We start from the raw sequence: 144179 nt of genomic DNA, 5'->3' as shown, positions 1-144179 counted from the left end.
GCTCAATTATTATTATTATTATAAGTGAGAGTTCCATCCATACATACACCATTGAAAACCACTAGCCCTAATAGTGGAACATTACAGTCAAGAACACCTGCTCCTCCAAAGAATTATATTCACTCTATGTTGTGGAGAAGCCCAGGCTTGTCACAATACTCCCAAGCATTCTCTAAGCCTAATCCTAGCCAAAAGCTTGGCTTCCAAAATCTCTTTCTATGGGTTATGAGGTTCTATTTATAAAAAAGGGTGGGGTGACCCTTGACATTCCCCTCTGACTCTTTGACTACCCTCATGACTATTCAAATTCTTTACAGATAACTCTTTACATTACATAGTGATTGTTCACATTCCACTAATGACACTTGGAATTTCACTTACAATATATTTACAAATAATATACATCTTCTACATATACCCATGTGAGACAAAGTAGGCTATAGTCAGCCTAAAAAGACAAAACACTATGACTCAGAAGTTTGGGGAAAGACCAACTCAACAACATCCTCTTGATGATCCTCGACGACAAACTAATACCGAGCTTGGTACTGTGCTATGCTGTCTCGAGATTGCTTAGTGATGTCTTTCTGAAAACAGACTCTTGCCTCCATAGCTTCTAGGTAAATGGTCTTGGAACCCTTTTCCAAATCATCCTAAAGCATGTGAAACAAGGTCTTGAGTATGAAAGTACCATCAATGTACTTCTACGTGTTTTCTGCGTTAAGCTCCAAGTCATCGCTAGCAACCTCTTGTCTTAGTTGTTCCATGTACCTGTCGACCTCTAGACAAACATGGTTCTTCTCAATAGCTGTGGTGAGGGAATCGATTGGTGGGATCTTGTGTGTTATCACCATGACATCGAAACCCTTATACAACCATGCATAGGAAGCCTGTATGCTACTGACGAACAGGGCGAGTTTCTCATAGTTCTGGATCAACATCCTGATGTATGCTTTGACTAGCTCTTTCTGCGGCTTCATCACATTATGCAAGTAAAACGGGGCTCCCTTGTACCTCATTTTTCACTCATACACATCTACAATAATAACATTTATGTCCTTGAGAGTTTGGACTATCTTACTACTCCATTGCTAAAAACCATATAGATGGAAAACCGCCTTATGCACGGTGAAAAATAAGTCATAGATTTTCTGTATAGTGGCCTCAAGAGAGTATACTTCAGCAAGTATCACTTTCCTTATCTCCGCCATTGCAGATCCTGCAGATCGTTCTTCCTTTTTCCTGGCAGCTTGCAAGTTCCTTTCCAACTATTCATTCTATGCTAACAGAAATTTGAGATATGAGCTCATGGCTCCCACATAAGCCATAGTGGCATCTACCATGGTAGCTGGATGCTTTCTAACATCAGATGTTATAACCCTTTCATTCATAAATGTAGGGGATGCGTGGTCATTCAGGAAATGATTTCTTCATGCCTGTAAAATCTTCTGTTGCAAATTGTCAAAGGATATATTATACAAATCCATCACTTGATCATCATCAAGGAGAACAACCTCTCCTTTCTATCTCAGGACTGGTTCTGATACTTGAGGTGGTGGAGATTGTGGGGTGACCTTGGGTGCTCTCCGCATGAGATCAGTATCTTGGTCATGTGGCTTTTGTGCCAACTCCATGTCCATTACTTCAGCCATTTGCTTAATCTGTTGAGCAAGTTCCCAATCCTATATTTGCTCACCCTCTTCTTCATCTGATGGTTGTTCTGACTCCTCAACCTATATGGGTGTAGTTTACTATGTCAATGCACCTTGCCCTTATTCTTGTTCCTATTTCATCTTCTCTTCCCTCTCTCTCCTTCTTAGCTACTATTATTATTTCAACTTCTTCTTAGTTTGTTGCAAATTCATTTTTTCTTCCTCCAACCTTTTCTTTTCTCTCTTTCTTCGCACTTATATATTTATGCATTGTTGCCTCTTTTCCTCCACTACCAAAGCTTCTTTATGAGTGATGGGATATTCTTTGAACTTGTAGCTTTGATCAATGATGCAGGAGCAACCAGACTTAGCCAACAATTTGATTGTATGTTCACATGTTGTGGCTATCAAGAGATGGATTTTATTGACCTGAGTGGTCAAAATTAATTCTTAGGAGAGGGTGTTGGATCTCTCAAATTGATCTTTACTTCAATTATTGTAACAATTAAATCATTGTATTATTTTTAGAACAGGAGATAAGTGTTAGGATAGGTGTGTATCAAAGCTTGAGAATAGGGATTTAATAGTTGAGTTGCTAAAAATAGAGATTAAGTTGTCAATGTTGTTAGGATAGGATTTGATCCATAAAAGAAAGGAAAAAATGTAATGATAGAGATTGGATGGAATATGAGAGTGATTAAGTGAAAGATTGAGAGAGAGATAGGGTTTGCGAGTGAAACAGAGGTCAGACAAATTCTTGTAATCGAGCCGAGAGGGCCAAGACTCTGTAATTCTTATTTTATTGAAATAATTGATTAATAGTGGCATTGCGTATTATTCCTAGTGTGAAATTCTCTTGAATTTGTGTATCAACATTCTGGACCCCAATCGAGTATTATTTCCCATTTATGTGTTTCATTGATAATTACAGGCGCATTAAGGGTTAATACCGAGATTAGGTGCTAAATCGTATTAAGTATATTTCTTAAAGGTTCTGTATTAAGCACGTGGGTAGTATTCAGAAAGCAGTAAGTGGTATATCTTGTGGAAAATAAATGGTAAATGATATTTTTCCAAATCATGCGATTAACCTAAGGTGTTGGAATGTAGCATAGAGAAACCACTTATCTCACGTGCTCTCGACCTGATATCGATCGCGCAAGTAATCGCACAAGATTGCATGATAATCGTTGGATCGAACATTACAGATTGATGGTGAAAATCAACTGGACTAGTTGGCAAGCAGATACAACACGATATTCGTTGGATCTGAAGAAGCTAGATCAACGATGGAGATTGAAGCGCTCGAGGAGTAAGAAGTCAAAGTAGGGATGACGCTGATTAGTTAGCAAGCGAGACCCTCAGGAGGGAATACACGTACAAAATATGTTTAACGCGCAGCTGATTGGTTTTTAAGTGAACCATTAGTCTAATTGTAGACTACCACATCAATTTTGGTAACCGTACACATCATTTGGTTTCAAAGCTCAAGTATTATGTCTGCTACAGTAAACCCCCACCTAGGAGAGGAGTTGGCATAGGTCAGGGGAGACCTGTAGTGAATGCAGTTCTGCTGGAAGAGATTTGAAACCTGTGTACAAGGATGGAGACAGTGGAAACTGCTCAAAGGAGAGCACCTGATGAAGGAGATTCCAGTACTGCAGAGGAATATTTTGAGGAATAAGAAGAGGATGAAAGCAAAGCTACCAAAGTTCTCAAAATGTTGACCAAAGTATGTGGAAGACCAAAGGTTGAAATACCTTTGTATGATGAGAATCTCAATGTAGAAGCATTGATGGGTTGGATCAATTCATTGGACAAGTATTTCGACTATGAGGAGGTTGATGACAAAAAGAAGGTGAAATTTGCATTTACCTTATTGAAGGGCCATGCAGCTATCTGGTGGGATGAACTACAAACATCCAGTGAAAGAAAGGGGAAGACCAAGATCAAACAATGGGATAAAATGGTGAGTAGGTTGAAAGGTAAATTCATGCCAAATGATTATCAGTTAAATATTTTTAGATAGTTACAAAATTTGAGACAAAAGGGGATGACTGTCAAAGAATATACAGAAGAATTTTATAAGCTAAGCATTAGAGCAGGACATGCAGAGGATGACATAGAAAAGGTATCCAGATTATTCAATGGCTTGAGATATGACATACACGATGAAGTCAGCTTGCTGAGTCTAAAGACAATTGAATATGCCTATAAACCAGCTTTGAAAGCATAGGAAAAGATGTTGAGGAAACAAAATCAGAGGAACAGAGGAAAAGTTCAGCGAGAGGTAGAGGAACTACTAGATCAAGATTTCAACACCCTTAAGGTGAAGTAGGAGGTTCAAGTAGTAGACCACCATAGAGAGGAGACTTTAGTAGAGGAAGATTTGCATCTAGAGGAAGAGGTCGAGGAAGAGAAATTCACTATTATACATGTGGAGAATGGGGACATGGATCATGGTACTGTCCTCATAATAAAGCAACAAATCAGCGGAATGTGAATGTGGCTGAGGAAAAGGAAGAAAAACCTCAAATTGCAAATAAGGAAGAATCACTGAAGGTAGGATAATATTTGTTATTGAAAAGGGTATTACTTAAAGCAGAGAAAGAGATGGGAGAACTAGCTCAGAGGAAGAGTTTATTCAGAACTATATGTAAGTACAAAGGAAAATGTTGTAAAGTGATAATTGATAGTGGAAGCACTGATAACCTGGTTTCTACAGAAATGGTGGACAAGTTAGGATTAGTGAAAACAATACACCCTACTCCTTACAAAGTATCATGGCTACAAAAAGGACATCAACTTATTGTGACAGAACAATGCAAAATAGAAATCCAGATTGGTACTTATAAGGATGTGGTATTATGTGATGTAACGCTAATGGATGTATGCCATGTATTGCTAGGAAGGCCTTGGCAATTTGATCGGAAAGCTATACATGATGGGAGAAGAAACACTTATACTCTGATAAGGATGGGAATAAACATAAACTGCTGCCATTGAAGAATGAAGCAGAAAAAGAACCACCTAGAAATAGTGTTATGTTCATAAGTGGGGAAGAATTGCTGCAAGAAGTCAAGAATGATGAACATATACATTTTTCTGTCATAAGGAGACCTAAGGTAATTTTAACTTCCACAAACTTAGATGATTTATATGTAGAAATCAAAACTCTGTTGAAGGATTTTGCTGATATTATTGTGGATGAACTACCAAATTCATTACCAACAATCAAGAGTATTAGTCTTCACATTGATCTAATACGTGGAGCAAGTTTTCCAAATAAAGTAGCATACAGGTTAACTCCTCAAGAAAATGCAGAAGTTGGGAGACAAGTGCAAGAATTGATGGATAAGAGATTAATCAGAGAGAATCTTAGTCCATGTGTTGTACCAATAGTACTCATTCCAAAGAAAGGAGGTGAATGGCACATGTGTACTGATTCCAGAGCCATAAATAAGATTACTATCAGGTATAGATTTCCTTTACCATACATGGATGATTTGATGGATTGTTTAAGTGGGTAAAAATATTTTACTAAAATATATCTGAAGAGTGGATACCATCAAATGAGGATTAGAGAAGGAGATGAATGGAAGACTGCATTTAAAACAAACAGTGGGCTGTATGAGTGGTTAGTGATGCCTTTTGGACTCACTAATGCACCTAGCACATTCATGAGATTGATGAATGAAGTCTTGAAGGAATATGTAGGCAAGTTTGTCATTGTTTATCTTGATGATATTCTAGTTTTTAGTAGAAGAAAAGAAGAACATCTTGAGCATCTTAAGTCGGTTCTAAGAACTCTGCAAAAAGAGAATTTGTTTATAAATATGAAGAAATGTAGTTTCACGAAAGAAGAATTAATATATTTGGAGTTTGTAGCTTCTAAAGAAGGTCTGAAAATGGATCTATAGAAAGTCCAAGCAATTTGGAACTAGCATATTCCAAGAAACATATTTGAGGTAAGAAGATTTCATAGTCTTGCAAGTTTTTATAGAAAATTTATTAGAAGTTTTAGTCAGATTGGTGCACCAATTATTGAAACAGTAAAAGAGACTAATCATCCATTCAAGTGGATAGAAGCAACCGACTAAAATTTTAAGTTAATGAAGAAGAAAATTATAGAAAAACTAGTTTTAGCTTTGCCTGATTTTGGAAAAGTTTTTCAAGTTGAAATTGATGCTAGTAGAGTTGCAATTGGAGCAGTTTTAAGTCAGGAATAGAAACCAATAGCATACTTTAGTGAGAATCTAAATGAAGCTAAGAATAAATATTCTTCTTATAATAAATAATTTTATGCTATTGTGCAAAATTTAAAAAAATGGAGACATTATGTACTACCAAAATAGTTTGTATTGTATTCTAATAATCATGCATTACAGCTCATAAAAAACCAACCAAAATTAAACCAGAACCATGCCAAGTGGGTAGAATTTTTGTAGAGTTTCACTTTTTTGATAAAATAGACAAGTGGTAAGTTGAAAAAAGTTGTTAATGCTCTAAGCAGGGAAAATTTCATTGTGCAAGAATTAAGAGTTGGTGTTGTAGGATTTGAAGAAATGGTTGATATGTATAAAGATGATGCAGAATTTAAAGATATTTGTGCAGTTGTACAAAATCCAGGAGTTCATAATAGAATCCAGTGGTTAGATTATCTTATCCAAGGGGGTTTACTGTTTAAAGGTAGCAAACTATGCATTCCCAAATGTTCTATGAGGGAAAACATAATCAAGGGAAAACATAATCAAGGAGAAAACATAATCTTACCACTTTGGACAAGACAAAACCTCTGCTCATGTAAATGCTTTTTACTACTGGCCAAATATGAAAATTGATGTTAAGAAATTTTTTGAGAAGTGCAGGATCTGTCAGCATGCTAAGGGGAGAAGCCAAAATACAGGATTGTACTAGCCACTACCAAGACTAGACCGACCATGGGATGCAGTTAGTATGGATTTTGTTTTGGGATTACCTAGAACTGAAATAGGAAATGGTCCCATTTATGTTGTCGTAGATAGATTTTCAAAAATGGCACATTTCATTGCATGCAAAAAGACTAGTGATGCAATACATATTGCTAATCTATTTTTTCAGAAGTTGTAAGGTTACATGGATTTCCTATAAGTGTTGTGTCTAATAGGGATACAAAGTTTGTTGGGTATTTCTGGAGAACCCTTTGGAAGAAACTAGGTGCCAACCTTAGTTTCAGTTCAGCATATCACCCTCAAATAGATGGATAGACCGAAGTGGTAAACAGAAGCTTGAGAAATATATTGAGAAGTTTAATGTATCAAAATCCTAAGCAACGCGATTTAGCACTTGCTCAAGCTGAGTTTTCTTATAATGACAATCCAAACCAAAGTATTGGGATGAGTCCATTTCAGATTGTTTTTGGAATAAATCCAAGAGGTGTGTATGAGCTCAGAAATTAGTGCAAACAGGAGACAAGAAGTGCAAAGGCCGTTTATAGAGTAGATGCAAAGACTACAAGAAGATGTCAAAGACAGATTGCAGGAAAGCAGTGGAAAATACAAACAAAGATATGATATGAGGAGGAAAGAAAAAGAATTCCAAGTGGGAGATCTAGTGATGGTGTACTTTAGGAAAGAAAGATTTCCTGTTACGACCTATAATAAACTAAAAATGAAAAATATAGGGCCATGCAGAATTGCGAGGAAGTTTTCAACCAATGCTTATGAAATTGAGTTGCCAGAAGGGATTGGAATATCACCTATATTCAATGTTACAAATTTATATCCATATAAGGAGACATAGGCAAAGTTAAAGAAGGAACCTACAGAAGATGAAGTTCATACTTTAAATTGGGAAGAAAAAATGGCAAAGACAGTCAAGAAAGAGGTGGAAGCTATTTTGGAGAAAAGAGTATCCAAAAGAACTAGAGGACAAGATTATTTTTAGTTTCTAGTCAAATGGAAGGGACAGTCAATGGAGGATGCTACTTGGTTAACAATAGTAGAATTATAGACGTACATAATCAATCTTGACAGTTTGATGAATGATTCTTTTCTTCCCCGGGAGTCTGATACAGGAGCATCCGAAATTAGCCAGCAATGTGATTGTATTTTCACATGTTGTGGCTAACAAGGGATGGATTTATTGACCTAAGTGGTCAAAATCAATTCTTAGGAGAGAGGGTTGGATCTCTCGAATTGATATTTACTTCAATTATTGTAACAATTAAATCATTGTATTATTTTTAGAACGAGAGATAAGTGTTAGGATAGGTGCATATCGGAGGTTGAGAATAGGGATTTAATAGGTGAGTTGATAAAAATAGAAATTGAGTTGCCAATGTTGTTAGGATAGGATTTTATCCATAAAATAAAGGAAAAAATGTAATGATAGAGATTGGATGGAATAAGAGAGTGAGTAAGCGAAAGATTGCGAGAGAAATAGGGTTTGCGAGTGAAAAAGAGGTCAGACAAATTGTTGTAATCGAGCCTCGAGGGCCAAGACTCTGTAATTTCTGTTTTATTGAAATAATTGATTAAGTGTGGCATTGCGTATTATTCTTGGTATGTAATTCTCTCGAATCTATGTATTGGCATTCTGGACGCTAATCGAGTATTTTTTTCCATTTATGTGTTTCATTGATAATTACAACCAAATAGTGTTAAGGGTTAATACCGAGATTAGGCGCTAAATCTTATTAAGTATATTTCTTAAAGGTTTTGTATTAAGCACGTGGGTAGTATTTGAAAAGCAGTAAGTGGTATACCGCGTGGAAAATTAATGGTAAATGATATTTTTCCAAATCGTACAATTAACCTATGGTGTTGACATGTAGCAATAAGGAGCCACCTATCTTGCGTGCTCTCAACCTGATACCGATCTTCCAAGTAATCGCATGATATTGCGTGATAGCTGTTGGATCGAACAGGAAAGATACGCGTGGAAATTAGCCTGACTAGTTGGCAAGAAGATATGACGCGATATCCATTGGATCTAAATAAGCCAGATCAATGATGGAGATTGAAGTGCTCGGGGAGTAAGAAGTCAAAGTAGGACCAACGGTGATTCGTTAGGCCAACTGATTGGTTTTTAAGTGAAACATTAGCCTAATTCTAGACTACCACATCAATTTTGGTAACCATCCACATCAATCAACCTATGGGTCCTCAGAATTATTCTTCTTACCTTTGTCATGCCTTGGTTTGTTGCTTATTGATGTTGTTCGTGTTGCTTCCTGTGGTGTTGTTGCTTGCAGATAATCTTTCCATGCATTGGTTATACTTATTGGTTCAATGACCTTGGATTCATTGTAGCAATATCTCCAAGGGTCCTTCTACTCCCAATAACATGTCTTGTTGATCCATGGATAATACACCTTCACACAATGATTGGTTTTTAAGTGAACCATTCGTCTAATTCTAGACTACCACATCAATTTTGGTAACCATCCACATCAATCAACCTATGGGTTCTCAGAATTATTCTTCTTACCTTTTTCATGTGTTTCTTTGTTGCTTATTGATGTTGTTCTTGTTGCTTCCTGTGGTGTTGCTGCCTGCAGAGAATCTTTCCATGCATTGGCTATACTTATCGGTTCATTGAGCTTGGATTCATTATAAAAATATCTCCAAGGGTCCTCCTTTGTCCAACAACATGTCTCGTGGATCCATGGATAATACACCTTCGCACAATGTTTCTTGCAAATCTCATGGAGATCATATAGATTGAAGTCTTTTGTGCCAAAATCGAACCTCGCTATCTCCTTAGCTTCAACATCTACATCCTTTAAAATCTTAATATTGTACAATCCAATCCACAAAGGAAGAGCGGGCCATGGTGCCTTCTTCCTCCTATGTAGTGTTACTGATAACTCTGTGGAGATGTGATATGAGACATTTTGCATGGCCAAAGTTTCTATGGCATACCTTGGTAGAACATGTGAAGGCTTCTCTCTGCCAAATATCCTCATGAATGTGATTCAGGTGAGGCATACCAATCTGCAATGTTAAGTATTGCCTCCATTGCTTCTTGGGACATGCAAGGTGGATCCTACTCAAAGATCAACTTGTACACTGGGATAATGAAATGGTCAGTCAAGCTCGTCATAACTCATCAGTAACTGCACTTGAAAATAAACTTGAAATAAATGTTCACGACAGTCTCTAATGGTATCCATGTCCAACCCATGCCAGGAAACTAATGTTGGGCACAGATTGCATCAAGTAGATACACAGATATGTGGAATCTCGCTTGCTCATCCTTGGGTGGATTACGAGTGTCAGTACCATGGAATTTCAACTGAAGAGTCAACATATCCGACCAGTTAAAATACCTTGCATCCTTCACCAACTCGTCTATCACAACCATCCAATTCCGTGGAAAGGTCTAAATGCTCTCTTGACCATACAATCGACATGGATAGATGATCGAGAGTTGGTAGGTATCTCTAAGTGACTTAGTCTTTTACACATGAGTGGGCATCAATCCGAACTTCGATGACTCTTTCACCCAACGCTTTGTGATGTCTTTGGTGTTCACATAGCTGTGTGTGGCATAGAAAAGTGCATCCATATGATTCACCAAGTGAGATAAATGATACATTTGATGATAGTTCTTTGTCTTGAAGCTAGTAAGTTGTGTCCCACTAGCATTTTTCAATGTCATAGTCTCTTGATCTATGTATGCGACAATCTAGTGGGTCCGCATATGTGAAGGTATGATACGTGCATGCAACCTTATGTAAGCCTCACAGGTGGATATTGACATAAACCAACCAATCCCTTAGATCTTCCTTGAAGTCCCTTGCAAAGATATCATTGATTTCTTGCCATGTTAACTTCATTCCCTTCTCAATGAACATCTGTGTGTCTACATAGACTGACAAATTCACTAACACCTGCTCAACTTCTTCCCCAATGCTACTCTCAATAGAAACCTTTGATGCAGCTCTCTTGGAAGCCATGTTACCTGCACTCCTGGAGAGTTTCTCAACAACTGTAATGCCTGGAGATAGAGAGGACACTCATGGCATGAAAATGTTATCTTGAAACAAAAATCACTTCAAGAACAGAGCAAACAACAAAGTGAGCATCTGCTAGGAAGAATTTCATAATTCTGGCTCTCAGAGGTGGCTGACTTCCAGTTGGTTTTGCGCATTGCATAGTCCAAACTACTAGTGGGGAGGTGTTGCTGACTAGAACTGCACAATGTGCAGTTCAGTCTGGCTCATGCTGGATGGGACTACACATTACGCAGTCCCAGAGGCCAAGGCTTAGGACTGGCTTCTGGAACTGCACAATGCACAGTTGGAGCTATGCCTATGTATCCTCTGCATAATTCTTGGAGCTAAGGAAGAGCCTTGAGATCCATAAATGCATAGTGCATCGTGGCGAGGAGAAAGATCTGGGGCAAGGAAGCTCGGATTTGCCTAATGGCAACATCAAAATGAGCAGATCTAAAAGTGTAAGTGAAGTTTGGTGTAGATCTAAGTGAATTATGATGCATGAATCTATCAAACTGAAGAACAATGAATCTTGTGGAGAGATTCACTGCAACGATGACCATTAGTGCAAAAACTGGGTAATGCATGCGACACTTGGGAAAAGAAATGAAAAAATTAAAACAACAATTCTATAATCTAAAACAAATAAAAATGCCATTGGTTGTTTAATAAAATAGGTAAAACAATGCTCTCACAAGCCAAGCAAACAAAAGCGACGAAAAAAGCAACAAAAGACTTTAGAAAAGAAAGACTTATGTGAAAAAGTTGTGACGATTGTGCCAAAGATTCCTAGGTCCCCTGGGGAATGTCATAACTCCAAGATCGATGTGCAAATGTTAAATAGATTTGGTCGATTTAGCGTTTATGACGCGAAGGCCAAAAACCTAGGAAAAAGCAACACTTGGCAGTAGTTTCCAAAATAACTCAAGTTCCACCTTTTGTCTGTTAGAAATAGATCCCTATTGTCTAGGGATTATTTTTCTATTTTTTATTTTTTTCAAAAAAATATTCCATGCATGCTCGGAGAGATTGCGCAGTTCTGGGGAGAACTCGACAACTCAATGGCACACACATCGGGTAGCTGCTGGGGAAAAACTTCCGCACAATTTCTGGGTTGGCTCGCTCTCGCTGCCTCTCATGCTCTATGCAGTTTCCTAGTTGAATGATGTTTGATATGCCATCATTCACCATGCATTTTTGACTAAAAGTATTAAAATTCACATGCAAAGGTAAATTAATTTCCATTCATTCCAATTTCATTTTAACACTTTTCACATGCAAACTGTTCATAATGAATTACCACAATGGAATTACATATTTAAAATAATAATAATAATTCTACATAATTTGAATGAAATATCCATTTTGGAAGTTAATTATTGCTACTTCAAGTGGCTGATGTCTTCAACAAGTTTTGATGCAATTTCAAATATGGAATGACAACCATCATGTTGTTCACAATGTTATATTTTCTTTTTTACCTCTTTCATTATAATCTACTACGTGTATTACTTTTATTGAAACTTAAAAATCATCTTTTAAATATAAATAAAATAATTTAATGTTTAAATTAAATTATATGTATAAGTAAAAAATTTCAAGTGATATATAATATTTATCATAAATTAATAAATTATATATATTGTTATTAGTATATATTTTATTAATAGTATGTATTAGAGTTTTATTTCTTTTTCTCCATATGTATATGAGGAGAGAAAAACCAATAAAACTCTAATACATGTTATATATATGTTATTATATATATGTCTTGAGAAAAAAATAAAAGTTTAATACATAGTCCTATAATATATAAATATATATAATTATAATATTTAATATAAATTTAATATATATTTGTTATATATATAAAGTTTTGTTTTTTTCTCTCAATATATATATGAAAAAGGAAAAAAATTAACATTTTAATACATGGTTAAACAAATAATATATATATATATATGAAAAATATATATATATAAAATTCACAAATCATGATTATTATAATAATTATAATAATAATAATAATAATAATAATATTATTATTATTATTATTATTAATTAATTAATTAATAATAATAATAATAATAATAATAGATTATTATTAATTAATTAATTAATAATAATAATAATAATAATAATAATAATAATAATAATAGTAGTAGTAGACGACTCTCCGTATTGAGGGGCGAAGTCGCTCTCACGATTCGTTTGGTTTTAAATTCGAGTACGCCTTTGTGCCTTATGATCGATGTGCATATAGCCGTAGAGTCCAATAACCTCTTTGAATTAGGTGTGGTCTCTTTTATTCATTAATTAAGATTTCAGCTTTGCTGTTCTGTTCTTCGTGACATACAATCAGGTTTTTTTATTTCTTCATCGTTGTGATGTTGAAAGGAGTTATAATTTTGTATTAAATAGGGTTGTATTTTTTTTATATTTATTCGGTATCAGGTTAAATAGGGTCGTATTTCTTTTATATTTATTCGGTATCAGGCATGGTGATAGGATATTTTACATTAAAATGTTTTAATTTTCATATTAATTAAAATATTTTAATATTATATTTATTTATATATATATAATTAATAGGAAATTCACAATATATAAAAGAGATTGGAAGAATAAGAATATAAGATATATTGAAAAAAATATTTTAATTTTAAATATAAATTATATATATATATATGTATGTTTTATTTCACAAGGAGAAGAACAAATAAAACTCTAACCTATGGTACTAAATTTAATTATATATATATATATAAAAGGATTGTATATTAGAATTTTATGTTTCTTTCTTTCCACATATATTTTTATACATGAAGAGAAATAAAATTCTAATATATATTTTTCAAAACAAAAAAACATTATATATAGATATATATATATAATAATATATAAAATAAGACTCAAATAACACATATATATATATATATATAATTTTAAATATAAATAAAATAATTAAATGTTGATTATATATATTGATTATATATATATATATATTAATATATATATGTTTGAACAAATAAAACTCTATCCTATGATACTAAATTAGATTATTTTCTCTATTTATATATATAAAAGGATTGTATATTAGAATTTTATGTTTTTTATTTTCACATATATTTTTATATTTGAAAAGAAATAAAACTGTAATATATATTCTTCAAAACAAAAAACATACTCTATATATAAAAAGATAAGATTCAAATAATATATATATATATATATATATATATATATAAATAATTTTAAATATAAATAAAATAATTAAATGTTGATTCTATATGTATATATAATTAATTAATTTCACTGTAAACACAACGATTCTTTTTTAACAAAGCTCAGGTAAAAAACATTTACCATCACCAATGCTACTTGACATCAAGAAAGCACTTACCTCATCCCAATGGATCGCCTATGGCCTCCTGCAAGGATGCACTGCGTCACCTATGTTCTTTTCTCCGTTTTAATAGTGTGGTAATTTGTCGAACACTTAGCCTCCCTACGGTTTTCATTTATTTTAGTCATAATGTAACTGTGCCCTCTGTTCTTTTCTCCCTTTTAATAGTGTGGTAATTTGTGAAACACTCAGCCGTCTCTACGGTTTTCATTCATTTTAGTCATAATGTAATTGTGCTCACTAGTTTCAATAGATCTATATCTTCCTTGTTATCACACACAACATTATAATTCACTTTAGCTTCAGACAACAACATACTTATGCAGTCTTTTTGTGTTGTGCACAGCAAATTAATATTCTTAGATCATATATACAGTTCTGTTATGGACACTATCAGAATTCCAATTCCAATTGATGTTGAGAATTATGTTTCATACAGCTCCGTTATGGACGCTATCAGAATTCCAACTGATGTTCAGAATTATGTTTCCATAAAATCTGTGGATCATACTAGTCTAACTCATGGTATTAAAAAGAGAAAATACAATAACCAAAAAATTGAATTTTAAAATTATAAATAAAATAATTTAATATTTATAATAAATGAAATATTTATTTATTGATTTATCTAACAAATTTGTATTATTCCATTAGAGATGATTTATGACTTATTATGTGCCCCAATCAACATAAAATTAAATTATATTTACATTTAAAAGAAATATAAGTTAAATAACACAAAACTAAATTAAATTAAAATAAATAACTACATGTATATATAAAAATATAAGTTAAATAACATATATATATAATATAAGTTAAATAACACTTATATATATATATATATGAATATATGAGATGATATTAAAAGAGAAACCGTCTAGATCCATGTTAAGCTCAATTTTACTTAATAGAATTAGAGATAAAATTGGTTAATATACAATATTTTTTAATATGAGGGAATTAATACATGACTTCAAATTAAATCATAATAAAATTTACACATTAAAAAAATTGAAATTTTTGTGTAATTTAGTGCTTATAATGTTACAGATGTATAATTTATTTTGTATTAAACATGAAATTAATTAGTGATGCATAATATTGATTTTAAATAAAATATTTTAATATTACTTTAAGTAAAATATATACATGTGAGGGAAGTTGACAAATGGATTTTAAAGAAATATTAATTAAAAAATCAATTTTTATCACAACTAAAATATTTTAATGTCTACCTTATACAAAATATTTTTATAAATTTCTCTCTCTATATATAACATTTAAAAATAAATTAAAAATGTGAGCTATTTAGTGTAACAGAGGTGTAATTATTTTCATGTTTAACATGGAGTTGACATGTAACACACACACACACACATATAATAAAAAACTAGTATAAATTCATCTTAAATTCAAATTTATTAGAAGATCAACTCCATAAAAAAGAATCCCAAATGGGGCATCGACATCGGGGGCGCGGCATGGCCATCATTCCAACAAGTATACATGGGCATGGGCATTTCCATACCCCCTGCACCACCAAAATAAATAAATAAATAAAATAAAGAAGGCCATTAAGATTTGAATGCTCCTGCACGAATGATCGTGTGACTTAACGGTTCCATAATAGTGGTTTTTGCTAGTTTTGATACTAATTTAATGCTCAGGCTTAACTAGAGGTTAATCACTTCAAATATGCAAGGTCATGGATGTTAGTAGCCATTGAAGGGTTTAGTCCTAGCTAGACCTCCCATAATTTATCATCTTTATAAGATAAGATGATCATTCATTCTATGAGGTGAGAGATTTTAGTAGAAGAGAAGGGATTTTTGGAAATACCAAGGAGAGGAAGGTGACACATAGATTTTTGGAAATACCAAGGAGAGGAAGGTGACACATAGATTTTTGGAAATACCAAGGAGAGGAAGGTGACACATAATTGTTCTTGATGGCTTTAATATACTTTATCTAGTTTGCTATTTTGAAGGTGCTATTTTTAGCGTCCTCTTTAACTTCCATTTTATGGGATTTTCCCTTTACTATTTGATCCTTTCTTCGACATGTCCTCGAGAAATTAGAGATTTTGAGTTTCCTTATTCCCATTAGCTCGTCTCTTTGGTCCCTTGCTTGGCTTCCAACCCTTTAGTTTTGTCAAGGTTTCCTTTCCCATCATGGTCTCTTCCACATGGAATTTTTTCCTCAATTCACGCTTTCTATTGTTAAGTAAAATGTAGCTTGGTCAAAGAGTCAATTTTTCTAGGTCAAACAATGGTGGCTTTGAGCCCATAATTTTGGTTGGGCATGGTTTCTTACTTGTGGATTGCATGTAATGAAGCATTTGAAAGACTTTGGAAGAATTCATTGTAAGGGTCCATGGATGTGAGCGGTGAAGGCTCACTTGGGATAACTTGGTTGCGTTTTGGCCAAATGAGAAATATAATTATGTTAACAGGTTTTTTCCCCAATTGAGGCTTTACAGGGGGATGTCTATATTACCAAAGGTTTATTTGTCCTAGTGGATGGAGAGATCAATACAAACTTTGTTTGAAGGTTTGGGTGTAGGTAGCATGGCATGAGTGAGTGGCATCAAAAGGTGGGCCCATGATGAGTAGATATGGGAATGCTAGTTTGTGGAGTCATTTTGTGTAGCATAATAAAGAGGAATTTGCTTCCATGCAAGCATAATCCTTGTATGACCAGATGAAGGGAATGAGAGAAGAATGTAGTATGATAAACCAACACAAAGAGGAAGATTGGAAAAAAAAGAGATCAATTAGAAACATATCTCGCTTGCTTAGAATAACATAAGAATTTTTCCCACATGGCCATTGAAAGGAGTGAAAATGTCCCGAAGTTCCTCTATGAGAAAATAGAAGCAGAGGGCCTTTGAAAATTCGTCATGGAGCAGACAACACTCAAGTCCAAGTTTTCGTTAGTGGTAGAGAGTGCTATTGATCCTACTACACTTGTAACATCTCGTCAGAAAATTGATAAAATTTCAGTACCCATAATGCTATTTTTTTCTAAATCTACAATCATGACTTCCTTCACAATTTCTAGACCACCAATTATCCACTTTAAAATCATAAGTTTATTATATTTTAGCAAACTAATACTCTAACTTGCATGAGTTGTCATTTATTAGAAGTACAAACTCTTCCTTATGGAGGGTGAGTTTTTCTCTTGTTATATAAAATTTTAACTCTATATAAAATATATGTTTTGAACAAAATAAATGTCATCATTCAATATACCTTCTATGATCTCATTATAATCATGGATTACATAGAATAATCCCATTTTTTTTAAATCCCATACCCACCTATATTATATCTATGTAATGGTCTATAAGAACTAAAACACTCACCCTATGTAATTACGCTGTAAGGTGTTTCCCTCTAAGAAGAACTCCCCCAGATGCCACTATTTCCTAATGTTGACCTTTGGATCCATTATTAGATGATTGAACAATGCTCTGCCATTAGATTTAAAAAAAAGAAAGTTAAAAAAACATTATTAAAAAAAACATAATAAACATAAACGATCATTAGTTAATTAAACATTAGTTAATTAATAAACCATAAATGAAGAAGGTTACGCAGAGCCCCCCTCCAAAGCGCAAATAACTGCCTTTGCAGCAAGAGGAGGGGCGGGTGGAAGGATTTGTGGTTCAGTTTGTGGCCTCTGCATCAGAAGCCCATTATGGCCTGATAGTTATTAGTTAGTAACTATTGTATATATTATAGGTTCTGGCTTGTAGGAGTTGCTTATCAGTCATTGAATGTAGCTCTGATATCATCTAGAATTTTTTATTTTTGAAAGACAAACAAGTCCCGTGGATACTGCCTTTATCTTTTCTATCAAGTTCATATACAACCTTCAACTTTTCTCTCAGGTTGAATCTCTTATTTACTCCTTACTAGTTCTTTACTGTTCAAGATTTACTCATTTTTTTGTTGTAGCTATTTATTTTTCCACACACAAATTTGGCACCTTCCGTGTTGTTTCCTCCCTTTTGCTCACACGGCAACATTGACCTGTTGAGTCAATTTACATCCACGGGCAGGATTGAGTATATTTGTTCTGGGGAATTACCTAATTCCTTAACCACTACAACAGTTTAAAATCTTGGAACCCTCTTACTATTAACAGCATAATTCTCTTTCTTTCTCTTCGAGCTTTACTCATTTTTTGTTGTAGTTGTTTATTTTTCCACACACAAGTTTCACACCTTCCATGTTTTTTCCTCCCTTTTATTCAAGTTGTTCCATTTACCTACTGAGTAAATTTACCTGTGTGGTGGGATTGATGATATTGCTTCCTCAGACTCTTTTTCCCTTGTATAAAAATTGGGACCTTCAGAGAAAACAATCATCAAAACTAGAAGACAATGAAAATTGTCCAAGCTGCAGATCACCAGCTTTGATGGTACCCTTCTCTCTTGCAAAATCTTGATGTGTAATATCTCCCTGCAGACAAACCACGTCCTCTAAGTTATTTGACAAAGTTGTCTCTCAAATAAATAAAAAATAGGTTCAAGCCTTGAAATTTTGCACAAGCCCGATTCTCGTTACAAGCCTGATTCAACGAGTTCATGTTAGAAGCCTGATCAAGGGTACTGCTCATTGGTAATGCTTGCCATCCACTAATGGTCTTTTCCTTATATTAGAATGTGCAACGATGCTTATCTCTGCTTTCTGGAGCTTCTAATTCTCCCATGCTATTGAGTTATCAAAGCTTCCCACCTAAACTCAATGCTCTGACACTAGCTATCCAATGTTACCCATTGTTGATCTACTCCAAGCTCCCCACTATGGATAGGTTGAATTGTGGTTCATCTTGATGCTGCCTATTGATAAGTTTGTACTTGATTGCTTCATACGATGGATTTCTAAGCTACATCACTTCCTTTCTTATATGCCAAGAACAATGAATTGAGTCGAATTCTTCCTTGATTAACATGAAAAATATTTTTCTAAATTAACTACTTCTAATGTTGACATTCATGTTACAAGCGTGATTCAACAGGTTCACATTATAAGCCTGATCAAAGGTACTACTCATTTCTAATGCTTTCCATCCACAAATGTTGTTGTCCTTGTATTAAAATGTGCAATGATTCTTATCTTTGGTTTCTAGAGCCTCTAATGTTCCCATGCTATTGAGTTATCAAAGCTTTCGAGCCAAAATCCATGTTGTCGCACTAGCTATCTAATGCTACCCATTGTTGAGCTATTCCAAGCTCCCCACAATGGATAGGTTGAATTGTGGTTCATCTTGATGCTTCCCACTGATAATTTTGTACATGATTGCTTCATACCATGGATTTCTAAGCTACACCACTTCATTTTTTATATGCCAGGAAAATTGAATTGAGTCAACTTTTTCCTTGCTTAACATGACAAAGCTTTTTCTAAATTAACTACTTATAATTTTCACCTTATACACAGCCAACCTTTAAACTTCCTTAATGTGTTTCTTAAAACAATTTTTCATTGGATTTTGTTTTGGACCTTGAGTAGTGTGGTTCATTTCATGGCCATTTTGATTATTATTAATCCTTCTCACATAACATAAAACTACTAGGTTCACTAGGCCCTTTTGTGAATAGCTGATATTATAAGATCTGTGAATAACTCCAAATAAAGTGACCTTATCTAAGAATCCTTATCTAGGGCTTATTAGTTGATTATGGTCCCAAGGATGAGAGTAAGTATGTATGAGGGTTGAGGATTGTTAGGATGTTCCTAAGTATGTGTTCCTAGGTAGTATGACAAAGTGTAAGGATCCAAGGAGGTGGTTAAGGTATAAAGGAAGGGTGTAATGTAGTTATTAGGCCTTGAAAAGTAGTGATAACGTTACATATGAATGGAGGGAAAAATATGAATAGAATCTAGGCAGGGAGAACATGGATCAATTGCTTGTTGTTTGCCAGGGGATGAAATCAAGTGGGTTGGTTTGATAAAAATAATATTCTTTACATAAGTTTCCATTATTCCAATCTCAAGAGTTACTCGCTGCAGAAAAACCATGTCCTCCAAGTTATTTGACAAAGTTGGCTCTCAAATAAACAAACAACGGGTTCAAGCCTTGACATTTTCCACAAGCTTGATTCACGTTACAAGACTGATTAAATGGGTTCACACTACAAGCCTCATCAAAGGTACTACTCAGTTTTAATGCTTTCCATTCACTAATGTTCTTGTCGTTTTATTAAAATGTGTAACGATGCTTATCTCTACTTTTTGGAACCTCTAATGCTCCCATGCTATTGAGTTACCAAAGCTTCCCAGCTAAACTCCATGCTCCTGCACTAGCTATATAATGTTCCCATTTTTTAGCTACTCTAAGCTCCCCACTATGGATAGGTTGAATTGTTTTTCATCTTGATATAATTTATAAAGAACATACCTATACATCACCTTATTTTCTCAACATATCATCATACTCAGCGTTTACATGAATTTCTTAGAATGGTTGCATTTATTGAATAAGGAGGGTCATTTGAATGAATAGAGATAGTTTGATCAACTTAAGACATTCATTCAACTAATTGTAGAAAGTTTGAATAAGTAAGGAGGGTCATTTTAACATTGGAATATCAATTTCCAAATATGTCACCCTATTACTCTATATTGGAGACAACTTTGTAACTACTATAACTAGCATAAGTTTGTACATGATTGCTTCATACCATGGATTTCTAAGCTACATATATTCCTTTTTTGTATGATAGGAACAATGAATTTATGCAACTTATGCATTGCTTAACATGACAAATCCTTTTCTAATTTAACTACTTATAATTTTGACCTTATACACAACCAACCTTTAAACTTCCTTAATGAGTTTCTCGAAACAAACTTTCATTTGATTTTGTTTAGGAAGCATAAAGTATCCACCATTTGATGCCCAAGATAAAAGACCTTGAGTAGTGTGGTTCATTTCATGGCCATTTTGATTATTATCAATCCCTCTTGCATAATAGACCACTAGGACTCTTACTACAATTGACCTCTTACTCTTACTAGAATATGAATCTCATTGTAATATTGTAGGCTTTATTAAGGTTGATCCAAACAACATGAACATTTGTTGATGCGAGGAAGGTAGGTTAAGTTGCTACTTAGAAGTTTGGTCAACAGATATGACGTTGAGTAGCTTCTGGGTCCACTAGGCCCTTTCATGAATAGGTCGGATTGTCATATTTGTTAATAGCTCCAAATAAAGTGACCTTATGTAAGCATCCTTATCTAGGGATTATCATTTGATGAGGGTCCCAAGGATGAGGGTAAGTATGTATGAGAGAAATGGATGGTTAGCATGTTCCCAAGTACGCATTTTGAGGTAGTATGACAAAGCATAAGGTTCCAAGGAGGCAGTTAAGGTCCAAAGCAAGGGTATAATGTAGCTATTAGGCCCTGAAAGGTAGTGATAACCTTACATATGAATGGAGGGAAAAATTTGAATAGAATTTGGGCTAGTAGAACATGGATTGGTTGCTTGTTGTTTGCTAGGAGATGAAATGAAGCGGGTTGGTTGAATCAAAATAGTATATTTTACATAAGTTACCAGGATTCCAATCCCAAGAGTTGAATAATTAAGCTCAGAGAGACAAAGGAATTAAGGTTAATGAAGAAAATACCTTATTCCTTAACCACTACAACAGTTGAAAATGTTGGAACCCTCTTCCCATTAATGGCACAATTCTCTTGCTTGAACTATATATAGAGGTTTATAAGTTAAACAAAGAAGATACCAAGCAAAAAATACTTGTACATATCCATATCCATTTTTTTAGAAGAATTTTTAACAAAATTAGTAAAATGGCCTTGGTGTAATAGTTAGTGCTCAGATTAATCCTTGTTCCAAATGCCTATGAATGAGAATGTTCAAAAAGGTTGTAGCCTAGAGATTTGTGGCAACTTTATTCTAGACATTACAGATGAATTTGAGAACAAGTCACATATTATTGAATCAATCATGATGAACAATTAAAATCTATCCCTCATTCAAAAGATTTTACATTAAAATAGCTAATTTATTAGCTAGAAGAGATCAATTCCCAATAGTTTAATGAGGTTTCCCATTTATAACCCTTTGTTTTTTTTTTCTTTTTTTCTTTCATTTTTTTTTCCTTTTCTGTTTTTTCTGAATTAGTCTACTTCTATAATGATACAAAATATTTTTACATAGAGGCAGCGGCCTCGAGAAGTCTAGCCCAGAGAGGCGGCATACTCACATTACATAGCTGAAAATCGACCCAAAAAGACTAGCTAATGACTAACTAGAACCAGGACCATGACTAGTGCATAGAGACATAATACAACATTGTCAAAACTGTAGACTGACCAGAAGACCAAAACGACTTGACTGAGCTTATAATATGAATAGGGGAGCGCTGCCTAGGTCAAAGCTGTAATCTAAGTCATAAAGCAACTATACCCATAACTTTGAACAAACAGGGAAACTACAACCAAAGAACGAAGACCTGGTTATGCATCATGAGCGGTGGAAGGCGCTTCTTCCATGATTCGACATCCAAAACTAAAGGGATCATCATCATCAGAGGTATGGCCCTCTTTGCTTGAGGAACCGCCTTCAATTGGAACACTCAGACTCGCCTGAGTTTTCATATCCTGGGAGGCAGTACCACCTCGAGCGTTATTCTACTGGCTGTGAAACTGAGAAGAGCCAGATGACTCTTCCACCCTCGTCTCCATAGTCACTCCTGGAGTGGCAGCCACCAAACCAACCGTACCCTCGCGCAGCTCAATAGTAACATAAGCAATGAAAGAGTGATTACTGAGAGTGCAGGGGATTTGAAAACGGGTCGTATGAGCGTGAGTATTGTGAGAGCTCGACGGTAAAACATGCTGCCCCCGACCTCATCCATGACCTATCCTAGTAGCTGGATGGCGATCAGAGCCGAAGCATGAGGAGCAAGAAGAGGAGTCCATGGTTGAGGAGGAGGGCTGGTGGATGGGTTGCCTACAGGAGCTTCCCCTTCTACAGCCCATTCTTTGGCGCAATTTAGGCATGTTGAACAGAGGAGAAGGAGTAGAACAAGCAGCAAACCTTTGCAGGCCGGGAGAGACTGAAAGGGGGAGAGCAACCTCGCGCGAAGGAGCGCTGAGAATGACGGAGGACAAGCAGCACTTAAAGTTGCAGGAAGGAATTTGGAAAGCCAGAAGTCCCAGCTGAGAATCAACACCGCATTCCTGAGCGCAGCGAATTCCTGGACTGACCCGAGAGCAGAGCACTGCGGCAACGAGGAAGCAAAACATTCGCGGGGGAGGAACAATGAAGAACTGGAGGAGCGCCATAACATAAGAGCCAGATATCCAGCATAATGGATCCCTCCTACTTCACAGAGTAAAGCCTAGCAGACAAACTGGAAAAGACCAATGAATCAACCAGTAGGAACCATCCTGCTCCCTCAACCTACACTGCCAGCCTTACAACAAAACCCCCAGTCTAACTTAAGACCGCAGCTCCTAGCCCAACCCAACCCTAATCTGAATAACAGACTGGTCCAATCTATTCAAATAATTGAAACACCAAAAATAACAGCCGATTTAAGGGAGTGTAATGACCTTCAACTAAGATCTGGGCGTATCATCGAAACTGAGGGAGATAAAACAACTCAAGTTGAAAATCTGTTACCTATAGAACAACCGTCACAAGAAGAGGATGTGGCCAGACCGCAAATTCATGATCAAACAACCACATCCTCTCCCCCATTCCCAGAACGGTTAATTATACCTCGACCTATACAATATCCTGATTTTGACATTCTGGGAGAACTAAAAAATTTGTATATAAAAATCCCATTCCTCCAAGCCATTCAAGACATCCCTATATATGCAAATACTATCAAAGAGTTATGTATAAAGAAACCAAGAACGAAAATAACAACTAACCCAAAAGTCCAAGTAGTTGGTACTCTATCCCATTTATTATCAGGAAAAGAAACACCTATCAAATATGAAGACCCAGTAAATCCAATAGTAACCATACAAATCTATGGTCAAACCTTCTCAAATGCCTTAGTTGATCTAGGAGCTGCAATTAATATCTTAACAACCACTACTTGCCAAAAACTGGGCATCACATTAGTAGAACCAACCTCCACTTTACTAGAACTGGTTGATCGATCTGTGGTTAGACCAGAAGGCACACTACATGATGTCATGGTATCCATTGACTCTTGGGAGTATCCAACCGATTTTCTGATAATAAACCCCAAAAACCGACTTGATGGACATCCATTGATTTTAGACAGACCTTGGCTTGCAACTGCTGATGCTTATATTGGCTGCCGATAAGGCAGTATGACCATAACTAGGGGGGAAAATATTAAGAATCTAGCCTTATATCCTCCAGCGCAGCCAAGTGTCACAATAATAAAAACTAACAAGCATCCTGTAACATACCTCACTGAAGATATTAGATCTCCATTAACCATAAAAGAGGCCCTTGATTTCAAAGACCAAACAGAATATGATGCCATTAACAATTTTATTAGCCAAGCTGAACCCAAATCCCACATACAATGTCACATGATAGAAGCAACATTTGATAATGAATTAGAATAAGATCCTCTTAAAGGTACACAGGATCAAACAATACCTACTACCTCTGTCTCAAATAGTAAAATTGTAGAGATTGAGCCAGGAAAGACTTTAAACATTAATTCCAACTTGACTTCTGAACAAGAAGAGAAGCTCATCCAACTACTGAGGAAATATGAAGAAGCATTTGCATGGGACTACCCTGATATGAAAGGAATTCATCCCCAATTATGTACACACCACATTTACATAGAAAAGGATGCGAGACCTCTTCGCCAACCACAAAGGAGACTCAATCCTCATCTAAAAGATGTTGTAAAAGCTGAACTTCAAAACCTTTTAAATGTGAACTTTATCTACCCTATCTCCGACAGTAAATGGGTCTCTCCACTTGTTGTGGTACCTAAGAAGAATATAAAGTGGAGGATTTGTGTGGATTACAGAGAACTAAATAAAGAAACACAAATAGACCACTTTCCTCTCCCATTCATTGACCAAGTATTAGACACTTTGGCAGGAAAGAAATTCTTTTCTTTCTTAGACGGCTTCATTAGATACAATCAGATTCAAATTTCCCCTGAAGACAAAGACAAAACCACTTTTACTTGTCCTTGGGGAACATTTTCCTACAGAGTTCTACCTTTTGGCTTATGCAACACTCTTTCCACATTTCAAAGGGATATCCTCAACATCTAATCAGACTTAATAAATGAAGGGCTCGAAGTATATATGGATGACTTTACACCATATGGAGACGATTTTGACCCAACATTGGACACACTGGAAAAAGTCCTGCAACGCTGCGTTTCCACCAGGCTTTGTTTTAGCCATGAAAATTGCTATATGATGATGACTGAAGGACTTATTCTAGGCCATTATATCTTAGCAGTTAGCATACAAGTAGACCCAGCCAAAATTCAAATAATTTTGCTAATTCCCACTCCTACCTCTCAAACAGAGGTACACAGTTTTCTTGGATTTTTTGGTTATTATAGAAGGTTTATAGAACATTTTTCGCATATTTCTGCACCTCTATATGCACTGACAGGTAATGTTGACTTTCTTTGGACAGAAAAATGCGACCGCGCTTTCCAAGATCTAAAGAAGCTTGTGTCCACAGCCTAAGTCCTTCGAGGACCAAATTGGGACCTACCATTTCAAATTTCATCAGATGCCTCAGATACAGCTATTGGAGCAGTCCTTGGGCAGGAAGAAGATAAAAATCCATATGCAATTTATTATATTAGCAATAATTTATTCGCTGCTGAATTAAATTATACTGTTACTAAAAAGGAATTTCTAGTTGTAATACGGGTTGTCAATAAGTTCAGGCATTACATTACTGGATACCCTATTATCTTCTATACAGATCACTCTGCCATAAAATATTTAGCAGATAAACCAATCACAAATGGTAGAATAACTAGATGGCGGATTTTGTTGCAGGAATTTGATATTACAATTAAGGGCCGACCTGGAAAAGAAAATCCTGTAGCTGAATTCCTCTCACGAATGCCAAAACCAGGGGATGCGACAACAGTTCAAGATCAATTTCCAGATGAGCATTTGTTTGTCGTCACTGTTAAAACACCCTCGTATGCTGATGTTGCGAATTACTTAGTAGCAAGTAAATTATTGAAACATTTGACCCCCAATGAACGAAAACAGATTGTCCAGCGAAGTGCTTGATTTTCTTGGATTGGAGGCTACCTATTCCATACAGGGGAAAATATGCACATCAGGAGATGTGTCTGCGAAGATGAAATTTTTGACATTTTGAAAGCTTGTCATGACGGACCATGTGGCGGACATTTTGCCGATCGACGAACTGGACATAAGGTGCTGCAAATAGGGTATTATTGGCCCACGATTTTCAAAGATGCAAAGAAGTTCGTTCAAGCTTGTGATAGTTGCCAAAGAGTAGGACACCCTGGTCAGTCTGACGAAATGCCCCTTAATCCATAGGTAGTTATTGAACCATTTGAGCGATGGGCCCTCGATCTCGTTGGTCCAATTAACCCATCCTCGAACCAGAAAACATATATTTCGGTAGCAACAGAATATGTCACCGAATGGGTTGAAGTAGAGGCGTTGCCGAGAGCTACAAAGGATTTTTTCATACAGTTCTTGTTCCATATATTCGTGCGGTATGGGCTTCCAAGAGACATAATTACAGACGGTGGACCAAAGTTTGCTGGTAACAAGATTACTGCAGCACTCAAAAACTACCATATCCAGCACAAAATCACCACTCCATACCACCCACAGGCAAATGGTCAAGTAGAAAGCAGCAATAAAATAATAGAAGCAATCTTAACAAAAACTGTTGTGTCACATAGATGCGATTGGGCTGCAAGACTACCAGAAGCCTTATGGACTTACAAAACAACATGGAGAAGCACTACCGGCTATTAACCATACCAATTTGGTGTTTGGAAAGGAACCCATTTTTCCCATATAATTCAAAATCCAAACACTGTGAACAACACAAGAGTCGGTCTAGATCTAAATAAGGAACAGATTAATAGATTACAGAAGATCAATGAGCTAGATGAAATCAGGCTCTCTGACCTTCAAAACACTACATTAATCCAACAGTAGCGAGGTAAATGGCATGATTCTCTCATTAAAAATAAAGTTTTCTGCGAAGGGGATTGGGCACTCTTATACAATTCCAGGTTTCAAGATTTTCCCGTGAAGCTTCAGACTCGTTGGCTGGGGCAATATGAAATCCAGAAGGTACATGATAATGGTACCCTCAATTTAATCACCATTAACGAATCTGGATATACCTTCAAAGAAAATGGCCACTGAGTTCGACTTTACTGTAAACCACTTACTCGGGAGTCCTTCTACTGGCAACTACGCGAAGAATCCGACATGCAAATTTTGGAGGAGGAAGAGAAATCTTCCTCACCTGTGATTCATTAAGTGATTCAATTATTTTTACATTTTGTACATAATTCCTTTTTTTTGTTAGCATAAATTACTCTTTGTACATATTTTTTATTTGCACTTTACTGCTAGAAGAATTAGCGGTTCTATCATTTTTGCTGTTCCTTTTAAAAGGAACAACACCTTCACTATTTTCCTGTTCCTTTTTCTTTTTCAAAAGAACACGCTTCCATTTTTCTGCTGTTCATTTTTCAGAAGGAACAACACTATCGTTTTTACTGTTCCTTTTTTGAAGGAACAACATTTGTGTACACTTTTCTTTTTCTGTTGTTCCTTTTTCCAAGGGGCAACATTTTCGTTTTGTTGTTCCTTTTTCAAAGGAACAACACTTTTTGTTCCAGCTGTTCTTTTTTTTTCACTTTCGTTTTTGCTATTCCTTTTCCCAAGGAACAACACTTTTGGTTTTTGCTGTTACTTTTCCAAAGAAGCGACACTTTTGGTTTTCACTGTTCCTTTTCCCAAGGAACAACACTTTTGGTTTTTGTTATTCCTTTTCCAAACGAACGACACTTTTGGTTTTTGCTGTTCCTTTTCCAAAGGAACGACACTTTCGGTTTCTGTTGTTCCTTTTCCAAAGGAACGAAATTTGTGTCTTCTGTTGTTCCTTTTCCAAAGGAACAACACTTTCGGTCTTTGCTGTTCTTTTTCCAAAGGAATGACACTTGCATTTTCTACTATTCCTTTTCCAAAGGAACAGCACTTGCATTTCCTACTATTTCTTTTTCAAAAGAACAACACTTGTATTTTTTAGCTCTTCCTTTTTGAAATGACAACATTCTCGTATTCCTTTTACTTATGCTTATTCTCCTCGCTATCCCAATTTAAAGATACCTGTTGTTCCTGTTGTTTCAAGTATTTTGGAGCACAGCTATACACTTATGCAATGGATACAAACCCAGAACATACTGAAATAAGCAAATTATATAAAATCGCTGCTTTTACAAGAAATTGTTGTGAATTGATAGGAGGAAAGAGGAAAGGACACAATTATTCATCACTTTTGTTGTCATTATCCTACTAATACTGATATGATTGGTTATCTTTATCATAATGGTTCTTTTTAAATTCCCATAATCTTCTTTGATCATTATTAAGACATAAAAACAAAGGGTTTATATTTTTCTATTGAGATGTTAAGAATTCTTCCACCATTCCTACTCTTAAGGAGTGCTGAACCACCCTTTTGTATAAATAGGAAAGTACTTTATAAAAGAAAAAAACTGAGAAAATGTTTATATGACTTGTTTATATGAATTGTAAAATGCAGGATAGGGGGTCTCATCAAGGGCCAGCCTACCATGATCATAAGGAAGAAAGTGAAGTGGCATTCGCACTATGGCCACCACACCAGGGATATGATCCAAGAGGCACATCAGAAAAAATGAAAAGTCCTTGGAACATGAGGTCTCATCACGAGCCGGCCTGCCCACCTTTCACTCCTTCCTAGTGAATGGCATTATGGTTTAACTGGTTACCGAGACAGCATAATGACCTCCATTTTGACATTGCACAACACTTCCTAAGCATATACAAAGGATCATGGTTCCATGGGTGAAACAAACAACTCTGTCAAGGTTATGGAAACCTGTCGGTAGCAGAGCTCTGTTAATGGTATTGAAGTCACATTACTTATACACCAATAGCAATCACTAACACCCTTCTCTGTCTTATACCTTTGTAATACGTCAATTAAGATTATGTATATTACTTCCCCGAACCATTAAACACATGAAAATCTATTATAACCAACCATGATGAAAAAATCGATACTGACCGCATTAGACTTTTTATGCACGTCAGTTGTCCTATCCTCCCAGCCTCGCATCATATCACAACATTCTCTTATTTGTTAAGCGATCCTATTTTATACCTCGATTTCGGTAACCTCCTCCTTTTGTAAACATGGCATTTTGGCATACGCTGTTCCTTTATGACTTCGTACCATGGTAGTTTGGCACACCGCTCCCCCATTTGACGGCTGGGGACGCCCTATCACATTGCAGGGGGGATGCTGACCTCATAATTTGCTGATATATGTGTCAGACTATGATTCAGAAAACTGTTACTTGTGAATAGCAAGGCTTAACGGTATCTCGCTTTTCAATTTGCATGCCTTGTTGTTGCTAAGCTATTTTCGTATTATACTGTGCAGCAATTAGTAAGATTTGAACGAGCCTTGTTGTCTCGTTATTTTCTCTGTGTTTCTAATAGTTTGAACAGCCTGTTGCTCCATTGTTGTCTCTTCATTTTTACAGTAAGCTTAAGCATGGGAGGAAGATCAATTCGGAGAGAACCACAGGTATTGACAGTTTCTGATGCTGCACGGGAAATCCTGGCAAGGGTGGGATGGTTAGTTTACCTCAATCATTTACAGGAATCCAACGAGACCGTAGCAATAGAATTCTTGCAGAACTTGCAAGAACATCACTCCATAGTAAGGGGGAGAAACATAGCAGTTACCGATGACATAATTGCAGAGGTCTCGGGACTACCAACCACTGGACATGTGTGGACGCTAAAGAAGGAGAGACTGCAAAAGATCATAAAAATCTTCCAAGATGAAGGCCAGAACCTGATAGACAGAGGAAAGGAAGTTGTACCAGCAGCATTAGGAGAGCCATGGGCAGAATTGGCGAAGGTCATCCAGAGCTACATCACCTGTGAAGGCAGGAAAGATGTGGTAAGACCACGATACCTTAAACTTATAACCGTATTAAAATAGAAATTCTCTGTGAACTTACCTACATTTTTAAATTCATTACTTCATGATGTTGGCCGAAGCATGAAAAAATCACAACATGTAGAATTGGTAGTAAGTCACCATCGGCTGATACGGTTGATAGTTAGCCACAGTCTTGCTCAGCAACAGAGTAGCTGGGAAGAGTTAATTGCCACGATAGATGGGGGACTGACTTTTCCAGCCTCGAAATGTAAACATGCTACCAGTACACCGAATAGACCATTGAAACGGAAAAAATCACCTAGATTGGCATGGATTAGAGGGGGGTTTGGAAAACCCCCAAGGGAATACCAGCCAACTCGTGGAGATAGATGATTCAGGGGACGAGAAACCCCCACAATTGGAAGGAGAAGAGAATGAGAAAGAATTGGGAGGAAATAAGGAAGGAGAAACGGAAGAAGAGACCGAGCAGCGTGGGTAGGCGGAGGAAGAGACAGAGCAATGCGAAGAAAGCCCATTGCAAAATCCATTGCAAGGGGACGAATTGGACCAAATTCTGGCCAATATGGGTGAATATGCCCAACCTCTCAGCTCGCTAGACCTCCATACTGAGGAAGAACCAGAAGAGCAGTCTGCTCGGGACAAAAATGTACCCGAAGGATTGCACGACGAGGAACAGAAAGAAGAAAATCATTTTGTTCATGATGTAAGTATGACATGAGAGAAAAGTGATGAAGATATAAAAGAAGAACAATATGTTCCTAGCTAGATGGCACCAGAAGAATTTCATGGAGAAGAACGGTGGAAAAATAAGTCACCTAGGAAATAACAGAACCAGCTATGGTTTTTATTCCTGAGCAACCCGAAAAGAACAACAAAGGAATACCCGGAGAAGAAAACCAGGGAATTGGCCAAGATAATAGTCCAGGCCCGAGTAAACAGACAGCTGTTCCTTCTAAGAAAACAAAAGAAATTAGAAGACTACGGAAAGAACAACAAAGATTACTGAATGTGATAGCTCGACTTCGACAACAAATCAGGGTTTTGAAAATGAGAAAGAGGGAAAAAAGGACTTCAGGGGCAAAACATGCAACCACTCCGGCAAACCCCTCAAGAAAAAGGCAAGGAGGACTCAAGTCCAACCTGCCGTTAAAAACCAAAAGGAACAGCATTCAGCTGTTACCCATGTTGAAGTGCAAACAGATGATATATCGGCTTGTGACAAAGAAGTTCAGACAGAGGCACAATCCTCTGAAGAAATACGAACCATGAACACGAGATGATGCAATAAGAAGATTCAAGTGAACCTTCCTCTTACCACTGCCATGTGGGACAATGATCCAAGGACAATAACCCTACAAGAGGGTTTGGTACAAGCTAAACAAGCAACATAAAAACTCACAAAACAAACGGTTTCTCGAGAAAAGTATGAAGAGTTACAACAACAGCTAAGGAATGTCAATTTATCCGAAAGCGAGGCTTTTGAAGGATGGTGAAAGGAAGAAGAAAAATTCACAAAGGTAGCTCATAAGTTAGATGTAGTTATCAAGCAGATGGATACCATATGCTCTTTCTACACCGACGTCCTAGCATGTAGAGCCCCTGCTAAGAATTATGCCTTGTTTTTAGTGGAACAATATTTGAAATTGAAAATTAAGGCTGTCAGAGCAGGAGCCGCTATAAAAATCAATACTTTTGATGATTTTATAAACTTTTGTAAGCCCTATGGAGTAAAGGTTCAAATATTATTGTGTGAATTATATCTGCATAACCTTGTGTTAGATCAAGAGACAGAGCAGAACCCCATCCCTTTTGTTGGGGCTATCCAACTGCAACCATTTATTTCATTTGCGGTTAATCAAATCAAGTGGCTTAAAGCCTATAATGCCTTTCAAAGACAAGAAAACGGATTACATTTGTGGGTAAGAGCTGAGCCTAGAAATCCAATGCAGTTGTGGAGGAAACATAGGAACCTCATGAGGACTCCAGGCATGATTAAAGCATTAGGGCCCATTCATACATCAATCAATCGGCAAAGGATAGAGTACTTCTTTACTATTAAAGTCCTCGCCATTGATGCTGCTAAATTTCGATACCAGATTTCTAATCCAAATATCCAACTCAGGGAACCATTTAATTATGAGAACATTAAGTTACCCGCCGATCGCTTGAACCTCTATGGCGAACTTATCTTGAGGGCAGGGCCATCTTGGTTAGGATATAGGTTCTGGAGTCCGATTATTTGGCACCCTGCACCTGGATACGAAGCCCTGTATGAGATGCGTGAGGGTCAGATAGGCCATCTTTTTGAACACCTAGTTAGGCATCATGGCTGTAGACCACCACATGAGATCCCATCTCCAACCTACTCTCTCATTGCCTTACATGTCAACTACAATGTTTTCATGAGGGCATGAAAAAGGGTAAGCAGGGGGGTGTGTGGAGTACTGAAGAAGGTATGTTTTTATTGATTATTTTGTCATCTTTTCTTTAAAACCCATAACCTCTTTGCATCATGAAGTAGGTAGATAATAAGAAATCATGAAAAAATCTATGGGATTTATACGCAACACAAAACTACTAATAATTTTCATTTCTTATGTAGGAAAAAGGAAAATCGAAAGATTGTTGTTCCAAATAAAAAGACAGGGCTAAGTTAATTGTTGTTCCTCTGGCGGGGAACCACATGCAAACAAGGCAATCCAAATTAAAGAATATCAACCAAGGAAAGGAAAAGGAGATATTGACTCAGTGCAAAAGAACAAATGGATAACTGGGAATTAACAGTTTGGTGAAAGGATACTGAGGGATCTCTACCTTAACTATTTTTGCATCATTGATATCTCTGCTTTAGCTGTTATAAAAGGGGGTAGCACTGCTAGCATGGGGGATCGGCTGTTATTTTCTATGTAACTTTTCTCTGTATTTGAAACTTTGATCATCAACTCTCGTTGAGAAGTGATCCACTGTAACTCTGTTTTAATGCTCTAATATAAACCTGGTTGTTGTTTTGTCTTTGATCCTGGAATAATCTCAAGAAATGTGTCCCTGGAGGCTAAGGGCCCGACCCTGGTGGAACACTTGCTCCTGTATTATTATCTTTAGTTCGTGCGTGGTTTTTTTATCAGCTCTGTTCGGTAATCTGATGTGTTTTATTATTTTACATCACGGTTCTATTGTATTTGATCTATGATTCAACTAAGTAATATCGTTCTCTGTGATAGGAATGTCGTATTGTTCATTCTGACTTTGTAACGCATTGTTGTTCCTTTAATCATTGCTATACCACTGCTAGTCCTTACAAAATGCTATTGCTGTTCAACTACAGAGTACCCATGTTGTAACATTCATAAATTGGTATTATTGTATTCATCTCTGGTTTACACTTAATTGCGATCGTTGTTCAACTGATATTGTTGTTCCATTACGAATTACAATCGTTATTCTTTATAACTAAGATTGATATTTGTGGTATCAGAATTAGATTACTGTTTTCATCAATACTAAGGCATGTCGTGTGTGTTATTTATCTTAGTTTGTTGTGCATTTACGTTTGGGTTTAAGTTTTGTTCTATATTTCATTGCTAATCAGTTGCCATTCTATTTCCGTGTGTTGTCCGATTTATTCTTAGGGTAAAGATTACCATCTGATTTCTATAGGATATGCTTGCTACACTTGTTTCTGTAGATTAAGGTGTTGCTGTTCCATTTCCTAGTTGTTGTTCCATTTCTTAGTTGTTATTCCATTTCTTAGTTGTTGTTCCATTTCCTAATTGTTGTTCCATTTTCTAGTCGCTGTTCCATTTCCTGTTATTTGCGTTATCATTTCTTTGGTGTGCAAAATGATCTGAAACTGTCGTGGGCATTTGTTGTCTAGCCCCCAGGTTGATGATTTGTTTCTTTATTATCTTTAGTTACATCAATTTATAAAGGGATGAGTTACTGTTACTGTACCCTTGACTGATAAATTGCTTAGTTTCCTGAACGCATGATTTAATCCTTAAAGTGTGTTGCTATAAGTAGACCCTTGTATTCTAAGCACTATACTACTAGCATTACTCTAACAAATGACAGTCTCAAACTGAGTACACTCTTTGAGATAGCAAATATTTCTCGAATTTACAAATTAATGTGAGGTAATTAGAGGTGAAAAAGACCCTTTTTACAACTCGACAATCTCCAAAGGTGCCTGAACTAAATCCTCAACAATATTGTAATGTTGTGCAACTCTAGCGTTCAGATTGAAAGATGACTTTTGAATAACACCTTTGGGAGGTGGTTGGATGACGGAATCATTGTTAGGGAGCTCGATATGGAGTGGATCAGAGATAGATGGAGTAGAAGTGGAATGAGTATTGGTAGCTTCTTTCTCCATTATTTATTTAGGCACGGATTGATCGTCCTTAGTTCGAGCAGCAATTGATATAGGTGATGTACCTGGCATCATGAACAGTTGGGAACCTGATGAAGAAGAGGACTAAAGTTGGTCTACTAACTATGTCCTCTTTGATGGAAAAGGTTATTTTAAAATAGTTGGAGTCCCTTTCAGAAAGTTACTAACTTCAGATCATCGGGGACAATCCTTAGTGTAATGATCCTACTCATAGATGAGGCAAGGATATTTCAGCTTTCTTCTAGAAGCATCATCAATAGATGACTTAAGAGGCTCCTATTTTGGGGCATCGGTTTTGGCCTTACGTTTTCCCTTCTTTTTACCTTTAAAGGCATTATCTGTTCTGGTAGACTGGATAGCATGTACCTCAGAGGTTTTACAGGGTTAGATGAATTTTTTATTGGAACCAATGTTTGAGATAGATTTCTGCTTTAAAGAAGCTTTCACAGAAGTCTGAGACATGAAACCAATCACACCATCAATAGGTGGTGTATCAGGAGACTTTGATATTGTCATATCCAATGATGGTCTTGGAGCATCAAGTAACATGTCATACAATGTGCCAGATTGCAAATAGACTAGGTCTAAATACTGGGCATGAGTGACACCTTTCTCTTCAGTAACACATCCACCAATAACTATTTCCTTAGAAATCTTTCTGATGCATGATTTTGTCAACCATTCTATTAGCAACTCATCAACAATATCAAACTTGATGAGGTGACGCTAACGTCTCCATTCAGGGATGTGATCACAAAAGTGGGCTACGTGTCTTCCTTAAGGGATGTAAGAAAATGAGTGTTAGTTTCATATCGAACTGACAGTTGGAAATGAGTAAGGAAATCCATAGCGAGAGAGTTGAAGTCACCATAGGTAACTAGAGGCAATTTGATGTACCGTTTAGCGATAGCACCTATGAGAGTTCTCTAAAAGAGTCAATGATGGATAGAATCATTGACATATGAATTGGAGGAACACCAAAGGTGATACATCATCACATGGGCTTCTGGATCCTCCTTTGATTTTCCCTCAAATTTGGGGTAATCGCTTGGAATTTGCGTCATAACAGGAGGCCAGAAAGGTGAATAAGGAATGGGATCATTCATGAGCCTCGAGACATTGGGCAACTCCAACGTAGCTGAGAAAGGAAATTACGTGCTAAAGGGCATATAGGGCCTTTGAGGAGACCCAAACTGCGGAGTCCATCCTTGTTGGTATGGATTTTTCGCCCATAGTGGAGGATTCTGTCCATATGGAACCTGATTTTATCCCCTCTGAAGGTTCCCTTGACTGTAAGGTGGATTTGGTCCTGGGTAGGCTTAATACTACCCTACCATAGGCTACTGATAAGCATTGTATGTGACATAGGGGTTATAAGGTTGTTGAACCTGTTGAACCTCGACGTAAGGAGATTGAGCCTATTGCTTCAGGGGTTGACCTTGACCTTGAAAAGGTTGACCTTGCTGAAACACATATAAGGCTTGTTGCTCCCAAGGCTAACCTTGCTGCTACAAAGGTTGACTTTGCTACTGTAAAGGTTGACGTTACTACTCCAAAAGATTGGCCTTGCAAGGAGAAAGGTTGAGAGGACTGCTGAACAAACTGAGTTTGCAGCTGAAAAGGCTGTTGTGACTACGGAAAAGGTTGCCCTTGCCGATGTGGCATCTTCCCTTGGTGTTGCAATGCTTTCCCTTACTATTGCAAAGATTGGCCTTGCTGTTGCAAGGATTTCCCTTGCTACTACAAAGATTTTCCTTGCTATTGCAAGGGTAGCTGGACAGTTCCTTGTGTTATACCCTGAGGGTATTGATAGTTTTTGAATAGGATCTAACCATATCCACCGGGAATAGTGGATTAACTAATCTAGATATAAGGTCCATCTCGAGGAGTGTAAGGAAGATTAACTAAGGCTTGTGAACCATATGGGACAGAAGCCGATTGTAGTGGGACCTGAGCCATGTAAGGTTGTTGATATTGGATGTTACCTAACCTGGATAGACCAACAGGGCTAGGAAAAGCACCATAATAAGGTTGATTAACTCCAACCATGTGAGTCTGTAATCCACTCAGACTCGCTTCGCTTGTCACAATAGGAAAATTCGGATCTTGGCCCCAGGGAGTGGCACAATTTGTCCACTCGATGGAGGGGTAAAAAAAATTACCAAGACCTAACCTAAAACAGTCAGTTGAAATGACAAAACATGTTGTAATGGAATGGTAGGTTGAACAAGAACTGAAGTGATGTAGTTTGTATAGTAGTTCGAAAGGTCGTGTTTTGAATGAAAATACCTGATGTAGGCATAGCGTTGGAAGACGAAATAGGGTTCTGATATAATGATGAGGCACTAGGAGTGCCCAACACCAACTGAGCTAAAGTGGCATAACCATGTGGCAACATGGGTCCACTAATCTCAAGAAAGTTGAGTGAAGAGACTTTTCCTGTATAAGGAAATCCTCCTGGAGGAAATTCATACCCTTGTTCATCATCAATGTGAGGAGTATGGGTAGTGGAAACTTCCGAATAACCTGGAGAGGAGATTAGGATTTCACTTTCTGACTCCATATAAGGAAACAATTGGTGATGAGGAGCTCGAAATATACAAGGAATATAATTCCAAATGAATACCAAGCCAATCGTATGGACTGTACAGATGTTGAGGAGATATCACAATAGAATCGAACAAAGGATCCTCGGGATTCTGCAGACTCTCATGGGTATGAATAGGATTATTAGAGGAATCTGGATCAGATTCTTGAGGTGACCAGGAATCTGATGGAGGCAGATGAGAAGACAAAGGTTTGATACTTGGAATGATACCAAATTTAAAGTCTTGAACCTCATGTGACTGAGGATGATGTGGATGAATTCCTTGGGAGGAACATTCAGTATCAGACAATGAAGGGGAACTATCAGATGAACTCAATGGTTTAGCCATTATGACTTCCGCTCAATAGAAAAAAACGAAAGGAGATTCGTTTAGGGCTTTAAGAATCTAAAATTAACAGGGAATTACTCAATATTGGTCCAAGAAGCAACTGCTTGGGTTCACCATGTTTATCGTAGGCAATTATTTTTATAAACAAAAACTTTTCCTTTTCATCTTTTAAGAGTCGAGAAAGGGACAAAAAGGTGGATCTAGTCTCTTTCGAGGATTTAGTGAGCTTGAAAGGATAAGTTGCTCGATGATCTTTCCAAATTTAATGAGTCAGAAAAGACCGAAATGACTACTCAAGTGAATCTATGTAAAAGGAGTACCAAGTAACTGTGAACTGCAATATACACCTCAGTAAATAAATTTACCAAGGACTTGACGTACGTGTAGCAAATCTCCTCGCATGTTGTGTTCGGTGTATCACGTTTACAGGGAAGCAGAATTGGATTCCTATGGATAAAGGTTTCCAGCCTATGGGATTCTCCCTTCACATATGCGACAATATGGGGAGCACAAGTCCATGCTAGTGCTGTCTAATGCCAAAGTGAACGACAGCTGCTAAATTTTAAAGACGTTGGAACAAATATCTAACCTAGACCACTAAATATGAATGTTAATGTTTCAAATGCTCCTTAGATTGATTGATAGATTGTTAAAGTTGATCTTGGAATTATGTTTCAATTTCAAGGCCTTAACGATGTTACCTGCTCCTGAAATGCAACTAGATGATAAAAATAAATATTTCAGTTCAATGAAAGCTATCTATGAAGGGAATAAGATCACTCAAATCATGCATCAAACCAAATTCAACAGTGCATCTATGACAATCTTCGAACGCTAAATGAAAAATATGAAATCTAATATTTCATATGATAAGAAAATGTAATGCCAAAAAGAATATTAAAGAAAAATTTCTTTAAGACATAATGATAAATTTTTCTCTTTTCCACAATGCAACTAACATAATCTAGTGCAAAAGTAAAATAGAATGCAAGCAAGCCAACAAATATGAAAATCTCTTTCACATCAATGATTTGAATGCAACTCAAAATGCTTCAAAAACTATGAAAAGAATACTGCTTTCACTTTTGATTTTCGAAATGCAAAAACTTCAAAGCAAACACTTCCTTTTGATTCCAATGAGACAATCGATTTTTACTCTTTCGTTTGTCAAATGAAGCTTAGGTAACTTTCACAATATCCACTAATGAAACCAATTTAAGACACAAGAACCAAAAGGTGATTTGCAAAGTATGTCTGAGCACACAAAGACTCTTCAACACAGTTGGTTGATCTCTAATCTTTGATGGGAAGACCAATGAGTGGACGAAGTTTGACCTAGAAGACCTAGAAACCCTAAAAGGCTAATCAAACTTCGAGGACACTCAAACCAAGTTAAAAGAAAATTACAATCAGATGATCAAAAGAGTCAATGAAGATCATACTAGTAAATCATAGGGAGAAGGTACACAGAACTGAAAATTATAAGAAAAACCATAAATTTCTTAATTCGCTGCAATCATCGCACCTGTCAGGAGGAAAGTAGCAATCATCACCATTGCAACTAGAAAACCTACGATATCATCACGAATTTCAGGGTCAAACCCGTGATGATCGAGAAAAACAAAAAATAAATCCAAAATCTTCAAGAATAGCTCAATTTAAGAACCTTAAAGCATATACCAGAAAGTGACACTGACTACAGACAAGCCATGAAGTCTAACAATGAATGGTTGATCAAACTCAGCAAAAGACAAGGTAAAGGAATGGAATGAAAAGGTCATAATCTCCCCACCGAAGTCACCATTTTGTTGACAAGGTTAATCCTCTCTACGGATGGAGACGATCCCTGTAGCCCAGTCAGTGGGTCTAGCAACTGAAGTGACAATCAACTAGACATCTTCCTAGGTTATAATTGAAAAGTAGAATGAGAGAGATGACCTACCTCGCTCTGATGCTATTCTAATTTCCTTTGTTGAGATCTTTGATCTGCATGTGTCATAGACTTTATCGTGCTCCTTTTAGCACTTATGTACTTGCACAAGTGATAAAGAGACAAAAAATCATGCCAAAACCAATAGAAAATCCAACAATAACCTACTTAGCTGATCAAGGAATGTCAAGATAATATATACATGAAAATATATATATTTGGAAGATGAACTAGGAATTGTATATTATTTAAAAAATAAAAGGAAGCTTACAACCATATCTTGATTTTGAAAGGCTCTCCTAGAGTGTAATCCATGTCCAATCCAATAAACTCTCCAAACACTCATTCTCCAAGTCTAATGAATAGCCTCTCAGCACAAGCTCAGCATAAGGGTGCAAATAGACATAGACCAACCTTTTGGGAATGGGCGAGGAGGAATTTATTAGCTGGGAGAGGGAGTTAAGACATCTCCAAAGATATGATTAGGCCCACATCTCAAGGAGGTATCTCATAGGGATGATAACAAGAGGTCAAACTAGGAGTATTCAACCTCATCTATGTGAAACCACCTCTAGCTCGTCGCTCTAGAAGCTTCTTGATCATGAATCTTCTCATCCTCTTTGGGAAAGCTTCCTTCTTAGACCATCGTGGGTATGAAAGGGAACATAACGATGTCATCGCTGGCGTAACAGGGTCCAACAGGTGACCACCACAGTTTTTAGCTTCATAAGAGTGATTACCCTCATTTTAGGGTTTCAAGAGTTATTTCTTAAGGGAAAGCTATAGAGATTTTCCAAGAAAAGTTAGAGGGATCTGAATTGTATACATGGATGAGTATACTCTATAATGATCATGTTTTGGGCACTTCAGGGTATGTCATAGGGAAGTGCGAGAGGCATGACAAAATACTATGTAACATATTGGCATGGAGATTTGCCTATATTGATAGTGGTTTTAGCCTTTCCTTTCCCTTTCTTGGATAGCCATGGTGTAGTGGGTTCCCCATTTGGTTTTCTTATTAGTTCTTAGGTTCTATATGGCTGTCATTTGTGAAAACTTCTCTAGATCCTTGAAACAACTTCAGTTCCCTATGGTTGTGGATTGAGATGGGATATCTCTAGAGCCTTGTGACAACTTGGGATGGAGGTCATGTGTTGAGTTTCTAGTTCCTGGAGCCCTCGACAATTTGGGTACAGAAAAATATGTTTAATTCTAGTGATTTCTAGAATGTATAGGCGAGATCATTGTGTTTGAGGGTTGAGGTGTTTTGGCCTCTAAAATCCTTCGTTAGTTCAAGCCTTATGATCCCACATTCATGCTTGGAATATGGCATAAGGGTGATTGGATGAAAGAGAGTTTTGGTTCAGCCAAATCTATGGCCGGGTGGAACATGGATGTCCCTAACTGGTTTCACATTTTCATATGTTAATATTGTATATTTTCCTATTGTGATCTGTGAGCATTTGCATTGATTATGATGGTGATCTAATGGTTGCTTTGTCATGGTTCCTATTTGTAGGAATTTACAGGGTAAGTTCCTCAGAGAGAACACCAAAGAACACCGCTCACAAACAGATCACATATCAATACACTAGTATTGTTGACGTGGTTAAAACCCTAAAAGAGGGAAACAATCCATGGCCTGAGCCAATGTGGCCACTTCAGGAAATTTATTAATAAAACAATGAAAATTCACATAAGTTTCTCTCATGAATGGTTACCCTCCAAGTGACCCTCCATGCTCTTTAAATAGAGATCATGGACCAGTCGGGTGTTAAGCCATAGATAAAGTGTCAGTAATACTGAGGAGAGAATGAACCATTGGATCACTACATATCATGATCGTTGGATTGTAAGTTATAAAAGTACATAGTAAAGAAACACACTTTACCTAACTCTACACTAGACCAAGTTATACTTAACTACTTCCTATGTGTCGGAATATCCTAACATCCCCCCGTAAGAACAACTTGGGATAGGACTGAAGGATGTACAAATATAACACAATAGGAGAAGGAAGGAGGCATTAGAGCCTATCCCGCCTTAGTGACAACTTCCTGAACTCCAAACATCAATATTTAGTAAACTTCGCCTCTGTGAGAGCCTTTGTAAAGATATCTGCAACTTGATCATCTATTGAACAATATTTCACTTCAAGAACATAGTCATGAACGAGCTTTCTGATGAAGGCATGTGCATTTCAATGTCTTTGTTGCGTTGATGTTGGACTAGATCTTTGCACAGCTGAATGGCACTTTCATTATCACACCAAAGTGTAGTCGGATGTTGTTGTTGAAAGCCAAACTCTGACAGGATCTGATGAAGCCACAGGGATTCCTTAATAGCTTCTATGGAACCATGATACTCTGATTCTACTGAAGAAAGAGAAATCACACTTTTTTTCTTGCAAGCCAATGTAATAGGTCCTAAACCAAGAGTGAACACATAACCTGCAGTAGACTTTCGATCATCAGGGTCACCAACCCAACCAGAATCAGTGAAACCAACCAATGGAGGAGATGCTTCTACACTGTAATGAATCCCAAACTGAAATGTGCCTTAAACATAATGAAGTATTCTTTTAGTTGCTTTCCAATGACTTTCATCTAGGTTTTTCATAAACCGAGCAATAAGGCCAACAACAAAGAAAGGTTAGGACGAGTATGGGTCAGATACAAAAGTTTTCCTACAAGTTAACGGTATAAGGTAGAATCAACTTCAGGGGAAGTACAAGTGACTAAAAGTTTGGCTCCACAATGAAAGGGAGAAGGGGTTGGCTTACAGTCTTCCATGTGAAAATGGCAGAGAAGATCACAAGCATACTTGGACAGGGAAAGGGAAATACCTTCCTTGGATTGCAAGACTTGAAGACCAAGAAAATAACGCAAATGTCCTAAGTATGTCATTCAAACTTATTTTTAAGGTTGGACTTCACATGGTTTATAAGGTTAGGATCACTAACAGTGAGGATAATATCATAAACATAAAGAACAAGAATGATAAGAGACTTTCCCACTTTCTTGGTGTAGATAGTATTGTCAGAATGACACCTAGAAAAGCTAGTTTCTAAAAGAAAGTTATCCATTTTGGCATACCAGGCCCGAGGAGCTTGCTTGAGACCATAAAGGGATTTCTTAAGCTGACATACAAGGCTGGAGTTTGTTTGTATAAAGCCAATAGGTTGTTCCATATAGATTTCTTCATGCAAGTCCCCATGCAAGAACGCAGATTTAACATCCATCTGATGGACTTCCTATTTGAAAGAGGTAGCAAGCGAAAGAACAAGGTGGATAGAGTTCATTTTGGCAATAGGGGAGAAGGTTTCAGTAGAGTCAATGCCTTCTACTTATGAAAAACCCTTAGCAACAAGACGAGCTTTATGTTTATCAACTTTTCCATCTGGTCCATACTTGGTTCTATAAACCATTTGCAACTAACAAGTTTTTGTCCCTTTGGTAGAGGAACAAGATCCCATGTATCATTTTCCAATAATGAACGATATTATTCATTCACAGATGCATCCCAATATGGAGGGCTTAAAGCTTCTCAAAGGTGTCAGGATCATAATTTGTTGAAGCTTGAGCCAGTAAAGAAGAGGCTCTATTGAACAGAAAACATGTACGTCGTTGATCTATAGGATCACCGACAAGATTAGCTGTTGCATCCCAAGTAGCACGGACCCATTTTGGAAGCAGAGGAGCTGAAGGAGGATCCTAAGAAGGTGGGGGAGGATTGTCATCCTCGCTTTCATCATCTGAAGAAGAAATATTTTCAAAAGTAGAAGAGATAGAGAGAGGTGGCACATCCACCGAACAAGGCACGTAGGCTGATATATTTTTAGTAAACTTTACATCTCTTCTAATGATAACATTTTTGGACTTAAGTGGAATAAGTCTATATCCTTTGACATCTTCAGAATATCCAACAAAAATACATTTTTCACTCTTAGGTTCTAAAGCTTTATGTTTCTCATCTGGAATATGGGCCCATGCTTCACTTCCAAAAGCACGAAAGTGACTTACGCTCCATGCTTATTCTGGAGTGATATTCTTTAAAATCTTAGTAGGAGTGCATTTTATTATGTAATTTTCACAGTTAATTGCTTCTACCCAAAAATTAAGACTAAGTCCTTTAGGTTGAAGCATACAATTAGCCATTTCCTTTAAGGTACGATTCTTCCTTTCAACTACACCATTCTTTTGTGGAGTATATGGAACATACGTTGCATTTGAATTCCATTCTCAGTGCAAAAGTTGATGAATTTTTTGTTAACATATTCTCTGCCATTATCAGATCTTAGCTTAAGAATTTGATGTCCAGATTGTTTTTCAACAAAGGCCTTAAAGGCCAAGAACATGTTAAATACTTCACTCTTGAGTTTTAAGAATTATACCCAAGTGCATCTAGAGAAATCATCAATGAAAGTTAAGAAATACTTGTAGCCAGAGAATGAAATAACTGGAAGTGGACCACATAAATCACTATTCACACGCTGTAAAGGGGCTGAGGCATGCCAAGAGGCACGTTTGTCAAAACTATCCCGATGATGTTTTCTGAGTACACATCCGGAGCAAACACCATCTCTGCAAGATACCATTGGAAGGCCTGTCACCATATTTTCGTTACATAGATTCTGAAGGGAGCGATAGTTTAAGTGACCAAATCACTCATGCCAAAGCTTGCTCACTTCATCGTTATAAGCAAAAAATATCGAGGGAAGATTTGATGACCCAAAGTTGTTAAACTTATACAACCTTGTAGAATCATCAACAATGCCAGTAGCTAAAATATGTCTAGGATGTCTTAGGTCCTTAATTTCAACATCGTGAGGTGAAAATTCAACGATTTTACCTTCACCTAAATGAGTTATCTCATATAGAGATAGAAGGTTGCAGGATAAGGTTGGAACACATAATACATCATTAAATTGACCATTGTATATATGAATAGTTCCAGTCCCTACAACACTAAGAGATCTATCATCATCAACATATATATTTTTGGTGTTACAATCATTTAAAGAAGAAAACATGGCTTTGCTTTTGGCCATGTTATAAGAATCTCCAGAATCAATGAGCCACTCATGAGAATGAGAAGAAGAAGATACATTTAGTGCATAGCTAGACCGTGATGCTTGAAAACCACATGCAGAAAGTGTTATTCTTGGAGATGAAGTTGAAGTTGAAGAGTGCTCCACATGGATGTTATGCTTCTTCATTGTTGCTTCCAAGGATTCCATCTTCTTAAAGCATTTGGATTCTAAGTGGGCATATCTATTACAAAAGTGGCAATGTCTATCAGTCTTCTTCCCTATGCTTTTATTTGCCTTATCATTTTGTTGAAATGATTTTTGATTTTGAGACTGGAATTGCTTAGGACCCTTGTTTGGTTTAGGACCATTATTTTTAGGATACAACTTCTTAGGATTCTTTGAATTTAGTTATTGCTGAGTGGCTAAGGCTTTATAAGAATATTTTCCAAGATTAAGAAGACCAAGATGTAAGAGTTTTTCTTGTTCTCTTATTAAAGAATCACAAAAGGCATCAAAGGAAGGGGAATTGTAGTCTTTTCCTTCAGAAATGAAGTCTTCTCTTGTAGAATGGAAGGTGGAAACAAACACAAAGTAGGCTGGTCCCAACTTAGTAAGAATGGAATAGATAAGGTTACTATCTTCTTTCTTAACCTTAACACCTTCCAAGAGAAGTCTAAGGATCTTGAACTTGGACAAAAAATCTTCAATGGAAGAAAAATTATTGGGGTCCAATGTAAGCAACTCATTTTCGAGTTGATGTGCTCTAAGTTCATTTTTAATTCCAAAAACTTTAGTGATCTATTTCATTGCTTCATTGGGAGTATCAAGTTCTGCGATATGGAATCTAAGCTCTACAGAAATAGACATGCCTATCAACCCACGTGCTTGATCTTTCCTATTTTCCCATTTGGCTGCCTTAACTTCATCTTTCGGTTTGGTTTTCTGGCCTGAGGTTATTCTCTAAAGACCTTTACTTCTAAGTAAATCCACAATTTATGACCACCATTGGAAGTAGTTGGTGTTGTCAAGAATAACTTGTCATGGAATTTCCATTTTAATAGAAACTGAAGCTATATATGTTGAAATTAAGTGTTCCAATGGAAATATATCAAAAATTAGGGTGTTTAAAAAAAATGGCTCTAAAAACAGCTTCCTGATGAAGAAGTTATGGATTTTTGAAGAAAAGTTTTTTGAAGATGCCGACGAAGTGTGGGAATGTGCGGAAATGAATGATAATTTTATATTAAAAAAAAATCCGCCCCCTTTCCAATCTTAATATAATTAGCTCAACGAAGAGAAAGACTTGAACTCAAGACCTCTACTCTCATAAAGTAGCTTTGGACCAAGTGAGCTAGATTAAAAGGTTAGTAATTTTTGGAAAAGAGGAAGGGGTTTTTTTTTTTGGTCACTGAAGCTTGGGGTGTGTGCTTACTTGAGAAAGATCTTTTTTTTCCTACAAAACAAAAACCACAAAACCCAACACAGACATACAAAAAAAAAAAAAAAAACTTGCGGCTTGAAGTTAGCTTTAGCTAGAAACTAAATATTTTCCTCAATGTTTCTGATCTTCCGAGATCGCACTAAGATGCAGCGGAAAAGAACATACGCATGAGAAAAATCCTTCCTTTCGATTTCAAATTTTCCCAAATCTCACAGAGTCACAGAGCAAGGAGCATATGGAGAAATGAAAGGTATAGATTTGGTAACTGGAAAAAACAAAGAGCTAAATAAACCGAAATAAACAGAGAGAAAATAACTAAAAACTGCAAATAAACATTGTATACCCTCAGATCTAAAAAATGACGTAGCTAGGGCTACCAGAAACATTTTCACATGAAACGAAATGGGTTCCTCACTGGAACATATGCTCCTAACACAATAGAGCAATGCTCTCGGCCTGAAAGCGATCAGAAACAATATCTAGGAAATGACAGTCGAATGCAGTTCTACCACCTTCAAATTTGGATCACCAATGAATGCGGCCCTCAAATAGCTCTGATACCATGTAGGAATTTACAGGGTAAGTTCCTTAGACAAAAAACCAAAGGACACAGCTCAGAAACAGATCACAGATCAATACACTAGTATTGTTGATGTGGTTAAAACTCTCAAAGAGGGAAATAGTCCACGCCTTGAGCCAATGCGGCCACTTCAGGCAATTTACTAATAAAAGAATGAAACTTTACATAAGCTTCTCTCATGAACGGTTACCCTCCAAATGACCCTCCATGCCCTTTAAATAGCGATCATGGACCAATCAAGTGTTAAGCCACAAATCAAGTATCGGTAATATCAAGGAGAGAATGAACCGTCAGATCACTACATATAGTGACCGTCAGATTGTAAGTTACAAAAGTACATAGTAAAGAAACACATTGTACATAACTCTAGACTAGACCAAGTTATACTTAACTATTTCCTATATGTTGGAATATGCTAACACTATTTTGGTATATGCTAGTTATACGATGTATTCTCACTATGGCCATTTTTCATGATTTGATAAGTTATTGGATGGTTGATGAATGCATGGGCTAACAATTGTTATTGCAACTAGCTAGAGAGGGCATAGAGCCTTATTGGCAAATTGTAGATGAAGTTTATATGTTTATGATCATATATGCATTCATGACCTGAAGCTTTTATGTTTACTATTTGTTTAACGAAATGTCTATCTTTCATTAGGAATGTATTGGTCAAGATATTGCTCAATCTTTGATGGTATTCATTTTAATCACCATTGTCACGATTTTCGTAGATTACATGAAGTTTTGAGCAGTGGTCTGGAGCCTAGCTTGAAAATTTTGCATAGAACATGGGATTTTGAGTCATAACTACACAAAGAGAGGCTTGTGGGTGTTTTTATAGCCTCCCAACCACATGTATCCAATGGTATGGGTGATGTTGGGGATTAAACCTAGTGATAAGGAGTTCTATCTTAGGGATTGATCACCTGGTTTGGTTCTCAGGCTCTTGAGTGATCTGTAGCCTCTAAGGAATGTCAGTTTGTTTTTGTTTTTAGGACCTACCCCCATAGCTAGAACTTGGAGGTTGTGTCATATTACAATGAAACTTAGCTCATGTTTGCCCTAGAGAATTTTTAAAAGTAGGTCAATTTGGGACGAGGTGTTACAGGGTGGTTTCAGAGCGAGGTTTCACATTGTACCTCGAAGTAGATGTGATTTTTATGCATGCATATCAGTTGTTTATGATATTATCATGTATGCATGTTAACTAATTACAATTATGGATATCATGACCTTATTTATGTATGAGTTAGTATGCTTGTGATATGGGGGGGGGGGGGGGGGGGGGCTGTCACATCTGCACAAATCAATCCATATTAGCATGATATATATATATATATATATATATATATATATATATATATATATATATATATATCTATATATATATATATATAGATATAGATATATATGTATGTATATATATATATATATACATACACACGCACATATATATATATATACATATATATATATATATATATATATATATATATGTATGTATGTATATATATATATGTATATATATGTATATATATATATATATATATATATACATACATATATATAGATATATATACATACATACATACATACATACATATATATATATATATATATATATATATCATGCTAATTTGGATTGACTTGTGCAGATGTGACAGCCCACCCCCCGAGATACATTGAGGTATGATTTTATTATGTCTCTATTTGGTTTATCTAACATGGTATGTTTTTAATAAATAGAAGGTTATAGGTGAAGAGAATAGGTGGACAATAGTTCACATGACTCCCCTTACAGGCCTAATGAGAATTCAATGGAATGGGACAAGTCAGTGAAGCAATAAGGAGAAGAGTACTATTCTGATATAACATATACATTGAGAATTTTCCAGGTATATATTAGAAGTTCTAAGGAAGATAATAGCAGTTTGAGGCACATGAAAGGATTTCCAGAGCTTAGGAAAATCATTCAGAAGTAAATGTGGTCATCCTTTAAAGTCTTTGAAATTTGCAATGACAGGGACAACTAAGGATTAGTCATGGATAGGAGGAGAAGACTAATGGGGCATATGGTACTAGGCCTTGATTAGGATATAGGTTGTATAGAGATGATATTGTTAGAGGTGTATAATATTTAGATACAATAACATGAGGGGTAGTACTTTTGGATTGCATTCTAGTTTTGGTTCCAAGAGACATTGTCACCATCACTGCCATCATCCCTATAGGAGGACTTAGAAGAAGTATTTTCCAGAGGAGTTCAAGAATGTCAAGCCTCCTACATTTGATATAGAGATAAAGAAGTTGGGAGATACAAAAGCATGGTTTCTTGGGATGAAGAAAATATTCAGATTGCATGAGTACTTGGATGGCATGAAAACCAAAATAGTTGCCCTCAGTTTCAAAGGGAAAGAAGATATTTGGTGGAAAGATGTGAATAATTTCAGAAGTATTAGAGAAGAAGATTTGATTTGGGATGTGTTTGATAGACTCTTGAAGAAGAAGTACCTATATGAAAGGTACTATGATGATAGGTCTAAGGAATTTTATGAGCTAAAGATGGGTTTATAACAGATAATTAGTACACTATAAAATTCTTAGAGTTGTTAAGGTAAGTGCCTTATCTTAAGGATGAGAAAGAAAATATTCAAAGATTCATCAGTGGGTTTCTAATAGAATTCAAAGACCAAATTGATTTTGATAAGCTTCAGTCATTGGAAGAAGCCATCATAAAATTGAAGCATTGTTATGAACATTCAAAGGTAAATCTTGAGCCTATGCAAGATACGAAAGGGAATGAGAAGAATAAAGGAAAGTGGGCTATGAAGCAAGGAAGAATTTAGGATGCAGGTGACAAGGCGAACGTAGGACCATAGAAGAAGTTTAATGTAGTTGATAGAGGACATGGGTCTAATCATGGGGAGAAAAATAAGGGTAATGGAAAGAACCCTTAAGGTGTCGGACTTGTGGTAGAGATCATCGCCAGAGTGAGTTCTCATTATATGAGGGCAACAGGCCTTAGATTTACATTTCTCAAGAGGCACAGATAGTTGGAGATGTTGGGTAGAGTATTCCTCATATTTATGAAACAGTGGATAATAGGTAGGAAGATCATCAGGCATCCATTATTGAGATGGAAGGTAAGCTTTGTGATCAAGTTATTTATATTTTGAATGATCTTGGATGTAAATATAGTTATATTAGTCCTGACTTGGTGGATAAATTTGGCTTTATATGAATGCGTGCAGAATCTTGGTTGGTGTAGTTGGCTACAGGGACCAAGAGAAGAGTTCATCACTGGGTGAGATATTGTGCATTAATCTGAATGGTATGCCTACATCATCACATCTAAATGTGATTCCTTTGGGTTCATATAGTATGCTTTTGGGAATGGACTAGATATTCACTCACAAGACTAAAATGGATTGTTGTGAAAAGGATATTGAGTGCCTGGATGATGTTGGAGAAATTAGAATCTTGCAGGGAACAAAGAATCCTACATCAGCAAGAATGGTTACAACTATGCAAGCTAAGCACAATTGCAGGAAATGATGTTTATTAATTGCAATTCATATTTCCATTGATAAAGGGAAGGATGTTGTGGATAAGGAAGTTCTGAAGAGGTGTCTTATTTTGCAGCAATTTTAAGATGTGTTTCTTGTAGAGATTCCAAAGTTACCACCTCATAGGGAAGTGAAATTCTCTATTTAGTTGATGCTAGGAGAAGCACAAACATCAAAGGCACCTTACACGATGAGCACTCCAGAATTGGTGGAATTGAATTTCTATCTGAAATAAATGCTTGATAAATGATACATAAGGCGAAGTATGTATCCTTGCGGTGCACTAGGCTTTTTTGTAAGGAAGAAGGATGGTACTCTCAGATTGTGCATTCGATACAGGTAGCTAAACAAGGTGAGTATCAAGAACATGTATATGTTGTTGTGGATTGATGAGTTGTTTGATCAGTTGAAAGGAGTAGAAATATTCTCAAATATTGATTTGAGATCAAGATATCATCAATTGTCTATCAATGAAGAAGAAATATACAAGACTACATTTCACACGATTTATGGGCATTATGAGTTTTTGGTGGTTCCTTTGGTCTTACTAATGCTCTATCCACTTTCATGTGTTTGATGAACAATGTGTTGCATCCTTATTTGGACAAGTTTGTGATATTATTTGTTGATGATATAAATTTTTATTATAAGAATGAGGAAGAGCATGCAAAGTACCTAGAAATAGTGTTGATATTATTGAGAGATCATCAATTGTATGTCAAGGTCAACAAGTGTAATTTCTTTCATACTCAGATTCACTACTTGGGACATGTGGCTTCCAAGGAAGGGATAATAGTGGACCCAAAAAAGATTAAAACTATCATGGAGTGACCAACTCCTAGGAATGTGGATGAGGTCAAATAATTTATGGGATTAGTAGGTTATTATATGAGGTTCATTAGGAACTTCGCAAGGATTGGCTATCCTATTAGATCCTTGTAGAGGAATGGGAAGAAGTTTGAATGGATAGAGGAGTGTGCAACTAGTTTTGAGCAATTGAATCATTTGCTTACAAATTCTCTTGTCTTCAATATTGTAGATCCTGAATAAGGAGTTTGTGGTTTTCATATATGCTCTCAAGGAACAACTTGGTGTAGTCTTGATGTAGGAAGGGCAGGTGGTATGCTATGAGTCAAGGAAGCTAAATGAGCATGAACATAACCATGTGACTCATGATCTCAAGTTGGAAACCATCATTCACGCATTGAATATTTGAAGATAGTATCTTCTTGGTAGTAGGTTTGTTTTGATGAGTGATCATAGTGGGATGAGGTACGTATTTGACTAGCCTAATCTGAATTCCAGACAACCTAGATGGTTGGTTACACTCAGTGAGTTTGACCTTGAAATCATATACATCAAGGGAAAGGATAAGAGAGATGCAAATGCTCTTAGTGGGAGAGTGCAGGGGAATCACATTTCTACTATGATTCTATATAGTAAATATTTACAGGAGTGAATATTGCATGTAGGACAACATGATGAGAGGTGCCAATGGATAAAGTAGAGATTGTGGAAGTAGGGTGAAGATGATAGGGACAATGAGTATCACGTCACAGTAAATGGCTTGGCCATATTCAGGAACAAGATTTATGTGTCAAATAGAAATGAGTTGAAGAAGTTTATCTTGAGGGAGTTTTGTGTCAAGAAATATTTAGGCCACCTAGGATACCATAAGACTTTAATAGTTGTTAAGAAGTTCTATCATTGGAAGAATTTTAAAAATGAAGTGGCTGAGTTCATTTCGAGATGTTTGAACTATCAGCAAGTAAAAGTTGAGTGTAAGCACCCAATTGGTTTACTACAACCTATTATGATTCCAGAATTGAATTTGGATTTCATTTCTATCGACTTCATTATAGGTTTTCCAAGGAAATTGAAGCAACATGATTCCATCATGGCTGTGGATGATAAGTTGAGCAAGGTAGCTCACTTCATTACAATGAAGTCTACAAATTCAGCTAGTTAGGTAGCTTAGATATTCATTAGGAATATATTGAGGTTGCATAGTGTTCTAAAGAATATCATATCATGAAAAGATGCCAAGTTCACTTCTAGGTTATGGAAGGAATTGTTTGTAGGTTTGGGGAAAATCTTATCCTCTAGTACAACTTATCATCCACAGATAGATGGACAAACAAAGAGAGTTAACAAGATTATTGAGGACATGTTGAGGATGTATGACATGCATCAATAGAGGAAGGGGGAGGGGCATCTCCCATTGGTAGAGTTTTCATATAATACTAGGTATCAAGAATCATTGAGGATGATTCTATTTGAGGATCTTTATGGGTCGAGTTGTAATACTCCTAGGAGTTGGAGTGATCTAGTGAAAAGGGTGTTAATTGGACCAAACATGTTGATTGAGATGGAGCGGGAGATGCAAGTTATCAAAAGGAATTTAAAGTAAGTGTAGGCGATCGAGGTGGATATTGATGGTCACCCGCCTATTCCACTTAGAACCCGAAAAATGTTTATTTTTGTTTCCTTAATTGTAGCATAATTTACTATTTTTGGTATTTTTTTGGGTCCTAAAACTATGAGGTTGTTTTGAGGCCCTAAAAGACATTTTTTTGAAAATTGGGAAAAACGATAGCTTATGGTTTAGGTTTGCAGTCGAAATTTTTATTTCTCAGGAAATTTTTTATAGAGGTATCGTGTGCATCAAAAAAAGATCATATTCCATAGTCAAGACCCTGGGAAGTTGATATACCAACTAACCCCAACAGGGCCCACAAACGTTTGGCACTTCATCTCTTAGGGTTAGTATTTTGGATGTTTAAGGTATTCCTTTGTTTATTAATAATAAGAAGGAATTCAAACCTCATTGTCACATAGGTTAGAGGAATCTAGTTGCCACATATCTTCTCAATGATAAGCTACCATTGCCCAAGTAGTTTATCTTCATTCTGCATGTAAACAGTTTCAATATGTTGTTATTAACGAAATTGAAGTTCAATTTTTGTTGTTACACTATGTTTATATTTTAATTTGTATTTAATTTCATTCTTGCATAAATTTAGATCAGTGGTATCATAGTGGTCTTTTATTTCTCTATTGTCATGTGCATGTCCCCAATGAGGTTGGGGTATAAGGAGTTAGGACTTGAACTAGTTGAACCTTTGCAAGCCCATCCTCGCTAACCCTGACAGCCTCCCATGGTAGAAGAAAATAAAGAGTGAAAAAAAGATCCTTTAAAAATATTGCTCAAAGAAGCCCTCAAGAGACAAAGGAATGAGATGATTGATAAATTTTTCTAGATCCTTCTACACGTATCATTGGGTGAAGCATCTTCATCAGAAAGCCACCTAGGAGGCACCACCCCCTTTACGGTAAAAGTTAACTTTCATCTTCCCATATTTCAAGGCTAGATAGATGTACATGTAGTAGATAAATGGTCGAATATTGTGGAAGGATATTTTTCAGTCCATAATTTTTCCAATAGGGCAAAGATTACTTTTGCACTCATCAAGGCAACCCCCCACGTTAAGGACTGGTGGGAAACCTATTGTGAGTAGATGGATGAGAGGGAACCCTCAGTAGTTTTAGTTACACCCACCTGGAATTATTTCAAACATGCCATCAAGGAACAATATTTCCTTATCGAGAGATATGAAGATAAGTACATAAAATGGACCACACTGCAACAGGGAAAGGACCAAGACGTGGGTGAGCTCACAAATATTTTTCATACCCTTAGCACACAATTGCATATCAAGGATTCTAAGTGACATATGGCACTTAAGTGTTGTCACTGTCTACACAAATACATCCAAAATGATATGGAGTTCCTATACATCTCCTCACATGGAACTACATATCGATATGTCATCAAGATCAAGTAGAAATTTAAATAGAAGAGGCAAGACATTAGACTTGAAAATCTGAAGCAAGGAAAAGGCACCCCTACACTACAAAATAAAGGAAAAATCTAAGGTGGGGTTACCCAGGACAACCCATAAAAGCCACAAGCAAAGAAAAACACCACAAAGATAAATAAGGGCACAGGAAAGTGGTGTGAGTTCCATAAGAGCCCCATTCGTAACACAAATGAGTGTCGTGTCAAGTAGTCACTAGTGGTAGAGCTTGAAGCCTTAGATTCATATACATGTTTTGAATCTAAGTCGAAACATGATAAGGGGAATCATGTTATTGATGTAGATCCGAGTTCCATCATTTCAACAACCAAGGTGCAAAATATTGAGCTCGGATATCCAAAGGAAGGGGGGCATCTCTTCCACTCAAAGATGTGGGTGAAGAGTTCTTTATTGCAGCTCATTGTTGATAACAAGAGCCAAAATAAATTAATCTCATTTGAGGTCGTGAACATTTGGTTTACTAAAAAAACCGCATATGTAGTCATATACAATCGGATGAATCCACCAAGGGAGAGATCTCTACATCAGCTAATACTGTGACCTACCCCACAACATCAAACCCTTCACAAATGAGGTACTTGTGTGATGTTGATCCTCTTAAAGTTTGTGATGTATTATTAGGTCAACCATACTTGTGGAAGATCCATGTTGTGTATGATTCCAAGCCTCACACTATTATTATCACTTTGGGAAATAAGCTATACAACATACCAGAGGTATCCCCGCCTGTCACCATTTATTTGATATCTGCTAAGTAATGCAACAAGATCATCTCATCGACTAGGAAATTTGTTTTCTTTTATATTCAATATCATAATAACAGGAAGATCATGGCCACATCCATGGCCCTAAAGAAATTTTCTTCCATGGATCAGAAGCAGGTGGGTAAGGCCGTGGAAGAATATAGGGACATCTTCTCCTCACCCACAAGGGTACCCTTGCACTCTCAGTTCAAGCATTCGATCGATCTAACCCCCTCAGAACATTTACCCAATGGGATGAAATATCAACGATCTATTCTATAAAATGAAGAAATAAAGCAGTAGATACAACATTTGTTTAAAAAAGGGCACATCTAACCAAGTTCCTCGCCTTATGGGTGCCCGATTATACTTCTACAGAAGAAGGATGGGACCTGGAGGTTTTGCATTGACTATCGGGAACTAAATAAAATCACTTTCAGGAATAGGTATCCAATCCCATGGATTGATGACCTTCTTGACCAGCTCAATGGGGCAAAGTACTTCACTAATACTTATTCGAATTCTGGCTATCACTAGGTTCTAATAGAGCCCATAGATGTGTGTAAGACCACCTTCAAATCTAAGGAGAGCCTTTTTGAATGGTTCGTTAGGCCTTTTGGGTTGAAAAATTCCCCTGCAACTTTTATTTGGGTGAAGGATGATATCTTGTGGCCCTTTACCAAATCGTTCATGGTTGTATATCTAGACGACATCCTCATCTTCAATAAGAATTGGGAGAAGCACTTGTAGCACATTCGATAGTACCTTTAAACCTCGTGGCAAGAAGAAGTATGTGCCAACATAAATAAATTCACCTTGGAATGAGATAGGTCCAATATCTCGGATACACCATTGATAAGCAAGATTTGCATGTGGATCTGGCTAAGATTGAAGTCATTCGGGATTGACAAGCCCTAACCACTCTAACAGAGAATTGCAAATTTTTGGGACTTGCTAATTTTTATTAGAGGTTTGTGTTGGGATTATCCCATATCACTTTCCCTTTCAGTCAAATTACAAAGGGTAGAATGAAATCAATTTTGTTTTGGTTTGAGCCCCAACAGAAGGCATTCATTGAAATGAAGCACTGCTTTTTCTCTGCACCAATACTCACATTACCAAACGTGAAACAATCATTTGAAATTAAGATAGATGCTTGTGACTATGCTATTGGTGTAGTTCTCACCCAACAAAGGGCATCCGATGGCCTATCATAATGATACCCTTTCTGATACAATTCAGAAATAGCCCACCTATGATAAATAAATTTATTCCATCATGCAGTGTTGCTAGAAATGGAAAGATTACATTTTGGGAAGGAAGTAGTCATCCACATAGATCATTGACCTCTTCAATTTATACAAACCCAAGGGAAGTTGCAGAATTATCACCATGAGAAATGGTCCCCATATCCTCAACAATTCCATTTTAACATTAAATACAAATAGGGCAGCACCAATCAGGTTGCATATTTCCTAAGTCATCCCCAGTTGCCGCACTGGCCATTGTTCTCAACCCTTATGGCCACGAGACCTTTGGATGGCCACAACTATATAAAAATGATCCAGAGTTATCCGCCACATACTAGATTCTAGTGGATAGAAAATAAGTTCCTGACTTTCACCTTCAAGATGCACTATTATGCTACCAAGGCCACCTTTTTGTTCCTTCAAGTGAGTGTGCCAAGCTGATTTGGCAGGCACATTACAGTTGGGTCGAATGACACTTAGGTGTGGAGAAAATTATGGTTGTGCTACATAAGTATTTTTATCGATCAAATATATGACAGGGTGTTGCCAAATACATTAGATCTTGCACTTCTTGTGACATCACCAAGCCAACCATTAAGAAGAAAGGCCTATATACTATACTCCTCTTCCTACTCCTAGCCAACCCTAGGAATCTATCCCCATGGATTATATGTATTTCCTTCCTTCTACCAAGCATGGAAATGATTTTGTCTCTTTAGTGGTTGATATATTTTATAAGATGACCATATTAGCATCCTACAAGAAGAGTATCACAACAAAAGATACTCCCAAACTCCTCCTTGAACAAGTTTGGGTACATTTTTGGACCCCACATACCATTATATCAAATCAGGATAGTAGGTTCCTGAGAAAATTTTGGTCAAGCCTTTTGTCATGGTTGGACACCAAGCTCACCAAGTCGACTACATTCCACCCCGAGCCTAATGGCCAAACAGAGGTCATCAACAGTATGATTGTGCACATACTATGCATGTACAACTCCAAGCATTGACAAATGTGGGATATTCCCTATGTACAACACCTTTAGAACAAATCTCTCCATATCTTAATTGGAAATAACGTATTAGAAGTGGACCTAGGATTTCAACCATTACGTCCCCTTGATGTTGCACTGCCTTTTGCAGCTACACATGAAAAATCAACCCATGTTCAATATGACGCGAATAAAGCCACCAGGATTATTCAGCACATTCAACACATCTTCTAGCAGGTTCATGACATCTTGGAGAAAGCCAATTCCATGTATAAACAATAACATTATCAACATCACGGGCCACATAAGTTTTAGGTGGGTGATAAAGTTTGGCTACATCTATAGAAAGAAGGCCTTGCTGGAGCACATTGGAAGCTTCAACAACTGATATACGGGCCTTACAACATCACTGAGGTTATGGGAGATAATTCTTTTGAGATAGGTATCTCCCCATTCCTTGGCTTGCTACACCTGGTTTTCAATGTGTACCTCTTTTAGCCATACTTTCCACCATTGTTGGACACATCATATATTGTTAAGAAGTTGACACCAACAAATCTCAACCCAGATTGCATTGAATAGAACACAACTAATTGGATCATGGACACACATATCAAGAGAACTTGAAAATAGATGATCCAAGTGTATCGAGTTATCAAAGCTTTCCATCCCCTGCACTAGGGCAAGTGGCTTACTAGGGACCAAGTTCAGCAAAAATTTCCCTATCTCATAGAGGCACTCAATGCAATGGGGACCATTACTTCCTAAGGGAGGACGAATTATCTAGGTAGATATTGGTTTCCGCCCACCTATTCCACTTGAACCCCAACATTGTTTCTTTCTATTTCCTCAATTGTAGCACAATTTACTATTTTTGGAATTTTTTTTGGGTCTTGAACTTCCAGAGTTGTTTTGAGGCCCTAAACAATTTTTTATTTTTTTTTTCTAAAAAGGGAGAAAATCAATATTTCTTTGTAGGGGTATGTAGTCGAAATTTGTAGTCCTCTCATAGATCTTTCTAACAAGGTATCATAAGCATCAAACAAAGATCATATTCCAAAGTTACGAACCAGGGAAGTTGATGCACCAATTACCGCCAGGGACCTACAAACTTTTGGTGCTACATGTCCTAGGGTTATGTTTTTGTATTTTTAGGATTTTCCCTTATTTCTAAATAATAAAAATTCCTTCAATCCTTATTGTAACATAGGTTAGAGGCATGTAGCCACAACATCTCTTCTTAGAGATAAGATACCATCACCCAAGCTAGTTTATTTCCATTCTGCATGTAACCAGTTTCAATATTTTGTTATTAATTAAATTAAAGTTTATTTTTTGTTGTTACTCTATGTTTCTATTTTAATTTTTATTTCATATTGTTCCTACATAAATTTGGATCAATTGGAAAAGAAAAAGACTTATGCAGATCAACATAGGGCATTGAAGGAGTTTCAGGTTGGGGAGCATGTGTACTTGCACATGAAGCGAAAGAGGAGCCCCTTGAGGATTGGATCATGTGCCAAGTTGGCACATCAGTATTGTGTGAATTTTAATATCCTTAAGGGGATTGGACTAGTGGCCTAGAGACTTTCACTATCGCCAATAGTGAAAGTCCATGATGTTTTCCATGTTTCATTACTTAAGAGATATGTCTAGATGATGATCATGTGATTGATTGGTCTATGATTCAGGTGGAACTAGAGGGAGAGTTCTAGCCAAATATGGAGTGCATTTTGTAGTGGGAACAACTCATGCTTCAGAATCGAGAAATCAAGCAGGTTAAAGTGTAGTGGAAGCACTTTGGGCCTAATGAAGCTACATGGGAGATGGCAGATCAGATGCGGGCTTTGTATCCTTCGTTATTTTCTAGTTGAGAATATGTGTTTTGGTTGCAATTATATATTCATATGTGTATTGTAAATATTGCAATGAGTTGTGTTATAAAGCTCAAATAAGTAGTATGTTGTAAATACTGCATCAAGTTGTGTTATAAGGTTCTAATAAGTAGTATGGTGTTCATGGTTTCAACAGTTTGGTATGATGTAAAGGTTGCATTGATTTGTTTTATAAAGATCCATGGCAAGCATTTTTTTCTGTTTACAATGTTATTGAACACCAAGGACGATGTTCCGACAAGCGGGAGGGTTTTGTAACAACGTTGTTTGATTTTTGTTAAGATATTATGACGCATAGGAAATAGTTAAGTATAACTTGGTCTAGGGTAGAGTTAGGTAAAGTGTGTTTCTTTACTATGTACTTTTGTAACTTACAATCCGACGATCACGATATGTTCTAGATATGAAGTGATCCGATGATTCATTCTCTCCTCAATATTACTGACACTTGATCCATGGCTTAACACTCGTTTGGTCTATGATCTCTATTTAAAAAGCATGGAGGGACATTTTTAAGGTGACCATTCATGAGAGAATATTATGTAAATCTTCTTTCTTTTACATTAATAAGTTTCTTGAAGTGGTCGTGTTGGCTGAGGCCGTGGACTGTTTCCCTCTTTGATGGTTTTAACCACATCAAGAATATTGGTGTATTGATCTGTTATCTATTTGTGAGCAATGTCCTTTAGTGTTATATATGAGTAAGTTACCCTATAAATTCCTACATGGTATCAAAGTTATTTGAGGGCCGCATCTGTTGGTGATCCAAATCCAAAGCCGATACAACTACATCCGACTGTCATTTCCTTGATCAACTATTTCTTACTAATTTTAGGCCAAGAGGACTGCTCTATTGTGTTAGGAGCATCTATTCCAGTGAGGAACTCCTTTCGTTTCACGCGAAAAGGTTTCCGGTAGCCCTAGTTACGTCCTTTTTAAGATCTGGAGGTATACAATCTTTATATGCAATTTTAGTTATTCATCTCTCTGTTTATTTCAGTTTATTTAGCTCTCTATTTTTTGTTACTAGATCTATACTTTTCATTTCTGTGTATGCTCTTTGCCCCGTGACTCTGTGTGATCTAGGCAAATCATAAACCAAAAGGACAAATTTTTCTTATGTGTATGCTCTTTTCCGCGTCGCCTTAGTGTGATCTCAGAAAATCAAAAAAATTGAGTAAAAAATTTAGTTTCTGGTGAAAGCTAACTTCAAACCATAAGGTTTGGTTTTTCTTTGCATGTCCATGTTGGGTTGTGTGGTTTTTTGTTTTGTAGGGAAAAATGGCTTTTTCAAGTAAGCATGCACCCCAAATCTTCATTGACTAAAAAAAAAGAAAAAATAATAACAGAAAAAAACCCCCCTTCCCCTTTTCCAAAAATTACTTACCTTTTAAACTAGCTCACTTGATCCAAAGTTAATTTATGTGAATAGAGGTCTTGGGTTCAAGTCTTTCTTTTTGCTGAGTTACTTTTTCAAAAAGCACATGTAACTTATGTTTTAAAGTTACTTTATGTAAAAGTGTTCTCACCCATTATAAAAAGTGAGTCACTTATAATTCTAAAGTCTCTTTGTCTTTTATTTAAGTTACAATTTAGTGGGTAGCTCATAAAGTACTATTGTAAAAGTGACTTTCACTTATTTATAAAAGTGAGTCACATAATTTTTTTTTTAAGTCAGCTAATTAGATTAAGTTTGGAAAGTGGGGGGAATTTTTTTTTAAATATAACATTATCGTTCACTTCTGTACATTCACGCACTTCGTCAACATATTCAATAACTTTTCTTCAAAAAACCATAAATTCTTCATCTGGAAGTCATTTTCGCAGCTAGTTTTTTTTAATCGGCCTAATTTTTCGAGATATTTCGATTGGAACACTTAGTTTCAGCGTTTACATCTTTAGTTTATGTTAAAATGGAAATTTCATGCCAAGTTATTCTTGGCAGCACCAACTACTTTCAATGGGTGTCCTACATGGAAGATTTACTTAGAAGTAAAGGTCTTTATAGACTAGACTCACGCCAAGAGTGTAAACCTAAAGATGAAGATAAGAAAGCCAAATGGGAAAATAGGTAAGATCAAACACGTGGGTTGATAGGGATGTATATTTCTCCAGACCTTAGATTCCATATCACAGAACTTGATACCCCTAATGAAGCAACGAAACAATTGAATAAAGTGTTTATAATTAAAAATGAAATTAGAGCCCATCAACTCAAAAATGAGTTTCTTACATTGGACCCCAATAATTTTTCTTCTATTGAAGATTTTTTGTCCAAGTTCAAGACCCTTAGACTTCTCTTGGAAGGTGTTAAGGTTAAGAAAGAAGATGCTTGTCTTATCTATTCCATTCTTACTATGTTGGGACCAACGTACTCTGTGTTTGTTTCCACCTTCCATTCTACTAGAGAAGCCTTTATTTCTCAAGGACGAGACTACAAGTCCCCCACTTTTGATGCCTTTTGTGATTCTTTAATAAGAGAACAAGAAAAAATCTTACATCATTGCCTTCCTAATCTTGGAAACTATTCTAAGAAAGCCTTAGCCGCCCAACATCAACTAAGTTCAAAGAATCCTAAGAAGAAACATCCTAAAAAGAATGGTCCTAAGCCAACCAAGGGTCCTAAGCACTTTTAGTTTCAAAATGAAAAATCAATTCAACAAAATGATAAGGAAAATAAAAACATAGAGAATAAGACTGCTAGGCATTGCAAATTTTGTAATCGATATGGCCACATAGAATTCAAATGCTTTAAGAATATGTAAGCCTTCGAAGCAGCAATGAAGAAGCATAACATCCATTTGGAGCACTCTTCAACTTCAACTTTGTCTTCAAGAATAACAATTTCTACATGTGGTTCTCAAGCATCTCAGTCTGGTTATGCATTAAATATATCTTCTTATTCTCATTCTCATGGGTGGCTCATTGATTCTGGAGCTTCTTATCACATGGCCAAAAACAAAGCCATGTTTTCTTCTTTAAATGATTGTAACACCAAAAATATATATGTTGGTCATAATAGATCTCTTAGTGTTGTAGGGACTCGAACTACTCATCTAGACAATGGTCAATTTAATGATGTATTATGTGTTCCAACCTTATCCTATAACCTTCTATCTATATATTAGACTACTCATTCAGGTGAAGGTAAAATCATTGGATTTTCACCTCACGATGTTGTAATTAAAGACCTAAGAGATCCTAGACATATTTTAGCTACTGGCATTGTTGATGATTCTACAAGGTTGTATAGGTTTAACAAATTTGGGTCATCAACCCTTCCCTCGGTATTTATTGCTCATAACAATGAAGTGAGCAAACTTTGGCATGAGCGATTTGGTCACTTAAAATATTGTTCCCTTCAAAATCTGTGTAAAGAAAATATGGTGACAGGTCTTCATATGGTATCTTGCAAAGATGATGTTTGTTCCGGATGTGTACTCAGAAGACATCATAGGGATAGTTTTGAAAAAAATGCCTCTTGGCATGCCTCAACCCCTTTACAGCTTGTACATAGTGATTTATGTGGTCCACTTCTAGTTTTTTCACTCTCTGGCTACAAGTATTTTTTAACTTTCATTGAAGATTTCTCCAGACGCACTTGGGTATACTTTTTAAAACTCAATCTTTAAGTATTTAACATGTTCTTGGCCTTTAAGGCCTTTGTTGAGAAACAATCTGGACATGCAATTCTTAAGCTAAGATATGATAATGGCATAGAAAATGTTAACAACAAATTCATCAACTTTTTCACTAAGCATGGAGTTCAAATGCAACATATTGTTCCATATACTCCACAACAAAATGGTGTAGTTGAAAGGAATAATCACACCTTAAAGGAAATGGCTAATTTTATGCTTCAATCTAAAGGATTTAGTCTTAATTTTTTGGCGGAACCAATTAACTGTGCAAATTACATGGTATATCACACTCCCACTAAGGTTTTAAATAATATCACTCCAGAAGAATCATAGAGCTCAATTAAACTAGATGTAAGTCACTTTCATGTTTTTGGAAGTGAAGTATGGGCCCATATTCTCGATGAGAAACATAAAGCCTTAGAACCTAAGAGTGAAAAATGTATTTTTGTTAGATATTATGAAGATGTCAAAGGATATAGACTTCATTCACTTAAATTCAAAAATGTTATCATTAGCAGAGATGTAAAGTTTGCTGAAAATATATCAGCCTATGAGCCTACTTCGGTGGATGTGCCACCTCTCTCTATCCCTTCTACTTCTGAAAATATTTCTTCTTTAGATGATGACAGTGAGGATGAAAATCCTCACCCACCTTCTCGGGATCCTCCTTCAGCTCCCCAGCTTCCAAAATTGGTCTGTGCTACTCGAGATGCAGCTGGTTCCCTTGCAAGTGATCCTACAGATCAACGACATACACATTCTCAGTTCCATAGAGCCTCTTCGTTATTGGCTCAAGCTTCAGTGAATTATGATCCTGAAACCTTTGCAGAAGCTTCAGGCCATCCAGATTGTGACGTAGATATGAATGAAGAATATCGTTCATTATTGGCAAATGATACATGGGATCTTGTTCCTCTTCTAAATGGAAGAAAACTTGTTAGATGTAAATGGGTTTACAGAACAAAGTTTGGACTAGATTGAAAAGTTGATAAACATAAAGCTCATCTTGTTTCCAAGGGAGTTTCACAAGTTGAAGGCATTTACTATACTGAAACCTTCTCCCTTCTTGCCAAAATGAACTTTATCCGCCTTGTTCTTTCCCTTGTTGCCTCTTTCAAATGGGAAGTCCATTAGATGGATGTTAAATCTGCCTTCTTGCCTGGGGAGTTGCATGAAGAAATCTATATGGAACAACCTCCTGGCTTTATATAAACAAACGCTAGCCTTGCATGTCGTCTTAAGAAATCCCTATATGGTCTTAAGCAAGACCCTAGGGCTTGGTATGCCAAAATGGATAGCTTTCTTTTAGATACTGGCTTTCTAGGTGTCATTCTGATAACACTGTCTACACCAAGAAAGTGGGTAAGTCTCTTATCATTCTTATTCGTTATGTTGATGATCTTATCCTTACTGGTAGCGATCCCAACCTTATAAACCATGTGAAGTCTAGCCTTAAAAAGTAGTTTGAAATGATAGACTTCAAACACTTGCATTATTTTCTTGGTCTTCAAGTCTTGCAATCCAAGGAAGGTATTTCCCTTTCCCAGTCCAAGTATGCCTATGATCTTCTACGCCACTTTCACATGGAAGACTGTAAGCCAACCCCTTCTCCCTTTTAGTATGGATCCAAACTTTTAGTCACTTGTACTTCCCCTAAATTTGATGCTACCTTACACTGTTAGCTTGTAGGAAAGCTTTTGTATCTGACCCATACCCATCCTAACCTTTCCTTTGTTGTTGGCATTGTTCCTCGGTTTATGGAAAACCCACATGAAAGTCATTGGAAATAAGCTAAAAGAAAACTTCATTATGTTTGAGGTACAATTTAGTTTGGGATTCATTACAGTGCAAAAGCATATCCTCTATTGGTTGGTTTCACTAATTCCAATTGGGTTGGTGACCCTGATGATCAGAATTCTACTGTAGGTTATGTCTTCACTCTTGGTTCTGGACCTATTACATGGGATTATATTAAAAAATGTGTCATTTCTCTTTCTTCAGCAGAAGCAGAGTATTGTGGCGCCGTAGAAGCTAGTAAGGAATCCATGTGGCATCGTCAGATCCTGTCATAGTTTGGCTTTCAGTAGCAGAATCTGACTACAATTTGGTGTGATAATCAAAGTTCCATTCAACTATGCAAAGGTCTAGTCCAACATTAGTGTAGAGAACACACTAAAATACACATGCACTTCATCAAAAAGCTCATTCATGACCATGTTCTTAAAGTACAATATTGTTCAACCAATGATCAAGTTGCAGACATCTTTACAAAGGCTCTAACAGTGGCGAAGTTTACTAAACTTCGATTTATGGTTGGAGTTCAGGAAGTTGTCACTAAGGGGGGATAGTCTATAATGCTTTCTTCCTTCTCCTATTGTGTCATATTTGTACATCCTTCAATCCTATCCCAAGTGATTCTTAAGGGGGGTTGTTAGGATATTATGACACATAGGAAATAGTTAAGTATAACTGGTCTAGGGTAGAGTTAAGAAAAGTGTGTTTCTTTACTATGTACTTTTGTAACTTATAATCTGACAGTCGCAATATGTTCTAGACATGAAGTTATCCAATGTTTCATTCTCTCCTAGGTATTACCGACACTTGATCTGTGGCTTAACACCTGATTGGTCCATGATCTCTATTTAAAAAACATTGAGCGTCATTTGTAAGTTTATTGTTCATGAGAGAAGCTTATGTAAAGTTTCCTTCTTTCACATTAATAAATTTCTTGGAGTGGCCACGTTGGCTCACGTTGTGGATTGTTTCCCTCTTTGAGGGTTTTAACCACGTCAAGAATACTGGTGTATTGATCTATGGTATGTTTGTGAGCGGTGTCCTTTGGTGTTCTATCTGAGGAACTTACCCTTAACCATGTCAAGAATACAGGTGTATTGATCTGTGATCTGTTTGTGAGTGGTGTCCTTTGGTGTTCTATCTGAGGAAGTTACCCTATAAGTCACTACAATTTTCTATGTAAATAAAATAAAACCAAGGTCACGGGACATGTATTCCAAGATGAATGTTGGAAAAACATTATAGTGGGCATCACTTGTGGTTTAATGATGGCTATGGAAATTGGAAAAGGCATTAGAAAAGGCAAGTGGTCCTAATTGGCATTTAATTATGAAAATGAATTGAAATAGGAGAAAAGGAAGGTGAATAGACAAAAATTTGCATGCAAGGGAAATAAAATGAAACATGAAAGAAAATGAAGAAAATAGAGGCATTAATGATAAAAAGGCATTGGAGAAACAATTGGTAGTCTTTTTTTATCAGTTTTATCTTTTTGACAGTTTTGGGTGGAGCTGTAGTTCATTCTCTCACACTCTTGCACACTTAGAGAATTTTTGAGAATCTTTGGAGCATTCTATCATAAACTTGGATTTAAAGAAAGCAAGCAAAGGACAAGCAAGGAAAGCAAGGAAGCGTGAGGAGGAAATTAGATCAACAACTACAACAAGATTAATTTACAGGTAACAACTTGCATGTGTGATCTCCTTGTTGGTTTTTGGATGCATGGTATATGCTTGTGATTCATTCATTATGTGTTGGCATTGGCATCAATATTTTCCTAGATTAACAGTGGTTTCAGCCTTGCCTTTCCATTTTGTGAACATTCATGGTGTAGAGGGTTCCCCATTTGATTTTCTATTTGGTTCTTAGGTTCCATATGGTTGTGAGTTGGGACAAATTCTCTAGAGCCCTAAAACAAATTTGGTTCCCTATGGTTGTGGCTTGATATGGGAGATCTCTAGAGACCTATAACAGGTTGGGTTCCCTAGATGCTATGGGTTGAGTTAATAGTTCCCGAAGCCCTCGAAAACTTTGGTAGAGACTAATTTGGTTTATGTTAGTGATGTATGGACCATATTTATGAGATCATTGTGGTTGAGGGTTGAGGTGGTTTGACCACTAGAAGCCCTGGTTGGTTCTATTTTGGCTTAGCCATTATGATCCCACATTCATGCTTGGAATATTATGTGGGGATTATTTTCTAAAAGAGATATTTGGTTCAGCTCAGTCTATGGTTAAGCGACATGTCGAAATCCCTAACTTGGTTGGCATTTGCATATGTTAATATGACTTATTTTCCTATTGTGATCTACAAGAATTTGAACTGATTACGATGGTGATCTCATGATTGATTTGTCATGGTTTCTATGTTGGTTATATGTTGGTTACATGATGTATTCTCACTATGGCTCTTGTTCATGATTTCATAAGTTATTGTATGCTTGATGAATGCATGGGATAACAAGTGATATTTCATCTAGCTAGAGATAGCATAGAGTCTTCTTGGCGAATATCAGATGAAGTTCATATGTTTATGGTCATATATGCATTCATGGCCTGTAGCTTGTATGTTTACTATTTGTTTGATGAAATCTTTATCTTTCATTAGGCATATATTGGTCACGATCTTTCTCAATCTTTGATTATATTAATTGTTATCATCATCGTCACGATTCTAGAAGGTTATAGGTAGTTACGAGTAATGTTCTGGAGGCTAGCCTGAAAATGTGGCATAGATATCGTGACTGCATGCATAGAACAAGGGATTTTTGTTCATAACCACATGGATATAGGCTTGTGGGTGTTGTTATAACCTGCCAACCAGTGCATGCATGCAGTGTTATGTGTGCGGTTGGGGAGTGAACCTTGTGAAAATGAGATCTATAGTCTCTGAGAGATATGAAGTCTCTGACGGATGTTAGTTTGTTTTTGTTTATAGGCCCCACTTCCACAATACGAACTTGTAGGTTAGGTCATGTTATAGGCCATTTTTTCGCATCTGGTCAATAGTCCTGCAAACAAGATCAATCACCATCCGTGAACATGTTGTCATCATCCTTACATAAACCCTAATTATAACCTTTCCAAATCCCTGAGTTTCTGGGTCTAACTGCTTCAAAACAATGCTTTTAAGGCCCAGTGCACCTTGCCCCTTTAGGGACCTACGTTCAGCAATGGGTTTCTTCCTTCTACACCAATGTTGATAAGTAGCAATTTGTCCCCTATTGGGGGCGTGTTGATTTTATAAATTCATGAAAATTAAAAAGAATCCCAAAGCTTCCTCTTTCAGAAGCTCCCGGGAATTGTTTTAACCATTTACCTTGGATAAGAAGTTTGAATCCTATATGATAATACCTTGGAGACTTCACCTCTTTTCACTTGAGCTCATCCTCCCATATTAATTGGATCTCAAGCTTAGATTGGTAAATGGATAAGGATTCCTAAACTACCATCCCTCTCCTATAAATTTATCACCATCTACAACATCAGGGTTGACTTTTGGAGACTGATCATCACCTCATGTTGTTGCCTTGAATCTAATAGAGTCATCATTTTCATGCATTAGGGTGGCATTGAGGTGTTCTTTGTGACAAATAAGGACAAGTCAACTTGGGGAGATCTCTACAAGATCAACGACTATTCTTGGTTGCAAACTATCTCCTATTCATATTAATAAAAATAGTATATTGTTTTCATATATGTGTTATGTTATGTTTACATTCATCTATTTCAATTATTTATTGATCGATTAAATAGAGTAATTGGATAATGCTACATATATTTCATAGATATTTGGCTTGTGTTGATTGTATGTGCAGGTTCTAATTATAGCAATTAGAGCTACTATTGGATCTTACAAGCAGAGAGGAGAGAAGAGATTGTGACGGATTCCAATTAAGCCTCTTTCCATTCTTCAATTTCTCTAAGGGAAACTTTATATTCTTTTCTTTCTATTTTTCTAAATTAGTCCACTATGTGTATGGAAGATACTTATGCATGTAGTCGTAAATTCCACATAATAGGTCATATCATAGTGACACTCAGCTCATGTTTACCCTGGAGAGTTTCTAAAGTGATTCGATGTGGGAGGTGTTACATTATTTGGGACCTAATTAGTTGAAAGAAAGGTATCTAGATACTGGGTATAAGGTTGAGATATACCTCCTTATTCTATATACTCACCTCTAGTGCAAGTAGTTGATTATGTGATGCTTAACTTAGCCAAGAACATGATCAATATTGGGTTCTGGGGATTGTTTTCATAATATTTAGAAGAAATCCTTAACACATAATTTACTAAGAATTACATAATCTACATGAGGAGGCCTTACAACTCGAAATTCGATACAATTAATTGGTTGCTAGTCAGACTACAACAATGGAGATTTTTATGGACCATAGAACTCAACATTAACAAATTGAGGATGAAATTGGATATGTTTGATGCCAAATCAACGAGCTTTAGCAAGGAAAAGATCATAATAACCATATTTATTTTTTATCTAGCAACTTTTCTAGTCATGTTTAAGTTTTAGTTCTTGATTTAAACAATGCAACTTCCTCTATGGAGACAAGGTCTTTGCTTAAGGAAGAGAATCCCATTCTAAAAAAATAGTCATCATGGTGATTCAATTTTGGTGGATATTAGGATTGTTTTGAAGGGTTTATAAGTATATCAATTATAGTATAGGATATTTTTTCATGACACTTTTTATGGATATTGGGATGGATGAACATGTATATCTCATTAGCATGATATTTCCAAATTTTTTACTCTTGATGAAATGCTACACACAATCTTTTATTACAAAACATTTCATGTTAAGGTTAAATAAAGATAATTATATTACCTTGTAAATCGATGCATAAGTAAAATACTATGGTATAGTATGACATAAAAAATTTAAAATTCTTTGAGAAACAATTATTACTTAATAAGATGAGGTCTTCATAGTTGTGTTGCTTGAATATTTTCCATTTTCGGCCAACCTAAAGGGAAGATTTTCATAGAGGGAAATTTGAAATTTAAGATGAATCTATTAAGATAATAATAATAGTTAAAATTGTCTTCCTTAATGATTGTATTTCTTGATTTTAATTTTATTTCTTTTTATAATAACGTTGAGTGGATCTAGTCCCCTATAGTTTGATCGGAAAGGTTAAAGATCAAGGGGTAGGGGTGGTAACCCTATTGTAACATCATGCAATTAATGAGTGATCCAGGTGGATATTGGTTGCCACCCTCCTGTTCCACTTGTACGCCAAACACTATCTCTTTTAGTTTTTCAGTTTCCTTAATTGTAGCACAGTTTACTATATTTGGCATTTTTTCAGGCCCTGAACTTCTAGAGCCATTTTGAGGCCCTAAACGACACTTTTAGGGAAAACAGATAGTCAAAATTGTTCCTAAAGGGGGTCACTTGTTTTTTTTCATCCTACTCTTCAAGATATTTGAAACAAGGTATTGTGATAGACAAACGAAGATCGTATGCCAAAGTTACGACCGTGGGAAATTCATGTACCAATTTACCCAAACGGGTCCCATAGTTTATGGTTTTCCATTACTTCTCAATAATAAATAGTCCTTGGAGCCTCATTATAAAATAGTTCAGAGGCATGAATCCACCACATCTATTCTAAGAGATAAACTACCATCGCCCGAGCTAGTTTATTTCCATTATGTCTGTAAGCATAGTTTAGTATCTTTCTATTAATGAGATGGAGCGTTTTTCTACTGCATCTCTATATTTATGATTACATATGTAATTTTTTGCAATCCTTTTTAAGTTCGGATCAGTGATATTAGAGCAGTCTACTCTTTCTCTATTTTTCTTTGCATGTCCCCAACAAGGTTAGGGTATAAGGTGTTAGGGCTCAATCTGGTTGAACAGTTGTATGATTAGCCTCACAAACCCCGATGACCTACCATGGTAGAAGAAAAGAAGGACAAGGGGGTAGGGGATCCTTTTAAAATTTTGCTTGAGAAATCCCTTGAGCGATAGAGGAGCGTGATGATGGATAACTTTGTCCAAATCCTTTGACGGATACCCACAGGCGATGCATCTTTATCCAACAACCACTCTAGTGACGCCACTCCTTTTAAGGTACAAGTTAACTTTGATATTCCCATACTTAAGGGTTAGATATATGTAGATGCTATAGATAAATGGTTAAATATGTTGGAAGAATATTTTCAATTCATGACTTTTCTAATCAGGAAAATGTTACTTTTTCACTTCTCATAGTCGCCCCACACGTCAAGGACCGATGGGAAACCTACTGTGACAAAAGGATGAGAGTGAACCCTCACTATTTTCAGAAGCACCCATTTTGGATTCTTTCAAACAAGTCATCAAGGAACAATATTACCATGTCGGGGGCTATGAAGCTAAATACATAAAGTGAACCATACTATGGTAGGGAAGGGACCAAGATGTGCAGGAGTTCACAAATGTTTTCCATACCCTTCACACGAAGCTGGGTATCAAGGATTCTAAGTGGCATTTGGTACTCAAGTACCATGGTTGTCTACATAATTAGATCCAGGATGAGATGGAGTTCCTGGAAATTTCCTCATTTGGCATGGTCTACCGATACGCTGTTAAGATGGAAAAACAAATTAAACAGAAAAAGCAAGACTTTGGATCTGTGAATCTAAGGCAAGGAAAAAGTGTCCCCAAACCACAGAGCAAAGGATAAACCCAAGGCAGGGCTAGCCAGGACAACTCATCGAAGCCGCAAGCAAATAATGACACCACAAAGATAAAGAAGGACACAGAAAAATGGTGTGAGTTTCATAAGAGCTCCACTCCCAACACAAGTGAGTGTTGGGCCAAGCAGTCACTGGTGGCCGAGCTGAAAGCCTCTTAATCAGATGCATGTTCCAACTCTGATTCAAAACCTAATAGGAGGAATGAAAGGGGAAGAATATCATTGATGCAAAGCCCGGTGCCATCGTGGCCACCACCAAGATCTAGAATAGTGAGCATGAAGATCCAGAGGAGGGGGAATGCCTCTTCCCCTCACAGATGTGGGTGAAGGGTTCTCCACTGCAGTTCATTGTCGACAGTGGGAGCCAAAAGAACCTCATTTCAGTATAGGTCATAAAGTAGCTAGGCCTAAAGACTATAGCACATACACAATTGTACACCATCAGGTGGCTTCACCAAGGACAAGATCAACCCGTCATCCAGAAATGTCGCCTTCCCTACAACATAAAGCCCTTCATGAATGAGGTATTGTTTGATGTTTTTCCTATTGAATTTTGTGACGTTTTATTAGGACAACCATACTTGTGGAATAGACATGTTTTATATGAGTCGAGAACACACTTTGTGATTATTACTTTGGCTACTAAGTTGTAAAGGATACCGGAGGTATCCCCGCCTACTACCATCTCTTTGATCACTGCAAAGAAATGCAGTAAGATCATTTCCCATACTAGGAAATTTGTTTTCCTTATGATTTTTCCTCAGGGAAAGAAGAAGGTTGTGACCACAACTTCTAGGCAGCGCCCCTCCACACAACAACAAAAAATGCACATGATCGTGGTGGTGTATTTAGATGACATCTTGATATTCATCCAGAGTTTGGAAGAGAAATTCCACCATATTTGATAGGTCCTTCAAACTTTGCGACACCAAAATTTGTCTGCTAACTTGGATAAATGCACTTTTGGCCTCACCCAGGTTCAATATCTCAGGTACATAATTGATGAGAAGGGTATGCATGTGGAGCCAACCAAGATACAATTCATTCGAGATTGTCTAGCCCCAACCACTCTAACAGATCTCCATAGTGTTTTGGGTCTTGCCAATTCCTACCATAGGTTCGTGTTGGGGTTCTCTCATATCACTTGGCCTTTAAGTCAAGTCACTAAGGCCAAAGTGAAAGAAAAAAAAAATTGGTCCGAAACCCAATAACAGGAATTTCCCAAGTTGAAGCATCGCCTCTGCTTTGCACCAATGGTCACATTACCAGACCGAAAACAACCATTTGAGATTAAGGCATACGCCTCCGACTATTCTATTGGTGCGGTTCTTACTCAACAGGGGCATCAAGTGGCTTACCACAGTGAGACACTTTCAAACATAGTCTAAACGTATCCCACTTCCGAAAAATAAATGTACTCCATCGTGCAAGCCTATCATCGATGGAAGCATTACATTCTGGGGAAGGAAACGATCATCTACATAGACCAACAAATCGTGTAGTTCAAATAGACACAAGGGAAGTTGTAGAATGAGTCTCATCAGAAATAGTCCACCGACCTAAAAAAATTCCATTTCAACATCAAGTATAAGAAGGGAAACACCAATAATGTAGTTGATTACCTTAGCCGACCACTAGTCATGGCGTTGATCACTATGCTTGACTACTATGGGCACGATATTTTAGGGTGGCAGCATCTTTACCAGAGCGATCTAGAATTCACCAATACATTCTAGACACTCCTGAAAGGGAAGAAAGTTCCAAATTTTTACCTTCAGGATGCACTGTTATGCCACCTGGGATAGATATGTGTTCCTTAAAGCGAGCGTGCCAATATTATTTGTGAGACGCACTACAGGCAGGTCACTAGACATTTCGGAGTAGAGAAAATAATGGAATTGTTACAGAAGTATTTTTACTAGCCGAAACTTCGTTAGGATGTTGGAAAGTACATTATATATTGCACTGCCTACACCATCACCAAACCAAAAATCAAGAAGAAATGCCTATATACTCCTCTACCTACTCCTAGTCGGCCTTGGGAATCTACCTCCATGGATTACATGTTGGGCCTTCCTTCCATGGATTACTGCTAAGATCTTCTTTGAGAAAGTGTGGATACACTTTGGGATCCCATAGACCATAGTCTCAGATCGGGACAATAGATTCCTGAGTGCATTTTGGTCATGTATTTGGTTGATACTGGATACAAAACTTACTAAGTCCACAACTTTCGATCCCCAAACTGATGGCCAAACAGAGGTTATCAACATGACGATCGTACACATTATTCCATGTACAACTCGAAGAATCCACACACATGGTATGAAAGTCTCCCCTATGTCCAGTACAACTAAAACAAAGCTCTCCACAGCTCGATCGGTCCTAGCCCCTTTCAAGTAGGGCACGAAGTTTAGCCATTATATCCCATTGATGTGGCCATACCATTTGCAGCCACTCAGGAAGATTCGGCTCATGTCCAATCCAACGCCGACAATGCTAATAGCTTCATTGAGCACATTCAACACATCTTCCAATAGGTCCATGTTATATTGGACAAAACTAATGCTAAGTACAAGAAGCGCCATGATCAGCATCGGGTGCCACAAAAGTTCCAGGTAAGTGACAAAGTTTGGCTACACTTGCAGAAGGAGCACCATGTTGGACCCCATCCCAAACTTTTCTTACTCTGATATGGACCTGTTGAGGCCTCCAAAATCATTGCTTCAGCATGGGGGAAAACCACATGGTCCGGAGCTTGGTTGGCAGCTCCTTTTCTGTTTGGAGTAGTGGCTCTGACTGGGGATAATGGGACCAGTTTCCCAATCTATTTTATTATTATGTTGATGGGGTGATATGTGATATTTTGGAGTAAGTAATCTAATCTAAACTAATAGTCACATGCATTTCATCCTAATTTAAACACTATCTAGTTATAACTATACCCAGGAGTAAATTGATGTATGTGATCTACAATAATGTCTAAAATCAATTGATAATAAAGATCATTCAATTGCAAGGAGAAATGAATTCATTTTAGCAATAATCGTTTCATATAAAAAGTCAACTGAAACAATTGTGAAAGATATATCGCATAAGAAATTATTCATGTATTCAACATAAAATATAGATCATCATCATACAGAAGTGCAATAATGGCAACCAAGATTCAAACTTTCATACATAAACAACTTGAAGAGAAATTATTGCTTGATACATAAGTAAAAAGAATTACGAGATAAAAGTACCATTTATAATACATCCTACTCATGTGCTTCAGCAATATTGATCTACTTTTAGTCCATTCAACACCATCTAAGAGTACAAAAGTGAAATTTCAGTAGAATATGCTACATCAGATAAAAATAAATCTCGTTCCATTTATTTCACCAAAACTTCCTCAAAGGGATAGAAGTGCATGTTTTGAAATTTTCTTTTGATAACATTTCTGGACCCCTCTCTAAATGCATGAGAGGGGTTTAAATACTTAAACTATAAAACTAAAAATAAATTATTACAAAAATAGTTGAGGAGGTTTAAACGACCTTCCTCATATTATGCAAAATAAAACCAAAATAGAAATGAGCATGGTGACTAACGCTTCTACATTTCATCATTTAGATCAAAAACTTCCATCATGGGCTTGAGTTGTGCCCATTGGCCGATTTCAGCTTTCAACTGTCCAGTGAATATGGTGTCGGTTAGGGTTGGCACCATTTTTTCTCTAGAAGTGGTTAGGCATCATAGGGTCATCCACTTGATGTAAGGTTTCACCAAATGTCGCCAATATGCTTCCAAATTTAACCTGGTCATTTAACTAATTGCTTCTTCTTTTTATTTTGTTGCATGTCTCCACTGTAGTTCAAGTTGTTTTACATTAGGAAGAAAACCTGGAATGGATTCTGCCACAAGGTTGGCGCTATGTAAATTTTCATTAATATTTTTTATGACACTGTTTGTTGCTGCTGCTGTGTCTGATGTTGCCTTTTCTGCCTCTTTAAGTTGAGAATCCCAGTTTGCAAATAAGATTTCTTTATGTGACTCCTCTAGTTTAGGCAAGTTGGCTTTTCTCCCATCTTCTGAATTCTACCAGGTGATGAAGTCGGAGACCTTTTTCAATATTTCATCATATTCAAGTCTCATTTCCATGACTTGACTTGTCAATTTGTCGCTTGTTTCGCAATAAGAATTCCATTGCAAAATCTTCTGGCATAATAGTTATTTTTGGTGCATCAGTTGGGAGTTAAGGTTGAGCACTTCAGTAATAAACTGATCAATTTTTGGATCATCTTTATGTAGATCAGTTATTCCCTGTATTTGTGCTTCCTTCTCTGCTAAGCTGGTTTGATGTTTTATTTGCATCTGCTCAAACTCTTGTTGTAGCTTAGCTAACTATATCTCTGCCTGCTGGTTAGATTTTGCTTGCTGTAATTTTTGTTCAAGCGACATAATTTTATCTTATTTTTCTTTAAGCAAAATTTGCACCTTTGATGCTTTGTGAATGGTCATTTTAGCATAGGAACCTCCAAACTATGAGAGTCTAGTAAGGTTGGCGGATGGGTCGATGGGTGAGTCTTTCTAGAGAACGTCCATCAGTTCATTATCAGGGGTAGTTACAACTGTAGAATCCAATTTCCTTTTCTTCCTTTGTCTTTTAACAATGGCCTTGTGTTGTGGGGTATAAAACACATCTAGAGGGGAAATCTCCTCTATTCTCAAAACAATTTCAAAGGGGGGGCTAACAGGGATGTGTTCTACCTCTTGAGTATTTACAGTCCCTTTATTGTAATTTCCTAAGGTTTTTTTTGTTGTGGAGTTTTCAACTTGGGCATTTGTTCCTCTGTATTGAGCCTTTTATTAAATGTGTCCCATTCTTACTCTAAATCAATCACCAGAATTTTTATTGGCTGTGTGGAGGTGGCATGGATTACAACCTGTTTGCTAGCTGAAGTTTGCTCAACTGTCTTCTCTGTAGATTGGGATGTATCCTTTTCCAACTCCCTGCTTCTGATTTTCCCATTTTGCTATGACTTCTCTGATTCCCTGGTATATTTCTCTTGGGATTCTTCTCCGGAATCAGTTATAGAATTTTCTTTGGAGTCACCTTCTATACTTACACTAGGAGTAGGCTCTCTTATTGGTTCAATCAATAATTGGTCCAATGGGACCTTTGTTAGCCTCCTTTCTTTATACTTGTAAAAGGTTTCAAGATCTTCACGGTCAAAAAGTAATTGTGCTATATGCTTCACCTCTGTGAAGGTGTTCTTTCTACAAAAATACGTCATCAAATGCATCTTCCTCATTACTGAATACTTTTATTTTCACCATGGTGGTAAAGTTTTTGACAGTTCTGAATGGGTCATATTGCGTTCCAGGGAATTTAGGTAATTGCAGAGATAACATAATCTCTGCTTCTTTAAATGCGTGCCCGAGGTCATGTAATGGAAATGCTAGACACTTCAAAGGGAATGTAGGCCAGATGGCCTTTTTTGCTTCCTTTAACATTTTTCTCATCCCTCCCTCACTAGCTGTTTGATATGCTATCTCTCTAGCCATCAATTTCTTCGTAACATAATATGGGAGGACATGGGGGGAGGTAATGCTGCCAAATACCCTGATATACGTAAATGTCTCCTCCCAAAACCATCTAGCCACTACGAGAATATCTACCTCGGCTTCATGGGAAAACTTGGGGGCATATCAGTTATAAAGCCGTTTGTGGATAGGGAGCATAACTCCATGACAAATTTTGAAAAAATGTGGTTAAAAGTTAGATTCCCAAATGTCTTTATGGTATATGTGAATGGGAAGTGGATTTTGAATAGTCCACTTCCATCCCATGACAGGAAATTTTGAACTGAAACAAATTGCATCCATTACATAGGTGCTCACAAAAAATGGAGGGTAAACCCTCAAAGCAACAATTCTTTTCCTTCTATACTCCATTATTGTTCTTGCTAAATTGTCAGACAAAATTTCTGCCCAATTCATTACAGTTGTGTTAACAACTGCATCTATTAATGGCAACCATTTTGGGGAGAATTTAGTACTATCAGGTTTGCCAAATAATCTACATAGCATGGCCACGACAAAACTATGAGGGGGACAAATAGATGTAGTAGTATAGATACCTTTCGTTTATTTCTTGATTTTTCCCTCATTATTTGACCAATTTTGGGTGCAGTCTGCTGGGTCCTCATTCTCTTTGGAAAAATTCTCGACAAACTGCCTGTTGCAGACGACTTGTGCCTCTGGTATGTGGTACATAAGCCATAAGTTTTTTGGTGTAAAAGATCCCATAACCTCTTGGATTCTTGTCTTGAACTCTCTATCTCAGATGTCAGCTTCATGATAGCCTATTTAACCATGTCTGTATAAGGGATTATCTTCAGGCATGCAGCTATGCGATGCAAAAATGAGCATGTTGTTTCAAACATGGAAGCGTCTGAGGAATCACCTCCATCAACTATAACCTTCGTTTCCAGAATTCTTGGTTGCTCTTCTTCTAGTATATTATACATGGCCTCCCATGTAGAGCTTCCTCCCTCTCTGTTTCATGTAGTATCCGTAAACAGAGGAGTCATATCTGACTTCTCAGAAACGAATGCCTTGCCTTTCTTCACCATTGCTCCCAACGATTTGCTCTGTGGATTTTCCCTGAAAGTGAAGAACAAAAACTATCGGATACACAAAGATGATAATGAATGTGAAATGAAATAATGTGGATAACTTGTAAAGGTGATAAAAGGAGTTTTATTTAAATGCATGTAAGAAGATATCATATCACGTTAGATGGCTTTTCACATATAAATGCAGTTAACTCTTACTAAATGGCCACTAATTCTTCGTTATCCCTTAGCTTTAATTCTCATAAATGTTTGCATCGTAAATCGGGAATAAAGCTTCTAGGGTGGTCAGCCTTTGAACTGCGATAATGGTGATTTTGCGATTTGTGAAGAAATATCATAGATCACAATATCACATTATTCCTTTTCATTTTTCTTACCTTCTCTTGTGTTTCTGGAGATGCGAGATGTGAGACGCTCATTTATTGTCTCAAAACATAACTACTTGTCAGGTTTTTCAATGTAAAGACCTTTTTTAATGAGTGGTGGACCTAAACATTTGTTCGTGATGTATTTAAGGAGTCAGTCCAGGACTTGATCGTGTTTCACAATTTCGATTGATGGTAAGTTTGCGGTGTTCTTTTGAATGATCGAAATGCGATGCGATAAAGGATATGACACCATCGCAATTTCACATTTCGCTTGTTTTGAGATAACCTTTTAAGGCAGGCTCTTCATAAATAGCGATATGTGATGTGAGACTTGGCTTTGAAGAGAAAATCTTAAGGACCTAGTTTATGTCAAAAATATGATAGTTTCGAGGTATAAAGCATAGAGTCCTCTTTTAAAAAAAAATTTACTAGATTTGGTGGGTTAGCAAGGTCTTTTTGTGATGCTTAATCATGCAATATGTGGAAAGGAAAGCATTTAGTATTTGATTTGAAAAAAATGGGTTTTGATTGATATCTTGCTTTATTCCAAAAATAAAGAAATGCCTAAATGCTAAGTTTATTTTTTGGATGGATTTTTAAAGGGTCCCCATTTATTAATGTAATATTAACTATTACTATTAATAAATGAGGGGTTGTTTAATAACCCAACAATTGGCGATTCACTGGGAAGAACCATTTATCTCTGAGAGTTTTTTGAAATTTTTAAAACTTCTAAAATAAAGATAGTTTTGGAAATAAAAATAAATTACATGGTATATAAGGTAAGTAATACTGCTCATTAATAATAAAACAACGTCCACTTAATTGTCATTCTTTTGATTATTCTTTTCTCATAAGAAAGTCACTTTGTCTACATCAATCATTACTTGGTTTTAAAGATAAAATCAAGGAGACTCTCCCAGATCATTTTTTGCTATACTCAGTTGTCACAGGTAGAGCCTTGCCAGCAGGCATTCATAGCATTGACAAGGTTACCTTTTAACCAACAATGATTTAGTATCCCACCTAGATCAGAATGTAATCTTAAAGATAAGCTCATTTGTATACTTATTTCTTTCTTTATTCTCTGAAGTAATTCATTCTTCCTTCCAATCTTCATCTTTTATCTCTTAAAGGACAATGCCTTGGTTTAGTGACCAAAATTGAGAATGCCATTCACTTGATTTGTAACTTAACTAAACAAGCTGGCTTTTGATCAGATCCCTTGTCTTTTGATTAATATAATCTCAAGCCATTACCCTTTTTTGATATGTAGTATTGGTAATGTCAGTTAATTATAATCTTATGATCGTGATGAGTCGGCTCTTGATGAGACCTCTTATCCTTTAGGTTTAAGTATATTTTAGAATTACACTTTAAAAATGAAAGTTGATTAGGTGGGGAGAATTATTGGCTCCTTAAGAGCTTCTAGACGACAATTGCAGAGTTTTAAAGATGCTTTTCTACAGAGAGACTTTGCTTTGTTATTAATACTTTTCTTGACTAATGTAAAGAAAAAATTTCTTTCTAAGGCTAAGTTTCACCAAAGATCAGATAATTTTGGCAAAAAAGAGGCAGTTTTGGAGCGATAGAACTTACTTATATATTTCATAAGTGAATATTACTTTCATAACAATATTTACTTACACAAGAGAAAAGTCAAAATTAAAAAGAGACTACCCTTTGTAAAGAAAAAAGTAAATGTTTTTCAATTCGTATTATTATTTCTAAAAAAAAAGGTAACTAAAGGAAATAATATATAGTGAACAGAAGAGATCATATTCTATGGAAAGTATTTCTTCAAAATCCGCCCATTAGTAGGTAGAGATTTGTCTACTTGATAAATCTTGTAATAGAAAAGTTGACGGGCCTATTTGTTCCACAATCTGAAATGGGCCAAGCCACATTTGTTGGAACTTGGTATGCTTACCTTTCTCTTCATGGGCTTTATCCCATTTTAATACTAGGTATCCGAGTTCAAAAGATTTTGAAGTTACAGAATTTGAATCAAAGGAGGCTTTGACTAACTACTGATGATGTGCATGTGTGATCCTGGCTTTTTCTCTTTCGTCTTCAAGATTAAGGATTTGTAACTTTCTAACCTACATAGATGAGGAAGGAGTTTCTTCAATGAATTGAACTAAGGCTAAAGAGGGAATAGCTACATTTTTTGGCGAGACGACTTCTTTCCCATATACCAAATTAAAAGGAGAAGTGCCAATGGAGGCTTTCTCAGTTATTCAATTTGCCCATAGAGAAAACACTAAAGACTTATGCCAGTTCTTTTGGCTTTGGTCAACAATTTGTTTAATAATCCTGATGAGATTCTTGTTTGTGGATTCGGCTAACCCATTTCCTTGCAGATAATAATTAGCAGAGTACTTAAGCTTAAAACCTCTTTTAAGAGCAAACTCTGTCATAACATTGCCTGAAAAATAATATGCATTATCAAACATCAAGGTAGATGGTAGGCAAAACTTGGTAATGATAAATTGATCTATGAATTCAATAATGTTTTCAAAATTGGCTACCTTGAGTGGAATTTATTCTACCCATTTGGTGAAATAATCAGTGGTTGTAAGGATATATCTATGCTGCTTAGAAGAATGAGGAACAATCTCACCTATTATGTCCAATCCGCATTGTTCGAATGGTTGGCCAATGTTGACTGGCTATAATGTTAATATGGATTTCCTTTGTCCTCCAGGAGCTGTCTGACAAATCTTACATTTCCTTACATAATTATGTGCATCTTTGAATAATGTTGGCCAGTAATAGTCGGTATGCAGGACTTTATGTGTTGTAGTATCTCCTCCAAAGTGACAACCAGTTGGTTCATCATGAAGTTCCTGCAACACCTTCTCTGCCTTAGATTTTTCAAGACATCTAAGTAAAACATAATCATAATTTATTCTAAACAACACATCATTGACAATTTGATATTGTCTAGCTTTTAATCTCAAGGCCCTTTTCTTTGTGTAATTTAATTGGGTTGGGGCATATCCATTTCTCAAGTAAAATATGATATCAACATATCTTGACTCAGTGTCATTGAGGCTTACCTGATCTACTTGTACATTGTCACCTCAATGTTGTAATGCTGATAGATTTGATGCTCCTGCCAACATCCTGCAAAAACCTTGACCTTTTACAAGTTTTGTTGGTTTGATTTTGATGTCATATTCTTGTAGAGTTGTAACCCAATTTTCTCTCTTTTCACCTACATCCCTTTGTATTAACATATTTCTCATTGCTAAAAATGGTACTATTACTTTGGTGTGGGTTTTGAGGAGAAAAGGTCTGAAGTGTTTGATTGATTTGAAAACAACAAATGCTTGTTTTTCAACATCTGAGTAATTCAATTCAGCTCCCTACAAATTGGAGTTAAAGAAAGAGATTGGGGCTTTAGATTTTTCTTGATTTACTTATGTCAATATGGCTGCATATGATTTCTTAGAAGATAAAGTGTATAAATTGAAATGATTTGAAAAATTTGGCGTTGCTAAAGATGGGACGTTTATGATTACATGTTTTATCAAGTTAAAAGCTTCATGTTCCGAGTGTCCCCATTTAAACAGAGAAGTTTTCTTTATCATGGATTGAAGAGGTAAAACAATTCTTGAGAAGTCAGGGACAAATATTTTAACAAAATTTACTTGACCTAGGAAAGATTGCATTGATTTTTTGTTATGCGGTAATGGTATTTTAGATATTTCTCTAACTCTATCAGGGCCAACATGAATTCCTTCTTTGGACAAAACGAATATAAGGAGATTTCCTTCACTTAATGTGAAAAAAGACTTCTTGGGATTAAGAGAAAATCCATGCTTTTGGCAATGTTCAAAGATTTTCTTTAAATCCCTTAGATGATTACTGGGTTTTTTGGAATATAGAGTTATATCATCTAAGTAGACTTCTACTGATTTGTTTACTAAACCTTTGAAGGTTATGTCCATGGCTGTCTGGAAAGTGGCACCATCATTAAGTACTCCAAATGGCATCTTCTGATAAGCATAACTGCCCCATTTTTTCCTCAATGTAGTTTTCAACTGGTCATCTGGATCTACTAAGATCTGATTATAACTTGAGAATCCATCAAGGAAAGACATTAGTTCTGAGCCTGCAACTGATTGCAATATCTGTTCCACTGGGGGAAATGAGAAATTTTCCTTTTAGCAAGCTTTATTGAGGTTACGGAAGTCTATACATATCCAAATATTGCCATTATTTTTTCTGACTGGGACAATATTAGAGACCCATCGGGGATGTTTGACAGGAAAAATAATCTTGGATTTCAACAATTTATTCAATTCAAATTTAATTTGACTTTCTAAATTAGGATGGATCTTTGTTAATTTCTATTGAATAGGTCTTTCATCAGATGTCATGGGAATAGTATGTTGAATAATAGAGTTGTCATATGTCTTAAGATATCCATAGTTCCATGCGAAGACATTCTTGTACCTCTTCAACAAACCTATAAAGGTTGATTTTTCTTCTGATGTAAGTTTGAGACCTAGATTAATATTTTTCGATTTTAGGTCAGCCCCAAGATTGATCAGTTCAAACCTCAGAGTTGAACTCTGAGGTTTTGAACTGGTGGATCATTTAAATCTGTCTTTGAGGCCATATAAATCTTCCAACTTAACTACAGATTTTGGTGTAGTGTTATTGATTGTTTCTTGTTTAAGTTGGTTATCATGCTGGTCTTCATCAACTATCTGGTGATCATAAGAGGCTTCTAAAGTTAGGAATCTTATGATATCTAGATTGTTATTAAAGACTCTCCAGTTGGTGATATTATTGAGAATAGAAGTCCTAAAAATTATTTCAATGGAAAATCAATCGGGGCTATAATTATCTGGTAGGATAAGCTTGGAAGCGATATTATCTAGAATATCCACACTAGCATTTTGGAATCTTGGAATAGGGGAAATATTAAACTCTGTAAAGTGAAAGGTCAAGTCTTGGACTAATGAGTGATAGTGTTTCAAATGTCCTAACAAACTATGTATAGTATTTGTCACCTGTTTTATTACAATCTCTGAATCTTCGAATACTTGGAGGTGTTAGAAATTAAGGCCAATTGCCTTATACAAACCTTGAATTAGTGCTTCATATTCAACGGTGTTGTTTGTGAAATCAAATTCAAGTCTGCATGCTAACATAGTCTTTTCCCCCTCTGGGCTAACTAATATGCATCCTGCTCCTACTCCATCATTGAATTTAGATCCATCAAAAAATAATTTCCAAAATAAAGATCTAACTACACGTTTATCTACAAAATTTACTCATTTAGAAGTGTCCGTTTGGGAATAATTTTCGACTTGAGATACAACATAGTTTTCTAAGAAAGATGAAGTGTGAGCATTCAAATTCCCTAGAAATGATTCTAAAGAGTAGTTTCCGATGATATTGTTACTATACGCGACTGGTTCATTTTCTCCTTCTAGTTCTGCTACTATATACTATTCATGTTTCTTGCGATCAACCCTTATTTGATTTCACTTGCCATTATAGGGAAGCCACATGTGAGACTAGTCAGTTGCAAAATAACCATGAAGTTTTTCTGACCAGTCTCTACTAAGGATTCAGCCATAGAACTGAGGAATATCAGCTACAAGTATGTCAATGACTTGACAAGCTCTAGGATTTGATGAAAGTCTTATGGTTATTTAGTTAAGTTCCCCGAAAACTTTGACTTGATATCGATCTAACTGTACTATACGTACAACAGATTTTTGAGGCTGAACATTCAAATTTGCACAAATTGTTCTAGGTAAGATGTTAGATGAAGCTCCTGAATCAAGTAAACAATTGTGTAAATTCTTATTAAAGACTTCAAAAGTAAGGAGAATTAGAGGAGTATGAGATTTAGATCTTCCCCCAATTAGAGTGATGTCGGTAGTATCAATATTGTTTAAAAAGGTGCTAGGGAGCCTTCCCATTTCTTGGGTGGCTTGTGAGATGACGGTGGCAGGAAGCGATCCAGTAGGTACTACTTTGAGTTCTTTAGGAAGTAGTTTTTGCTGATGCTTCAATTTTATAAGCTCATGAAAGGTGATGTTTGCCCTAGTTTTCTTCATATCATCAATAATATTATATTCCATTTCATCATAAACTATCAAAGTTTTAAGTGAAGGTGAAGAATCCAATTTAGTAGGAGTAGTTTGAGTGGATTTTGGTGAAGATTTATTACCTGTTGCTTTGTCGCTGGGAGGTGGCATTGAAGCCTTCTACTTTGAATTTGTTTGTGACAATTCAATAGGGTTTTTACTTTTGGTAGCGACAGGAAATGCTTCTTTAGTTTCTTCATTGGGAAGGATAAATCCCACATTCCTTGTAATTCTGCCAGTTCTTCATCGTCTATTTTTTCTTTGTTTGGTGAAACTTCGTCCTCCTCTCCATATGATTCGACATTTGATATAACATTTGAAGGTTTAGGATCAGCAGGGGAATTCCTTTTAAATGGTCTACAATATTTTTTAGAGTAAGTCTCTGCTACCTGTTTTTTAATATCAACCATTTCATTAGACATGGTCTTGAGGATTTTTTGAAACCCTTCAAGATCAAAAGGATCTTTTTCTAGTTTCTTATTAGAGTCGTCCCTAAAGGTTACTTTCTTATATTTTCGTTCTTCTAATGCATTTTTCTTTTCTACGGCTAGAATGTGTTTTTCCACAGCTATCGCCTCTTTCATATTTTTAGCTAAAGTTGGTTTCACAACTCTATCAACGAAGATAACTGTGTTTGACTATAGAGCAGAAATATACCACTTATTTTGGAACTCATCACTGGGCTTAGATGTCGTTGGTATCTTATTCAATAATTTATTGAAGAGAGAGTTGAAGTCCTTAATGGGTTCTTTCGGTTTGGCTTTCAAATTGGAGAGATCATTAATTAGGGTAGTCGTGGATCTATCATCCCCAAATTTAGTTAAAATTTTCTCTTGGAAAGCATCCCAACTATTAATAGAACCTGATGGTAATGAGAAGTACCATGATCCTGCTGCTCCCTATAAAGTATATGGGAATAATCTTACAACTACGTCTTCTTCCACTACTTCATTCAAGTTAATGGACAACATGAAATTGTTTATATGTTCCTCGGCTAGAAAGCCATTATCAGGATTGAATTTGGTAACCATTTCTCTAGATGAGATGGAAATTGATGTAAAGGCCCAACCATACTAACAACTCCTGGGTTTGTCCATGGCCTTGGAGGATTATGTGCCATTATTGGTATGTGAGTAGGAGAAGGTGTAGCAGTGGTTGAAGTTGATTAGGTAGAGGAAGATGCAGTTCTTGTACCTGTGTGAATCATGATCTGGAGTGGCAAGGCGAATGATTGATCTTGTGATGGTATAGACGAAATGAATGAAGATGATGAAAGAACCTTGTTGTGAGATTAGGATGGTGTTTTCTTATCTTTCATATGGCTTGACAGAGGAAATTCGAATAGATGGATTCCAAGTTTTTCACTTTGTGCTCTAGATAACCATTGAGATGGGGTAAATTGAGAGGTAACACTATCTTAGGATAACTCAGATTCTTCTTGAGATAACGAAATCCCATGTAATTTATGAATCCAAGATTGGTCTTCAGGGGCTTTGGTAGAAGAAGAATGATCTGGATTTTTTGGGATATTAGTAGTGGGTTTTGTAATTTTCTTTGCAACTTCTCACTTAGGATCAGGGGATTTAGAATGCTTTCGAGAAGTTGGAGGTGATGGTGAGGGAGTTTTACTCTTAGAATGGCCTGTTGATTTGGATTTACTTTCCATTCACAGTCAAGCCCTCCTTCTAGTGCCAAAATGTTGAGGCCTCGAAAATCGTTTCTTCAACATGGGGGAAAACCACCCGATCCAGACCTTGGTTGGCAGCTCCTTTTCTATTTAGAGTAGTGGCTCCGACTGGGGATAATGGGACCAGTTTTCCAATCTATGTTATGATTGTGCTGATGGGGTGATATTTGATATTTTGGACTAATGTTAAAGCTAAAAGTAATCTAATCTAAACTAATAATAACATGCATTTTATCCTAATTTAAACACTATCTAATTATAACTATACCCAGGAGTAAATTCATGTATGTGATCTACAATAATGTTTAAAAGCAATTGATAATAAAGATCATTCAATTTTGCCCACAGAGGTTTGGTCTCGTAGCCAGCGAATGATCTGCTAAGTCATCTATGTCGCTGTACAGGTCACGAGTTCGAATCTCGTCTTGACCGAGGGTCATCCTTGCGGGCTGGGCGGTTCCTCCTAGAGGTTAAAGTGGCAGCCGGTTGGATTTGACCCTGTGTAACATGAGTACGATACCACCGCCGTTGTCGATTCCACTGGTCACCAAAAAAAAAATCATTCAATTACAATGAGAACTGAATTCGTTTTAACTATAATTGTTTTGTATAAAAGGTTAGCCAAAACAATTGTGAAAGATATATCGCATAAGAAATTATTCATGTATTCAACATAAAATATAGATCATTATCATACAGAAGTGCAATAATGGAAACCAAAACTCAAAATTTCATACATAAACAACTTGAAGAGAAATTACTGCTTGATACATAACTAAAAGAATTACGAGATAAAAGTACCTTTTATAATACGTCCTACTCATGTGCTTTGGAAATATTGATCTACTTTCAGTGCATTCAACACCATCTAAGAGTAAAAAAATGAAATTTCAGTAGAAGATGGTAGATCAAATAAAAATAAATCTTGTTCCATTAATTTCACCATAACTTCCTCAAAGGGACAAAAGTGCATGTTTTTGAAGATTGTTTCTGATAAAATTTCTGCACCCCTCTCTAAATGCATGAGAGGGGTTTAAATAATTAAACTATAAAACTAAAAATAGATTATTACAAAAATAGTTCAAGAGGTTTAAATGACCTTCCTCAAATTATGTAAAATAAAACCAAAATAGAAATGAGCATGGTGACTAATCGTTCTGCATTTGATCCTTTAGATCACAAATGTCCATCATGGGCTTGAGCTGTGTCGGTTGGCTGATTTCATGTTTCAACTGTTCAGTGAATACGACACCCGTTAGTGCTGGCACCATTTTCTTTGCAGAAGTGGTCAGGCATCACAGGTTCATCCACTGGCTAGGCTTTCACCATATGTTGCCAATATGATTCCCAGTTTAACCTGGTCATTTTCCTAATTACTTCTTCTTTTTCTTCTATTTCCTGTCTCCACACTAGTTCAAGATGGTTTACATTAGGAGAAAAACCTGGAATGGATTCCGCCACAAGGTTGGTGCTATGTAAATTTTCATTAATATTTTTAATGAAACTATTTGCTGCTGCTATCACATCTACTATTGACTTTTCTGCCTCTTTAAGCTAAGAATCCCAGTTTGCAAATAAGATTTCTTTATGCGACTCCTCTAGTTTAGGAAAGTCGGATTTTCTCCCATCTTCTAAATTCTACCAGGTGATGAAGTTAGAGACCTTTTTCAAGATTTCATCATATTCGAGTCTCATTTCCATGACTTGACTTGTCAATTTGTCGCTTGTTTCACAATAAGAATTCCATTGCGAAATCTTCTGGCATAATAGTTCTTTTTGGTGCATCAAATGGGAGTTAAGGCTGAGTGCATCAGTAATAAACTGATCAATTTTGGGATCATCTTTATGTAGATCAATTATTCCTTGTGTCGGCCGGATAAATAATTCTTGCGGACAAGACCGATCTCCCTAGTATCAACTGATATCTAGCGACAAGCAAAACAAGAAAATCTACCTTTCTCTAAATATATTGCGATTTATAAATAAAAACCAAGAGGTGTTTTAGACCCTACCTTAAGTCCAACGCTAGTTTGTGGCAACCACGCTTCGACCGTCCGAACAAGTTTCCTTTTAAGAACCTGCAAACACAAACAAGCACACATCAAATAACACCTGCATAGCCAATATAATAAATCATATTCATCATGATGATCAAGGAGTCCATGAAATAAACCATAAGAGACAGCTTATTGAGAAAAATAAACTTGATTGTATTATCTTTGAAAATAAGAAGAACTTTACAACCTTGGTGCCTTGATGTTGTACAAGCTCCTCCTAGGATCCAGACAAGAATCACCTCTACTTTGACAAGCTTCACTCTCTTCCCAATAGGATCAAAAGGTATGTAATCTCTCCTCTCAAGCTCAATTAGGAAGTCTAAATTCCAACAACATTTACCCTCAAAAATATTTAGCTTTCAACCTCCCTAGTAACCAGCCCAATGCCTCATTTTATAGTGCAATGGAAGGAGGTTACAAGGGCCACCAATGAAGGGATAGAGGCCTCCTTCAAAGGGATAAGCTCCTCACATCAAGGGGTTAGCTCCTTTCATAATGGGATGCATGAACCACCAAGGAGTGAACTTGCCACCGCAATATTCCCTCTAGAAGCTTCCAGAATTTACCCAAAGTGAGTTTTTAAGAATAAACTTCCACCTTTTTGACTTCTACAGGGGACCGCACCCATTCCTTTAGAGACAGAGTGGGTAGGTCCGCAGGGAACATGACCAGTGGGTGTGGTACCGCAGGCAAGGCTAAGAGAAAGTGCGGGCCCAGAGTTTTAGAGATTTTAAGGGCTTTCTCTCATTTTCAAGGCTTGACATGAAGAACTGAGGCTTAAGACTTGCAAAGGAGGTAAGTATGAGTGGTGATAGACTCACACAGATTGCAAAAAGTCACGGTGATAATTTTTTGTTCAACAGATTGCCCCCTAAAGTGCGAAGTCTGTAATAGATGAGGATAGTATTTTTTCACCTAAGAAGAGTGAAGTACTTTATCGTTTCAAGGATTTTCCTGTGGATACCCCGGTTGGAACCTGTAAAAACATTCAATACAAAATATATATATGTGAAGATATTATCGCTAAGGTAGGCATTCCCATACTCAGATTAAAACTGACTAGAAAACTAAATTGCTCTGGTACAGGAATGATTTTGTAATACATCACAAGTATAGAAATATGTAGACACAGTATGGGCACAGCCATCTGTTTATGAATAGTCCACTGTATAATGAATAAAAAAATTCCTCGCAGCCTGGATGGTAGAAAACTAGATCCAGGGTCTTGATTTCTGCTTCCCGAACTAGTACGATTCTATCCATCTGAATGAATGTGTCGAAGTCGAACATGGTAGAAACCACTTGATTACCAGTCAATGATGTAACTGTTAACAAGTGTGAGAGAAACCACCAGTAATGTCAATGGCTCTCAAAGTACTCAGTACAATCCATGAGATGTGAAAATGAGTTGATGTCGAACACGTCATAGAATCCTTTGATCGAAGGTCAATGATGAAACCTGTTGTCGAAGGTGAGAAACCTGCCATTAGGGCATGCGGATTCCAAGGCACTGATGATTTCTAGATCATCTTTCTAGATAATGAGCTGAAGTCGATAGAAAGTGATCCGTCGTAGGCAAGCCCACAACACGAAATCATAGATCAAGTTTGAAGAAATATATTTGGCAAGTACTAACTCAGGGATGGTCAAGATGGATGACAGATATTTTGCAGATGAATGGTTTATTTGAACTGACCTCTTGAGCACATAACGACACTGCAGATGGTTTGGTGACAATTGACCCAAATCTAATACCCAGAAATCGGCTGAAGACTTTCAATATGGTTTGATTAACTGTTAGGCAAAGGATTTACCAACCCAGGTGAACAAAAAGTGTCGTGTTCAAGAGTGTTTGAATGCTTTTCTAGGACACAAAGTATGACAAACAGGTTCATTTTTTTCTATTTTACCCACCATTTCTGGCAATTACCTCTTTATTTTTGACAAGCTTGAGGAGGATAACATTTGCTTGGTTATAAGCTCATCCTTCGAATGAGTCCAACTTAGTTTAAATTCGAACCCTAAGAAGGAGTGGTCCATTCCTGTTTGTAATTGAACAGGTCCTTTACTGTGAAATTTTAACGAGCCCAGTATAGGAGAAACTCAGCATTTTTCAGTTTTAGGGAGTCTGAAGAAAAACGTAAGAAAAGTCCATGGTTGTCCTTTTTCGTAAATTTGTGTCTCCCAAGCCCAAAAAAGTATAAAATAATACTTGAGAGAACCGCTTGATCATTACGACCAAGGAGTACTTTTCATATTTAGTGGCCTTGATCTGAAAAAGTAAAAAAAGTGATCAAAGTCACGTCGTTTTATTACCAATATCGAACTTGAAATGACAAAAGTCCAGCAATCTTTTCATGTTTATACGGTCAGAAAAAGAGCTGTAAGTGGACTGTCTTTTTAATTCCATTTTAACGAGTTTAAAAATAAAAACTCGACAATATTTTCATATTTTACGGGTCAAAAAAGAGCATAAAGAGGACTCCATTGACCATAATTAGTCAACGTATACCTTTTTCTTAAATAGTCCACTTCAATCCGTATAAGGGGTAAACTTATACTGAAAGGATGATTATTCATTTACTTTAACGAGTCCGAATAATGAAGAACTCAAAAATCTTTTCATGTTTAGAGAGTCTGAAAAGGGCTTAAAAGAGAACTCCAAGGTTTCACTTTCTCGTATGTTTTAACGAGTTCGAAAAAGGGATAAAAATGTACTCATATGGCCGACTTTCAATTTAATTTACGAGCAAGAAAAGACAAAAAGAACTCGACATTTTCATTTGTTTTACGAGAACGAAAGATAGCTAAATAATCTCGGGATTTTCATGATTTTAACGAGTGTTGAAAATAACCAAAATTGACTCGAGATAGGTTTCATTTTTACAAAATCTTGAAACAGAGAAAAACTATGCTTCAGAGTAATTTCATTTTTACACAAACTTGAAACAGAAAGAAAATTGTGCTTGATGCCCCCTAAGCATAACTGCTAGAGCGCATGCCTCCCCAGCTTCATTTCATTCAACTAAGTACACTGTTGGTAATTAATAGCTAGATGGAATGAAGTTCATTTACGAGATCATATGAAAGACCCGACCTAAAACTGTAAGAAAATTATGCAAAAAACTGAAATAACTAACCTAAATATACAACTTAACATTTATGAGATCTAGTCAAACTCTCGACTCAATTAGAGGAGGATTTGTTTCATTTTTTAATGAGCTTGACACAAGAAAAGAACTATGCTCGGATCCAGTTTCATGTTTACGCAAGCTTTAAATGAAAAACTATGCTTGTTATAAGTTCGCATGCCCCCAGCATAATGACACAAATCGAGGTACATGCCCCTCAAGCTTCATTGCATTCAACCAAGTGGATGAAATGAAGGTTTACTTTCGAAATCATGGAAAGACTAGTGGGAGTTGTTTTATTTTTTAGTGAAGTTGACACAGGAAAAGAACTATCCTGAAAACCCTTGTTTCATTTTTTAAATGAGCTTGACACAAGATAAGGAACTATGCTCATAACTACTCTCTCCAATCGACCTAACAAGGAACTATACTCTAAAAACCTTGATTCATTTTTTAACGAGCTTGACACAAGACAAGGAACTATGCACTAAAATCCTTCATTCATTTATTAACGAGCTTGACACAAGACAAGGAACTATGCTCATGACTACTCTCTACAATCTACCTATATAATCTATGACTCCTTGTTTCATTTTTTAACGAGCTTGACACAAGACAAGGAACTATCCTCATGATTCCTTGTTTCATTTTTTAACGAGCTTGACACAAGACAAGGAACTAAGCTTGCAACATCCAATTTCATTTTTTAACGAGGTTGAGATGGGAACAAACTATCCTCGCTCACTGATTCATTTTTTAATGAGTTTGACATAGAAAAAGAACTGTTCTCAAAACCCTTGTTTCATTTTTTAAACGCGCTTGACACAAGATAAGGAACTATGCTCATAACTACTCTCTACAATCGACCTAACAAGGAACTATACTCTAAAAAGCTTGATTCATTTTTTAACGAGCTTGACACAAGACAAGGAACTATGCTCTAAAATCCTTGATTCATTTTTTAACGAGCTTGACACAAGACAAGGAACTATGCTCATGACTACTTAAGAAAATTGCTAGAGCGCATGCCCCCCCAGCTTCATTTCATTCAACTAAGTACACTGCTGGTAATTAATAGCTGGATGGAATGAAGGTTCATTTATGAGATCATATGAAATACCCGACCTAAAACTGTAAGAAAATTATGCAAAAAACTGAAATAACTAACCTAAATATACAACTTAACATTTATGATATCTAGTCAAACTCTCGACTCAATTAGAGGAGGATTTGTTTCATTTTTTAACGAGCTTGACACAAGAAAAGAACTATGCTCGGATCTAGTTTCATGTTTAGGCAAGCTTGAAACGAAAAACTATGCTTGTTATAAGTTCGCATGGCCCCAGCATAATGACGCAAATCGAGGTACATCTCGGTTCGATCCCCAGTGGAGTCGCCAATTTGTCGGCCGAATAAATCGTTCTTGTGGACAATACCGATCTCCCTAATATCAACTGATATCTAGCGACAAGCAGAACAAGCAAATCTACCTTTCTCTAAATATATTGCGATTTATAAATAAAAACAAAGATGTGTATTAGACCCTACCTTAAGTCCAACGCTAGTTTGTGGCAACCACGCTTCGGCCATCCGAACAAGTTTCCTTTCAAGAACCTGCAAACACAAACAAGCACACATCAAATAACACTTGCATAGCCAATATAATAAATCATATTCATCATGATGATCAAGGAGTCCATGAAATAAACCATAAGAGACAACTTATTGAGAAAATAAACTTGATTTTATTATCTTTGAAAATAAGAACTTTACAACCTTGGTGCCTTGATGTTGTACAAGCTCCTCCCAGGATCCAGACAAGAATCACCTCTACTTTGACAAGCTTCACTCTCTTCCTAATAGGATCAAAAGGTATGTAATCTCTCCTCTCAAGCTCAATTAGGAAGTCTAAATTCCAATAGCGTTTACCCTCAAAAATATTCAGCTTTCAACCTCCCTAGTAACCAGCCCAATGCCTCATTTTATAATGCAATGGAAGGAGGTTACAAGGGCCACCAATGAAGGGATAGAGGCCTCCTTCAAAGGGATAAGCTCCTCACATCAAGGGGTTAGCTCCTTTCATAATGTGATGCATGAACCACCGAGGAGCGGACTTGCCACCACAATATTCCCTCTAAAAGCTTCCAGAATTTACCCAAAGTGAGTTTTTAAGAATAAACTTTCGCCTTTTTGACTTCTACAGGGGACTGCACCCATTCCTTTAGAGACAACGCGGGTAGGTCCACAGGGAGCATGAACAGTGGGTGCGGTACCGCAGGAAAGGCTAAGAGAAAGTGCGGGCCCAGAGTTTTAGAGATTTTAAGGGCTTTCTCTCATTTTCAAGGCTTGACATGAAGAACTGAGGCTTAAGACTTGCAAAGGAGTTAAGTATGAGTGGAGATAGACTCACACAGATTGCAGAAAGTCATGGTGACATTTTTTTGTGCAACACCTTGTATTTTTGCTTCCTTCTTTGTTAAGTTGGTTTGATGTTTTAATTGCATCTGCTAGAACTCTTGTTGTAGCTTAGCTAACTGTATCTCTGCCTGCTGGTCAGATTTTGCTTGTTGTAATTGTTGTTCAAGCGGAAAAATTTTGTCTTCTTTTTCTTTAAGAAACATTTGCACCTTTGTTGCTTTGTCGATGGTCGTTGTAGTAGAGGCACCTACAAACTATGAGAGTCTAGTAAGGTTGGCGGATGGGTTGATGGGTGAGTCTCTCCAGAGAACATTAATCTGTTCATTATCAGGGGGTAGTAACAACTGTAGAATCCAATTTCCTTTTCTTCCTTTGTCTTTTAACAACAACCTTGTGCTGTAGGGTATAAAACACATCTAGAGGGGGAATCTCGTCTATTCTCAAAACAATTTCAGAGGTGCGGGTAATAGGGATGTGTTCTACCTCTTGAGTATTTACAATCTACTTTGTTGTAATTTCTTGAGTTGATTTCTGTTGTGGAGTTTGCAACTCTGGCATTTGTTCCTCTATATTGAGCCTTTTATTAAAGTTGTGCCATTCTTCCTCTAAATCAATCACCAGGGGTTTTATTTGCTGTGTGGAGGTGGCATGGATTTTAGCTTGTTTGCTAGCTGAAGTTTCCTCAGCTGTCTTCTTTGTAGATTGGGATGCATCCTTTTCCAACTCCCTACTTCTGCTTTTCCCATTTTGTGATGACTTCTCTAGTTCCTTGGTAGATTTCTCTTTGGATTCTGCTGCCTAATTAGTTTTAGATTTTTCTTCGGAGTCATCTTCTATACTTACACTGGGAGTAGGCTCCCTTATTTGTTCAATCAATAATTGGTCCAATGGGACCTTTGTTAGCCTCCTTTCTCTGTACTTATAAACGGTTTCCAGATCTTCACAGTCAAAAAGTAATTGTGCCATATGCTTCACCTTTGTGAAGGTGTGTTTCTACAAAAACATGTCATCAAATGCATCTTCCTCATTACTGAATACTTTTATTTTCACCATGGTGGTAAAGTCTTTGATAGTGTCAAACGGGTCATATTGCCTTCCAGCGAATTAAGGTAATTGTAGAGATATCATAATCTTTGCTTCTTTAAATGCATGCCCTAGGTCGTGTAATATAAATTCTCCACACCGCAAAGGGAATGTAGGCTAGATGGCCTTTTTTTCTTCGTTTAACATTTTTCTCATCCCTCCCTCACTAGTTGTTTGATAGGCTATCTCTCTAGCCATCAATTTGTCCGAAAAATAATATGGGAGGACATGGGGGGAGGTGATGCTGCCAAATACCTTAATATACATAAATTTCTCCTACCCAAACCATCTGGCCACTGGGAGGATATATACCTCGGCTTCTTGGGAAATCCTGGGGGCATCTCGGTTATAGAGCTGTTTGTGGATAGGGAGCATAACTCCATGACGAATTTTGTAAAAATGTGGTTGAAATTTAGATTCCCACCTGTCTTTATGGTATATGTGAATGGGAAGTGAATTTTGAATAGTCCACTTCCATCCCATGACAGGAAATTTTTAACCGAAACAAATTGTATCCATTACATAGGTGCTCATAAAAAATGGAGGGTATACCCTCAACGCAACACTTATTTTCCTTCTATACTCCATTATTGTTCTCGCTAAATTGTGAGATAAAATTTGTGACCAATTCATTACAGTTGCGTCAATGGCTGCATCTATTAATGGAAACCATTATGGGGAGAACTTAGTACTATCGGGTTTGCCAAATAGTCTAAATAGCATGCCTGTTGCAAAAATATGAGGGGGAAAAATAGACACAGTAGGGTACATATCATTCTTGTCTTTCTTGATTTCGCCCTCATTATTTGACCATGTCTAGGTGTAGTTCACTGGGTCCTCGTTCTCTTTGGCGAACTTATCGACGAACTGCCTATTGTAGATGACTTATGGCTCTGGTAGGTGGTACATTAGCCATAGGTTATCTAGCATAAAAGAACCCATAACCTCTTGGCTTCTTCTCTTGAATTCATTTTCTAAGATTTCAGATTCATCAATAACCCATTTAGCCATGTTTTTGTAAGAGATTATCTTTGGGAGCACAGCTATGCGATGCAAAAATGAGCATGTTGTCTCAAACATGGAAGAGTCTGAGGAATCGCGTCCATCAAATGTAACCTTCGTTTCTAGAATCATTGGTTGTTCTTCCTCTAGTATATTATACATGGCCTGCCATGTAGAGGTTCCTCCCTCTCTATTGCATGTATTATCCGTAAACAGAGGAGTAATTTCTGACTCCTTAGAGACAACTTCCTTGCCTTTCTTCACCATTGCTACCAACGATTTTCTCTGTGGATTTTCCCTATAAATGAAGAACAACAACTATCGGATACACAAAGATGATAATGAATGTGAAATGAAATAATGCGGATAGTCATTAAGGGTGATAAAATGATTTTTATTCGGATACACATTAGAATATATCATATCACGTTAAATGGCTTCTCACATATAAATGCAGTTAACTCTTACTAAATGCCCACTAATTATTCGTTATCCGTTAGCTTTAATGCTCATAAATGTCTGCATCGTAAATCAGGAATAAAGATTCTAGTGTGGTGAGACTTTGAACTGCGATAATGGAAATTTTGCGATTTGCGAAGCAATATCACAGATTGCAATATTGCATTATTCCTTTTTTCTTTTCTTACCTTCTCTTATGTTTCTGCAAGATGCGAGATGCGAGCCGCTCGTTTATTGTCTCAAAACATAGCTACTTGTCAGGTTTTTCTATGTAAAGACCTTTTCTAATGAGTGACAGACCTAAACATTTGTTCGTGATGTATTTAAGGTGTGGGTCTAGGTCTTGATCGTGTTTCACAATATCGACTGATGGTAAGTTTGCAGTATTATTTTCAATGCTCGAAATGCGATGTGATAAAGGTTATGACACCATCGCAATTTTTCATCTCGCTTGTTTTAAGATAACATTTTAAGGCAGGGTCTTCATAAATAGTGATATGCGATGTGAGACTTGGCTTTGAAGAGAAAATCTTAAGGACCTAGTTTATGTCATAAATATGATAGTTTCGAGGTATAAAGCATAGAGTCCTCTTTTAATCGGTTTTTACTGAATTTGGTGGGTTAGCAAGGTCTTTTGACGATTCTTAATAATGCAGTATGTGGGAAGGCAAGCATTTAGTATTCCTTTTTGAGAAAAAGGGGGTTTGATTGATATCTTGCTTTATTCCAAAAATATAAGAAATGTCTAAATGATAAGTTTATTTTTTGGATGGATTTTTAAACGGTCCCCATTTATTAATGTAATATTAACTATTACTATTAATAAATGGGGGGTTGTTGAATAGCACAACATGACCATACACCATCACCAAGGCTCTAGAGGACAATACTTTTGAGCTCAACATTCCACCTTTCCTTGGTCTGCACCTAATGTTCAATGTAGACTACCTTCAACCATACTTTCCACCATTGCTGGACACATCCGACATTGCAGAAAAACTCACACCAATAGAGCTAAACCCATAATACATTGAACATGCCACAGCTGATCGAATCATGGACACATAGATCAAGAAAATTTGTAAGTAGAAGATCGAGTTGTATCAGGCTGTCAAAGTTGGCCAAGTCCCACACCAAAGCAAGTGCCTCACAATGGACCAAGTTTAGCAGAAGGAGGAATGATCAAGCTGGATATTGGTGGCCAACCTCCTACTCCACTTGGATCCCCAACATTGTCTCTTTTAGTTTTTCAGTTTCCTAAATTGTAGCACAATTTACTATTTTTGGCATTTTTTTGGGTCCTGAAGAGCGAGAGCCATTTTAAGGCCCTAAATGATTTTTTTAGGGAAAACAAAGATATTAAAGATGTCCCAACTGGGGTCACTTGTTTTCTTTAGGACTACTCTTTCAGATCCTTGAAACGAGGTATTATGATAGTCAAATGGAGATCGTAAGCCAAAGTTACGACCCCGAGAAATTGATGTACCAATTTACCCAAACGGGGCCCACAATTTTTTTGCTTCATCTCCTAGGGTTAGGTTTCTATATGTTTAGGTTTTTCCATTGTTTCTCAATTATAAATATGCCTTGGAGCTTTATTGTAACACAGTTCAGAGGCATGTAGCCGCCACATCTCTTCTCAGAGATAAGCTACCATCTCCCAAGCTAGTTTATTTCCATTATGTTTGTAAGCATAGTTCAGTATTTTTCTATTAATGAAATGAAGTATTTTTCTACTGCATATCTCTATTTATGATTATATCTATAATTTTTTTTGTTCCTGTTAAGTTTAGATCAATGAGGGGGGCATGGCCATGCCTTCACCTCATGTAATTGATGAGGGAGGCATGGCCATGTCGTCACCTCATGAAATTGATGAGAAAGGTGTGGAAACCACCCTCCCCCATTATGTTTGAATATGGATTCTATGATTTCACTCTCCTCTTCATTTCACACCACTCAATGTACATTCATTAAACAATTTTTCTCAGTGTGAAAGTTTTGGATAATCATACTATGAGGGATCTCATATCTCGAAGTTGTACTCTCATGTTTGATATATGGAAATTATCTTCTATTTCCTCTTTGCTTTATATTGTTTTGGGATTCCTAAGGTTATTTGCATTGCAATTTTGGTTGTATATCTGACATCTGAAATCGCAATTTCATATCTTTAAGGGGAATTCCTAGGCCCTCCTCTCATATCCTCTCCCCCCAATCATTTCCTATTCTTAGGTTTTCTTTGATATTTTTCCCCTTTATTTAACAACGAGAACCATTTCAAACACACACTCTACAGAGAGTTGGCCTCACTTCTTCTTCCTAGTTATCTCTATAGGTATACAATAATTTTAATCGTATATACGCTGAAGTAGTTTAGTGTTTGTTTCATGTTTAATCTTGGCTCTCCTTTCTCAACAATTCTTAGTTTGAAGTTTTAGTTTTTTTTAGTGTTTATAATCTTAAGTTGGTTTTTTCAATCTTCTTTTAGCCTTGAAGGGAATCTCCGCCTATTCTTTTATTGGGAAAGTGGTTTATATTTCCTCCTTATTCCTTCCTAGCTATGTTCTCATCTTTCTTCTATGTTGGTATCTCATCCCCCTCTCTTGGATATTACACCATTTTACAACCCCCCCTTCAACCTACTAATCCAAACTTAATCTAGAACGAAAAAATTACAGATATAACCATAAATACAAATAGGCAATAGAAATAACACTTCATTTCATCAATGTCAAACACAGAAATATTCATACAAATAGAAAGAAAATAAAATTAGCTCGGGCTCTGGTAGCTTATCTCTGATGAAAGATGTGGTGGCTACATGCCTCTGAACTCTGTTACAATGGCCTATTTATTATTCAAAAACAATTGAAAACCCTAAACATCCAAAAAACTAATCCTAGGAGATGAAGCGCAAAAACTATAGGATAAATCGGTACATCAACTTCCCAAGGTTGTAACTTTGGCATATGATCTATGTTTGACGCACACAATACCTCATTAGAAATATCTATCCGAGGACTAAAAAATTCTGTTATTACCATACAATATGGTTTCTTGTTTGCCCGTTGCTCCCAAAAAACATCGTTTAGAGCCTCTAAATGGCTCTAGAAGTTTAGGACCCAAAAAACTTCCAAAAATAGTACATTGTCTACAATTAAGGGAAATTAAAAATTGAAAGAGACAGTGGTGGGGGTCCAAATGGAATAGGAAGGTGCCCACCAATATACACCTAGATCATTACTCCCCCCCTTAAGAAGAAATCGTCACCATTGTTTCATGTGCCTCCATCAGATGGGGAACCTTCTGCTGAACTTGGTCCCTCATGAGCCACTTGCCTTAGTGCAGGAGTTGGACAACTTTGAAAACTCGATACAGTTGGACATTCTGTTGGTGAGTGTTCTTGATCTATGTGTGCATGATATGATCTATTGTGGCCTATTCCGTGCATTTTGGGTTTAGCTTTGTTGGTGTGAGTTGTTCTACACTTTTGAATGTGTCCAACAATGGTGGAAAGTATTGTCTAAGGCGATCTACATTGAACACTACATGTAGACCAAGGAATGGTGGAATGTTGAGCTCAAAGGAATTATCCCCTAAAACCTTTTTGATGGTGTATGGCCCATATCAGAGCAGTTGAAGCTTTCATTTGGGTCCAATGAGGCACTCCTTCTGCAAATGTAGCCAAACATTTTCTCCCACCTAGAACTTGTGCAACACCTGATGTTGATCATGGCATTATTTGTACTTAGAATTGGCTCTATCCAATATATCATAGATTTGTTGGTGGATGTGTTGAATGCACTCAATGAAGTTGTTAGCTCCGTTGGCTTCAGATTAGACGTGAGTTGAATCTTCCTGAGTGGCCGCAAATGGTATGGCCACATCAATGGGACATAATGGCTGAAATCGCAGCCCTACCTGAAAGGGGCTATATCTAGTTGATCTATGGAGAGATCTGTTATAGTTGTGATGAACATAGGGGAGAATTTCATCCCACATGCATGGATGCTTTGAGTTGTACATGTGCATAATATGTACAATCATCCTATTGAAAGAAAAGAAAATTGGCCATCAGTTTGGGGATGGAAAGTCATGGACTTAGTAAATTTTGTATCCAACATCAACCAAAGACTTGACCAAAATGCATTCAGGAATTTACTATCCTAATCTGAGGCAATGGAATGTGGGATCCCAAAGTGTACCCACACTCACTCAAAGAAGAGCTTAGCAGTGGCCTCTGTTGTGATACTTTTCTTGTAGGTCACCATGGTGGCCATCTCAGAGAATTTTTCAATGACCACGAAAATGAAGTCATTGTCGTGCTTAGTAGAAGGAAGGCTCAACATGTAATCCATGGAGATTGATTCGCAAGGTTGACTAGGAGTAGGAAGAGGATTACATAGGCCTTTATTATTAATGGTTGGTTTGGAAATAGTGTAGGAAGTGCAGGACTGAATGTACTTCCCCACATCTTGATGGAGTTTCAGCCAATAAAAATAATTCGCAATACTGCCACTATTTTCTTTACTCACAAATATCCAACGTCCTAATTATAGTACACCTCCCAAATCATCATGGCACGCTTTCTTGAAGGAACACAAATGTGTCCTAAGTGACGTAATAGTGCATCCTCGAGGTGAAATTTTGGAACTTGCTTACCCTCCATGAGTGTCTGGTATGTGCTGCCAAATTCTAGATCACACTTGTAAAGATGCAGCCAACCCGAAGTCTCGTTCCCATAGGAGTCTAACACAATGATCAGCGCCATGACTAGTGGTCGGATAAGGTAGTATGTGACATTATTGGTGTTGACATTCTTGTACTTAATATTCAAATGGAAATTTTGTGGGTATGTGGACCACTTCTGATGGTGATCATTCTACAACTTTCCTTGTGTCTATATCAACTGCAAGGGTCTGTTGTCTATGCAGATGAATTTTTCCTTCCCCATAATGTAATGCTTCCATTGATGGCAGGCCTACACAATGGAATACAATTATTTGTCATAGGTGGGATACTTTTGGACTATGTTTGAAAGTGGCTCGCTGTGGTAAGCCATTGGATGCCCCTGCTAAGTAAGAATTACACAAATAGCATAGTCAGAGGCATCTGTCTCAATCTCAAATAGTTGTTACAGGTCTGGTAATGTGAACACTGGTGTAGAGCAGAGGCGATGCTTCAACGTGGAAAACACCTTCTATTGGGTTTCAGACACAAAGAAATTTTATTTCGCTTCTCCCTTGGTGACTTGAATTAAAGACCAAGTTATTTGAGAGAACCCCAACATGATCCTGTGGTAGAAATTGGCAAGACCTAGAATGTTACGGAGCTTTGTTAGAGTGGTTGGAGCTAGCCAATCCTGAATGACTTGTATCTTAGTTGGGTCCACATGCACACCCTACTCATTAATCATGTACACTATATATTGAACCTAAGTCATGTCAAAAGTGCATTTCTCCAAATTGGCACACAACTTATGTTGTCACAGGGGTTGGAGGACCTGTTGAATATGGTGGCGGTTCTCTTCCCAACTCTACATGAATATCAAGATGTTATTTAGATACAACACCATGAATGCATTGGTGAAGGGTTGCAATATGTCTTCCATCAATATCATGAATGTTTTGGGGAAATTCATCAACCCGGAAGTCACGACCAACAATTTGAAAAGGACCTCCTTGGATTTGAAGGTAGTCTTCCATACATCGAAGGGTTCGATAAGCACCTAGTGATAATCATAATACAAATTGATCTTGTTAAAATATTTTTCCCCCTTGTGCTGGTCCAGAAGGTCATCATTCCATGGGATTTGGTACCTATCGCATACAATGATCTTGTTCAATGCTCTATTGTCAATAAAACGTCTACAGGTCCCATAATTCTTCTATACCAATACAATCGAGCTCCCACAGGGTGATGAGCTTAGCCTCATGTTCCCTTTCTACAACAACACCTGAATCTACCTTTTGATCTCATCGTTCTCTAGAACATAGCATCAATAGATTAGTCCATTGGGTAGTGGCATGCTCGGGGTCAAATTGATGGAGTGCTTGACCTGACAGTGCAGAGGCACCCCCGTAGGTCAGGATAAAATGTCCCTATACTCCTCCACAACCTTGTCCATTTATTTTTGTTGTGTGGAGGAGACCTATATAGAATCCATGGCCACAATCTTCTTCTTTCCCTGAGGTTGAATCATAAGGGAAAAAAATTCTTGGCCTATGAAATGATCTTACTGCATTGTTTTATAGCGATAAAAGAGATTGCAGTAGGTGAGGTTACCTCCGCTATCCTGTACAACTTATTTCCTAGAGTAATAATCATAGAGCGAGTTCTAGACTCTTATAAAACATGTCACTTCCACAAGTATGGTTTTCCTAATAATACGTCACAAACTCCAAGAGGGGCAACATCACATAGTACCTCATCAGTGAAGGGCTTGATGTTATAGGGAAGGCGGCATTGTTGGATGACACAGAGATCTTGTCCTTGGTGAAGCCACCCAATGGCATACGATTACAAATGTTTTGTAGTAGATAGACCCAGCCACTTCACAACATCTTCTGAAATGAGGTTCTTTTGGCTCCCATTATCGACAATGAACTCTAGCAGAGAACCCTTCACCCACATCTGTGACTAGAAGAGGTGCTCCCCTCCTATGGATCTTTAGGCTCGTTCTTGTGGATCTTCATGGTGGCCATGGTGGAAATGGGCTCTGCATCAATGATCTACTTCCCTTTACCATTCCCCATTGTCGATTTCTGACTCAAAGTAGGAACATGCGTCTGATTTGAAAGCCTTCAACGCAGCCATTAGTGACTTCTTGGCTCAACACACCCGTGTTGTGAGTGGAGATCTTATGGAACTCACACCATTTTCCCGTGTCCTTATTTGTCTTCATGGTATTGTTCTTTTCTTGCGGCTTCGATGGGTTGTCTTGGTTCACCCCACCTTGGGTTTTTCTTTTGCTCTATGGTTTGTGGGCACCTTTCCCTTGCTTCGGATTCACAGATCCAGAGTCTCGCTTCTTCTGTTTAAACTTCTTCTCAATATTGACAGCATATCAGTACACCGTTCTCAGCGAGGAGATGTCCAGAAAATCCATCTCATCCTGGATGTACCTATGGAGGTAATTGCAGTAATTGAATACAAAATGTCACTTAGAATCCTTGATACCCAACTTCTTGCAAAGGGTATGAAAAACATTTGTAAACTTTGGCACGTCTTGGTTCCTTCCCTGCTGCAGCGTAGTCAACTTTATCTATTTATCCTAATACCTCCCAATAGGGTAGTATTGCTCCTTGGTGTCCCGGAACGAATTCCAAGAGGGTGCAACTAAAAATAGTGAGGGTGTACTTTCATCCTTCTTCTCAGAGTAGGTTTCCCACTAGTCCTTGACATGGAGGGCTCCTTTGAGAAGTGAAAACGTAATATTTTCCCAGTTGGAAAAATCATGAACAAAAAAATATCATTCTTGCAGATTTAACCATTTATCTATGGTGTCCGTATCTATCTAACCTTTAAATATAGGGATGTCAAAGTTAACTTGTACCTTAAAGGGTGTCCCGCTTCGAGAGTAGTTGTTGGAAGGATACGTGTCACCTTCTGGGTAGCCGTTGAAGGATCTGGGAGAAGTTTTCCATCATCGGGTTCCTTTGTCACTCGAGGGATTCTTCAAGAAATATTTTGAGAGGATCTCCTTCCCCCTCATTTTTTTCTCTTCTTCCATAGGAGGCCATTAGGATTTGTGAGGCCGGTCTTGCAAAGGTTCGATCAGTTTAAGCCTTACCTCTTTATATCCCAACCTCGTTGGTGACATGTAAAGAAAAATAGAAAAATAGCAGAATTCTCTAATACCGATTATCTGAACTTAAACATGAATGTAACAAATTGTAGATATAACCATAAATACATATATGGCATAGAAATAACACTTCATTTCATTAATGTCGAATATAGAAATATGCTTGCAAACAGAATGGACATAAAACTAGCTCGAGTGATGGTAACTTATCTTTGAGCAGAGATGTGGCAACTACATGCCTCTAAACTCTATTACAATGAGGCATGAAGACATATTTATTATTGAGAAACAATGGTAAACCCTAAGAATCCAAAAACCTAACCCTAGGAGATGAAGCGCCAAAACTATGGGCCCCATTTGTGTAAATTGGTACATCCACACACAATACCTCATTAGAAATATATATCTGAGGACTACAGATTTTAAATACAAGTAACAAGACAAGTCTTTTTTGTGCTCGGGTTTCCCAATAAATGTTGTTTAGGGCCTCAAAATGGCTACAAAAGTTCATGGACCGAAATAAACTGCCAAAAATACCAAATTTTGCTACAATTAGGGAAACTAAAACATTGAAAGAGGCAGTGGTAGGGGTCCAAGTGGAATAGGTGTGTGGCCACCAATATCCACCTGGATCACCTTCTTACTCTAACTAGTTTTCAAGTGTTTTGGTCTCTTTCCTCGACCATATTTGTTCACTCATCTCCATTCCTTTGAGTCATTATTGTTTCTTTTCACACTCTTCTCTCAATCTCATTTTTTCCCTCTCTTATGCCTCGATATAGAGCTCACTCTCATCGAGGAGCCAACAATCATGGCATGCATGGGAGCTTTAGCACATGCCCATTCCTCTGCATTCCTTTATCGCATGCAAACTTTTCCCGAGACACAAGAAGAAATTTGCATGGCTGAGGAAGAGGTGGTAATTATTTGGGAAGCTCATTTGGACTCAGAGGTCCTAGCTTTCATGGTAGAATGGGTGTTAAATAATGGTCATGCCAGAGTATGGGAAAATAAGTACCTACACACTATCAACTTCCATTAGCAAATTATGAACTTGCTTAGCAGAGTCCTCTTTGAACGCAATGAACCATAATAGGAGATCCTTCTATAGATTAATGAATTATAGTTGGAGCATCATGACATGGAAAAAATACTATCCAGAATTGAGGATGTGCTCTTCAGTGTCAAGGGTTTTTCTCCCCTAGATAGCCAAGGGGACCTAGTTTCTATTGAGATGTCAAAGTTGTAATTTCTTTCATGTTGTTTCTCAATGACTTTGAGCATTGAGTGGGTCTAATGGTTAAGAGCATGTGTTTCCTCCTAAGAGGTCACGGGTTCAAAAACCATAGGGGTTATATTATGTATTTCTTCATAGACTTAGCAGTCAAATCATTGCACGGAGGTGGGCCCCTTGTCCCACAAACAAGTGGGTCTCATACATCACTTTGTTGTCTGGCTTCGTTGTGACCTTAAAATTGGATAATAATAATTGTTCTTATACTCTAGGTTTAGTAGCATATAAATCAAACTTAGATACAAATTTTATATTATTATGATTAACTCTTCTTAGACTACAAACCTCTAATTTTAACATTGATATAATTTCCCTCGTAGAAAATCATGACACCAATAAGTTTAATATGGATGTAATTCTATTTCAAAACCAATAGAATATTTTTCACCCAAGTCTAATGGTTAACATAAATATCAAATTTTGAAAAATTATGTATATATATATTTTAAAATATTATTATTTTTATTATTAATCTAATTAATATTTGATCAAATAATTATATTAATAAAATATTTCTAATAAATATTGTATATACAAATATTTAAATATATAATTTTTTGATGTGAAGGTTTTCACCACATAATTAACTAACAGATTGCATAATTTCTCTTCGATGTAAATTGTGTAATACATGAAAAACATTACATATTTTTTTTAAAGCGAATTATATATTTATGAAACATTCCTAAATTAACTAATACAAGGTTAATTAAATTACGTTAATAAAATATTTTTAATAATCTATAATAACCAATGCATATATAAATGTTTGAATAAAAAAAAAATTGGGAATATTTTCATCACGTCCAAAAATTTAGCATGGAATAAATGTTGTAATGTTTTATAAATATTTTGACTAAATTAAATTACATAAAACAACATTAAAAAATTAAATTAAAGTAAAAATTTAATAATTATAATTATCATTAAAACATTTTGACCTCTCATATTACATTAAAAGTAGATAAATTAATTAACTAATTAAATTAAATTAATAAAATTAATAATTGTAATTGTAATTAATTACAATTAATAATTAAATCAATTTAGATTCATCTTAATTCTAGAGCTATCAAGCCTTAAGAGGGGTCAAATCTCTTGAGATGCAAGCCTATTTTAGAGTGGAAAGGGATTCGATGTCTGTCAAGGCTTGATAGATTCAGAGTTAAGATGGATCTAGGATGATAGTTAATTAATAAACATATTGTATAAAAAATTTAAAATTCAATTATATAATATTTATAAAATATTTTCTCTATATATAAAATTTATTTTTATATAATAATAGTAATTTATTGTAAATTTATATTTAGGCTAAATACCAAATTGGTGTATGATAGTACTGGATCTTCCAAGTGTGGAGAGAGGTCAAATACCTTGAGATGCAAACAGAGTGAGAAGAGATTTGATCCCTCTTGGCTTTTGGTAAATTCAGAGTTAAAATGGATATATATTGGTACTTGATTAATTAACATATCCTGACACTACCTCCTCTAACTTTGAACTTTTGACTTTTTGCAAAGAAACACATGTTCTTAAAGATTAAACTCACTCAAATTATATTAAAAGGAAAAATAAGTTTTGGCCCTTAACTTTGGTCATTTTTTCCTATCCTAAACCCATCCATTACCACCATATTCCATCATATTTCACTTACATATGATTCATTTCACTCTTATTTTGCATATTTAGGTAACTAAATTAAGTTTTTCAATTTTTAGAGATTTTTGTAAAAATTGGTTTTTAAGAGTAAATTTGGACTGCACTAAAAATTCCCCTAATAGCTTCGTTAAATTCGTAAGTGTAGGTAACCTGGGCAAGAGCTGAGTGCATGTTTGGAAAGCTTGGGAACCACGGATGGTTGAACACCTATTTGTTCAGAAATCCATATTAAAAAAGGGCAGAATATTATTTTTTGGGATTTTGCCTAATTTTGTGAACCAGACTTAATGAGTTCACCCTGGATGGATGGCTTAGGATAGATAAAAATTGTTAGAGCTATTGCAGCTAAGTTTGTTGATAATTTTCTTATTTAAACTAAGTTTATGAACCATTCATGTATGCAATTTGTATTCAGACTATTGGAGACCTTTTGATAATTTGAATAATACTTTCTATTGTTCTAATTTTTTGTTCATGCTGTGGATATTTTCATAAGTTAGTTGTAGCTGAGAGTTACTTAGGTGTACAGGAAAAGGCTAGAGGGCCTCCATACCAAGCTAAGTACACTTTGATTACATTAGTATAATTTTAATTTCAATATTTGTTGTTTCAGATTAATGCTTCAGTGATTTAGATGTGTGATGTTTCTTGTGTGATTTTGGGATGATGATAGTTTAAAATCAAATTTTCATATGAAAGGACAAACAAGAATTTAAGTTAAATTCTCTTTCTAACAAGTTATGAATCATAGATAAAATCATCCTTTTTACATTTCTTGTATTATTTCTTGAATTTCAGATTTTTTTTTGATGCAATAGTAACGATATTGGAGTAGATATGTGAGGAAGGACAACCATGATCTCCTAAGTTAGGAACCTCTTCTCTTGTTATCTACACATTACAGACCATTTCTCATTTTCTCTTCTTCGGGACAATACTGTGAGGAAGGACAACCAAGATCTCCTAAGTTAGGAGCCTCTTCTCTTTCTTGCTGCATCTTGAGCAAGAAACATGTTAGTCTTTTAAAACTTAGATCATATTTGTAATATGTACTTCCTTTGAATTTATAGTCTTGCCTTCCTAATTTGATTTCACCTGAAGTCCATATATTTTGGACATGCTTCAAAGTCTACAAACCCAGATTGACAAGTAAAACACATGTGTTAGTTTACTTTGTAAATTAACCTTCGATTTTTGGCGTTGTTGCCAAGGAAGCTTATTCAAAGTTAATCAAAATAGGAAGCTTTAAATAAAAACATAAAAAGTAAATAGGATTTATCATTATGGTCATTTATGCCTAGACAAAGACATGAAAACGGTAGATACAAAAAAAATACCCCCAATTACTAAACCACTGCTAGAAGCGGGACTTCCTCCATTTCAATTACCTACAACAATTGTTGGAAAACCAACTTTGGAAGAGTTAGAGGAAAAAAACGTTCAAGAAAAAGGTTAACTCTTGTTGAAAGACAAACTTTATTAGCTTATGAAGTGAAGAGAAAACAAAAACATATAGGAACATCTTCCATAAGAAAACAAAGAGAGACAAGAAAACCAATTGATCAACCTATTCCTGAACAAATAGAACATCCTATCTTTGAACAAATAAAACAGTTGAATATCAAGTTGTTACTAAAACATTTGACACTGCTGAAAAAGATATGACAGAGAAGAGGCAAGAAGAGAATCAGAAAGTAAAAGAGAAGAAGATGTCAAAAGAGAATATGATCATAAGATAACACAATATGTAGAAATAAAAAATGATGAAGAAGCTACTTTTGGATTTCCAATTGTAGATACTAGAGAAATTCTAGGAGAAGAGGTAAAAATGAAGAATATTCCACCTTCAGTTTTACCAAATTTCTATGGAATGTCTTCTGAAGATCCTGATTCATTCATGTTTTAATTTGATATCTTATGTAGAACTTATGATTATACTGATGATACACATAAGCTTCGTATTTTTCTTGCTACTCTTAAAGTAGTTGCCTTAAAATGGTTTATGGGAACATTAGACCATTTTTTATTAAAGGAATAAGAGATGAGTATCTTGATATTCTCAATGTAATGGGTAAAGAAGATATTTCATACTTACCATTTGATGAAATCGTTGAATTATGTCAAAAGTACTCTAGAGGTAGATCCAAAATAGGAAAAATAGATATAACTTCTAGAGCTTCTAAATCGGCGACAGGAGAAGTGACAAGAGTAGAAATATGGAGTTTTTTATAAAACTTTAGAATAGATCTTTTGAGCACCTTAGGAACACAAGTTGATGTATTAAAAGAAAATAATAAACAACAATAAGAAGAACAAACAATGTCAATCTTTTGTCCTAAGTGTAGGAAGAAGAATATTTTATGAGAATTTCCTATGGATAATATACATGTTTGTGGACTTTGTAAAGAAAATCATGTTACATGCGATTGTCCAACATTAAAACAGTTGCAAGCAAGACAATTAGAAGAAACCCAAGGATTTTATTATATGGCACCAAGAAGAGTTTGGAAACCATGTTTTGAAAGTACATCTCAACAGTTTCCTCAATGATTTCCCCAAAATTTCAGTATCAAAATTCATAGAATACTCCTATTCCATGGCAGGTTTGGCCTCCTTAGCAAAACCAAAACCAACCTTCACAAAGTTGGCGAGGATATGCTTATGGAGCTAAACCTCCCTAACAATTTTACCCTCAATAATATCAATCTTATCGGTCATATCAACATCCATATCCTCGACAATCATTCCCATATCAGCAATTCGAACAATCCCCTTAATCAGATCCATTTACGCACCTCAGCAACTTCATCTTCCTTCTAACAAACCACCATCTAGACCAAGTCAATTACCAACTCAGCCAGTAAAAAATCTGAGTAATAGAGTGGAAAGGCCAACCTATAATGTGGAAGAAACAAAATTATTTCCTACATATTCTATTATTCCTATTCAAGACATCCACTTGAGGTCGGGAAAAGTTCTACAAAAAGATTCTCCACCAATCATAGAAGAACAAATTGAATAAGGAGAAAAATCTGAAAAATCTAATCCAAGGAATCAAATTCAGAAAAGAAAAACTATTACGACTGAGACACCACCTTTCCGAGAAAGGTTAGTTGATTAGAAAGCTTTGATATCTCTTCCTGGATTTGATATCATATATGTCATAAAGAATTCTTATGTCAAAACTCCTTTGTTCCAAGCTATAAAATATATTCCAATATATATAAAAACAATAAAGGAATTATGCATTAAGAAAAATGGCAGAAAGAAAAGAGATCCACCTAAAATCCAAGTCAATGGCAAACTAGCTAGTCTCATGTCTACAAAAACAACAATTGAATAATATATTGATCCAGGGATACTTATGGTTACCATTTCAATCATTAACTTCTCAATTCCTAAAACATTAATTGATCTAGGAGCTGTTATAAATGTCATGACAATAGAAACTATGAAGTATTTAAAATTTCCAAATATCCGACCCACTACTACAATTTTAGAACTAGCAGATAGATCTAAAGTATTACTGGAAGGAGTACTTGAAGACATCATTGTTTCTTTGGATTCATGGGAATATCGAGTAGAATTTCTAATCTTGCGACCAAAAATTATTCTAGGAGATCATCCTTTAATTCTTGGGAAAGCATGGTTAGCCACAACAGATGCCTCCATTGGATGCAGATCGGAAAGCATGATCATAGAACATGGAGATGAAAGGAAACATATTACACTCTATACTCTTGCTCAATCACCTTCTTTACTATCATTTCCTGATGATCAACATGAAGAAACTCTACCTGTTTTAAGTAATAATCAAGCCTTTAATTTTAGAGAAGAAGAAGAAAATGAGGATTTAATAGACATTTTTATCTCAGAATATGATATTTCTGAGAAGCTAAGAATAACACAATATGAAGTTGCAAATCATATTCTAAATCAATGTTTTTAGGAAAATTGTAATATTCAATCATACAAAATTCATGTGAAAGAACTTTTCCTAACAACTCAATTAATAATTCTCAAACAAAAATCATTGAAATAAATCCTGGTAATAATTTAAATATTGGTAATAATATACAATCATCATAAGAACAACAAGTAATTTCATTATTACAAAAATATTCAAAAAAAATATTCCTAGGATTATACAGATATGCAAGCAATCCATCCAAAAAAATGTATCCATCACATTTACACAAATGAAACAATCAAACCAGTAAGACAACCACAAAGAAGAATGAATCCAATGATGAAGGAGATAGTGAAAGAAGAGTTGTAGAAACTATTACAGGTAAGATTTATCTACCCTATCTCTGATAGTCAATGGGTCTCTCTGCTAGTTGTGGTACCAAAGAAAAATGGAAAATGGAGAATATGTGTAGACTATAAGGAACTTAATAAATAAACATAGAAATATCATTTCTCACTACCATTCATTAATCAAGTACTAGACTCATTAGCAGGGAAAAAGTTATTTTCCTTTCTTAATGGATTTAGTGGATACAATCAAATCAAGATAGCATTAGAAGATCAGGATAAAACTACATTTACTTTTCCATGGGGAAAATATGCTTATAATGTTTCACCTTTTGGACTATGAAATGCACCTGCTACATTTCGAAGAACCGCCTTAGCTATCTTTGCAGATCTTATACATGAATGTGTTGAAGTCTACATGGATCATTTTACTGTTTATGGAAGTACATTCGATAATTGTTTAAATAATCTTGAAAAAATTCTAAAAAGATGCATAGAAGCAAACTTATCCCTCACTAATAAAAAATGATTTATGATTTTAACAGAAGGGATAGTCTTGGGACACCATATTTCTTCTTCTGAAATTAAGGTACAAACCTAATAAAGATACAAGTCATTGTAAACTTAATGCCACCAAAAACACATAAAGAAGTAAGAAGTTTCTTGGGATATGCAAGCTACTAAAGAAGATTTATTGAAAACTTCAGCAAGATAGATTTACCCTTGTTCAAATTACTTGCAAAAGACATTGATTTTCAATGGACTATAGATTCTCAAAGTGCATTTGAAAAACTGAAAGAAAAAATGTTTGTAGAACCCATTCTCAGAGGACCAAATTGGTCATTTCCATTCCACATATCCACTAATGCAACAAACACAGCTATAGGAGCATCTCTAGGACAAAAATAAAATCATTTTAACTATGCCATCTATTTCATAAGAAAAAATCTAACTTCGGCAGAATTAAACTACACAGTAACTGAAAAATAAATGCTAGTTGTTATGCATGTAATCAATAAATTTAGGCATTATATAAGAGGATATCAAGTATCTATCCATACATATCATTCAACCATTAAATATCTAATGAAAAAAACAATAATTAATGGCAGCATTACTATCTGGCTATAACTAATGCAAGAATTCAATATCATTGTTTTAGATCTACCTAGAAAAGATAATCAAGTGGAAGATTTTATGTCAAGACTTAATTCTCCTGATAATATTATCCCTGTTTCAGACAAATTTCTTGATGAGCATCTATTTGTTGTAATAGCGAAAACCCCTTCATTTGCAGATATAGAAAATTATTTTTCATCTGGAATATTATCATCCCATTTCACTAGCAAGAAGAAAAGGAAAATAATTAAATAAAGTGCTAGATATACTTGGGTCAATGGTGACCTATTTTATACTAGCTTTGATCTTTTGATAAGAAAATGCGTGAGAGAAGATGAAATTCTTGATATTCTAAAAGCATGCCATGATGAACCATGTGGTGGCCATTTTCATATAAACATGCATCATACAAGGTGTTCAAACTTGGCTACTACTAGCCTGCAATTTTCAAAGACTTAAAGAGCTATTGAAAAAGATGTGATAGTTGTCAAAGAACTGGAAGACCTGTAGTATCAGATGAGATGCCACTGAAACCACAAGTACTTATAGAACCATTTGAACAATGGGGTCTAAACTTTGTGGGACCAACTAACCCACCTTCAAATGGAAAGAAGTACATCTTATTATGTACAAACTATGTTACAAAATGGGTTGCAGCAAAAGCAGTGGCAAGAGAAACAAAAGAAACAATGATTTCTTTCCTCTTTGAATAAATATTTGTAATATTTGGAGTTCCAAGATAGATTGTTACAAACTGGGGAACACAATTCACTTCTAGACTTATCTGAAATCTGACAAAAAAATACAGAATCAAGCATAGAAAGTCCACTATGTATCATCCACAAGAAAACAAACGAGTAGAATCTACTAATAAGGTTCTGGAAAACATCATGACAAAGATAGTACAAATGAACAAAAAATATTGGTCAGATAAATTGAAAGAAGCATTATGGGCATACAGAAGCACATGGAAAAACACTACTGGATTCAGTCCATATCAGCTCGTATATGGTAAAGAAGTTTTGTTACCAATCTAATTTCAAATTCATACATTCAAAATTGCAACAGAATTAGGACTGGATTTATCATAATCTTAACAATAGAGGATTATGCAACTGAATGAACTAGATGAGATCAAACAATAGGTAGTTGAAAATACATCACTAGTACATCAAGAGAGAATCAAATGGCATGATAGATTTATTGAAAAAAAAAATCATAAGGAAAACAGGGCACTTCTTTTTTACTCCAAGTACAAATATTTCAAAGCTAATTTCACTACTCATTAGCTTGGGCTATATAAAATAGAAGAAATCTTTGACAATGGAGCAGTCAAGATAAAAACAATCGATGAAGCAACAATTTCATTTCTAGTTAATGGTCATAGACTCAAAGTTTACAACAAACCTATCAATAAAGAAGACTTTCTTAATAGAGTCTCAGTAGAAGACAATATGGAAGTATTGGAACATCATAGTAATATGCCTTCCCTATTTGTAGAATAATAAAAATAAAATAAAAATGTTAAAAAATAATAAAGGAGTTTGGTTGTGAAAATCGAGGATACTGGCACAATACAAGCTCAAATTCATATCGGAAAACCAACATGTTTGGTCAATATGAATTCTCTCTTTTATGTTTTTCATTTCTATTTTTGCAGAATCATCCTCCAAAAACATAAAGACTTGACGACAAGTCTTAAGATCAGCAAGGGAGAAGATTCATAATAAATCAACAAACCATGCAAAGGTTTAATATCAAGCATTTGTGCTATAGCGGGGACGTGTTTCAAACAAAATCAACATTTATCAGTAAGGGACTTGTTTCAAATAAGATGAATATCATATACATAAGGGACTTGTTTGAAATCAACATCAAAGGGACCTAAGAAACAACTACAAAAATCTATTTACAGTCCATTACTGACAAGAATTCATTTTGAAAAGGTCAAGTGTTGACAAAAGAATCAAAGCATTGACAAAGAACTATCAAGTAAAAGGGAAAAATATTGTAAGTTTAAAAGAATTCTTAAAGCCTTTGATTTCGAGTTTTTTTTCTAAAGGATTAATAACTTAGTTCAAAAATTTGAATATGAAATACTTCTAACCATGTACATTGTACACTATCCTAAATAACCCTAAATATTCATTCATTTCATCACTTAAACATATATTCACATTTCTTTTCATCACCAGACCATACATTTACATCTCATTACTCTATCATATCATTTGCAATTTTTGACTAATATTACTGGCCACATCTCCTTGTGAAAAAAATTGTTGCATCTTGGAGAAATTGTCTATACAACCTGAAGGATTAGTTTACGCATCTACAAAACAAGAATAAGAGGTTAATATCATTTTAAAAATATGAAGAAAATTTTATTTGAAGTGACCTAAAACTATGGTCATTTCAAAATAAAATACATAAGTATATGATGAAAAAGGAAAAGAGTTACAATGATAAAAGCATGAATATGCAACCTGTATATAAGTATGATGAATAAGAAAACAATGATGAGCAAAGGTTGCATGCAATATGAAATCAAAAGCTAAGGTTGCATACAATATGAAATCATAAAGTAGGGTCTTAATGGTTATGAGTATTCAAAACTCTAAACATGCAAACTATCATGCGACTTTAGTGATATAAAACAAGTGTCAAAGGGTGTACAAAAGGTAGCATGGTCATAAGTAAATTAACGGTGATGAATCGTGATGCATTGACACCAGTGGCAACCCAAATACAAAATGGACAAGATAGCTAAAACAATGAAACGATCAAAACCATTTCAAAGGGATAGAGACAAAGACTCTGCATATTCTCCTTCATCATAGCCAAAACTTAGCTCAAAGACAACGAGAAATATTACACATTAACCCATAGTGTAATGAGGCTCTAACCAAAGAAAAACATAAAGAGTCAAGGTAAATGTGTAGAGAGTAAACTCTGTGTCATGGAGAGACTGTGTGAAATAACAGTGTGAAAAATTGAAGAGAAGCGTGGTGAAATAAGGAGAAGAAGAATCTCGAGCAGTGTGGAGAAATAAGGAAAGGAAAACCCTGTGCTTCATAGACAATCTAAAGTAACTTGGTTATTTGAGGAAGGAGAAAGCACTTGGGATTTCCTCTGCGTCAAGCTCCAAAAAAATCCACAAAATACGCAGATAACTCCTCAATTAATGCAATAACTCATTGATAAGGTAAGCGCTAAAGACTCCTTAAACAACTAGAAGAATTTCGAAAATGTTAAGCTCTATATTTGTTTAAGATGTGTCACAATGGGAGAAAAATACGACTTCGGTTTCGGATTTTTAATGATTTGTCATCTTCAAAATCCTCTGCCACCTATAGAATCCACGATTTCTCGAGATATTATAAATGAGTCTAATTGAAACTATATATTTACACACAGAAGACAAATCATTAACAAGAGGTTTCTATAAGTTTTTCTACAAACTGTTCTTGCAGTTCAAGTATCAAAACCATGATTTCCTCTTGCAATTTTTGTCAAAAACATTGCACAGTGAATGCTATTTCAAAAACGCAGTACACAATTTCTAAAACAGAGGAGGATTTTTCATAATTTTTTATGAGGAAATACGATTTAAAATAGTGACAGGTTTTATTGCAGTCGAGATTTTTCTTGGTTTCTTTTTTAGACAGTCAGAATATTTCTTCAATCATATTTATAAACAGAGAACCTTGTGTTGATACTATTTATAGCAACAGTCAAGAAAATTGAAGATTTATAAGAAAAGGAAGTAATATCATTTGTTTTCAAAAGCTAAGGAGATCTGTTAAGTTCATTTACCAAGATTGTTGTTGCATGAATAAAAAAACATTATGTTTATTATCTTCATAATGAGCTTATTTGTTAGGCAAGGTTATACAAATTAGTATACAAAGAATATGCAAATGGAAACAAAAATGGAACCCAAAGAATTCATAGTAGAAAATTGGAGTAAGGAACGAGTGGAAAAATTGTTTCAAGCAGGACTGTTGAAGTTCCTTGGGAAGTTTAATGGCCACAATGACAGAATTACATAAGAATTCATACAAAATTTTGAAAATGAGAAAACTAAAGTGGGTGAACTTCCTATACCATTGAATTCAAATTTCATATCTCAAGCATTAGAACTTTCTCTAAGAGGATAAGAATATCATAAAGGTTTAAATTTTAAGGAAAATGGATGGACATTTTTCCTACAAAAACATTGGAAATGGACCTTTGATAGGACAAAAGGAATTTTAAGGGACTGGTTCAGAGAGCCTCAGTAAGAATTAGTTTTGATCATCCAAAAATATTTTACTTGTGACAATACACACAGTATAGTCTACCTTTACCATATCAAATTTCTTCAACATATGAAAGGAGATTGCAAAATCAATATTCCTTACTTCTTTTCAAAGAGCTTGACTAAAATGATAGAAATTGTTAAAAACAAAACTAAAGCTAAATAGGCTAATGTCTATTATTGTGGGTTGATTAAGATCCTTGTGGAGTAACAGGAAAGAAACATAGGGATACTTTCGAATGATTTTTTGGCCAAAAATCACTTTGAAGACGAACTAACAAGGAATGAGGAAAGGCTTAAACAATTACATGTCACAAAAAGTATCATGAATTCTCCTTTATATCTAGGGACAAGATTGAAAAATAAGCAGGATGGTGTTATGATTCAGAAAGAAAAATCAATTTTGTCCATTCCTAGGAGATCAAGAAGAAAGTCACAAGAAGAGACAAACAACCAAGGGAAAGACCCAGAAATTGAGATTATTTAAACCAAACCTCCACAATTATAAAAAAAAAAATGATGAGATCATTCAGAAATTGGAGGAGGAAGCTCGGGAAGAACCTATAGAAAAAGGCTCTTAGTTTGAGGATGATTGGGTTGGAGCTACCTTATTTCATTCATATGATAAAGAGACAATGGGAGAATCTTGATAATTTCACAATGAGGAATATTTGAAGAAAATAACAGAGTTGATTAGTTACCTAGAGGTCAGCAAAATCATGGAAAGACACTTGAAGAGAGATAACAAAATGTACAAGGAAAAAAATAACAACATAGTTAAAGAAAACAAGAAACTGAACAAAAAAATCAAAAAGCTTGAAACACAGAACACGCTCATTTCCAAATAAGCCTATAAATGGCTAAAAGAGAAGAAGTTATGGCAATATAAATATGAATAATAAAAAGTAAACGTTGACAATACAAAGCAGAGGAACATGAGGGCATTGATATTTTACTTAGATCTGCATAGGAAGAGGCTACAGGTTCAGGTACAACAGGGACAACATCACTCAAAAGATCTAAACGCAGGAAGCAAGCATGAGGATATGTATGAGTATCAGCAAGGGGGAGATGTTGGCCTTCAATTTTGGTCATTTTTTCCTATCCTAAACCCATCCATTTACCACCATATTCCATCATATTTCACTTACATATGCTTCATTTCACCCTTATTTTTCACATTCAGGTAACTAAATTAAGTTTTTCAATTTTTAGAGTTTTTTGTAAAAATTGGGTTTTAAGAGTAAATTTGGACTATACTAAAAATTCTCATAATAACTCCATTAAAGACATATGTGCAGGAAACCTAGGAAAGATCTGAGCACATATTTCAAAAGCTTGGGAACTATGGATGGATGAACGCCTATTGGTTCGGTCAAACTAAGCAAATACAACCTCGTTCAACGCTGGACAAACTTGACATGTTATTCAGAAATCCCTATTAAAAAGGGGCAGGATATTATTTTTTTGGATTTTGCCTAATTTTGTGAACCAGACATAACGATTTTGACCTGGATGGATGGATTAGGATAGGTAAATATTGTTAGAGCTATTGTAGCTAATTTTGTTGATAATTTTCTTGTTTAAACTAAGTTTATGAACCATTCATGTATGTAATTTGTATTCAGACTATTGTAGACCTTTTGATAATTTGAATAATACTTTCTACTATTCTAAGTTGTTGTTCATGTTGTAGATATTTTCATAAGTTAGTTGTAGCTGAAAGTTTCTTAGCTTTACGAGGCAAGGATGGAGGGCCCCCGTACCAAGTTAAGTACACTTTGATTACATTAGTATAATTTTAATCTCAATATTTCTTGTTTGAGATTTATGCTTAAGTTATTTAGATGTGTGATGTTTCTTGTGTGATTTTGGGATGATGATAGTTTAAAATCTAATTTTCATATGAAAGGAAAAAAAAGAATTTAAGTTAAATTCTCTTTCTAACAAGTTATGAATCATTGCTAAAATCATCCTTTTTGCATTTCCTGTATTATTTCTTGAATTTCAGTTTTATTTGATGCAATGGTAATGATATTGGAGTAGATATGTGAGGAAGGAAAACCAAGATCTCCTAATTTAGGAGCCGCTTCTCTTGCTATCTACACATTACAGACCATTTCTCTTTAGCTTCTCTTCTTGGGGACATTACTGTGAGGAATGAAAAGCAAAATCTCCTAAGTTAGGAGCCTCTTCTCTTTCTTGCTACATCTTGAACAAGAAACTTGTTGGTCTTTTAAAACTTATATTATATTTGTAATATGAACTTCCTTTAACTTTACAGCCTTGCCTTCCTAATTTGATTTCACATGAAATCCATATATTTTGGACATGCTTCCAAGTCTACAAACCTGGATTGACAAGTAAAACACATGTTAGTTTACTTATTAATTTGACCTTACAATAAGAATGATTTTTAAAAAATAAGGTAAGAGAAAAAAAATGAAAAAGAAAATATTTTTTAGCACTAAATAACTAGTGCAACGATATAAATTAAATGAGTGGTAAATACAAATAGGCATCAATCCATGATAAGCATTAAAAAAAAATATCCATGATACATATTGCCTAAATTAGAACAATATTGCCTAAATTAGAAAAATAACTTGTATGTACCTTAATCTAAATTATTATTAATAGCAATAATTAATATATAAATTAAAAATATATACATTTCAAAAAACATGTAACAATATTCTTAACCATGAAAATTCACTCACACTTTAACCATGAACCTTCCTTATAGTTTACTATGTGCCAATATCATGGTTTGTCAATACTACATGTCTAATATAACACATATTGATATGGCATTTTTTTTAATAAATAATTTGAAATAAATTAATTAACAAAATATAACTAGATATCAACATAATAATTGAATTCTCACTGTTATAAACATATTTTAGTTAAAATTTAAAAAAAAAAATCTATTTAAAATAAACAGATTTATCAACATAAAAATATATTTAAAAAATAATAAATTAATTCCAGTCACTATAATAAATTATTGTAAAATATGTTTAAAAATATGTGACTTCTTTTCCACAAAATATTTTGTTGTCCATCGTTATATAAATAAATAATGTAACAAATGATCTTTCACCAGCAAAAATATATTCATGCCACACCTTAGGCAAATGATGTAAGCAATGATGTTTCACCAGCATATAAAAGTATAAACAATATTATGATGCCAAAGATATCTCGTTGCCAATTTAATACATCGTTGACCTGAACAGAGTACGACCTCACCAATAATCATTCCAACATGCGGGCCGTAAAGTGGCTTGCATGCTTGGGGAAATTTCTATTTCTTTATCTTATAGGAATTTTAATGCGGTCTGACATGGGCCGCATTAAGGCGATACAACACGTCGCTAAGTGATGAGAGAGAAAAATCACTTAACGGTCTGTTGTATCGCTTTAATGCGGTCCCATGTCAAGCCGCATTAAAATTCCTATAAAATAACAAATAGAAATCGCCATGCTTGGGCACATCGCAGATTGTGGGCATAGATTCTTTATCTTCATTGCAGATCCGATCATCTTTATGTGGATTGCAGGTTATTCCATAACGGTCAGGAGCGAGTTTATCTCTTTAATGAGGTTGGGATTTCAAAGTATTTCCGAAATCTACAAGTATGTTTTTTCAAAATTGTTGTCCTAGAAACTAAATCAACCTTCACTCTCTTTCAAACAGGAGTACTGGAGTTTCAAGCAAGACTATTGGAGTTTCTTAGGAAGTTTAACGGCCACAATGACCTAATATAAATGCTTCCAAAATTATGACTTATAATAGATTTCGTTTCTCAAGCCACGACAAACCTTTAACTATTTTAATTATTTTTTTTAAAATATAAATTAAAAATATTTCCTTTACTCTTAAAAAAAATCATCAAAATAAAATATTTTTAATTAAACATCCAAATATTTCATCCCTTTCTTCGCATATTATATACCGAGTTAAAATAAGTCTGCATTAATTATAAATGGGATTCCATTAAAATTCTTACTATCATATAGCCATCGTCCTTGCACGTGAAGGTCTCATTATTCGAGATAACACCTTTGCAATTTGTGTTCATTGCATATAAATTTAACTAGATTACGTGTCTTGACACCAACCAGGCTTTAGTCCATAGTTAAACGTTCCATTACCTATGTCGCGAAGCTTCTTTTATCAAATCGATATGATTTCTTTCGCATGCAAGTGGCCATCCATAAGTCCAGATGGAGGAATTTAAACACGTGATCGAACATATGAAAGAAATTTTTAAAATGGTATGAAATTGGAAGGGTTAGCAGGGCTACTGCATTGCTTTAGGAAGTTTAACGACCACAATGACGTAATTAGCATTTGCACCAAATGTTGTAAAAGAAATGCCGTAAGGCATAAATTGAATTACGAAAATACAACAAAAAAATACTTTGATAAAGAATAAAAATATATTGAATGCTCACATCAATGCCCCATTAACTAGAACCACTTAGTAGACATATCTATGAACATTAGGATTACACACAATGATCAGGAAATTTCTCATATACAAACAACACCTTCCACAACAACCTTTCTCACATCCACATTTTAAAGTAGACATATCTATCAACATTAGGATTACACACCATGATCAGGAAATTTCCCATATACAAACAACACCTTCCACCTATCAACATTAAGATTACACACCATGATCAAGAAATTTCCCATATACAAACAACACCTTCCACAACAACCTTTTCTCACATCGACATTTTAAAAAATGCCTCGGAACGTGATTGGAATATCCCATATTTCATTTTTCATTATGTAGATAAATCTTCGATATTATTATTTTCATCATGAAGATTGTTAGTTCATTGTTGTAAAGTGTTAGTGTGTTAAATTCAATACTACAAGTTCAACAAGTGAAAAACGTTCCTTAATTAGCATAATATGCATTTTTCTCTCACCATGTATTTTTCAATCATTCATTACAAAACTTCCATCAAAGAACACATTTCGTTCATTCATTACAAAACTTCCATCAAAGAACACAAGTAACAGATTAACATGTATACTACAAGTTCAACAAGTGAAAAACGTTCCTTAATTAGCATAATATGCATTTTTCTCTCACCATGTATTTTTCAATCATTCATTACAAAACTTCCATCAAAGAACACATTTCGTTCATTCATTACAAAACTTCCATCAAAGAACACAAGTAACAGATTAACATGTATTTTGTCGTCATTATTTTCATGTATTTTGTCTTCACTATTTTCATCATGGAGCCAAGAAACACTAAATCCTAGAGTGGATGTGTGTTATATCCGAATTGTTGCAATGGATGTGACCTGCCATCAAAAAGAGCATTCCCATCCTCACATGAACCCCATTCTTCTTCAGTTGACCACTTGATTTTATTCAATTCCCATCATTTTTGCTCCATTCATTTGCCCCATCTTGTTGTCTATCAAAGCACTTCCCTTGTCCTTTGAAGCATTACCACTAGTAACAAGGAGATCATCAAAAAACACACTTTACAACTTTGAATAGGGCTAAGACATATCACATAAAAGAGTCTTCAAGCTGCAATAAGATCATTTTTCTTAAATTTCAATTTTTAATAAGTCATTGTAATATTTAAAATAATTATTTTTAAAATATGTAGTAAACTAACAAAAAACGTATGCAATAATGTGCCAAATTATATAGAGTAAGTTATGTATGAGTGGGTACTATGAAATATTCTCATAACCTTAGAAATTATAATAATTGTTATTTTATTTTTTAATTATTAATAATTATAATACATTTAATACAGATGAAATATTATTAATTAAACATAAATCTAAATAAACAACTTCTAAAAATACCATTTTTCACTTTCAATTATATTTTAAATTATCCCACATGAATGTCAACGATATGTCATGTACATGTTCACTATTTTTTTATTGATATCATTAATAAACAACTTTTAGAAACACCATTTAGCACTTTCAATTATATTTTAAATTATCCCACATGGATGTCAACGATATCTCATGTACTTGTTTTGTTTTATTAATGATAATGACCGTAAAAGTACATCGAAGCATATTCAATGCACCTTAGTTGCAACTTGCAAATTGTGATAGTTGTACAGACTTCAAAGATACAGAATATACAGATATACGGCAACTTGCAAATTGTGATAGTTGTCCAAACTTCAAAGATACAAAATATACGGATATACGGAATGTATACAGAATATATGGATATACGGTAACTTGCAAATTGTGATAGTTGTCCAGACTTCAAAGATACAGAATATACAGATATACGGAATGTAATGCAGGGCATCTTGTCACACCTGGACAATATTTAACCAGTGCTCGCTTTTATTACGTTCATTTTTAACATATTGTCATTTTTAACATACTGTCTGCATACGCAATTGGGAAAACTTGACAAACAAGACGCTAAGATAAGATTATTGCATAGATAGTTCTGGTATTGAAATAAATTGCTCCCATGAATATCATTGCTCTCCGCCAGCATGACCTCTTCCCACAATCGTGATGTACTACAAGACCACGTGTATCTCAAAAGTCATTAAATTATTCCTTACGTCTGCCGCTGTCCCAAAAATGCTAACGAATTTGATTAGTGTTGATCCACTCTAAAATATAACCTCCAACTCCTATTTTCTTCTTTCTGTTTTTATCAAAATTGCTAACGAATTTGATTAGTGTTGATCGACTTTAAACTATAACCTCCAACTCCTCTTTTCTTCTTTCCGTTTTTATCAAACTGATTGATGCGCACATTTATGCCAGAATTACATGCATCCAATAGAATGGATCCGCACCGGTTGCTGAATGTATTCCATATAGAGGCAACTGACTACATACGAGAAAGATTAAAAGGGAGATTACAATTTAAAGAACCTTCTCCCTAAAGGGTATTTTTCGTTCAGCTGTCTGGACTGCTGGTAAGATTGAAAGAAATGGTCTCACAAGATGCAGCACATGAAACCCACCGCTTGACATTTTTCCTTCCCCAAAGAACTGTTGTCATGTAATAACATAGTTACCATGCAATGCCATATCCCTCCCAAAAAAATACCCAAGGAGATTACATTCTATAACCATTGCACTATTTACTATTAATAAAAGCAACTACAAAAATATAAATCCCAGTTGATTTGTGCTAAAAATAGCAGTCATACCCTAAACAAACGCTGGACTACTGCGACACCCAGAAACAAAAAATCCAGTGATATCTACCAAACCCAGAACAAAACCTCGGCCATCTCAGAGAGGCACTTTCGAGCAAACAGAAAATGCTCAAGAAAACAAAACTCTCATTACTGGCGCGAAAATCACCATCGAAATCCTCTCTCAGGCATTAGCAAGTAATGCACATGCAAGGGGGCTAAGAGTACAAGAATACGATACATACCTTACAAATTTGAGCCCGGAAAACTATTGATCCAATTAATGATCTGCAATAGATGCACCTCTGCCTTTGAAATACCAGTTGCCTAACCTTAAAATATGAAGAAAAACCTTGTTCATAGAGCAAAATATTATTGATATCAGCGTAAATCAAAACTTACAATGCAAGATCAAGTTACAGACTCGCAAAATTAATGAAAGAAGCATACCTGAAAATTTGAAGAAAAAATTTGTTCACTTAGCAAAATATTATCGATATAATAAGTTAAGTCGGTTGACAGTTCGTAAGGAAGATAGTTGACAGTTATTGCAGGATCCAATGACCTAGTAACAACCGCCGCGGCTAGCATTGCTCAATTCAAATTAACGGGTAATGATTACCCAATCTTTTAACAACAAAATCAAATGGCACATATTTTGACACGAAAGCAGTTTGGGGAGTTCATTTCAGAGGGAAACGCCTTACGGAGTAAATATCAATAATAAAGAAAATTTTAACAAGTTTATAAATCAAATATTTCAATACACATGTTATGTAAAATATTTTTACATAAAACATATAGAGAGAAAGATTGAAAAGATTCTTATTCTATTAATAGCTACTTTCTATTTCAATGTACGAAAGAGATTTGTAATTCTATTAATGCTTAATATGAATTTGATATGTAATATTTTAGAAAATATTAATAATAAAAATAATTAAATATATGTTGATATGAAAAAAATGAGGGGACATGTTTTAATATTTTAATGTGAATTATAAATAAAATGTTTTAATGTCAACTATATATCTATATATATATATATATATATATATATATATATATATATATATATATATATATATATATTATACCAACCTAGATCTATTTTAATTCCGGATCTACCAAGTCCTTAGAGGTGTCTTTAGAGGTCTCTTTGAAATGCAAACCTCTTTAATAGTGAAAAGAGAATTGATCCTTCTCAACACTTAATAAATCCAAAATTAAAATGAATCTAAATAGGCAGTATTTAGTACACAATAAAACGATAACTAAACAACATTTCAAATTATTTAAAATTTTTATATTAAATATTTTATTTAATAATTCTCTTTTAAAAAATAAAAATAAAAAATATCATTCTTTATAGTCAACTAATAAAAATTGAAAATATCAAATTTTAAAAATGAAAATATATTAATGTTTTAAAAACATTTTTTATAAAACATTATACAATGACCCACCAACTTTTGGCCGATAGTCAACTGTAGGGAATCCCGGATCGCTTAAATATGGGAAACATCTTTCTTTTGGTTGCAGACATGATAGAGGAAAGTTCATTATGGATTTTCATTGGTTGCCTCAAACTCTTCCTCCGCCTCTGCCTGCAACATGGAGGGCAACGGCTAGATATGGAGCTCTCATTTTCTTCTTGTTATACTGGATATTGCAGCACAAGGGTGGAAGGAACGGAGGAAGATTTCCTCCAGGACCCCATCCATGGCTAATCATCGGAAATCTCCACCAATTGAAGAACCCTGTTCATCATGCTTTGAAAGACCTGGCTGATAAATATGGTCCCATCACGTTTCTCCGCTTAGGCTCTGTCCCCACCGTCGTAGTTTCTTCTTCCGAGACAGCCAAACACTTTCTGACAACTCAGGATTCCATATTTTCCAGCCGACTGGCAACTGCAGCTGGAAAGTACTTATCCTACAATTTCAAGGGTATGGTATTGTCTCCCTATGGAGATTATTGGAGGCAAGTGAGGAAGCTCTGCGTGTTGGAACTCTTTACCTCTAAGAGAATCGAGTCTTTCAAAAATGTGCGAGAGGAAGAGGTGTCGGCGATTACCCGGTCCATTTGGGAGCAGAGCCAGAACGGCACAATTGTTGTGAATGTGAGTAAGGTCATCTTCACCCTCTCCTTCAATGTAATTTCGCGAATACTGTTCAGGAGGAAAGTTTCTGACGATGACTTGGGAGCTGATGGCAAAGGATTTAAGCACCTGTTATTAGAGTTGTCAGCTACTCTAGGAGATGTCAACATTGGAGACTTCATTCCTTATGTGGACTGGATGGACTTGCAAGGCATCAAGCGGCGTATGGTGGAAATAAGCAAAACATACGATGCCTTCGCTGAGAAAATTATAGACGATCATCTTCATGTTCAGGCCGCCACGCCCTCCAGCGACGGCCACAGCCAGGGACCGGCAGAGGCAGAGGCAGAGCATGTTAAAGATTTCGTGGATGTGTTGCTGCAGATGACAGCTGATAACAATGATATAAAGGGAGACACCAAAGCCAAACGGGAAGCAGTTAAATTGATTATGTTTGTATGTAGATAGGAAATCTTAAATCGAGTTAAACAACTTTTTATTGTAAATTTAGGAAATCTATTGGAAGGTCACATAATTGCCCACATAATTGACATCCCTCTTTACCACACTCTGCCCTGTGCTTCAAATTTCAAAATATTCCCAAGAACCCCCTGAATATAGATGCAAATAAATTAACTTCAGCAATTCAATATTACATTGATTTTTAATTGACAACATAAACTGTTTTCCCATTGGTTTGTACAGGACATATTCATTGCTAGAATGGAGACGTCGGCATCCACGTTAGAATGGGCAATGAGTGAGCTGCTCAGACATCCCCATGTCCTGAAAAAGTTGCAGGAAGAAATAGAATCCTGTGTCGGAAAACGTGGCAAAGTAAACGGATCCGATGTGGGAAGGATGAAGTTCCTTCAATGTGTTGTCAAAGAGATGCTGTGATTACATCCAACGGGGCCGCTAGCGATTCCCCATGAATCTGTAGAGACCGCGAGCGTATGCGGATACAATATACCTAAAAAAACAATAGTAATCGTGAATGTGTGGACTATTGGAAGGGATCCCAATGTGTGGGGGGTGGATGCTTTGGTTTTCAAGCCGGAGAGATTCATGCATGAATTGGGTGAGCATGGCCATGTTATGGATTTAGTGACAGGTCAATCAAATTTCAGGATGCTTCCCTTCTCAGCAGGGAGGAGAGGGTGCCCAGGGGCCGCCATGGCTGTTTCCATGATTGACCTTGCACTAGCTCAGCTGCTGCACTCTTTTGACCGGAGACTAGATGGTGATCCATCAGAGCTGGATATGACAAAAGGTGGGTCTTCTATATCAAACCATTTTCCACTCTTTGCTTTTCCAAAGATAAGGAAGGAAGGTCTTTGACGGTATGTATGTTGAGAAGTATCTGGTTGTGCTACCTAATTTGTATGGTTTTGTTACTTTGATTATCCCACAAAGTACAAAGAGTGGCCGATAGGATTATTAAATTGGAATTGTTGAATTTTTCTAAAAGAGTTAAGTGGTTTGTGAAAAACCTTGTTTTTTTTTACTGCATCATTGTACAATTACTTTTCTTTAGATGTTTTGATTATATCTATATTACGAGGAACACATTGAATGTCTTATTTCAGTTATGCTATTCTTACTAATATCCTTTATGTGCTTTTTCTTGATCAATTTGATGAAATATTCCATTATCCTTTGGTCAAAGTCTTCACCTACATATTAGTGTACATCCCGGTAAGGTCAAAGCTCGAACGCCAACCAAAAAAGTCAATGATAACCACCGTGCACACATTCAAATTCATAATGTAAAATTGCCAGACAAAGTTTATACAGATTACCTCTAAGATGTCTATCACCATTTGTAGCCAAAACCTCAAAAACTCTGTTATCAATAGTCAAAACGCTGACATCAAACATGCCACCGCCAAGATAAAAAAAAACAATATTTTTGTCTCCACCCTTCTTGTCCATGCCATAAGATATCACTGCAGCTGTGGGTTCGTTGATAATACGAGCTACATTCAAGCCAGCAATAACACCGGCATCCTTCGTTGCTTGGCGTTGTGCATCAATAAAATAACCTGCGCAAGCCCACAAGTTGACAGTGACAACGCAGTCAACAATTGGTTACCCACAACCTCATTAAAAAAAAGGTTGAAAAGAAAGCATACTAGGGACAGTCACCATAGCATCCTTTATAGTCTTGCCAAGGAATGCTTTTGCAGTCTCCTTCATCTTAGTCAAAATCATAGCACTGATTTCCTTAGGGCTAAATACCTTTTGTCTCTCCATCTCATACCTGAACTTGAATATAAGATTTCCCATCTTTGTTCACAATCTTGTATGGTACTAGTGCAGTGACCACATCATCCTTTATAGTCTTGCCAAGGAATGCTTCTGCAATCTCCTTCATCTTAGTCAAAATCATAGAACTGATTTCCTCAGGGCTAAATACCTTTGTCTCTCCATATCGTACCTGAACTTGAATATAAGGTTTCCCATCTTTGTTCACAATCTTGTATGGTACCAGTTTCATATCCCTCTGAACTTCTTTGCCTTCAAACCTATATAAAACAAATGTTTTCATTTAATTGTGCTCATCAAGTAAAAGTTTGAAATCATTTTCTTGAAGTTTGGACAGGGCAGAAATCAAATCCTGATCTGACCCCAACTAGAATGTTGCTCGACCCCTAACTTAACATTCCAATTCCATGATTGGCATCCTTGTGGGTTCAATATCAAGGCAATAATTGGACTTGCAATAAATATAATTGTCTAATGAATGGGAAAATCATAGATCAGAGTACTTACTTTCTCCCAATGAATCTCTTGACACCAAAGATGGTTTGTTCGGCATTGTTCAAAACAAAGAAGCAAAATTTAAACCAAAATGAGGGGAAAGAAAACAGGATCTGCGACTCAGAAATTGCAATGAGCTCTTTGCTGAGCCACTTCTAGTTCGAAGGCGGCGTAAGCAAGCTGGCACAGTGTTGGAGATCCCTGGTATCCTTGTGCATACTCTTGGCAGCGTTCTTCCTGGCCAGCGCAAATACGACAGCATCCATACCATCCTCATTCACATAAACCTCAATATTTACCTCATCCCTACAAGGGACTATAGAATTATACATCCTCGAGATCAAATCATGCCTGCTCTAAAGCTCCATGGTCGCCAACAAGCCTTGGTAATATCGGCGCCCACTAGCATAAAAATTGAAGACATTGTGTCCTTCTTTCAGCAGCAAGGGAGTATCGTTTCCATCCCCGGTACCTAATAAACTAAAATTTTTCCCAAAGACCCCGTCCTTCATTGCAAATTACGTTTCCCAGGCTAAGGTGATTTGCTCGTTTTGCCGTCGGCCCACGAAGTAATGTACAACAAAGGCGATCAGGAAAGTGACACAAAGGAACTCTATGTAGTAACATTGAGGGCCTTCAAGGGATCATAGTTTTTGTGTAATAGGGCCAGGTTCAATGCACCACATAACTTGGAGGTGAAAAGAAGGCAACTCAAACGATATTTGGAAAAAGCATTCGAAGTATAGTGCATGCTCGCCAGATGACACTTCAAATCAACGGTTGAAATTGTCTCACTTGATCGAACGACGCAGAGTAAAAATGTTGACAATTGTTGATGCATAAAAAGACTTATCGGCTAAATAAACTAATAATAAATCTAAACTACACTAATAAGTTTGATAAATCTGTATAGCTTTCGAGATAATCCTCAGCTCTTATAATCTATGCGATGGTTTCAAGTCAAATTAAAGTAGTAAATAATTTTTGTGTACTACCCTCTTTCCCTGAACGTTCTTTCCATTAGGCAAGGGCTAACTAGCCTGCCATAGGGCATTAAATTCCCAGGTATATGCATGCTCTATAACAAAATAACACACAGTCCTTGGTGGCTACATAAATTAAAAGTAAAGACTAGGTGTTATTTTGTTATAGAGCATGCATATTCCTGGGCATTTAATGCCCTATGGCAGGCTGGTTAGCCCTTGCCTTATGAAGTACCATGAAACCTCCTCTTCCCATGTATAGCTGGGTACACATCGCTTTTTGGTTTGGCTAAGTACACCCAATGCTTTTGCTGGTAGGACGTCGCGCACCCCTACCTATTTATCCGTAGTCCTTATTGTTTAGCGCTACTCCAGGGCACCCCTATTTCGTGTAGGTCATTGTTTTGTCGGAAATATCCCTCCCTCCAACCTATGCGATACTCTTAAAGGTATCGGATGTCTTAAGTATATTCTGACATATTTCACAAAATTCTGAAGACCATGTCATGTAAAAAGTTGTACAATTTCCAGCAATATAGAGTACAAAAAAGGAGCTATTCCATTTGTCTGAAAATATGGATTTTGTCAGAAAGTGGACTGCTTGTTTTCAAGAATGGGCTTCAGATACAACTAGTCTCTTAAAGGTCTAATAATGAGTATGGCATCTATGACGCTGCCATTAGAAATTGGGAGGGAAAGATTCTCCTTGTGTCTTCCCTAGGCAAGTGTGATTGTGGTAAAGAATGTATCAATTTTCAAAGAGAAGGTTATAAACTTTTGAATTTTATTAATTTTAGATTTTTTAGAAAGATACAATTAGTTTTTTTCATCTTCCCAAATGGAATAATCTGTTCTAAATGCAATTATAATGAATCTAACAATATTTAACAAGAAGGTTATAAGATTTTGAATCCTATTCAATATCAAACCACTCTCTAAACTAAGATTTGGGCAAAGAAACATAGACTGTTTTGACTTCTTCCAGAATGGAATGGGAACAACCCTTTTAAGGGGGACATTGAAAATTCGTACCTGGAAGATTTGAAGCACGAATATGAAGGAAAAATTTTCCTGACTAAGTTCTACTTGTCACGAAAATACTCTGTCTAACATTTTTCCATGCTCTCTCTAACATTTCCGTTTCTCCTCTCTGCACTAAGCATTGTAGAGATTCATAAGCAAATGATAATACAAATTTTCGTTCACTACATCACTGAGGCGGATTGGAAGTGTTCTATTACTTAAAAAAACACACAAATAAATTTTAGTGGTAAATAACTCAAATATAAATTATCTTTCTGCATCTATGATTCGTTGCTTTAAACTCATTACTACAATAAATAAAATATAAAATTGATTAAAAAATTCATGGATAATAACCATAACATTTATAAAGACAACCAAACCTATCAATTATCTTGAGAAATAACAATAATCCATTGTATAGTCTCCATCCATCATCCACTATCCTAATAGAAAAAGAAAAAAAATACATACAAGTCCAAAGGCTATGAATGAAGCTGTGCATATATGAAATTAGTAATTCCTTAGGCTAAGGAGCAACGTCCATATCCATCTAGACAACCTTGCTGCTCTTGACATAACCAAGAACAATCCCTGATAGAAAATATATTTTCTTAATGCAGACCTTTTAGTATCTGTTTTTAATATACTCATAAGCATATTTCAGAGTCTTCAATAAAAAGTTTCTAAGTTTTTGAATTCTATTCAAAATGAAATTAGTTCTTTTTTAAACTAAGATTTACAGAGACACAGGTAGGCAGGTAGTTTTTGACCTCTTCTAGAATGGAATGAGATTAGCCTTGTTAAGCAAGGTGAGACATTGACAGATAGCTACCAACCAGAAAATAAAAATATTAAAGACTATCCATCATCTTGAACATAAAACAATAATTCAATGCATATAGTGTTTGATCCATTATCTTTATGGAAAACAAGTTTCAGAAATCCCTGCATGTCTAAAGGCGGTGAATGAAGTTGTGCACCTATGAAAGAAGAAGTAACATGGATATCAATCCTGACATCTAAATAAATATAAGATTTATCCAAAAAGCAGATAGCTACCAGCCAGAACTTAAAAATATTAAAGGCTATCCATTATCTTGAACATAAAACAATAATTCACTGCATATAGTGTTCGATCCATTATTATTATTATTATTTTAATGGAAAACAAGTTTTAGAAATACCTGCAAGTCTGAAGGCGGTGAACGAAGTTGTGCACCTATGAAAGCAATAAGGCACAGTGAGAAGCAGCAACCATATCCATCTTGATATCTACCAGTGAGCGTTGCTTCCTCTTTTTTCCGGAAAAAGAGAAGAGAGAGGAATATATATATATATATATATATATATATATATATATATATATATATATATTCTACAATCCTCTATATATAAAAAAAATCTAACGAACATATATTATATTATATATTATTTTAAATAACATATAATATAATATATTTATGAAATTAATTAATTTATTAATTTAATCCAATTTTTATTAATTTAATTTTCTTCAATTAAAATTATTTCAAAACAACATCTCATTTATATTATATCTCACATAATTTGAAAAAACAAAATAAACAATAAAAAAAAAAATTACTTATATATAAGTCTTTTAATAAAAATTATTTATTAATTGCAATTCAATAAAATAAAATAAATAATAATATTAATAATAATAAATAAATAAATGGAATATAATAAATAAAAGAAAAATAAATAAATAAACAATATAATAATAATAATAATAATAATAAAATAAATTAATTTATTAATTTAACTTAATCCATATTTTATGTTAGTTTAAATTTCTTCATTTGCAATTATTTCAAAACAAATAACATTATTAGAAATAACATAAAAAAATATTTACATATAAGTCTTTTAAATAAAACTTATTTATTAACTTATTTCAATTTTGAAATTTAAAATAAAATAAATATATAAATATATAAACAAATAAAAATAAATAAATAAATAAAAATTTAAAAAAAAAGAAAAAAGAAAATTGAAATTAAATTGAATTAATTAATAATTAATTAATTAATTTTATAAATGTAAATTTCCCAGCCGACATCATAAGCTAAAAGATATCTTTCTATTCTTCTATTAATAGCTTATTTTCTCGACTCTCTCTTCTCATAATTTAGATCTCATTGCCCTGATGATGGACTCACCTAGCTAGTCCGAAACATCGGTTTCTTAAATTGCTCACAGGTTTTTCCATTAACAATAAAAAAAAAAGTTATAAGAAGTTTTTGAATTCTATTTAATTTTAAACTAGTACAGAAACACACAGGTAGCTTTTGACTTCTTGCAGAGTGGAATGGCTCCAGTCAAGACATTGACAATTCATACACGGAATATTTGCAACATGATTTCCCAAGACATGCTACTATCGGTTCTTATTGCAGCTGTAAAGGATCCAACAATTTTCAGTAAGGTTATAAGCTCTTGAATTCTATTCAATATGGAACTGCTCTATTTAAACTAAGATTTGGACAAAGACACAGGTAGTTTTGACCTCTTCAGAATGGAATTGAATTAGAAAGAAGTGGTGACAAGGCTGGGACCACCATATCGATGTATTCATGTCGGTTGTTTTGAGGGGACAGAGCTATGATCTGCCTTTAAGGCAAATCTGCTGAATACAGTTATAAAGAATTTATCAATTTTCAGCAAGAAAGTTATAAACTTTTGAATTCCTATTCAATTTGAAACTATTTTTATTAACGTAATATTTTTACAAAGATACAGCGTGGAATAAAAGCAGCCATGTAAATCAAGACAAATTTGAAACACGCTTCCCAAGACCTGTTACTATCTGTTCTAAATGAAATTATAATGAATCTAACAGTCTTTAACAAAAAGGTTATAAGTTTTTGAATCCTATTCAATATGAAACCACTCTTTTTAAACTATGATTTGGGCAGAGATACACAGGCAGTCTTCACACCTTCCAGAATGAAATAGGATCATCCCTGTTAAGGGTGGACATTGAAAATTCATACCTAGAAGTTTTGAAGCACGAATATGAAGAAAAAATGTTATTGACCAAGTTCCAGGGCTCACGAAAATTCCCTGCCTAACAATATTTTTCCATAAGTTCCGGGTCTCGAGGAAATTCTCTGTCTATCATTTATGTTTCTCCTATGTGGACTAACCTATTGGATAGATCCAAAAATAAGTAACGATAATACAAATCTTCGTTTACCACATCAATGGGAAATGGGCGGATTTAAACTCCTATATTATTAGGATAAATATACAAATAAATGAGGGGAAAGAAAATAGGATCTGCGACTCGGCAACTGCAACGAGCTCCTCGCTGAGCCACTTCCAGTTCGAACGTGGCATAAGCAAGTTAACATACTATTGGAGATCCCTGGTATCCTTGTGCATACTCTTGGCAGCCTTCTTGCTGAGGAGCGCAAATATGACAGCATCCATACCATCCTCATTCATATAAACCTCGATATTGACCTCATCCTTACAAGGCACTATAGAATTATACATCCTCAAGATCACATCATGCCTGCTCTGAAGCTCCATGGTCGCCCACAAGCCCTGGAAATATCGGCTCCCGCTAGCATAAAACTTGAAGACATTCTGTCCCAAGATCGAGCTCCAAGCCTTCGCAACAGGGCCATCAAACCCCATGGATGGGAGAATATTTTCTGCCAAGTGAATGATAGTGCATTGAAGGAGTTTACATGTAGAGCGTTTTCTTTGAATAATAAAGAACCAGGCTCCAAATTACAGTGGCAATGAAGGGCAACTACAATTGTATGTATGTATAGGGTTAAATCAATAGGAGGTTGTCAATGATAGATGTAGTATGCGGTTCGCTGAGTGGATCTGAAAGTCCACCATCCAGCCAAAAAGAAAAAAAAATATTTTATTTAACAAAAAAAATAGCGCAAGCTCTGATTTACAGACCTATATTCACAAGTATCATCAGTGTATTTATCTGAGTACTGAATTTGAGGCATCATGGTCGAGCGAAGGACCAGCACGCAAGGGCAGAAGGAAGGAATACAACCAGGAGAATGACAAGAAAACTACTTTTGATCGTTCGGCTTCCCACGATCTTCGGCTTCCCACGATCAAGGATCAAACTTTGTTCGATCGTCTAACACCACAAATCAACGGTTAACAATAGGATACGGTGTCAGATGGGTCAATTCATTCCAAAGGGAAACTCCTTACGGCGTAATTACACAAGAATTCATACAAAATTTTGAAAATGAGAAAACTAAAGTGGGTGAACTTCTTATACCAGTGAATCCAACTTTAATATATCAAGCATTAGAACTTCCTCTAATAGGAGAAGAATATCATAAAAGTTTAAATTTTAAGGAAAAAGGATGGACATTTTTCTTAGAAAAACAAAGGAAAAGGACCTTTGATAGGAAAAAAGGAATTTTAAAGGATTGGTTCAGAAAGCCTTGGTCAGAATTAGTTTTGATCATCCCAAAATATTTTAATTGTGAAAATACGCACAGTATAGTCTACCTTTACCATGTCAAATTTCTTCAACATATCAAAGGAGACTATAAAATCAATATTTATTGTTTTTTAAAAAGCTTGACTAAAATGATAGAAATTGTTGAAAACAAAACTGAAGCTAAAAAGGCTAATGTCTATCATTGTGGGTTGATTAAGATCCTTGTAAAGTAACAGGAAAGAAACAAAGGGATACTTTGGAATGATTTCTTGGCCAAAAATCACTTTGAAGACCAATTAACAAGGAAAGAGGAAACACTTGAACAATTACATGTCACAAAATGTATCATGAATTCTCCTTTATATCCAGGGACAAGATTGGAAAATAAGCAGGATGGTGTTATGATTGAAAAAAAAAAATCATTTTTTTCCATTCCTAGGAGATCAAGAAGAAAGTCACAAGAAGAGCCAAACAACTAAGGGAAAGACCCAGAAATTGAAATTGTTGAAGCCGAACCTCCACAAAAAAATAAATAAATAAAATTGATGAGATCATTCAAAGATTGGAGGAGAAATCTCGGGAAGAGCCCATAGAAAAAGGATCTTATTCTGAAGATGTTTGGGTTGGATCTACCTCATATCATTCGTATGCTAAAGAGACAATAGGAGAATCTAGATAATTGTACAATGATGAATATTTGAAGAAAATAACAGAGTTGACTGGTGAGCTAGAGGTGTGAAATAATGGCAAGACACTTGAAGAGAGAAAAAATGTACAAGGAAAAAAATAACAGCATAGTCAAAGAAAACAAGAAACTAAATAAGCAAATAAAAAAACTTGAAACAGAGAACATGCTCATTTCCATACAAGCCTATAGATGGCTAAAAGAGAAGAAGTTATGGCAATATAAATATGAAAAACAGAAAGTAAATGTTGCCAATACAAAGCAAAGGAACATGAGGGCATTGATATTTTACTTAGAGTTGCATAGGAAGAGGCTACAAGTTCAAATAATGCAGGGACAACATCACTCAGAAGGTCTAAATAGAGGAAGAAATCATGAGGATATGCTTGAGTATCAGCAAAGGGGAGATGTTGGCCCTCAATTTTGATAATTTTTTCCTATCCTAAACCCATCTATTTACCACCATATTCCATCATATTTCACTTAACTATGCTTCATTTCACCCTTATTTTGCATATTAAGGTATTTTAGCTTCGTGGAAGTTTTTTGCAGTGGTATGATCCAAATTATCCACAGTTTTGTGTTCATTCTGTCGACGTTTCAAACCCCAAAGAGGGTCCATCATCAGGACTAATAGAATATGAATGAAAGCTTAAGGTAACTAAATTAAGTTTTTCAATTTTTAAAGATTTTTGTAAAAATTGAGTTTTAAGAGTAAATTTGGACTACACTAAAAATTCTCGTAATAGCTATGTTAAAATCATATGTGCAGGAAACCTGGGCGAGATCTGAGCACATATTTGGAAATATTGGGAACCATGGATGGATGAATGCCTATTGGTTCGATCAAACTGAGAAATACAACCCGGGTCAACACTGGTCAAACTTGACCTGTCATTCAGAAATCCCTATTAAAGAGGGGTGGTATTATTTTTTGGTATTTTGCCTAATTTTTTGAACCGGACTTAATGATTTTGGCCTGGATGGATGGATTGGGATAGGTAAAGACCGTTAGAGCTATTGTAGCTAAGTTTGTTGATAATTTTCTTATTTAAACTAAGTTTATGAACCATTCATATATGTAAATTATTTGTATTCAGACTATTAGAGACATTTTGATAATTTGAATAATATTTTATACTGTTCTAAGTTGTTGTTCATGCTATAGATATTTTCATAAGTTAGTCGTAGCTGACAGTTCCTTAGGTTTACAAGGCAACATTAGAGGGCCCCTGTACCAAGCTAAGTACACTTTCATTACATTAGCATAATTTTCATTTCAATATTTCTTATTTCAAATTTATGCTTCAGTTATTTAGATGTGTGATGTTTCTTGTGTAATTTTGGGATGGTGATAGTTTAAAATCAAATTTTCATATGAAAGAACAAACAAGAATTTAAGTTAAATTCTCTTTCTAACAAGTTATGAATCATTGCTAAAATCATCATGTTTCATTTCTTGTATTATTTCTTGAATTTCAGTTTTATTTGATGCAATGGTGATGATATTGGAGTAGATATGCAAGGAAGGAAAACCAAGATCTCCTAATTTAGGAGCCTCTCCTATTGCTATATACACATTATAAACCATTGCTCTTTAGTTTATCTTCTTGGGGACTTTACTATGAGGAAGGACAACCAAGATTTCCTAAGTTAGGAGCCTCTTTTCTTTCTTGCTGCATCTTGAACAAGAAACTTGTTAGTCTTTTAAAACTTAGATTATATTTGTAATATGCACTTCCTTTAACTTTGTAACCTTACCTTCCTAATTTGATTTCACATGAAATCCATATATTTTGGACATGCTTCCAAGTCTATAAACCTGGATTGACAAGTAAAACACATGTGTTAGTTTACTTAGTAATTTGACCTTACAATAAGAATGATTTTTAAAAAATAAAGTAAGAGAAAAAAATGAAAAAAAAATATTTTTGAGCACTAAATAAATAGTGCAATGATATAAATTAAATGAGTGTTAAATACAAATAGGCATCAATCCATGATAAGCATTAAAAACATTTCTCCATGATACATATTACCTGAATTAGAATAATACTACCTAAATTAACTTATATGTACCTTAATTTAAATTATTATTATTAAAAATAATTAATATATAAATTAAAAATATATGCATTTCAAAAAACATGTAACAATATTCTTAACCATGGAAATTCACTCACACTTTAACCATGAATCTTTGTTATAGTTTACTATGGGCCAATACTATGGTTTATGAATACCACATGTCTAGTATAACACATGTTGATATGGCATTTTCTTTAGCTAAATAATTTGAAATAAATTAATTAACAAAGTATAGCTAGATATCAACATAATGATTAAATTTTCACTATTATAAACATATTTTAAGGAAATTGAATCTCTAATATCTATATAATAATTAAATTAAAATTTTAAAAAAATCTATCTAACATAAACATGTTTATCAACATAAATATATATTTTAAAAATAATAAATTAATTCCATTTACCATAATAAATTATTATAAAATATGCTTAAAAATATGTGACTTCTTTCCCACAAGATGTCAAAAATATTTTTTTGTACATCCTTATATATAATGTAACAAACGATCTTTCACCAGTAAGAATATATTCATGCCACACCTTACGCAAATGATGTAAGCAATGATGTTTCACCAGCGAATAAAATTATAAAAAATATTATGATGCTAAATATATCTCATTCTCATTTTAATACATTGTTGACTTGAACAGAGTATGACCTCACCAATAATTATTCCAACATGTGGGCGGTAAAGTGGCTAGCATGCTTGGGCACATCGCATTGTAGGCATAAATTCTTTATCTCCATTGCAAATCCGAGCATCTCTATGTGGATTGCAGGTTATTCCGTAATGGTCAGGAGCGAGTTTATCTTTCGAATGATGTTGGGATTTCAAAATATTTCAAGAATCTGCAATAGTATAAGTACTACATGTTAGATCAGAGCATACATAACACACAACGGATTTATACTCAGAGATAGAAAAATGGAGAAACAACAATATTACTCAATCAGAAACAGCTGAATAGATAAAACAGTCACTAGAGAATAGAAATCATATTGCATTACATAATAGGCTTGAGCCTTGACGTCCTTTCCTTGGCCAGAGAAATTACAAATTTATAGAGGCAGAAGAAGGATCTAGAATCCTATATGTGATTCAGATGGAGTTCTGGAATGACCTAGAAACCACTGGCGGTGTAAGAGGATTTAGAATCCTGCATGTGATTCTAGAAACTAATGGCGGTGTAGAAAGATCTAGAATCCTGGAGATCTAGAAAGCTTTGATCTAAAATCCTCCGTGAATTTGGCTTCACACTTAACATTCTCCCACTTGAAGCCAACTAAGAGTCATCAAGTCACACCGAGTCCTACCATGCCTCTACATAACTCATGTTTATTTTGTGGTAGAATCTTAGTGAGCATATCAACAAGGTTCCTATCTGTGTGGATGTTTTCCAAGGATAATTGTTCTTCCTCCAACACATGCCGGATCTAATGGTACCTTAAGTCAATGTGCTTGGTTTTTCGCCAAGTGAATGACACTCTGACTATCACAATATAACACATACTTGTCCTGCTTTATTGCTATCGCTCCTAGGAATCACTGCATCCACAATGTCTCTTTACAAGCTTTTGTTACAGCTATGTACTCTACTTCTGTTGTAGAGAGGGCTACTATTCTTTGTAGCCTTGACACCCAAGATACTGTTGCACCTGCAAATGTAAACAAATACCCTATAATGGACTTTCTGGTATCCATATCTCCAGCCATATCTGAATCTGTAAATCCTTCAAGCATAGTCTCATCATTACCAAAACATAAACAATAATGACTAGTACCCTTGAGATACCTTAATATCCATTTTACTGCTTGCCAATGTTTCTTGCCTGGATTGGTAAGGAACCTGCTCACTACTCCCACTGAATATGCAATGTCTGGCTGTGTGCATACCATGGCATATATTAAGCTACCAATTGCTGAAGCATAAGGAATTATGCTCATCTCTTCTTTCTCTTTGTCATTACTAGGACATAATTAAGTACTCAGCTAGAAGTGGGCTGCAAGTGGTGTACCAACTGGCTTGGCATCCTTCATATTAAACCTGTCAAGCATCTTCTTGATATATTTTTCTTGTGATAGCCATAACCTTTTTTTTTTTCCTGTCACGCATAATCCGCATGCCCAATATCTATTGTGTTGTTCCCAGATCCTTCATTGCAAATTTGCTACCCAAATATTTCTTCAACCTATTGATCTTATTCTTATCATGCCCAACAATCAACATGTCATCCACATATAATAATAATATGATATACTTTCCTTGATCATACCTCCTGATATAGACACAATGGTCAACTTCCAACTTCTAAAAACCATGTTCCAACATGAATGAATCAAATTTCTTGTACCATTGTCGAGGTGCCTGTTTCAACCCATAGAGACTCTTCTTCAACCTACAAACAAGGCCTTCTTTGCCTTTTTCTATGAAGCCTTATAACTGCTCCATATAAATTTCTTCCTCCAATTCACCATGAAGGGAAGCAGTTTTTACATCTAACTGTTCACATTCTAGGTCTAAAGCAACAACTAGACCAAGAATGACTCTAATGGATGACATTTTAACAACATGTGAGAAAATTTCAGTGAAGTCAATACCTTCTTTTTGGGCAAAACCTTTCACCACCAACCTTGCTTTATACCTCTCCTTCTTTTCATCACCTTCATGCTTAATCCTGTACACCCATTTGTTTTGTAGAGTCTTTCTACCTTTTAGGAGGTTTACCAACTCCCAAGTTTTATTTTCCAGCAAAGAGTTCATTTCTTCTTCCATTGCTTTCCTCCATTCTTCACTATGCTCAACTTTACAAGCTTCTTGAAAACAATTAGGCTCACCTTCATCAGTCAACAAAATATAGTTTGAAGGAGGATACTTTTGTGAAGGCTTACGAGGCCTAGAAGATCTGCGAAGCAACTGTGGTGGTGCATTATCAGGTTGAATCTCCTGTAAAGGTTCCTGCAAGATTCCTTCTTCTTATTGTTCATCATTTTCCACTTGTTGTTCTTCATGCTCCTGAATTTGCTGTTCATTTTCTTGTATTGGTGGTATTTTTTCCTGCTGCTCTTCAAACCTATCAATAACCTTCTTGACCTCCAACTCACCTATTGTCCTTTTGAACATTTTTGACTCATTAAATATAACATCTCTGCATCTAATAATTTTATGTTTGACTGGATCCCATAGACGATAACCAAGATCTTCATCTGCATATCCCAAAAAAATGCATTTCATAGATTTATCATGTAGCTTAGTTTTATTTTCTTTGGGAATATGTATGAAAGCTTCACATCCAAAGATTTTCAAGTGAGAGTAATTCAAATTCTTACTAGTCCAGACTTCTTTAGGGATACTGCAATCCAAGGCTGTAGTTGGAGATCTATTTATGAGTTAGCAAGCAGTCCTGACTGCTTCAACCCAAAAATTCTTCTCCAAACCAAAATTGGACAACATACTTCGCACATTTTCCATAATGGTGTGGTTCATCCTTTCTGCGACACCATTTTGTTGAGGAGTACCAGGCACAATCTTCTCATGCTTTATGCAAAACCTGTTACAATTTTCCTTAAATGAATTTGAGCAATATTCTCCACCATTATCTATTCTTAAACACTTCAGCAATTTTTTAGTCTCTCTTTCAACAGCAACATGGAATTTTCGAAATATTCCAAACACTTCACTTTTATTTTTCATAGGATATGCCCAAATTTTCCTGGATGCATCATCTATAAATGTTACAAAATATGATGCTACTCCTAATGATTTGATGTTAACAGGCCCAAACACATCCGAGTGTACCAATTCTAACACATTTTTCTTTCTTTCATGGCCACCTCTAAGGAATGAAACCCTTCTTTGTCTACCATATATACAATGCTCGCAAAGATCAAGATTGTAGGATTTCAAACCTGGCAATAAATTTTTATCAATGAGGATTTTTAAGCCCTTCTCGCTCATGTGACCCAAACGCTTATGCCACAGATCTGTTGAATTTCTTTCTTTTGTGACAACAAACAAATCTGATTTTCCTATTAGTGTCTTCAACATGTATAATGTTCCTGTCTTGGGTCCTTTGGCCACGACCAATGCACCTTTGCTAATTTTCTAGCTGCCTTTTCCAAAGCTTGTCGAATAGCCTTCATCATCCAGTCGTCCCATAGAGATTAAACTCATGTGCATTTTTAGTACATGCCTGACCTGTTCCAACAATATATCTTGTCCATCTTTCATCTTAATCTGGACATCTCCCACTCCAACAATATTTCAAAAATGATTATTCCCCAAATGCACTCTACCATAATCACCGGGATTATATGAAACAAAACTATCTTTGCATGGGGTTACATGATGAGATGTCCCAGAGTCAAGGATCCAATCAAAGCTACTACTAGATGTATATACACATGCATCCTGTACTGAAACAGTAAACAACACATCACCATCTGTGGCTACAGCAGTAGTCTCACCTTCATTTGTGCTGGTTGACTTATGATTTGTACTAGACGGCCTCTGATCCTTTTGTCCTTTCTTCCAGAATCGACATTCTTTCTTCAAGTGCCCGGGTTTGCCACAATGAAAGAATATGATCCTTCCTCTCCTTGATTTTGATCGGCCTCTTGATCTTGATCGTCCTTGCCAGCCTCAATCCATTCTCCTACCACGATCAGCTAGAGCTAGAGCCTCTCCTCCCTGGTTTTCCGCAATTGACTTGCGTCGCAGCTCCTCATTCATTAAATTGTTGTTGACATCATCAAACTTTAGGGTCCCTATAGTTGTTGAAGTGCTCATAGCTACAATTAAGTTTTCCCAGCTGTCCGGCATAGAACACATTAGCAAAATAGCTCTAATATCATCATCTAAAATGATTTTAACAAAGGCAAGTTGATTAGTAATAATATTAAATGCATTCAAGTGCTTAGCAATGAAAGCACCCTCCTTCATTTTGAGATTATAAAGCTTCTTCATCAAGAACACTTTGTTTGATGATGTATTCTTCTCATATAGATCATGGAGGTTCTTCCATAATCCTTCAGTCCTCTTTTCTCTAGACACATTGAAATAAACATTCTTTTCTAAATATTGGTGGATTGTTGCAATCGTCTTTCTATCTAGCTTATTCCACTCTTCATTTGTCATTGATGAGGGTTTCTTTGTTGTGCCCTCAATCAGAAAATATTGATCCTTTAAAATCAGTATATCCTCCATCTATGATTTCCATAGGGCAAAATTAGCCCTGCTCAACTTCTCCATCTCTGTAAGTGTTTTCTCCATTTTCAATCAAATTCACGCCCCAAAACACAAAAAACTCCACTTAAAAATAGAACTTTAATTATTACTCTTTAAAATTTAGTAATAATGACCTTCCTCCTTTTAAAATACCCTTTTCAAAATTTCTGCTCCTTTTTAAAATACACTTTTCAAAATTCCAACATATAATTATATATGTTTCATAATAAATATAAAAACATATATAATGCTTTAACCTTTTCACATTTCACACATACATATGTTGGTTTGAGAAAAAACTTGATGTATACGTGCAAGCTTGATGTAAAAAAAACTTATGAACACCACATTTCAACTCCAATCTCCACGGATCTCCACTTTTCAAACTCCAGCAACACATTTCAACATAGATCCACGACCTTGTTTTTCTTGCAGCAACTGCCTTTTAGTTCCAGCGTTCCTCAACTATTTCCTAGACAGATCCTTCAATAGCCCCAGGGGTAACAACCAACGTTTTAATGAACGCTGCCAGAGTAAGGCGATGGCACTAAGCGGCTTGCACGGTGGATATTCGAACTTAGCTTTGATACCAGTTGTTAGATGAGAGCATACATAACACATAACGAATTTATACTCAGAGACAGACAAATGGAGAAACAACAATATTACTCAATCAGAAACAACAGAATAGATAAAATAATCACTGGAGAACAGAAATCACATTGCATTACATAACAGGCTTGACCCTTGACTTTCTTCCCTTGGCCAAAGAAATTACAAATTTATAGAGGTAGAAGAAGGATCTAGAGTCCTGTATGTGATTCAGATGGAGATCTAGAATGACCTAGAAACCACTGGCAGTGTAGGAGGATCTAGAATCCTGCATGTGATTCTAGAAACTAATGGCAGTGTAGAAAGATCTAGAATCTTGGAGATCTAGAAAGATCTGATCTAGAATCCTCTGTGAATTTGGCTTCACACTTAACACTACAATCTATAGAATTATAAAAAATTCATAATTCATAATTACAACAAATTCATCCCTGAGATTATCATGGTGATGCTGGAATCCAAAATATATGGAGAAAAAATAAACTTTTAACCCCACTTAATTCATAGGTACAACAGATTCAATGTAGTTGAATGAGAGAGCAAGTTGTTCTACGACAGGTAAAGTTAAAGTTGTTGTTTAGGTATGCTAAATCCCTCACATCCTTAACTAAAACATTTGA

General features: G+C 35.7%; 1 pseudogene; it reads left to right on the top strand.

Annotated features, from left to right (window-relative positions):
- The first annotated feature begins 125186 nt into the window (after positions 1–125186).
- On the top strand, positions 125187–127064 carry LOC149213384 (cytochrome P450 750A1 pseudogene; annotated as a pseudogene).
- Positions 127065–144179: the final 17115 nt, after the last annotated feature.

The sequence above is a fragment of the Pinus tabuliformis genome, chromosome 1_1 (assembly GCF_031772625.1).
Source record: "Pinus tabuliformis cultivar Carrire ecotype Pingquan chromosome 1_1, CPIR1, whole genome shotgun sequence".
NCBI classification, from domain to species: domain Eukaryota; kingdom Viridiplantae; phylum Streptophyta; class Pinopsida; order Pinales; family Pinaceae; genus Pinus; species Pinus tabuliformis.
This window is presented reverse-complemented; position numbering and strand designations above follow the sequence as displayed.